This window comes from Ambystoma mexicanum, chromosome 1p (genome assembly GCF_040938575.1).
Source record: "Ambystoma mexicanum isolate Mex_15411 chromosome 1p, UKY_AmexF1_1, whole genome shotgun sequence".
In the NCBI taxonomy this organism is placed as follows: Eukaryota; Metazoa; Chordata; class Amphibia; order Caudata; family Ambystomatidae; genus Ambystoma; species Ambystoma mexicanum.
In genome coordinates this window covers 1,229,923,961-1,230,068,139 of record NC_090921.1, presented here as the reverse complement: position 1 = coordinate 1,230,068,139, position 144,179 = coordinate 1,229,923,961, and positions in this window count along the sequence as shown.

Here is a 144,179-nt window from a genome sequence, read left to right as displayed (position 1 = left end):
TTACATGGACCTGTTCTGTGCAGTGCACTGAAGTGCAAGTTTCAACTTCTTCCAAAACTTTTATTTTAAAACTAAACCATTCCGGAACTTTATCTTTTTTAAAGTAAAAGTATAGCAACAGTCAAACCTAAAAAAAAGAAGTAGAGGTGCACCGCTCGAACCCACTTCGACCACTGCATCTTATACACGAACAGCACTGATGATACTCAAATCTTGATTCAATGTATTGGCAACTATTCCTTGGATTCTGCACGATTTAATGCTATTTCTGAATTAATCCAAGTTGGATGGCCCATAATTATTTAGCCTTATACGGTGTCAAGACTGACCTTTTGATGGTGGGTTCCGCGCAAAGGTTATCTAGGCTCCCTGACCTGTATACACGTTTTACCATTGCCAATTGTTGCATCCCAGTCCTTACCAAGGATAAAACCATAGGTGCTCTATTTGACTCTACTTTTCCATGATGGACCAAGCAAATTATTACCTGAAGTTGCTTTGCATTATTAGGCATTTTACCACCAAGCAGAACTGTGCCATTCTTGCTTGTTCCATTATTGGCATGAAAATTGATTATTGCGGCAGTCTCCTTGTTTATAACTTCTTTATTTTTACATCTATACCAGCGCACAAAACCCAGAGGACTTTAGGCGCTAATTACAGAACAAGAGTAAGTCTGCAGTGTGTAGGACTGAGCATGAAGGGTAGATTGTAGATGCAACATCTGACGGAGGCTCACCTCATGGTACGGGGGCTATATCAGGTGCACAGGTAAAAAGTGACAATTATGTGGATGCACAACCTGACCAAGCCTCACCTCTTGATATGGGGGGGGGGGACTACATCAGGTGTACAGGCACAGGTAAAAAGTGACAATTGTGTTGGTGCACAATCTGGCAAACCCTCACCTCTTGGTATTGGGAGCTACATCAGATGTACAGGTACAAAGTGATAATCGTGTGGGTGCACAATCTGGCAAAGCCTCACCTCATGGTATGGGGAGGCTGCATCTGGTGTGCAGGTCCAGGTTAGGATAACAGAATTATGCAAGTTCACAAGCTGGCAAAGCCTCGCCTCTTGGTACAGGGGGCTGCAGCAGGTGTACAGATGCAAGCAAATTAGGTCATGGACATGTACAGAGAAAGCCACATCCAGTAGAATGGAGGCGACATCAGCAATGACCGGCAGAAGAATACATGGGTAATAGCGCAATAGGTCTAAAATGCACAACAGATTAGCAGAAAGGTAAGTAGTCATAGGGCCTCATTACGACTGAGGCGGAATGGGTTAACGGGCTCCGCTAAAGGAGGCGGTCCCGTTAAACCCGTTCCACCTCATTACAAGCACCCCTCGCGGGACCCGGTAAGTAACGCCTGCTCAAACCAGGCGTCCTTACCGGGTCCAGCAAGGGGAAGAGGGAGCAAACAACGGGGTGCTCATAATCGGCCCGTTGTTTGCACCCTCTCCCATTCCCATTGAGCCCCCTGGGGGCTCAGATGGGAATGGGGAAGATCCGGGCCTGGGTTCCTGGAGGGAGGAATAACCAGGCCCTCCAAACTCGGAATGGCCCGGTAATTCCCCATTCTGGGAACCCAGACCCGGACCCGATTTCGGCGGCAGCCATGCCGCTAATAGCGGCATGGCTGCCGCCGAAGTCGTAATGAGGCCCATACTCTCCGGATTGATAATGAAGTATGGATGACATGACAAATTATAACTTCAACATGTAAGACATAGTCGGGTTCTAGGCATACACTGGGAAGGCCACGCCCACAAATTTGGGGGCCCCATCAGTCAATGGAAGTTGCAGTATATGTGGAACATCAGGATAGTGGAATCCAGGAACAGTAAAGGTTCACAATGTGGCTTGGTGGGTGCGGTTGATAAAATATCATTACTATAGCATGAGTGTTAGGTTTAGTCATTGCGTTGAAGGTCAGTGAGATCTGAGGATCGTGGAGTGGGTAGAAAGGTGAGGAAAGAGTTTGTGAGGGGGACTCCGGCCAGAGGGACATATGGGAGCATGGTGAAATGGTAATGCTCCATTGCTTAGAGGCAGCATGGGACCTGCCCACGTGGATGGCCTGCTGAGCAAGTAGCAACCGGGCCAGGCTGGAATGGGGGTGAGCAGTGTTGGTCCTTCCTGCTAGCCCTTGGGCAGTGGGGTAGAGCACAATCTATGCAACGTAAGGAGGCCTTAGTTTAGGTTCCCCAAGCAGGGCATGTAGCCCACAGAGTAGAACGGGCAAGATTGATGTAATGGCCCATAGCTCGCGAAAGAGGTTTGTGAGACAGATGATGTTGGCTCCGGAGGGCAAAGTGAACTGGAGGCCATGGCTGATAGGGCCAGACAGGTCTAGTAAATGGCCTTAGAGAGAGGTCTTTGGGATAGGCCGGCTCTGCCTGGTGGTGGGAAGACATAGCCTCAATGGAAGCTTGCATCAGCCAATCAGGAGGCCAGGGGGGTGGAGGCCTGGCAGGAGAAAACATTGTGGCTCAATGAAGCCTGATGCAGCAAGATAGCAGTGGCCATCATTGAATGGACAGTGAGGGAATGAAAGTCCTGGGGCTTCCCAGCCCCTCAAGGCCATGGGTCTCACTGCACTGCAGCATTCGTGGTGGGAGCTGACAGGTCTTGTAAATGGACTTAGAGAGAGGCCTTTGGGATAGGCCGGCTGATATGGCTAAGGAAAAACATAGCAAAGCTACAAGTGTTACAGAAAAATGCAGTAAGGATTGTTTCACATCTCAACAGAAGAGCACATAATGCATCTGTGTGTAACACTCCTCATTGGCTGCCTGTGAATGAGCCACTGAACTTCAGAATCCTCTCCTTTATGCATAAATGTATTTTTAGCAAAAGTCCATTATACCTAAAAAGCAGGCTGCAGATGATCTAGGCACCTCCTGTCATGGGTTTGAGACAGTACTGCCCCCAGTCCTACCTATCAGGCATCCATTTGCAGAACAAACTCACTACACAAAATTGATTTGAGGGAATTGAAGCAAGCCTGAGTGGTCTTTTCCCATTTGATATTCTGGGGTTCTGCATTCCTTAATTTTTCAGTTAGACATGAGGTAATGAATTAACATTTTTGAATCCCTCTTAGCCCTCTTAGTTCTTGGGGTGGGAGTGTCCCTTACAGCCTTAATGTTCTCCGATTGGGTTTGGATTTTGCTGTTACCCACATTGAAACCCAGGTATCCTGCAGCGACTGTGCCAGGTGGCATTTCTTTGGGTTGGCTGTTAGTCTGACTTTCCGTGGGGCTCTGGTAATATGTCATAGATGGGACATATGTTCCTCTCAAGTATGACTGTGTGGAACAATATCGTCAAGATCGGCCCACAGAAACTTGTGTAAGGCTGGAGTAACTGATCCATTAGCCTCTGAAAGGTTGCCGGAGCACCATGAAGCCCAAAGGGAAGGACTTTAAAATGGAATAGTCCTCTAGGGATGGAAAAGGCAGTCTTTTCTTTAACATCAGGGTTCAGAGAGACCTGCCAATTGCCATTGGTCAGATCAATCGCGGAGATGTAAACCGCAATGCCCAGCCAATGGATGTGGTTGCCGATTCTTGGCATTGGGTAATTATCGAACTGGGACCACAGCATGCAGTTAACAAAAATTGATACAAAACCACCTCAATTGATCTGGTTTGGCAACCAGGATTATTGGCGAGGAACATGATGGACTCTGTGATGGTTCTATGATAGCATCAGCCAATATCTTCTCCACCTCCTTAATTACTGTTTCCATCTGGGCCTTTGGTATTCGGTATGGTCTTAAATGCGTATCTGGGATTTGAACCTCTATTGCTCTGCATGGTCTTGCTTCCAAGACTAGCACGTTGCCCCTGTGCTATCCTCTGTATCCGACCTTCCCCATGGGTGTACAGGTATGGTGGTACATTCCTCTAACTATCCCACGTAAACAACTGAACACATCTGGGACTTCATGCAGAAGGTCTTGTATGTCCTTCTGTTGTGGTGCGGGCAGGTTGTTAAGTATTATGTTCAGGCAATAGTTCTTGTCAGCTAATAGGCTTGCCTTTACCACTGAAAATGACTCTACTGGATCCTGTCTCCATTCTTTTAAAAAATGTATGTGATAGACCTGGAATGTAAGGTTTCTGTCAGGCTGAGAGACAGGGTAGTTGGAAGGTCCAGTCTGCTCTACAATCTCATAAGCGCCATACCAATGAGATAACATTTTATGCCCTGATGTAGGAAGTAGAACAAGGACTTTTTGTCCACTAGAGAGAGCGCGGGTGATGGTTTATTTGTCATAGAAACCCTTCTGATTTTCTTGAGCCTTAGTTAAGTTGGAATTCACCATATCCCTAACAAGAGCCATATGTTCCTTAATTCCCTGCGCTGTCTGCTTGAGCAGTAGTATGGCCTCTTTCTTATTTTCCCAGGTCTCTCTGATCATGTCTCTGGGATCTTGTCCATATAAAAATTCAAAGGGCGAGAATTCCAGAGAACTTGGTGGACCTTTTCTAATAATTAACAGGGCACATTGTACCATCCTGTGCCAGTATCTCCCATCCACTTCAACGTGTTTTTTAAGGATTCTTTTATGGGTTTGTTTGAATCATTCGACCAGCCATCTGTTTGGGGGTTATATACAGACATTCTTAGGGTTTTGATGTAGAGGATCTCCTTCACCTAACCCATGATCTTGCTTATGAACGTCATACCTTGATTGTTAAGAATTGTCTGTGGGAAACCTATCCATGATAAGAATGGAACTAGATGTTTCAAAATCTACTGCTGGGTTTTTACTTCTGATGGGGAAGGCGTTGAAATAACGGGTGGCGTAGTCTATTCTCCAACATCTGTAAGGATCCTACAATATCCATCCCTATCTGGGAAAAGGGAATGTCCATACCAGGTAGAGGTTGTAGGGAGGCTGGAGGGGGTTTACGCTGATCTGTCTTTTGACACAGTGGGCATGTTAACACAAATCTTTGATACCTGCAAAGATACAGGGCCAGTAAAACCTATTAGCAATTTGTTCTTGGGTCTTGGAGAATGCTAAATTCACCGAGATCAGATGAGCATGGGCTATCTCCAGAACTATCTGGCAATTACTTTTTGGGATTACTATGTGAGACCAAACTACCCCCTCATCGGTGCTATCCCCTGAAGCCTTGCTAAATGGAAAAAGAAGGGCCACTTTTTCGTCCCTCCATTTCTGAGATTACGTTCAGGAATGCCTCTGCTAATATTGGCTGATTCCTTTGCGCAAAGGCCAAATAAGGAATTATCTCTGGCTTGTCATGGTTGCTAACGTTGGTTGGAGAGTCTGACTTAAGGTCTGGAGTTTAGTCATCTTCTCCGAACCCCTCATTCCCTCTCTCGGTGCGGTCTTGGAATGGGACTTCTGTGATATCATGGAATACTGCCTTCTCCAATATCTCTTGGGCTACTTTACCACCAATTTTCACCAGGTATTAATCTTTCCCATTGTTCTGTTAGAGTACCTTTTACATCTTCCTGTAAGAGGATTCAATTCAGCACTACAGCTAAGTTAACGCCTAGTCTAGAATACTGAATGAAAACCCTTATTGATATATCTTTATGTCCAGTTCATGCGTTCTGGATGACTACCCCTATATAACACCCCTCTCTTGGAATCCCCCTGACCCCACTGAGCCAAGAAGTAGTTCTGTTTTGCAAGTTTAAAAGGTTTATTTGATAATTTAAAATATATATATATCACACTTTATAATAAATTAATAATTGAATAGCACACTTAATCTGATATAATAAAGATCAACAACGGAGAATCTGGCACTAGCACACTTCTTATAATCACGAATGAGTTGACATGAAATGGATAAGGTAGCACACTGGTAAATAGGAACAAAAGTATAAGGTGGTAGAGGATGCTTTATGTAAGCTCAGGTGGATGCAATATTCAATGAATGCAGTACAGAAAATACTCAATATGATTTCAACCAAACAATGTAATCACTTTTCTCTGGCAATCCCCTCCCCCCCTTGATGCAAGGCAAGGAAATGGAAGGAAAACACACAGTTCTCAGAAATGCAATCAATGTAAATCAGTTCACCCCAGCAAGCTTACACTACAGAAAACAGATAGGAGTTTTGAAAACACAGGCAAAATGCTTTGATATGTGCTAGCAATGGATGAGAAATATGCTGGAAATGCTTTTAATTCCCTTTCAGAGGTTCAGGGTGAGTGGTATCTAGTTAATATTAGTCCAGGCTCACACTAGCAATGAGGCAGGGATAGTTAGCAGGTTAAACGAATTTCTGGCAAATGGAAGGCAAGCAGCAGCAGTTTTTACATGTGAAGAAATTTGCAAATCGCGGTAAAATTCTCGAATGCGTGTTCCGCGATTGCGGTAAAACTATAAGGGGTAGGAATGCGGTTCTAGGTTCGTAGAAAGCCACGATTCTAACCTTTCAGATGAAAGTTATTGCAAGTCTCTAGCACAAACGGTTGCGGAGATATGAGCGATTTTGTGAAGGTCGTTTTTCAGATTTGAAATTTTAAAGTTCAAAAAGACAAGTGCAGCTTGCAACTAGGAAATGACAAGAAGTGACAGCTTTACAAATGACAGGTGACAGTTAGGAGGCAGTTCTACTTAGATTAAATAGATTGAATTATATTATTTTAACTAGGAGATTGGTTCTGCACAGTTTTCTAGGTACTCACACTATATTCTTGAGTGAAATGGGCCTCGCCATGGATCTGGTCAGGTTTTAAACTCGCCTCTGGTCTCTGCACTTCACAGTGATCTGGGTCAGCTCTCTCTGGTTCTCTGGTCTGGGTCTCTAGTTCTGGATAGATTGAAGTCTCTAGTTTGGCTCTCTGGAGGTTTGATGGAGGTAAGTATGGATTTTTCCGGCAGAGCTTCCAGCGGCAGATGGATTTGAAAGTCCCTATCTGTCCTGTCTGTCTGCTTTTATGTGTTTAGAATGTGGGTGTGTTCTAGCATCACTGACCCTACCTCTCTCTCAGCTTCTAATTGGTTAAACTTCCATTTATCATTTGATTGGGGAATGAACTGTGAGTCAGAGGGATGTCATTTTATGGCTTGCAGATAGGACCCTCCTCTGTCAGATTGCACATATTCTATATTTGATAATAAAAGACATATTTCACAGTTACACAGTTGCTTGAAATTACATATACATGGTGTGGCTGAATTTAGCCATGTCTCTGTCCAAATCTGCTGTTTCTAAGAGCTTGCATTCAGAAATGGCACATAATTGACTTTTTAACTGATTTTTCAATTTCTGACATTGACCCAACTTTACATACATGTGCGCAGGGAGTATGGACATTAACTGATGAAGTTTCAGATTTTTAACATGCATACATTTAGAGTAATATCCACTTTTCCGCTAAAACCCCCCTGAACATACCACCGGTTCTAAAAACCTCTTAAACTGTGGGCAGAAAAATCACAAGAATTATGGTATCATTTATAAAATTTTCACATGTCCGCACCATGAGTTATTCATCTTTTTCTAAACAATATTCTGGCTACAAAGGGGTGTGGTTTCCCAGGACACATGGTGGAAATACTGGTTTATCCAGTTCTGCCAAGCCAGCTTGCTCTCACAGGCAGTGCTCCTCCCAGCTTCTGCCAAGAGGAAGCTACATTTTACGACTGCTGTAATAAAACCTTTGCCTGAGTCAGGAGAGGCTCATTGTTCAAGAGGAAGCCATTTATGATCCTCTCAATAAACCCTCTGCCTGGGTGAAGGGAGTTGCATTGTTCACACTCCTGCAGAGCACAGGTAATTCAATTATCAGATAGATGGCATATCCTTAGTGTGAGCAGCAAAAAGGCAGATGGGCCTGGGAACACAGTTGTGACTCAAGTTTCACTCCTGATGGGGGTAGTTGCCAGGCAGAATTGGAATCTCTTTAAGCCAGTTTCAGATAAAATGTCACTTTTTGTTCCCCAGTTCCTGCATTCAAATAAAACTAAACATTTTTACATATGCAGCTAGAATGCTGATTCTAAGTGCAAAACTATGGCATTTCAACAGTTACAAAGGCATGTGACACCAAACATAGGTCACTCATTTAATCTAAACATTTTCGATTTTAGTGTCTTTAATCCAGTGCAACTTAAACTGCTGCAATCCACAGCTCAGCCAGTCTTGTTATAAACCTTCAAGTCACTTCAGAATATCACTTTACATTGTATCCACCTCTCAGTAAGTCTTTCTTTGGCATGTTTTGGGTTCATTTATTCAGTTTTCTACAAAAAAGTAAAATCTGGTGTTGTTTTAAATTGCCGGCTTTTGGATAGTGGTGAGTACTGGTACTGCACCCATTTTTGAGATTTAAGAAATGAATTCCTCACAATTCTAGGTTGCATTTGGCAATCAGCATTGCCATTCCCAATGGTTTCAGACTACTGTGCAGGTAGTCCAATGGTGGTTTTAAAGCGCTTTGAAGCTAACCGGCGCTACTGTTTTTCCTTTGGCAACCCATTTCCCTCATGGCAACCCGGCCTTTCATTCTCGCACTGGTGGGTGGCAAGTGAGGCAACCATTTTGGTGTGCGCACAAACTGCGCAGCTTTCCTGGATTTCGGCGCACATGTGGGTTTTCTGCCATCTTGAATTTTCTAAGCCCACAGCACCAAATGTTGTGGCATGATTACTTGCACGTGGGTCAAGACACCCAACAAGCCCCCCCACGCGACTGCACTTTGATTTTGAGTCGATGGGGAGTCGCGTGCCCAAGAGTTTTGACCCACGCACCGGTCTGTCCGCATAATCTTCTTCCTACTCTGTCGATGGCACAGTTCATCATCTTCTTCTCCATCCGGTACTGATCGATCGGTTCTCCTCGCCGGTCCTGATGGGAGTATTGGGCGGTCCACTGGGCCCATTGGATCTTCGTTCCTGGTCTCCGGATCGTCCTCCTTGGCCCGTCTTCAGGTTTTCTTTCTCCTAGGATGACAAAGGAAGAGCGGCAATACCTACTCATAGACTTTTTCCACCACTGTTGAGATAGTGGGGCAGCATATGCATTTCATCATCACGACACATTACATTCTTATTTTGAAACAATAAAAACAGTATAACTAAGAGACAGTTTCATGCAAATCACAATATTTTAGAGACTAGATGTGGTATGTTTTATGGTTGGAACTGAATTAGTCTGAGACAGTACCCGCTAGGATTCCAGAGGATTCCTCCAGTTGTTGCAGAGCGTGCCTGGGATGGCAACACTTCAACTGGTTTATGTGGACCCACTTGCCTTCCCCCTCTGCCGAACCGCCTTTGGGGATGCGGATCTTGTAGGCCACAGGGGAGATTTTGTCTATGATTTCAAAGGGTCCCTTCCATGTAGGCAAAAATTTGCGCTGCGTGGCCTGGTTCCTTTGGAAGTTGTATAGATAGACCCGGTCTCCCACCTGATATTCCTTCCTGGAAGTTTTCAGGTCATAATGGGTCTTCATGCTATCAGCCGATCTTTCTAGATTCCGCTGAGCATAAGCAAAAGCATGTTGGAGGTGTTTCCTTAAATTCTCTACATACTCATGAGTAGTGGAGGCATTTATCAGTGTCTGCTCTTGGGTCCTGTAGAGCAAATGCTGAGGAAGCACCATCTTGCGCCCAGTCATCAACTCAAATGGTGACATTTTGGTTGCAGATGAAGGGGTAGATCTGATAGCCATTAGGACCAGAGGTAATCGGATATCCCAACTTGGCCCAGAATCTGCCACAAACTTTTTTAAGATGCTCACAATGGTTCGGTTATATCTCTCCACTGCCCCAGAAGAAGCTGGTCTATAAGCAATATGCAGCTTTCTCTTGACCCCCAGTATCTCCCACATCTTTGTCATTACTTCACTGGTGAAGTGGCTACCTCTGTCTGACTCAATCCTTTGAGGTAGACCAAAACGGGAAAAGATGTGGTTAATCATCAAGGCAGCTGCAGTTTCTGCCTTGCAATTTGGGGCTGGGAGACATTCCACCCACTTGGTAAACAAGCATGTCACAGTCAACATGTACTTATTCCCCCTAGCCGAGCGAATCACAGGGCCTACAAAGTCGATTTGTAAATCTGACCATGGCAGTGTCATCCCCCTTTTTTGTAAAGGCGCCCGGTGTGCGAGGGATGTCGGCTGAAATTGTGCACACACAAGACAACCCTTCAAGTATTGGTCGAGGTCCTGCCCCATGTGTGGCCAGTATGCAACCTCTCTTAAAATTTCCAATGTTGTGTGAAACCCCCTATGACCGGCGGTGGCCGCATCATGGGCGTGACTTAACATCAGGCTTCGGAATGAGGTAGGAACCACCCACTGATCGTGGCCAGCTTTGGATTTCCTTACCAACAAACCGTCTTGGATCCGGAACATTTTTGGACATTTCATCAACACTCTTAGGTCCTCTTTCCCAATGTAATCGGTATCCGTCAGGGGAAAGTTCTCCGGGTCCTCAAGGTGCTGGTAAAATTTACCAATAATTGGATCCCCCTTCTGAGCGGTAATCAAATCAGCATCAGGGGTCTCCTTACTCCATTGTGCAATTGAAAGGTCGTTGTGAGCATTTGTCTGGGACCTAGTGATGGCAGTGACCTGGATTTCCCCCAACAGGGACTCAATCTCAATTAGATCCCCTTGGATGGCTCCGGTTTTGGCCAGCTGATCAGCTAAGTCATTTCCAGTTTTGTCTGGTCCCTCTACTTTGGAATGACCCTTAATCTTCTTCCAATAGATGGTCATCCCATTCGATGTGACCAGATCATCAATGTTTTGGATCAACTTCCCATGTTTCAAGGGTTTTTTGTTAGCACATAACATGCCTCTGATTTTCCAATTAACCAGGTGCTCCACGAACCCGTTCCGTACATAATCTGAATCTGTGATTATGACCAGTTCGTGGAGTTGATGCTGGACAGCAGTGAGGATGGCCTGATGCACAGCCATCAATTCTGCCACCTGACTACTTCGGGGACCAATTTTGTATCCAGCGGAGGGTTCTGGGGACTCATTCACCCATGCATTCCCTACGCCAGCCACCAGTTCTTTCTCCCCGTTGCTGTCAACATGGTAAGAGCATCCATCCACATACACAGTGGGCATTCCCTCACACTTGTCTTCTCCAAAGACTTTGTGTGGGGAATTAAGGTATGCCTCCATGTTGTCCTTGATTTTTAGACTTTCGTCCTCGAGACAGTTTTCTCTGGCACAATCATGCAAGTCAGCCAGACCTTGCGCGAGTGGACTCTTCTTGTTTTGGCCATATCTGACCTCCACAGGAAAGCCTTGCATTGACAGAATCCAGGAAGTAATTCGGGAATTACTCACATTTCCGGCCCGGATTCTGTCACTTTGGAGATATTGCAGAGGCTGGTGTGGAGTCTCCACTATGATGTGTTCCCCCTGGATAAATGGGCGGTAATTCTTCAATGCCCACACCGTTGCCAGGAGTGCCTTCTCACAATCGTTGAATTTTTCCTCCACAGAGGATAAAGTTTTGCTCGCATAGGAGATTACTTTATTGACCTTGTCATGCTTTTGGTATAATACTGCCGTCAAGCACGTATTAGAGAACCCCGTCTCCAGGAAGAACTCCTTGTTTCTGACAGGGTAAGCTAGGCAAGGCGCTTGTGAGAGGCTTCTCTTGAGTTGTCTTACTGCCTCGGATTGTTCTGGACCCCATTCCCACTTGACCCCCCCCTTTAGGAGATGAATTAGGGGTCTGGTGATCTCTGCGTAGCCCTCAATAAACTTTCTGCTGTAATTAGTCAGTACAAGGAGGCTCCTTAGTTCCCGCAGAGTTGTGGGGTCTTTCAGTTTCTGAAGTGCTTCCACTTTCTTTTCCTGGGGACAGAGACCCTGAGGAGTAATCTCATGCCCCAAGACATTAACACGGGTTCTACACCACTGTGCTTTCTGAAAGGAAAGTTTTGCTCCGGCGGCCCTCAACTGCGTCAGAACATAACGGATCTCCGCTATGTGTTCCTCCACAGATGAACTTTTGATGAGGACATCATCTACATAAGCCAGGTTACCCCTCGCGCCCAGGTCGGGCATGGCCTTATGTAGGAAAATATTGAACTCATTACCGGAGTTGAGGTATCCGAAGGGAGTCCGGGTCCATGTGTATTGCTGGCCCCCAAAGGTAAAAGCCAGTTTGTATTGGTCCTCCCTACTGACAGGCACGGTCCAGTATCCATTGGTCAGGTCTATTGCAGTGAATACCTGTGACCCCTGGATCTGGGCCAGCCCTTGGTCAATGTAGGGCAGAGGCCATCGGGAAGTATGGACCCGTTTGTTGAGCTCCCTAAGGTCAGCACAGAGTCTCCACTGGCCGTTCGGCTTCAATATTCCCAGCACCGGGTTATTGAAGGTGCTGTGGACTGGTCGGATTATTCCCCGGGACTCAAGGTTCTTAATTATTTCAGTAAGGGACTCCATTGATGCAAGAGGCAAGCGATATTGCTTCACAAACACATGAGTCATGCCAGGGTCCGTGGGGATTGTTGTTGTGTGGATGTCAGTGCGACCACAGTCATATGAGTCTACCGCAAAGAGATCTTGGAAATCCAAGAAAACTTGTTTCAACTTTTGCTTTTGTTCCAGAGTCACACGGGCATCAGCTAGGTTGACTCTCTCTTCCACCATCTGCCTGAAGCCTGGAAAGACTTCTGGTTTGGCTATCTCCGCGGCCTCCTCCAGCTGGGTGGAGAAGTCCCTGGTCAGAGTGCTGATTTGGACCGGAGGCTTCAGGTGGGAAAGGCAGCCCTCATGGACCTGGAAAATCACCTCATCCCTCCTGAAGTCACAAGTCACATCTTCCTTACCATAGGGGCAGGCAGTGTACACCAGGAAGTTCCCCCCATGCCGGGTAAAAATCCTGTCTGGTGTTGTATTGTCATCACTGTCACTGTCAAAACAGTCCTTGGGGATTGGCCCTAACAGTTCATTTACAAGATCGATGGAGAAATGTCGGTCATCAACCGCCATTCCAATAATGGTGCCTGCGGCTAGAGTAATACTCTTTAAGTCGCTGTTATCCACCTCTATTGGAATGGTGTCATGTTCTATGTTGACTAATGGTGTTGGGTTTACCCCCAACCCTTGCTGTTGGAGAGAAGCATTTAGATGTATGTAAGCATCAGGGTTTTTCAACTCTTGTCCCCTTTTAACTTTCACTTCCAGGGAGAATTGTCGGGTCCTTTCTGGGATGGTGACTTCCTCTTTAACCTGAATTTCAACTGCATAAGGTAGCAATTGAGCTGACCTAAATGCTTTTTCTGGATCATCAAAGCCCATGGGATTATCCGCTAATCGGGACCAAGCTTTGAAGTTTATTAGGTCCAAACTAATGGCAAAGCGATTGAGAATGTCACTGCCTAAGTAAAAGGCGGTAGGGACGTCTCGCACGACCCAACAATTGTGGACTATGCTCTTGTTGCCAATGGAGATTTTGAGCATACACCTGCTTGGCAGGAGATGTTTGGAATTAGGTGCTTCCAGGTCCATTTCCCATTTGTCTATCAGTTTGAATGTGGGAATGGCTGGATCTTTTGGGAGTTGGCGAAACATGGCTTCGCTGATGAAGCTCTTACCGTTGTTCACACACACTCGAGCGAGAACAGAGTCCTTCCCATCATTTAACTGAACAGGGATGAACAACTGCTCTCCAATTTGCTGAATATCAGCCAGGCTCTGAGCTGATTTCACATCTTTCTGGACTATAGGAGTGGGAGTTTCAGATTGTGGATTGGTATAGAATTTCAGAGTGTTTCCTTCCAGCGTGGAATACCACCTTAAACTGGAAGGAAGGTTGATTTTCAGAAATAGAGAGGACCCCCCATCACTAGTCTGTTGTCCTACTGCTATTACTGTCACGTCTGGAATTTGGCTATTCTGGAAGTGAAATTCTACTTGGTCAGATTTTTGTTCAACCATGTGGCAGGTGCCGTTTAAACTAACATGGTTGACACTCTGTTTTAATTTTATGGGTCGGCTAGTCTGGGTCCAGAGGACCTTGTTTACGCAATCAATTAGGGGTGACAACCTTCTCAGGAGGTCATTCCCTAGTAAACAAGGGGTGCCCTCTGGGGTCACAACTATGACCGGGTGTTTCAACTTATGTCGCCCAATTTTAATGTCCAAATCTGCCGTCCCCTCGACGGGAATTTCCTTCCCGTCAAAGTTCTGCAGTTGTCCAGGAAGAGAGGTGAGAGGAATTTGGTAATTCTCTCCCCTTCCTGCATTCAGTTCGTCAAAGGCCCTTCTGGACAGAAGGGTAGCTTGAGATCCAGTGTCCACCAGCGCTGAGATTGTACCCTGCCCCTGTACTTGTACCGGGGCATAATATCTTCCCTCCTTCTCCTCAAGGGGGCACAGATAATGCACATTTTTGGACAACTGGTGGGCTACTTTTCTGGTTTTGGACATTGCAAGAGAAGAAATTTGGGCAGAATTCTGTGGAGAGCCTTGGGAATCTGAAAGAAAAATTTGGCAACTGGAGATCAGAGCCAGTGTGGGTTCCCCTGGCTCCGGTTCTGTGCCGCCCCCCCCCTTTTTGGAGGCAGTCACCAGGATGGGTTTGAACCAGGGGATTTTCTTGCTGTTGGTTCTGGGATGAGATGGTGGGTGGCGGTAGCTCATTCTCCACATCTCCCCAGTCTGGATTTGCATCCCTAGGGACCCATTTTTCTTTGGGAGGAGTTCCCCCTCTCTGAAGGAGAAGATCCCTTTCACAGGGTCCTCTGAGGATCCCTCTCCCTCAAATTGGAAGATCTCTACCTCCTCCTCAAACTGAGTCTGTTTGGGTCTTTTGTTTCTCCTACCCCCCCTCTGCTCCTTAGGAGGCAGACTTTCAGGGGCAAGAGATTTTGTTTCCGGTTCCTGGGTTTCCAGGGGCTGTTTACAAGTGAGGAAGGAAGCTTCCTCCAAGGCTTTACACCCCCCTTCCCTTTGTGCCTCCTCCCTGGGAACCGGTGTGTTATCGGGGTGCTGCCCCCGTCATTGTTCTGGAGCACCAGGTCCAGAGTTGGGTGCGTTCTGCGCCGGCATGCCGATCTGAGGGTTCTGCTGAGCCCTCAGTATGTGACCCAGATCCCGCGCCATGTTTTGAACCTGGCGCTCTAACTGGGAAACCCGCTCAGGCTGATACGGGGCCCTGTTTTCTCCCCTGGGCTGATCCCGGGAAGGGTAGCTATCCCTCCTCTGGTAATACCCCGGGTTGGGAAGATTTGGGTACCCCTCCACCCTTGGCCTCCCCTCTCCCGGATTCAGTGGTCTGGGCTCAGGGAATTGGGGAAAGAAGGATGGATGGTTTTGGGGCTGAAAGTTGGGTGGATATCTGGGGAAAAAGTTCTGCCCAGGGTTTGGTAAATTTCTGCCCTCCTGTGGGAAGTTTGGAGGGAAGTTCCCTGGGTTAGGTGCTTGGCTGGATCCCCCCCCTTGGGCTGGAAGAGTCCACACATAACCCAGGATGGGTCGATTTCCCTTGTAACGGGGACTTACATAATCAGGAGAGCGAGGGACCCCATTTGTGGGGATGCCTCCTTGGCTCCCTGTCTGTGACTGGCCCGAGGACCTTCTGGGCCTAGCATTATTAGGTGCAGGTAGGTTTTTAGGCCCCCCCATCTCCAAATCTAAAACGGGGGTGACCTTTACCTCTGCCACCTTGGCAGCAGCAGGGGTGGTGTTGGCTTTGGGGTTTTTCTGGGCATTACTTTTGCTATCTACCGGTTTCTGCACCTCATAGATCCGGGTAGCCTGTTCAATGACCCAGTCTAAAGATCTTTTCTCGTGAAAATCCCTCACGAGCTGGGTCATGATATATTTGGGCAAGGCATGGAAAAACGTATTAATAAATTCCCTGCTATCCGTGCGCACCCTTCTTGTGGTCTGTGCAAAAGCACGCTTTAACTCCTGCACAAATTCTTGTGGGGCCTGATCCTCCCCACATTGCAAATTGTAGGCTGCCTTGCGAGCCTCTTGAGGATTTCTGTGAACAGAAAAATGTTTCAAGATGGCCGCCTTATAGGTGGACCATCTTAAATGATTTTGGTCCTCCAGCCCCGCAAAGAAACTGGAGTATTCCGGGGAGAAGGTCCACTTTACATATTGAATACAGCTTTGGCTGTCCTTCAAATGGAAAGTCTCCATCATTTGTTCAAACAACTCTAAGTGCTCCCAAACAGAATACTTAGCGTTCTTATGGTAAGGCGTGATGACGCTCCTGATCGCCTTAATCTGCTTTAAGGGGTCCTTAAGCAAGGCCCTTTTTGCCTTATTGGCCTTTTTGGTTCGGGTAACCCTTGTCCATTCTTCCTCGGACTCAGAGGCACTGCTCCCAGAGGTTCCCGTCTGTTCTTCCAGGTTTTCCCGGATTCTGCGAGCCTGGGAATGGCTGGCAGAATGTGGGGACCTGGTCTCCTGTGTCCTGCGCAGTTCAGAGGAGTCTTCAGATTCCTCCTTGCTGCCAGGATTTGATGGGTACCCCCTCCACTGACCTAACTGGGCAGAGGTTTTCAGGATGCCCTTAATGGGCCTACTCTCCTGGGGTTCCCCATTGAACTGTACTGTACTTGGGTGCCCATACCCGGATGCCCACCCCTCCATTCCTGAGTGGTACTGGCCTATGAGCCCCATACTCTTAGCTGGATAGTAATCTGCCATCCCTGTGGCCCTGTGCTCATGTGCGCCAGGGGACATGGGGGTGGTAGAGTCCAGGGACTGGGGGAGATGAAGGCCCCTGGTGGTAGGGCTCCTGCGGTTATGGTCAGGAATCTCTCTTTCCCAGCGGACCTCATCTCTATCCGCCCCTGCTCCCTGTTGCAATGCAAGAGCCTGCATTTGTGCTTTCAGTTCCTCTGTTAAGGCCTTACTCGACTCTATCAGTTTCTCCTGCATCGCTACCTGTTGCTGGAGCCTATCATTGTGTTGGCAGAGAGCCTCATTCTCTCTCTGTGCTTCCTGATTGGTCCTGGAGTACTGGGCCAGTCTTTGCTGCAGGAGGGTTACCTCCTGGGCAATGTCCCTATTGGCCTGCTCCTTTCTTGCCAAAGCCTCTTCCACCCTCCTGGTGTGCTCTAGCAAGTTCTGGTGTTCTTTTTGGAGGTCACCCAGTCCCTGGTGGGTCAGGTGATTTTCTTCCATTTTTCTTTTTAAATGGCAGACTTCCTGGCCTAAGGTATCCCTTTCCTGACTGAGAGCCTGCATCTGTGCTGCCAGGTCGTCCCTTTGCCTTTGGAAGGCACCAGCATTCTGGCGCTCCTGATCAAACTCTGCCTGTGTATCCAGGTCTTTCAGAATTAGTTTGTTGCTCTCTGCCTTCACTCTATCTAGGTGGCCTTGCAGGGTGACTACCTGCTCAGCACATACCCTGTTGAAGTCCAGTTGTTGCTCCAGCTTTTTCTGGTTTTGCAGTAGGGAGTCCAAACCTTCTTGGTATTCCTTCTGCAAGGCCAGAAATCTGGTATCCTGTTCTACCTTTTCCTGTTGCAGCACATCCATATCCTTCTTTATTTTAATGATGTGCTGCCTACTATCATCTTCTGACTCCTGGCTCCTCTGCAGCCTCTGCTCAGAAGAGACCAGGTCAGATTGGACCTTCTCTAACACCATCTGTTGCCTATTTGCCAGATTTTGGCTTTCAGCACATCTATCCTGCATGTCTCCCATATATAGGTACAGGTATGCCGCTATCCTAACAATCTTGTCGTGTTCATCTTTGGCCTTAGGAGCCGTATATAGTTCACTCAGGGCCACATGTAATGGACCCTGATCTCTCCATGAGTCTGACCCTGTTTCAGTGACCTGTTGCGTGATGGCCTGCAACCAGACTGTTTGGTCCTGGTGAGTTCACTCACCTCTCACAAATAACTTATGTAAGAAGTGCTCTCTGGCTATTTTCATGTCTACTAAGGTCGTCATTCTAGAGATTGGTCTCTGTCCTGACTTACAGAAGTTAGTATTTTATTTTTGCAGAACAGAACTTTTCTTGGAGTGTCCCTTTTGAGGAATGCTTCACAGCGTAAGGCAGCGTGGTGATCCGACTGGATGTATGTATCCCGTCAGTTAGCACACTGTATTAAGCTGCACAAGTGGTATTCTAACCCAAACGTCCGGCCCGAGCCCCCAATTTGTAAGAGGATTCAATTCAGCACTACAGCTAAGTTAACGCCTAGTCTAGAATACTGAATGAAAACCCTTATTGATATATCTTTATGTCCAGTTCATGCGTTCTGGATGACTACCCCTATATAACACCCCTCTCTTGGAATCCCCCTGACCCCACTGAGCCAAGAAGTAGTTCTGTTTTGCAAGTTTAAAAGGTTTATTTGATAATTTAAAATATATATATATCACACTTTATAATAAATTAATAATTGAATAGCACACTTAATCTGATATGATAAAGATCAACAACGGAGAATCTGGCACTAGCACACTTCTTATAATCACGAATGAGTTGACATGAAATGGATAAGGTAGCACACTGGTAAATAGGAACAAAAGTATAAGGTGGTAGAGGATGCTTTATGTAAGCTCAGGTGGATGCAATATTCAATGAATGCAGTACAGAAAATACTCAATATGATTTCAACCAAACAATGTAATCACTTTTCTCTGGCAATCCCCTCCCCCCCTTTGATGCAAGGCAAGGAAATGGAAGGAAAACACACAGTTCTCAGAAATGCAATCAATGTAAATCAGTTCACCCCAGCAAGCTTACACTACAGAAAACAGATAGGAGTTTTGAAAACACAGGCAAAATGCTTTGATATGTGCTAGCAATGGATGAGAAATATGCTGGAAATGCTTTTAATTCCCTTTCAGAGGTTCAGGGTGAGTGGTATCTAGTTAATATTAGTCCAGGCTCACACTAGCAATGAGGCAGGGATAGTTAGCAGGTTAAACGAATTTCTGGCAAATGGAAGGCAAGCAGCAGCAGTTTTTACATGTGAAGAAGTTTGCAAATCGCGGTAAAATTCGCGAATGCGTGTTCCGCGATTGCGGTAAAACTATAAGGGGTAGGAATGCGGTTCTAGGTTCGTAGGAAAGCCACGATTCTAACCTTTCAGATGAAAGTTATTGCAAGTCTCTAGCACAAACGGTTGCGTAGATATGAGCGATTTTGTGAAGGTCGTTTTTCAGATTTGAAATTTTAAAGTTCAAAAAGACAAGTGCAGCTTGCAACTAGGAAATGACAAGTGACAGCTTTACAAATGACAGGTGACAGTTAGGAGGCAGTTCTACTTAGATTAAATAGATTGAATTATATTATTTTAACTAGGAGATTGGTTCTGCACAGTTTTCTAGGTACTCACACTATATTCTTGAGTGAAATGGGCCTCGCCATGGATCTGGTCAGGTTTTAAACTCGCCTCTGGTCTCTGCACTTCACAGTGATCTGGGTCAGCTCTCTCTGGTTCTCTGGTCTGGGTCTCTAGTTCTGGATAGATTGAAGTCTCTAGTTTGGCTCTCTGGAGGTTTGATGGAGGTAAGTATGGATTTTTCCGGCAGAGCTTCCAGCGGCAGATGGATTTGAAAGTCCCTATCTGTCCTGTCTGTCTGCTTTTATGTGTTTAGAATGTGGGTGTGTTCTAGCATCACTGACCCTACCTCACTCTCAGCTTCTAATTGGTCAAACTTCCATTTATCATTTGATTGGGGAATGAACTGTGAGTCAGAGGGATGTCATTTTATGGCTTGCAGATAGGACCCTCCTCTGTCAGATTGCACATATTCTATATTTGATAATAAAAGACATATTTCACAGTTACACAGTTGCTTGAAATTACATATACATGGTGTGGCTGAATTTAGCCATGTCTCTGTCCAAATCTGCTGTTTCTAAGAGCTTGCATTCAGAAATGGCACATAATTGACTTTTTAACTGATTTTTCAATTTCTGACATTGACCCAACTTTACATACATGTGCGCAGGGAGTATGGACATTAACTGATGAAGTTTCAGATTTTTAACATGCATACATTTAGAGTAATATCCACTTTTCCGCTAAAACCCCCCTGAACATACCACCGGTTCTAAAAACCTCTTAAACTGTGGGCAGAAAAATCACAAGAATTATGGTATCATTTATAAAATTTTCACATGTCCGCACCATGAGTTATTCATCTTTTTCTAAACAATATTCTGGCTACAAAGGGGTGTGGTTTCCCAGGTCACATGGTGGAAATACTGGTTTATCCAGTTCTGCCAAGCCAGCTTGCTCTCACAGGCAGTGCTCCTCCCAGCTTCTGCCAAGAGGAAGCTACATTTTACGACTGCTGTAATAAAACCTTTGCCTGAGTCAGGAGAGGCTCATTGTTCAAGAGGAAGCCATTTATGATCCTCTCAATAAACCCTCTGCCTGGGTGAAGGGAGTTGCATTGTTCACTCTCCTGCAGAGCACAGGTAATTCAATTATCAGATAGATGGCATATCCTTAGTGTGAGCAGCAAAAAGGCAGATGGGCCTGGGAACACAGTTGTGACTCAAGTTTCACTCCTGATGGGGGTAGTTGCCAGGCAGAATTGGAATCTCTTTAAGCCAGTTTCAGATAAAATGTCACTTTTTGTTCCCCAGTTCCTGCATTCAAATAAAACTAAACATTTTTACATATGCAGCTAGAATGCTGATTCTAAGTGCAAAACTATGGCATTTCAACAGTTACAAAGGCATGTGACACCAAACTTAGGTCACTCATTTAATCTAAACATTTTCGATTTTAGTGTCTTTAATCCAGTGCAACTTAAACTGCTGCAATCCACAGCTCAGCCAGTCTTGTTATAAACCTTCAAGTCACTTCAGAATATCACTTTACATTGTATCCACCTCTCAGTAAGTCTTTCTTTGGCATGTTTTGGGTTAATTTATTCAGTTTTCTACAAAAAAGTAAAATCTGGTGTTGTTTTAAATTGCCGGCTTTTGGATAGTGGTGAGTACTGGTACTGCACCCATTTTTGAGATTTAAGAAATGAATTCCTCACAATTCTAGGTTGCATTTGGCAATCAGCATTGCCATTCCCAATGGTTTCAGACTACTGTGCGGGTAGTCCAATGGTGGTTTTAAAGCGCTTTGAAGCTAACCGGCGCTACTGTTTTTCCTTTGGCAACCCATTTCCCTCATGGCAACCCGGCCTTTCATTCTCGCACTGGTGGGTGGCAAGTGAGGCAACCATTTTGGTGTGCGCACAAACTGCGCAGCTTTCCTGGATTTCGGCGCACATGTGGGTTTTCCGCCATCTTGAATTTTCTAAGCCCACAGCACCAAATGTTGTGGCATGATTACTTGCACGTGGGTCAAGACACCCAACATTCCCTATAACAGGGGTCTACTACTCCTGCTAAGACATCTAACCCATACCTCAGACTAATCCAGACTTGGATGTTATCCGTTTGTAAGTGCCTAGAGGAGGGTTTAGAATTAGGTCAGTTGGTATTATTTGTCTTTCTCCTGGGGCTATGACCATGCCCTGACTACTACATGGGTCAAACCCAATGGACTCTTTTGGGTGGCTACTGTTGGGGTGGTGGCCTTGTCAGTTAACTTGGTAATTTTGAGTGTGCCTTGGTTTGTATCAACCAGGTCAGATCTCACTCCCGACACCATATGTAAAGGTGCAGAAGTAAGATTGACTCATAGGGGTCATGGTATTGGCTATGAACTTTTATTCAAAGGTGTAAAAGATAAAGAAAACCCTAACTCACCTTAACTCTAAGAGGGATTCCCCTGCCTCAATGGAAATGTGTCACAGCTCGCTCCCTTCGCTCCCGTTCCCGCCACTTGGGGGCATGTTTTGGGGTTTATTCCCTACTGGACATTTCCTCCAAACCTTATGCTACAGTGTTGTGATGAATTGGGAGCGCTAAAACCTTATTTTCCAAGTTACTTCCCTTCCGGATCCATTCCAGGTTTTTGGCAGCCAGCATGCTACTTTAATCAAATGACTACACTTCCCAGAATGCCTGGCTCACTGCCTCACCTCCTCCCTTGCAGGACAAGGTTGGATGGAGGATAGGCAACACCTGTGGCTGCAGGTGCAGCAGGCAGCACACCTGAGGGGTGTGCTCGTTAAGGAGCTTTAAAAGCCTCAGTTTACTTCAGTCCAGCGCTGGTCATTGTTGCAGTGTTCCTGTTGTGACTGGTCCCTTGTTCCTTGTTCCTAACTTTTGTGCCTAGTTCCTAGTTCCTGTTTCTTGTTCCTCTGCCCTGGATTTCGGATTTATGTGCTTAATTGATTTCTGCTTTCTGGATTTCCCTTTCTGTCTTCCTCTGTCTGCAGGCAGCCTTTCTCTGTGCTTTACCCTTTGATGCAGCCCAATTTGCCTGTGTTCTCTGTTTCTTTGATGCTGTCCTTTGCTACTGAAAAACTTGATGCATTAGTCTTTCCCTTTTTAGATTTAGCTTCCTGCCTTTTCTCCTTAGATGGGTGGGAAAGGTTTCCTTTTGTGATATCTTTTTCCCTGCTCCTGATCCTTACTTTCTATTGGGATCCATTCCATGTTTTCCATTGCACTTCTGCATTTATTTCCCATTGATTATTAGGTGTGGGGTGCTGTTGTAACTAGTCCCTGTGTGAATGCCTTTTGTTTTCCTCACTATTCTACAATCACAATTCCTACTTGCCCCTTGACTTGGGTCTTATGAATTTAGTTATCCTCCACCCATTGCTGTTATAGCCTTCTGGGTCCCTGTTTGATCTACTGGGTTTGTGAATTTACTGACATTCAAGTGGTCTTTCCGGTCCTCGTGAGTACTGTTTCTAAATTCCTTATTCAGTATCATCCAGAGTGTCAGCTCACAGATCTTGTCCTTGCTTGCCCTCTATGTGGGTTTAGCGCTGTCAGTATCTGTAATAGCATAGTGGGTAAGGAGTTTGCCGACTTTCCTTTCAGTCATAAGGATGTTCTAAGTGCTTACCCCACATCCCTTTTCATATATTGGTATTATTGTTTCACTCTATTTGCACTCCTGGGTTTTAGTATACACGAGTCTTGGGTATTGATTGCACGTTGTTAGATTCAAAGTTGTTCACTGTGCGATTCAGTGCACATTTCCCTTGCCATATTCATTGCCTTCTTCCTTTCTTAACAAAATGTCCAAAGAAAATGTTCTACTGTTCAGTATCAAATTCCTTTCTCTGTCCCTTACGCACTAAGCTAACTAAACAAAAAGGTGATGTCATCTTGATCCAGAGAGGTATCTCCCTTATCTAACTCCAGTCACTGCTTGGCGTCCGGAGACATGTCTGTCTTTCCCCAGCCTTCCTCAGGTTTACAACTCAGTTCTTTGGGTTGCAGACCCTGGTTGGTTGCTTTGGCTTATTGTCGCCAGCTTCTACGCAGAAAAGGAACCACCTGGATACTCTTTCTAAGCTGTCTTTGGTCCTCGACCCTTGGGTGCAGAACTGGTTCCCTTTCACCAAGTGCTGCGCTACAAAAGCTTTGCCAGGATGCTCTCTCCACGCTGTATGGGTCCCTGACCCTTGAGACCACCTTCCCCCTCGAATATTTTTAAAAACTCCTAAATGGATTCACCCCAAACCTGTCCCAAAAATCGAATCAATGCTTCATGCCCAAGTTGTTTCTCATTTGGTCCAATTTGGTCCATCAGTTTTTGAGCATCAGTGCTCAACAATGTGGGCTAAATCCTGTATGGGAAAATAAACAGTAGTTGGCTGAAAACAGTGTTTTTTGCTGTCTTAATAACTTTCTCATTTTTTAACAAATCTTTCCCAATATTTCCAGTTTGGGGGTTCCCGGGACAGACTTTTTGTTTGGAAAATACTCCCATTCATTTCACCATAGAGAAAAAGTCAACATTTCTGCACAGCGCACAGAATAAAACTGCTGGACAGAATTGGACCAGGTTCAAAACTAATTTCCGGAAGGGGCCTGGGGTAATTCTGTGCAGTAGTTGTTAAAATATTCGACAGAGAAGGGGGTGCACCCTTCTCCCAAAATTATAGCTATATATGTGTCCCGCATGCATCAGCAAGGCTTTTTGGAAATAAAAAGCAGCCTTTTTTTTTTATTTTGCTCGATGCGAGAGATAACTGCAGTTTTTACTTGGGTTAGCCGAAAACGTGTGAAAAAATCCATTTGGAATAGGAAAAGGGATTAAATGGCACCATGCTAGAGGTGGGGAGGGAGAAAGAGGACACCATGTGAAATTGTTGAGTTTTGTGGTAGTCAGGGGACAATGTTACAGTTCAAACTTTTTCGCATAACCTTAGTTATACCCGGGGATAACTGCGGTAATAACTGTGAATACTGTGGGAGATGCGAGCAGGAATGAGCGTGTCTCACGAAACAAAGAGTGATATGAGTAACGAAAGAGGGCTAGGAAGGAAAAAGCACCTCAGGGGAGTGGGGGGACCATGGGAAGAGGAGGGGGGCACTTAGTGAGTGCCTGCGAGGGTGGGGAAGAGACTTGGATTTTTCAAGCATTTTCACATATCAGCAGTAATACACAGGGATAACCCAGGTTGTGGGTAGTTTAAAAAGGACATGTTACAGGTAATGTGGGAATAGGAAATGAATAAAAAAAATTGTACTGTATTGTATTGTTTATTTATTTATAGAGCGCACCTGGCCGTTAAGCAACTGGGCGCTTGCAAAAAAAATAAAATCTTAAGTTACAGGTACATAAATATGTTACATTTCTTATGTTACAGGATCATATATCAAGCATTTCTTATGTTACAATGTCAGATGACTTACATGTAGGATATGTTACAGTTCCAAGTATTTTACAATAAATTTACAGAGTATTAGGTACAGTTGAGGCATTTAGCAGTCGTTGGTGTGAAGCCAGAGTTTGACGTTAGCTTTTAACACATGGAAGGAAGGGGAGGCTCTGAGTGCGTCTGGGATGGAGTTCCAGAGATGAGCTGCTAGAACTGGGAAGCTGGACCCACCAGTTCTTTTCAGGGGATTTTGATGCTGTTTGAGAGGGCCTTTCTGATGGTTCGTTCCGAAGTGTACTTTGTGAATTTTTTTGTGAGGTATGCAGGTGCTTTGTTGTTCAGACAATTGTGTGTAATGTTCAGAGTTTTAAATTTGATACGGTCATTGATGGCCAGTCAGTTGACGGCTCTTCTATGGACAGATATGTGTTGCCCTTTGCGAATACCTAGGGCTGTTCTAAGGGCATTGTTCTGCAGGGTTTGGAGTTTGTTGATGTTATGTTTACTGGTGCCTAGGTACAGTGCATTGCAGTAATCTAATTTGGAGAGGATGAGGGCTCGCGCTATGGTGGTACAGCTGTCTGTGGATAGGTATGGTGTACAGGCGTGAATAAGTTTGCAAGTGTAACTGGTTGCTGAGGCTGTCGCATTTACTTGCTTGTCGAGGGTGAGAGCTGAGTTTAAGTAGAATCCTAAGGTTTTAACTTCCTTGGCTACCTTGATTTTGATGCCATCAATCGTGATGGAATTGTACAGATGGGGTAATTTGTTAAGTTTACTGGTAGACCCGATGATAAAGAGCTCGGTCTTGTCGTCATTAAGACATAGGCCATGTGTGGCCATCCAGGTTTGGATGATTTGGTAGATTTTATTTATGAGGCTGGTGTCCTTTTCATAGTCACCCTGGATTGAGATAAGAATCTGGGTATCATCAGCGTAGTTGGTATATGAGACCCCTAGTTTGTCCAATATATCAAAGAGAGGCTTTGTAAAAATATTGTACAAAGTGGGGGAAACACATGACCCCTGAGGGACTCCACAGGTGATGGGGACTGGATCCGCTGCTGCTGTAGGTGAGAAGACTCTTAAGGTTCTCTGTTCCAAGAATGAGTATATCCACGCCATGGCTTTTGTGGAGAAGTTGGCCGCTGATTTGAGGTGATTACAGAGTACCTTGTGATCTACCAGGTCGAAGGCAGCTGATAGGTCTAGGAGTATGAGAATAGAGATGTTTCCTCTATCTTTGCGCTCGTCTAGTTGGTTTTTAAGATCAAGGAGAGCCGTTTCGGTTCCATGTCTCGGTCTAAATCCTGATTGTCTTGTCCCTAGTAGATGTTGATTTCCAGATAAGAATGGATCTGTAGATATGCAGCTTTATCTAAGATTTTGAGGAGGAACGGACAGTTGTTATGGGCCTATAGTTTGTTGGGACATTGGGGTCCAGGTTTGCTTTTTTTAAAAGAGGTAATATCCAGGCATCTTTAAGGTTGGTTGGCACGGAGCATTTGAATGATGAGTTGATAAATGATGTGACAAAGGGTTCTAGTTCATGTGCAGCCTCTTTAATAATTGGGGCTGGACAGGTGTCACCAAGGCATCGAGACGGTTTAAGAGACATGATGATGTTCTTAGTTTCCGCAATAGAAATGGCTCTAAAACTAAATTGTTTAGGGGGTTTAGTTTGGTTGGCGGCAAGTTCCTGAAGGATGGTTTCTTGCGAGGAGAGGGCAATGTGTGGAGGGCGGATTTCTTGGCTAATATTTTGTCTGTAACATTGTGATTTTGTTGCATAAGGCCTTTTGAATGTTTGTGCACCAGGCTTTGTCTTTGGTACAAGAGTCTATGGGTGCAATTGGGGATTCTAATTCTCTCAGGATGGAGAAGATTTCCCTGGTATTCGAATTTGCTTTTTTGATTCTGTCATTAAAGGTCTCTTTTTTGCCGGAATGATTTGTTTTTTGTAGCTGTTAGTAAGGGCAGTGAGGAGGTTTTTGTTATGGGGAGAAGGGTTTTTTTCTCCAGCAGGCTTCTGAGTGTCGTTTCTCTTTGTGTAGGGCTTTTAGCACGGGAGTGAACCAGGTGTTAAGATGGGCAATAGGTTTAGATTTGGTGAGTTTCAGCGGCGCAATGGCGTCAATCGCCGAGTTGATGGTGTTATTGTACAGGTCAGCTAGATCATTAGGGTTACAGATTAGGCTAGAGTGATTAGTGATAGGTTGGATCAGGGGGAGAAGATTCGAGAGTGTTATTTTTTTTTGCAGCAGGTATGGGCAGGAGGAGCATGAGCTTTAGTAGATTTAGGTTGTGGGAGGTCTGAAATGGTCAATGAAATCAGATAGTGATCAGTCCGTATGCAAGGTTCAATTGCCGTTGTGAGGGCACTTTAGAGTGCGTGGGGCCGTTATTCCGTATAGTGAGGCGTGCTTCCACAATAGTGTTGGCTATGGTGGAAGCATTGGAGTCTTTTAGGTCCTTATAGCGTAAGTTAAAATCGCCTAGTAGAATGATTTGTGTTTCCAGTTTGGCATTAGTGTTTAATAGGGTGGTTAAGTCTTCTTCAAAGGTGCCTAGTGGACCAGGGGGTCTGTAGATAAGGTTTACCGTCATAGTACATGAGGCCGAGATTTCTAGTTTTAGGGAGAGTAGTTCAGCTGACGGCATAGTAATGCTGTCTATTTCTTTGATGGTGAGGTTGGCTCTGCAGATAAGAGCTATGCCTCCTCCTTTGGAAGTTTCCCTATCTTTTCTGAAGATGGTAAAGTTTGGCGGTATGGCTATCATAAGGGCAGGGTCAGCAGCTTTGTGTAGCCATGTGTCAGTAACTGCTAGGAAGTCGAGTTGGTTACAGGTGATGATGTCAGCAATTTCAGAGGCGTGGGCTATTAGAGATCTAGCGTTGATGAGACCTCCCTTGAGGTTTTGTGTTATTTTAGTGTTATTGCTAATGCGGACCTTGTTGGGCAAGGTTTCAGAAGATTTGGAACAGGTTATTTGATTGCAGCTAGGTTTGCTTTTGTGTGTGTTTCGCCTGGCGTGTTTTAGCTCCTTCTTAGGGTGGCTGTGAGGTGGGTGTGCACATGGTGGTTTGGGAAGTCTAGTGCCTAGTCTAAGGTTCCTTAGTCTGGTAGGACAAGCCTGATTCAGTTGGGTCCGGGTAGAGGGAGCAGGCTGTTTAGGTAGTCTAGTGCCTATTCTAAGGTTCCTTGGTCCAGTAGCACAAGCCTGATTCGGTTGGGTCTGGGTAAAGGGAGCAGGCTGTTGTGGTGGTAGCTGTGTGTACATCTTTCTGGTTGGTTCCCTTTCTGTAGGCAGATTGTGGTGGGGGGCTACCATAATGGCTAAGGCAGAAAGTGTAGAGAGTATAGCTAAGTACCCTATAGGTGTGTCAGACATGGGAGATATTATAACAGTGTTTGTTGGTAGGTTGGCCTGTAGTAGTCTGGTGCCTAGTAGTAGTAGTAGAATTTAAGTATGCTGAGTGCAGATGGGTTCACCTAGATTCAAGAATCACAATATGAACTAAAATGCATGACTTAATGTTAAAAGGTGACTGTGGCCACTGGCCCTAAAGAAACCTATTGGTGCAACATGGACAGTGGGCATGGCCGAATGCCCATGGACACGGACCAGGCTAGTTAGCCCAACGGGAACCTATAGGTGGAACATGCATAGTGGCCATGGGCAAAGGTCATAGCTGAAAGCCACGGCAAGTGAGTGGGCCCTAAAGAAATCTATTGGTGGAACATGCACAGTGGCTACGGCCAAAGCCCATGGCTAGTGACTTTGAATAAACTATGGTATAACAAAACCTTTGAAATTCACTGGAAAAACTTTGGTTAAGGGACAGTTAAGGTGATCAGATTTAACGCAACAAAACCCTTGAAATTCAGCGGATGTGGGAAGTGAAAAACATTTTAACTCGGCGTCCCCCCTGTTGCACAGCACATGAGCACATACATAACAGATGGGATTCACGCTGACAACCAGTGTTAGAGGCAGGCAAGACAGCTCAGTGGGTTAAGTGTCCACTGCTGCGATTTGTGTGTGAACACATCATTAGATTCTAGGGGTCATCAATGGGGCGTGCAGAGTTAAGATGATCATCACTTCCCACATCTGCTGAATTTTAAGGGTTTTATGTAAAATCTGATCACCCTAACTGTCCATTAACTACGGTTTTTCAGTGACTATATGTATATAAAGGGACGTTATGGTTACACATAAGACCAAAAAACCCCAGAAATTCGACAGTATGGTAAGATAAGCAACCATAACTCGCACCACCACCGTGCACTGGTAAGACTAACACCCAGGACATCAAAGGTGACATCACAATCGTCATTGATGACATCAATGATGACATCACATGTCTGTCTCCCTCTTTTTTCCTTTACTGACATATCTAGGCCACATGGTTTTCTTTAGTAACAGTCAGGAACAAAACATTCAAAAGGTACTATATGTGTAGACGTATCCTTCAGATATGTTCTTATAGTAATTCCCTTTGGGTCCACTCACATCATATGAAACATATATATATGAGAAGACACATGCTTGAAAGACAGCAATTCTTTCTGTGCATGAAGATAATCAGTAAGGTTATCAACACTTCCTGATAGTTCTGCTGTTTTTCTTATTACTGTTCTTTCCCTGGATATGCTCATATTTGTATACATTGTACTCGCACTACTTTCCTTAGAGTCCAGTCACATCATGTGATACTTATACATAGGGGAAGTAGGAAGTATCAGCTTTGAAGCAGAGCAAATCATTTATGTGCATGAAGATAATAATCAGTTAGGTTATGAACATTGTCTGATAGTACTGCTGCTTTTTTGCTTACTTCACTTTCCCTGTATATGCTCATATTTCTATGTGTTGTCTCTTTGTGTTTTGTCTGTAATAATGCAATTATGTAGTAAGCGGATTTTATTAGATACTTATTAAATGTTTCACAGTATGCAAAACTCTAATAAGAAAGCATTTATCATTTTACTATTCAACATGGCAAGATTATTAATATTGCACCTCCATTATGTATGCTGCACACAATGCCTATGTTTCTACATGAGTAGCTTAGTATACTGGAAAGAAATTCATAATAGAATGCTATTTATATCAATGCATTGCTTAATGCACTACGTACCTAATTATATTTATTCCAATGATCCTTGACACTTTTTTCTCAACATTATAATAAGAATCCCTTGTACAGACTTTTCTTGAAAAGTAACTGCACATGTGATGTCATCAGTGATGTCATTAATGACATTTGTGATTTCATCTTTGATGTCCAGGCTATTAGTCTTAGCAGTGCACGGTGGTGGCACGATTTATGGTTGCTTAGCTTACCATAACTGGCAAATTTCTGGGGGTTTTCGGTTTTACATGTAACCATAACGTCCCTTCAACAAAGATTTTTTTTTCACTGAATTTCATAGGTTTTTAGTAGCACAACCTAACCATAACGTCTTTTTAACAATATTTTTTACTGAATTTCCTAGGTTTTGAGTAGCGCAACTTAAGCATAACGTTCCTGTAACAAAGTTTTTTCATTGAATCTAGATATATAGATAATGTAAATTTGATAAACGTTTACTAGGATGCCCTTAGTTTATATGCATATAACTTAGAACATACTGAAACCTCTACCTGCGCTAGCGCGCTGATATCCACGAACCATGCCCCTTTTCACAGACGGACTCGGACAACATGAAAACTATCCAAAAATTCAGGGGGTATCTTACATTGTTACATCATCCAAAAATAAATAAACATGTTCAAAAAGCAGCACATAAATAAATTACATTCAATAATAAATAAGAAGTGAAACTGTGTATGTAAGACACTAACAGTCCAATAACATAGCATATGCAACATAGTGGAATATACCAAAGCACAATAAATAAGCCTCCAACAGAATTATCTCACAGAAACTGCACAGCAAAAATCAACAGGACACCTACTCAGCAGTAACAGCAAAACTTAGCAAGAAACTAGTGAGTACACTACATGTATTGTATACATTTTTAAACTTTCTGTATTAGGTACACTAAAACTCATATTTATTATTTTTACAAAGAAATGTCAAGTACTTTGGAATGGCTGGAAGAAAATTTGCCTTGGGATGAAATGAGTGAAGACAGTGATACTAATGGTAGACACTACACTTCTCTATATAAGCCAATTAATAACCATTACTTTATGTATACTTAACAGATTTATTTTACCAGACCGTACAGACATTAAAAATAATATACCAAGAGAGACGTTAGAAAATCCTCTGCAGCAAATGGAGCTAAAAATTGATCTGTTAATAAAAATTGGAATGCTTTTAAAACACTTTGCAGAGGACAATATAAAAGAAAACATTTAATATCACTGTCCCACATGTACCTGTTCCCCTTTCCATGTCCCAGCCAACTATCCCCAAACCCTCTCCAGCAGGAAAAATGTTACAATGAGACTTCCATCCCTTCCTCCCATCCATCATGACCAAACCCCTAATTCCCCTGTATTTTTTTCAGTTTCTGCTTCCCCCTATCTTTTGTAATGTTTATGCTATTATACAATAATAAAATATTAAGTGTGTTGTTAGTATATTCTGTGTCTTATTTTCTTTAAAAAAGGCAGTTAGGGTGCCCGTGGACAGTGCAGCTGTCCGGGATGTCCTCAATTAACCAAAATGGGCGTGTCCTAAGGACACTATACATGTTCCCATTGTTGGCAATCAAAATGGAGGTGTCCTTAGGACACACAAGATGTCCGCCTGTCCACAATTAACAAAAATGGGGATGTCCTAAGGACACTATACCTGTTCGCACTGTCCTCAATCAAGATGGGAGTGTCCTTAAAACACACAAATGTCCGCCTGTCCGTAATTAACCAAAATGGTGGTGTCCTAAGGACAGTATACCTGTTTGAATTGGCTGTTTGCGACGCAGTACTCTGCAGGGGGGGGAACCTTCAAAGTGCTTTCGAGACTGTGGTCAAGGAGCATGAGAAGAACTGCTACGTACCTGAATAAAGCCCACCATACATCTTCCTCTCTCCACCTGCCCTTTCTTATCCCCGTGATTGGTGTCCCTTCCTTACCCTCCTTTCCCTTCCTTTCCTTGTGTGTCGTGTTTAAAAAACCAAAAAAATATAAAATAACAAAAAACAAAAGAGGCTCTTTCCAGAGCCGCCTTTCACAGTTGAAAAAGAGAAGTGTCAATAAAAATGTGCAGGGCTCTGTGCATTCTTAGAAGTCTGCGGACAAACGCCGCCTCCAGGGACATATCGTAAAATCTGAGTGGAATTCAAATTGAAATAGTGTGCCCCATTTCCCCTTTGATGTTGGCTCTGAAAAGAGCCTTTTTTTGTTTTTTTGCAGATGCTTCAGAAACACCTTTTATTTTGTATTTTTTTTCATATTTTCCTCCAAATATCTTCACATTAGCTTCTCCAAAGCAACCCTTATGTTCCAAAACAGCATGGCAATTCCTATAAAAGATAAAGACATGCCATCTTCTTTAAAGTAATCAACATTACCAGAGTCAATGTTGTCATTGTTGCAAAAGAGCATGCCAGCTCTAATCATAAAAGTTAACATGCCTCGGTTGATTAAACACCTAGCAATGGTTCATAGTGACATTTTTGAACGTCACATTTTCGAAATGCCATTTTTTTGCCACCAAAATGCCGAAAAAAAAAATGTTGAATAGTTTGTTTTATTTTATTTTTTAAATGGGGGGTTGCCCTCCCCAACCCCTTGTTTTTTTATTGACACTTTTTTTACTAATAAAACAAAAATAAAACATATAAAATAAAAAAAACATTTGGAATTTCTTTCCGGCAATTTTGTTTCGACAAAATGGCATTTTGAAAATGTGTTTTTGAAAATTTAACTGGATACCTCTAGCAATATTTTGCTGAGGACAAAAAACAGAACTATTGTCCCATATTGCCCTAGGTACCAAACCGAAAAAATTACCTTAGCATTTGGAAGTAGTTTCATCACTGCCTCAACCAAGTTTTCTAGATCTTTTAACAAAGTAGGGGCACTGACATAGCCCAAATGAAAAGCACCACAGTGCAGGACAACCACATGTGAACTGTTAACCCTAGCCATATCTTGGCAAACTTCTACCATTGCCTGAAAATTGAAACCAGGCACAGTGCTCCACAACACCTCCACTCCTTTTACATCAAAATTCTTTCCCACATTCCTACATTTTGCATACTGCTCCAAACCATTCACAAACATATCTCCAAGCACCACCACCCTGACTTTCTCCACCTCCGCCATCTTCACTACACACAGCCTCTCTCAATACGAAGCAGAACCGCACCTGATTGGCTAATCCTCAAAATACACTCCCATTTCATGCTCCGAAGCCCCAGATGTGGCATGTCCTGTCTGTGAACAGCCGCACTGTCCGCAGAGCACGTAAGTAACACTGGGGAAGCCCTTCTACCCTTTCCACTTCACTCTCTACACCATTCCCTCATTGGATACTGTTAAGCAGTCACACAACCATCCACCAATCACATGCAAGACCTCTACATCTAACTCCATCATCACAATTCAGCACTTTAGCTGTACTGTTGATCACTCTGAGTACAATTTTGCTGTGACTGCAAAGCACCTACAGCAACTACTACTAAACTCTCCAACATTTCTACTTGGAGATTCATGCATGAACACAAAATACAGGTATGAATATTTTTTGCACAGTACATCATACATGCCAACATTACGACCCACCTGGGAGGGGCATTTCCTCTGAAAAATTGGGAGACAACATTTGAGTCATAAGAATGCATTGGGCAAAGATGTATTTTCGACGGGAGAACGTGAAAGAAAACAACAATATTTTTCACAGAAAAATCGGGAGTCTCCCACCGAAATCTGGAGGATTGGCATGTATGATACATGTACATCTCTTGTATAAATGCATATAAACAGAGTAACTGCCATTTATCCTGTGCAACCTGTAAAACAAGCTTACTGTCATTTCTACCATCTGCTATCATCAAGTGTCACTTGCACAGTTGGCTGCTCTCCAAATTTATATTTACCCATATTATTATTGTATTATTTATACAGCGCTTTTGATTAAGGCACTATATAAATAACACATTATTATCATTATCATTAACTGCAATGTGCAAACTGTTATTTTCTTCATTCATTCTATCATTTCTGTAACAACTGGCACGTATTTAACCACATTTCAACCATGATAGCATTTAATGCATTATAGTTCATAAAATGTACGTACAATTTCCTTTCTATGCATTCTGCATATTTCACATACATTCTATCATTTCAACTTCCTTTACAAATGACTATATTAGTAATCAGACACAACACACAGAGCTATCTAACAAAGTGTCATTTCATGTTAAAAGATGGGAGAAATAACAGTATAATTATGGAAAAAGGCTTTCTAGTGTGTTATAAAATTACACGCAGCCAGGATGAGTACATGCATCTTTATTTATGCACACAGATAGCCAATATCATTTGAAAGGCTCCCAGCTGAAACAACACCACTGCCTCCACAACGGTTCTTCCAATCTAGGCAGCTCTCTCATTCCAGCTTGTTGCCCATTCTGTTCTAGATTTCACAACAGCATTCAACTATGAACAGATGCAGCCACATCTATCACATCATCTACAACTATGTACAGTGTTGTAAAGCAAGACATACAACATCTCCCCCCTTCCCTTCAGTCTGCAACACAAGCACCGGATCCTTCCTTGCAACCCTTACTTTATTTCAGACTCTCCCATCTCCAAGCACCACGAAATCACCCAGTACTTTACTAATCACCTACTGAGTAATAACCTGCTGACCCCATCAAATCCTTCTGATTTATTTCCCACACCTTCACAAACACATACATTGCATACTTTTCCATACAGTTCCTGCCATTTACCCTGTAACAATAGCAAACAAAGCATACCTTTATTTATTCTATCTCCTAACATCCAAAAACACAGCCTTAAGAAGCCAAGTGTGCTCTGTGCACTTACTATTGTACTGATTTCTAAAGCACATTCAACTAACAGATTCTAAATAAAATATACAGAATGCACATAGGCAAAGAAAAGTGCATGTACATGCTATGCACAGTTATCAGAAAGCACTACTACTGCAAAAACAAACAAATCAATGTCTACATTTAACAACAGTGCTATTAACACACATATTTACTAACTTCTTTCTTTCACAATTGCAGTGAAGACCACTCTCCTGAAAAGCAGCAGTGTCTGAAGTACGAACAAGAACTCAGAAAACCTACTCTTTCCATCCAAAAAAGTAAGTGCAATACTGCCATAATGTTATAACTGTTACTCAAACACTGTAGAATTCTAGTATTCTAGAACAAACAATTGTATTTACCCTGCAACATTAGATTCAGTATTAGTGCTTCCCCTCACTAGCTCCATACTTTGTATTGCAATCTGAATACCAGTATAGTAACACACAAATACAAGAATAGCTTTCCCAACCTGATGTACCAGCCAATCTCTACATACATCCTTACAATCATACTCAGACACTCATGAACAAAGCACACAAACACTGTACAAGATCCCAACCCACACTTTCTTTTTTCTCCAACAGACCCCAAAGAATGCCTACCAAAAAGCAACTCCATATCAAACTAAAACTCTCCAAAATAAGCATCCACCTCTAGTAGAATTTGTACAAAAAGTTCAAACAAAACAGCTAATACAGTCATTAAGCAAAACAAAACAAGCTTCCAGTATAGAAACGTTGCCTCCTCTTTCAAAATGTAAAACTAAACAGAAAGTAATTAACAAGACTACAGCTACCACTAGTGCTAAAACTGCACCTCTAAATCTTGATGTTGCGGCAAGTAAGCATACCAAAATAATTATTTTACAATAAATGTTCCGCCACAGAGTCCTTCAGAACCTTGTAAAAACAGGAGAGAAATCATGCACAACCCTTAAAACTTACCATAGAAAATTAATCCTAGAAGCTCTCATAGTCAGTGCAATCCTTCTCAAAAAGAAATTATTTATTTTAGTTTTAAACAGAATGGAACCACTAACAAAACTAAGTACTAAACTACAAAAAAGACTTCTCAATAAACGAAATATCAACAAAGATAACTTCACAAACATCTGTGGAGGTGATTGGAGTCACACCCCGAGCACATAACCATATTTCAATGAAGAAGCATACAAGCAAAAGCAAATAAACCCAATTGCCATACATACCAGTGGCGAGGGTATGAAAAACTTAATAATACCATTATGGAACAAGAAACACACCTTACAAAAATATCCCCAGAAAACTCAGTATCACCTGTCCATTCCACTCAACCAATACGTCCAGTCTACAAATGGCCGTGCACATCAATGTGTAACATTGGCAAAAAAATCGTTCAAATCTGTACGCCACTTCCTCAATCAGTATGTGAAAGGCAAAGGCAAATTCAAAATTAAACTACTACAAAATATGGACCCCTGTCCAGGGCGCAAATACACAGGACTACAAGGACATTCATTAGCCAGAATTTCTGGACCTATTTGCAAAAGCACCTTCCATCATACCAAATTATATCAACACATCATTCATCTATAGGAAATCTGGTCCATAAACTGTACTATGCCAAAAGTCCTACTTTAGCACTAGCCAACTTAAATAACAATCTTCTACATGGTACAGCCAAACAACTACTCGAAGAAATAGAGCATATCCAGAGAAAATATTTTGGAATTTAAAGCCACTTCCAAAATACAATAGATTTTCAACAGACTACCAACAACGGAACAGATGGCAACCTTCTATTACCCACATACAAAAAAGAAAAACCAAAGTTTAAAAGTACATCTGCTGAAGTACCAAACCATTTGTGTGTGTGTGTTGCCGCAGGGCTTTTTATAAAAATAGCACAAAAATTGTAGACATAACGTACAAAATAGAAGACAATGAGGATTCCTAATGGTTCCAATTAGCTTTCTATCTTATAGCAGAAAACAAATACGAAATTACTGACACCTTAGTACTTTGCAATTACTGCACTGCAAAACTGGACAACAACCAAACACCTTCACGTGCTGTCACAAATAACTTGGAATTATTCCCATTACCAAAACCACTGCAACAACTCAACTTATATGAGAGCATCAAAATTCAAACAGTGCACCCATTTCAAGCAATAATACGCCTCCAACCAAAAAAAGCAAAACTACCTCCCTATGAATTAGTGAAAGGCATTTGTGGCAAAGTAGTTTATTCACCATTAGATCTGAAAGAAAATGTACACACTCTGGGACTGCAATGTCCAATAGATCAATCTTTAATTATCTTAGTAAATGGTGTACCTACAAAAGACAAAACAAGTTGGCAACAACTCATGGATTTACATAAAGTTAGACAAGCCCTGCAATATCTAAAAGACAACAATTAATACTACAGAGAATTTAATATTGAAGAAAACCTGAGGGAAACCACTGAAATAATTCAAGAGTCATCAGAAACTGGTCAATTTCAACTTCTAGATCCTACTACAGAATCCAATATTTTAGACCATTATACAATTCACCCAAATACACTCTAAAGACACCATAGTTGATGCACTGGAAACGTACCAAATGCGACAAGCTAAAAGATCTCCAATCAGCATATGGGAAAAAAGAATAGAAGCACGTACCTTTCCTCTACTCTTTCCTACTGGAAAAGGAGGAAGGTACGATGATAGACCCACACAAATAACAGCATCAGAATACCGCTCTTTACGAATGTATCCTGAAGACCCCAGATTCTGACAAAACGTGGAATACACATTCCACCTTCTCTTTGAAAGTGAACTAGCAACTCTATGCTACAGAGTTGCACACACATTACAATCAGGTACCCATTTTCAAAACATGTCAGCTACGGAATTACTACAAAAAGTGCAAGAAAAAGATGAGATTTCACAGTCAAGCATTACAAATCTTTAGCAAACATGCATGGTAAAAAAGAATACCGGTTACAATGTCACAGAGATGTACGCTGTATGATAAGAAACCTTGGCCCACCCACTTGGTTTGTGACATTAAGTTGTGCAGAATATGCATGGGAAGATTTACACGATTTCCTACGCATAGCAAACAAAAACAAAACAAACATAGATATAAAAACACCAGGAGAACTCTGCTCTCTAGATCCTGTGAATGTACCAAGATATGTCCATCATCGCTTCATTGCTATGCTATACTTCATTTGTAAGAAAACTGTTCCTCCCCTCGGAAAAGTGGAACACTTCTTTTGGAGAAAAGAATACAAAGCCAGAGGAGCACCACACATCCACATGCTTTTGTGGATTAAAGATGCTACTAAATTTGGTCAGGATAGTGATGCCACTGTTTTGCAGTTCATCCACAAATATGTCACTGGTGAAATCCCTTCACAAACGACACCTTCATGCACACATTTTACAATTTCAAAGACAGAAATGTGGGAAATAGTGTTGTCGCAAATATAAAAACAAAGGGAAATACTACACCAAATGCCACTTTGGTTTCCCTAGACCAGTTTCAACAACAGGTCAAGTAAACAACTTCATGTCTTCAGTTAGACCTAGAGCCTCATTACACGGATGGCGGTAAGGATTTACTGGTACCGGTAAAATACCGGTACCGGTAAAATACCGGTACCGGTAAATCCTTACCGCCTTACTACGAGGTCCCTTTGCGGGTTGGGGGATTTAACGCCTGCTTCTTGCAGGCATTAAAAACCAACCTGCAAAGGGACCCAGGGAGCTAATTACGGTACCGCAGTTTGCGTTACCGTAATTAGCACCTTCCCCATTCCCATTGAGCCCTATGGGGCAAAAATGGGAATGGCGAAGGGCAATGGTGGAAGGGGGAATTACCGCCCCGCCAACCTTGGAATGGGGCGGTAATTCCCCTTTCCGCCAAGGCGGTGCCGGTATTTTACCGGCATGAACCATGGCGCTAATAGCGCCATGGTTCTCCGCCATCTGTGTAATGAGGCCCATAGTGTCAAAGATAAATCACCTAAGAATACATATTACATAAAAAGAACAGAAGAATCAAAATACATCAATGATTAGAATGCAATCATTGCCCTCCTATGGAATGCAAACATGGATACGCAGTATATTGCACAAAATTCCACTGTAGTTGCACGATATGTCACAGCCTGCTTAACCAAAGCAGAGAAAACAGAGATTCAGGACCTCTGGGATGACATATCATCTGACAAACACTATCACAGACATTTTAGAGCTTAGGCATAAAAATGCTCTCTCATAGAGAATGTGGCTTCTATGAAGCTAGAGACTGTTTAACCGGTAATGCCTTGTATGGGAAAAAGTCTTGGTCCTGATAAATCTAGAAAAAGAGTTCTCAAATCATATGAGGATATAGAAACAATAGCCAAAAATGATCCCAACAGCCAAGACATTTTGTAAAACAATTTACTAGACACATACTACCCAAACAGGACTACCACTTTGGAAACCATGTGTCTCTACCACATAGCCCAAAACTACACATACAAAAATAATATTAAACCAGATGAAAAGAAAGGTAGATACAGAGTAGCAAATTGTGAAGGCAGCTTAGTGAAACTTACCAAACACAGCTTAATTAATCATATCAAATTGTCATTAAAAACTCCTCAACTCCTCCTCAACATAAAGAACTCTATTACATGTCCCTGCTACAACTTTTTAAACCATGGAGAAAGGAAGAAGAGTTAATGGATATGTATGACTCCTATGAAGATGATTTCAAAGCAAATGAAAGCACTATAACAGACATAAACTTTACACAGTACCAAACAATTTTGCACAATGAACAGCAACACGAAGAAGAACTCCAGCCGCAACTAGATGTGGACACTCCTGACAGTAGTCAATCTTCTGCAATGGAAGCCAAGAACCACTTGGACAGCCACTAATAGCAAATGAGGCAGAATTAGCCATGGCAGAAGTAGAAAACACAATGTGTCAGTATGAGCAATATACAGAAGACTTTGCTGTACTGAAACCACAACTAAACACTGAGCAGCGTACCATTTTCCAAGAAGTAACAAAACAAATTGAATATGGTGTGCAACATGAAAAGAAAAACTGTACCTGCCAAGATTACAAACCTATACTGCTATACATGAGTGGTCAAGCTGGTTCCGGCAAAACATTCGTAATCAAAATCATCACCAAGTTCCTCCAACAATTGACAAACAACAGACTGCCAGCTGTTGTAACTGCACCCATAGGTTTAGCTGCCTACAACATAGGCAGTGTCACTTTACACCGATTACTACTCCTTCCAGTAGACCGCCAAAACAAATTAGACTATTACAAACTTTCCACAGAAGCTGCAATGGAACTAAGCAGAGTTTTCAAACAAATGAAAATGCTGCTAATAGATCAGGTCAGCATGGTATCCAACCTAATGTTGGCTTTAATTCATCTCCTACTACAAGAGGTCCTCAAAACAGACTACGAAGAGCTCTTTGGAGGAAAACCCATTATTGTTTTCAGAGATCTTCTTCAATTTACACCAGTGAAAGCTGAACCTATTTTTAAAATCTTAGGGCACAAACTGTGCCGTAAAACTCTTGGCAGCATAGGAAATGTCAAACTTTGGCAACATTTCCAATACAGAGAATTAACTGAAAATATGCAGCACTCTGCAGATCTGACATACGCCAACATTTTAAAAAGTATTAGAGTTGGTGTACTATCTCAAGAAGCACAAACTATATTAAAAACCAGGCAAATCCATGAACTATATGGCCATAACTCATGTGCTACTGATGTCATGGAACAATTAGCACACAAAAATATCAATTGTATGTCCTTGATGCCAACTCTTGCAAGCTGTTCAAAATTGAATGAAACAATGGTAAAAGAAGAAACACTACCCATGTGCCAACAAGCCACAACAAGGCTAAACACCTTGGAAAACTCTTTGTCTAACACAGCTGGTTTGGAGAAAATATTAAAATTATCTTTAAACTGTAGAGTAATGCTTAAACGTAACCTTGACGTGGACCAAGGACTATTCAATGGAGCACTTGGTGCAGTTGTTCGCTTTCAAACATACCCATGTGACAACAATATTCAATTTGTCAATATTCTCTTTGGCAAACTATCCGAAGTTAAAAGGATAGGATGCTCAACTTCCCTCTTCCTTCTTTTCAAATACATGTATGTACGCAGAGAACCATTTTATCTAACTCTAGCATACGCAGTCACCATTCACAAATCATTAGCTCTTACCCTAGATAAAGCATTGATAGATATTGGTAGCGCAGTCTTTAAAGAAGGCATGAGCTATGTAGCACTATCACGCTTTTGTACACTTGACAGACTATTTCTAATCAACTTGCAAGTAAAGTAAATGCTGATATTTCTTGCATTCTAGAATACAATAGACTGCGTTCACTCTACACCCCCATCTAAAAACCTATCCTGTTCTGCAAAAAGCAAAACGTTGTAAAAGAAAACTACTTCAGACCAATCTATGCAGGATCTCACAGCAATTCCTCCAAAGAAAGTAAAAGAAGGTAATACTTCATCAAGGACCACAACCAAACAAGAATCTACTGCTCAAAATAACTCAAGTACCTCTTCAAAGAAGCGACTCACACTCCCAACAAATGACTTGGACACAGAACTGTCAGGTCCATTCAAATTTTCAAATACAACTGGTGTAAATTGCTACACAAATGTAGTAATAAATATTCTATTCCAATTTCCACCAATTATTGACAACATTTACTTGCATGGTACAGACCAATTGTGTTTGCAAATGTTAGTCCTTCATAGAAATGCAACCAACAATCCTGACAACACTTACAGTGTTCATGGAATAATGCAGGAATTGGACTACTGTGCTGGAATGGTCAAATTCACTATAATCTCACAAGAAGATCCACAAGAATTTCTAATGTACTTGCTACAAGTACTGGAAAACAAAAACATACCTATAAATCAAATCTTCCAGATTTCATACCTGTGGAAACATACATGCACTCTTTGCAGGCATGAAGTACAATAGCAAGTTCCTAATGAACGCTTTGTGTATATATCCATACCAAACTGTGAATCCATTCCATTTCAGCAACTTGTACAAAATGCAAATCATGGCAGGTTATGTACTACCTGCAATTCCAATAATCGTTCCACCTTACACATACAAACACATAGTAAATACGTAATAGTAATGCTTCTACGTTACAATGCAGATGGTACCAAAAACAACTGCAAGCTGACTGGATTCACACATGGTCAAGTATCACTTGGTAATAAAACCTTCACAACAATAGGTATAATCTAACACGCAGGAGCCACAACCGATGCAGGTCACTACACTACATATATAAACAAAATTGTGGATGGTTCGAAAGTAATGATAGTACCATTACTCTAAAGCAGAGATTACCAGCACATTTTGTAAACGCTTACTTAATATTCTTAAAACCAAAATTTAATAACTAATCTGTGTATGAACATAAACAAAACTTGAACTTCAAAACTATGACCAATTAGAATACACCAACAGGTATTTAACTGCTCCAGGAATCTGCAACAAAGAAACAGATAAATGAATACCACTCAAATTAAACTAGAAATAAACAGTTAGAATACGTCAACAGGTATCTAACTGACCCAAAAATCTGCAACAAGCCAACAGATAGATGAATACTCCTAAAACGGAAAAAGAAATAAACAAATAGAATACACCAACTGCTATCTAATTGCAACAATACTACCACCACTTCCAAATGAAAAACCATACACCTATTTAATTCCTCCTATGTAAATCAATGAAAGAAATATATTGTACCCCAACGTAGAAAGGTTTTTATTTTTAATCTAGCATGGATTTTTTTCCCACAGACCCAATGATTTAATCAACAAACACAGGAACTGATTAAATTGCACAGTACACTGGTTTGAACTATAGTACTTCTAAAGTACTAACTATGAGGGTCCACAAAATACAGAAATGTCTATTATGCAATGCAATACTCATTATAAACTACCTACACTAACCTGTGATTTTTTCTTTCATCACAGGGCTTGAAAAAGAATGTGTGCTCCAACTACCCATTTCATGAAAAAATGAAAAAACTGCATACAACCACTAAAGTCAAACAGTAAGTATATAATAATTGGACTCACAAACACGACAGCATAACACACCCATTCAAGCAAACTCCTGACCATAAACCACAATCCAAAATGTTTGCTTCCATGGGTATCTTATGCTGCAGCGCTTGTTGCCAAACACTACAATCTTGACGGCATGGCCTGGCAAAAACTCTTCATACAGCCTCAACAAAGGAAACAGTAAGTATATAATAATTAAACTCAAAAACACTGCAACATAACACAGCCATGCAAACGAACACCTCACCAATAAATACAACCCAAAATGCCTAGAGTCTTCCATACCAACAATCTGAACACAATACAACAAACAAACAAACACACATCATTTCACTCTCCTGTAAACACTATACTCCTACGTCCCGTCCCCTTTCCTCCATACTTATGGGACATCTCTCCGTCCTGTGGGACGGGACCAGAGCACTTTGTAAAAAGCATCCAAAATATTATTTACAAAATGTGTCCTTCCTCTCGCCCATCAGTCCTTTTCTCCGCTCATTCGGGACTGGACGCACTTCCATCCTCAGAAGATTTTCTTCCCTTTTCCTCTCTGGCTCTCGCTGGCGATCGTGTACTAGTCTGTCTATGTCGTTCAAACTAGGTTTTCAAGATTGTTCATCGTGTCATTGTCGTTTCGCGAGGGCGGATCCCCATCCTCTTTGTTTAGAGTGCTTGGGTCCGGATCACCATTGGGACTCCTGTTTTTACTGCGACTCCCTTTCGGTCCGGGCACTTCAGCGTCGGTTGGAGCGGTGGGAGGAGGTGTTCCGATGAACTCCTCCTTCACATTTTCAGGCGTTCATCGACGAGAAGAAAAAACGCCCGGTAAGTTCTTTACTTTTCAGAGCACCCTGGCCGGGGGATACCTTTCCGGGTTCCTCTCAGGCCGGGAGGAGCGTTGATCGTTCTGTCACCGGGGTTCGCCCTGAGGTGTCTGTTGGGCCTAATAATTTACCAGAGTTTTCTCCGAGGGTCTCCATAACGGGCCTGTGGATACCAGAGCACACTCTGATGCCCCTCCTCTGGGGGCTGTTTGTAGACCTAGTTCTACTGAATCGTGGGATACCAGAGCTCGTTTTGAGGCCTCTCTGTCGGCTTCCCTCAAAAATAAGACCGAGGTGCGCCCCGAGTCCTTGGCGGGGCTTGCTGTCTCCGAACGGATGTTCGAGGCCCGCGCGGAGAAGGCTGTTACCGGACGTGGGTCCAAGGTCCCTCTTTCATAGGCTAAAGTTACCAACATTTCTGAGAGGCCTGACAAGGCCTTATCGGTGAAGGCGGTTGCCCACCGTTCCCGCTCATGTGGTGACACCAGATCTGTTGAAGGGGCAAAGAAGGAAAGTTCTTCTTTTACCGGTAGTGTCAAGGTCCTTCCTGGGAAGGCTAAATTGGCGGCTGGTATGTCAGAAACATTCCAGGCCTCATAGTACCGGCTCTGCCGAGGTTCCTTATGTCAAGGCTAAAGTTAAGACCCCTGATCCATCGACGGGGACCCCTGCCTCACTTCCTCACGTGCCGCAGCTCCCCTCAGGTGATGACAAAATGGCGCCCATTCCCACCACGACCACGGTGGCCATTTTGGGTGCTACCCCTACAACTATGCCATCGGCCTCAGGTGTAGGGCTTGGTTCTTTGGGTGATCATAGGGTTCCTTGTGCTCATCCTTATCGGCCAGTTTACGATTGGAACGCCAGGATGCTGTCACGCTCACCTGATTCCCACGGAGGCGCAGGTCTGGCTTCGAGTGCTGATGCTTCTTCAATGGTGAAGCGCAGGACTCTGAAGATGGACAGGTAGGGCCCCTCTACTCTGGCTTGTCTGGCTCGTAGGAATATTCCCCTGTGCGTGAAAAGGGAGTATTACCTACTGACAGAATAATGCTCAAGCCTCCCACTTCCTTCCAACCCTCCACGATACCCTTCCACGATTCCCCGTGAAGTCTCACCTTAGGGTCTGGAAGGATGAGTTCTCCATCTTGCTTCTGATGCAGGGGCGCGTTGAAACCCAGTTACTTCACTGGATTTAGGTTTGATGGAAGTTCAAATAAGCTTGACTATTCAGGTAAGGCGCTGTAAGAGTTCTGTTGCAAGTTCAAAAGTTCAAGCTTAATAATAATGTTCATTGTCTTATTGCAGCAAGCGCTAACGCTTATGTCTTTTTCCCCTTAGGGGCCGGGGTTCGGAATGCCGGAGATATGGCGCCGATCCAAAGTGAAACGTGCAGTTCCAATAAATGACAGGTAAGTTCTGGATGAGCGTTCGGGTAATGTCTTTGCATTCGCTCATTCAATGTCTTTGTCTTTTTTCCCCATAGGGGCCGGGGTCCGGAATGCCAGGAAGCGGCAGGACCCGAAATGAAATGGGAATGACCCAACTGGTAACTCTTAGAAGGAAACTGAGCTTTTCCTATTCCCTTCCTTCTCTCACCTTGTGTTCTTGTCTTTTTCTCTCTAGGCACTGGGAAGTGGCTGCGGATCCGGATGATCGCTGCTGAAGATAGAGGTGCCCAGAAAAGGTGAGTGAAATGCAGCGCTGCAGCGATCGAAACGAAATGCTTTTAAAAATGATGTCGTCCCTTTCAGGATCGTTGGTGTGATGTCTCCGTGATACAGCTTTAGCAGGTAAGGTCTCCTTTCTTTCCAATTCTCTCTTATCTCCCTTTGCAGGTGACCCTGGATGCTGACAGGGGTGGCTGAAGTCCAGATGCAGGAGCTGACACGGTGAGCGTCCAGCTGCGAGGAGCAGAACAACGCGAAGCAAGAGTTGCTGATCGGGCGTGGTTTAAATGGCTTTGGAAGAAGTTCCAGGTATGTATCCTTCCACCGATCAGGTATGTATCCTTCCCCGACCACACCCAGGTGGAAAGTAGTCCCACAGGTAAAGTAGTTCCATTCAGGCCTCAAGAGGGCCTGGATGTAGCAGCATGGTCTGCATCAGGTAAGTGCACATTGAAACACTTGAACACATGTCCAGCTTTATGAGCCTGGCGCCTAAGGCGCCAGGACAGGGGTCCAACATGAGCCTGGCGCCTAAGGCGCCAGGACTGTGTCCAAAGGGCCCCAGCTTGGGCCCGCTGGCACTTCCCTGGGGGGAATGATGCCTGCCTCTGGGGTTGCTGGGTCAGACTCGGCTCCTTGGAGGTAGGCATCATGACAGTACCCCCCCTCAAGGCCCCTCCCAAGGTTGTTCCCTCCGGGGGTCTTGGCTTGTTCGGAAATCTCCGGTGGAACCTTTGTATTAATCGAGGTGCGTGAACATGGTTACTAGGCTCCCACGATCTCTCCTGAGGTCCATATCCCTTCCAGTCAAAAAGATAGAAGAGTTTTGACTTTAACACCTTGGAGTCTAAAATATCTTTAACTTCGAATTCTAATTCCCCTCCAATTTGAACTGGGTCTGGAGGCTTGGACAGTCGGGTCCCTGGTTGTACTGGCTTCAAAAGTGATGCATGAAAAATTGGATGAATACGCATGTTGGACGGTAAATCCAGTTTAAAGGCCACGGGATTGATTATAGCCTTGATGGGATAAGGTCCTATGAATCTGGGATTGAAGGTTCGCGGGCCCTTGAGGGGTAAATGTTTCGTTGCTAGCCATACCTGGTCTCCTACTTGGTAAGGAGGAGTTTTACTTTGGTGCAAATCAGCGTTTTCTTTATACTTTTTCTTGGCTTGCTGTAAATGAGTTGCAGCTTCTTTGAAGGCTCGGGTTATTGTGGAATGCAAATGATTTACTGCGGGCATTTCCAGGATCAGAGGTGGATCTAGGTCAGAGGTCCGAGGATGGTGACCATACAAAGTATAAAAAGGAGTTTGTCCAGTTCCAGAATGCACTGAATTGTTGTATGCATATTCTGCGATCCAAAGGATGTCTTTCCAATTTAACTCGGATTGGTGTAACATGCACCGAAGATATTGCTCGAGAGTCTGATTGGTTCTCTCGGTTTGTCCGTCGGTCTGGGGGTGGTGGCTGGTGGATAACTGCACATCTATTTGTGCTAGTTGGCAACACTTCTTCCAAAAATGGGAGATAAATTGACTTCCACGATCCGAGACTAATATGGAAGGGAAACCATGTATGCGAACTATATTCTCCAGAAATTCCTTGGCCAAGGTGGAAGCTGAAGGCAAACCTTTTAAAGGGATAAAGTGGGCCATTTTGGAGAATAGATCCACAATTACAAGAATAGTGTTGTAACCAGCACAAGGAGACAGGTCAGTTATAAAGTCCATTGACCAGGTGTGCCATGGTGCCGGTGGAATATCCAAGGGTTGAAGTAGGCCGGCTGGCCTTTTCTTTTGACCCTTGTTTTGGGCGCAAATTCTGCAAGACAATACAAAATACTTACAGGGTAATTCATAGAATTTCGCAGAAAAGTGTCGCAAGCGGCTGGCGCAGAGTGTCCGCGTGCGATTGTCTGCGCCAGGCACGTGCGCTAAAACCAATTTCCGCGCACAGCGTATTCATGGATTTTAGGCTCCCAAACCAGCCGTGGCGCAGAGTATCGCAGCGACCCTGCAGCAGCGCCACTAACGCCCCCAAGAACGCCCTCGCGCAAGGAAAAGCCATCAAAATCGCTAAATCATCGCAAAGGGCTGCGCTAACCCTGGACCAGTTTACAGGGCTGCCAAACAAGGAATGCAAAGCGGGTAACGTTCATATCAGGGGTACGGGGTAAGTTTAACACGCGATTAGCCAGAGTACGTGTATTACAGGGGTACGCGGGCAGTTTTACACGCGATTGCCCAGGGTACGTGTATTACAGGGGTACGCGGGAAGTTCAACACGCGATTGTCCAGGGCACGTGTAATACAGGGGTACGTGGGAATTATCACACGCGATTTGGCAGGGTACGTGAATTACAGGGTTGCGTGGGAATTATCACACGCCATTTTGCTGGGTACGTGTATTACAGGGGTGCGTGGGAATTATCACACGCGATTAGGCTGGGTGGGTCCTCACAGGTGTTCCCTGTACACCCTCCACGGCCCCTGCAGGCAGCCCACAAAACAGGGGACTACCCTGCACACCTGCTCATGTCCCCCTGCACCCCCACCCCCCAGCCACCAGGGGCACCCACCACCAGGCCCCCACCCATGTCTCCTACCACCCCCACCCCCCAGCAGTGCAGGGGCAGCCTCCACCAGGCCCCCACTCATGTCTCCCACCACCCCCCAGCCACCAGGGGCAGCCTCCACCAGGCCCCCACTCATGCCCGACTCATGTCTCCCACCACCCCCATCCCCCAGCACTGTGGGGCACCTGCCAGCAGGCCCCAACCCATGTCACCCACCACCCCCACCCCCCAGCAGTGCAGGGGCATCCTCCACCAGGCCCACACTCATGTCCCCTATCACCCCCACCCCCCAGCAGTGCAGGGGCAGCCTCCACCAGGCCCCCACTCATGTCTCCCAGCGTGCTACGTGTATTCCAGGGGTGCGCGGGAAGTTCCACTCGCGAATAGCCTGGCCGCGTGTATTTCAGGGGTGCGCGGGAAGTTCCACACGCGAATAGCCTGGCCGCATGTATTTCAGGGGTGCGCGGGAAGTTCCACACGCGAATAGCCTGGGCGCGTGTATTTCAGGGGTGCGCGGGAAGTTCCACACGCGAATAGCCTGGGCGCGTGTATTTCAGGGGTGCGCGGGAAGTTCCACACGCGAATAGCCTGGGCGCGTGTATTTCAGGGGTGCGCAGGAAGTTCCACACGCGAATAGCCTGGGCGCATGCATTTCAGGGGTGCGCGGGAATTTTTACACGCGATTAGGCTGGATGGGTCCTCACAGGTGTTCCCTGTACACCCTCCACGGCCCCTGCAGGCAGCCCACAAAACAGGGGACTACCCTGCACACCTGCTCATGTCTCCCACCACCCACACCCCCCAGCAGTGCAGGGGCAGCCCCCACCAGGCCCCCACTCATGTTCCCTATCACCCCCACCCCCCCAGTCACCAGGGGCACCCTCCACCAGGCCCCCACTCATGTCTCCCACCACCCCCACCCCCCAGCAGTGCAGGGGCACCCTCCACCAGGCCCCCACTCATGTCCCCTATCACCCCCACACCCCCAGTCACCAGGGGCACCCTCCACCAGGCCCCCACTCATGTCTCCCACCACCCCCACCCCCCCAGTCACCAGGGGCACCCTCCACCAGGCCCCCACCCATGTCTCCTAACACCCCCACCCCCCCAGTCACCAGGGGCACCCTCCACCAGGCCCCCACTCATGTCTCCCACCACCCCCACCCCCCCGCCACCAGGGGCACACTCCACCAGGCCCCCACTCATGTCTCCCACCACCCCCACCCCCCAGCAGTGCAGGGGCACCCTCCACCAGGCCCCCACTCATGTCCCCTATCACCCCCACCCCCCCAGTCACCAGGGGCACCCTCCACCAGGCCCCCACTCATGTCTCCCACCACCCCCACCCCCCCAGTCACCAGGGGCACCCTCCACCAGGCACCCACCCATGTCACCCACCACCCCCACCCCCCAGCAGTGCAGGGGCAGCAGGCAGTCAGGCAGCAGCAGGTGGGAGCGTGCTCGGGCTCTGGGGGGCAGTAGTTTGGCCTTCCGGGCAGGAGCGTGGTATTCCGTGTGCGTACGCGTGGCCAGCTTGGTACGGAGTGATTTGGCACGTGAAAATCCTGCACGTCAGCGTGAAAACTGAGGAAAGGCCCTCAGCGCGTAAGCGCGTCTGTGACGTGACCCGCACAGGTGTTTCCCACACAGCACGTGATGACAGAGCACACTTGGAAAGACTGCACGTCAGAGTGTAATCGCGTGTGATTGGTGGAAATGGCCCTACACGCAGAAGTGACAAAGCATGTAATTGGTGGAAATGGCCCTAGTGCGTACACGCCGCGTAAGTGACGCTGGACGTGTGGGCCTGTATAAAAGGTACGTGTAGAACACGTTTTCCTTGTACGTGCTTTTCGTGGAGAGCGAGTGGGTGAATTCTGTACTTCTTGTCGTTTCACACGCGATTTACTTCACGGCGTTTCAAGTTCGTATTCCCTGTTACCTCTGACAGCTTTTTCTCTTTTTTCTCTTTTACTGGTTTACCTGGGCCTGTTCCCTCAAACAGTGTTCCCTTCTACTGTTGTCCTGTCTCCTCAGACAGCGTACAAATCTTCTTTTGGCGGGGGTGTTGCCAACCAAACGTGCTCCTTTTACACGCTCGTTTACCAGGCAGACGGTGAGTCACGCACGTATCTAACATCTGTGCTTGCCCCGTGTGTAGCCTACCCCTTCAGAGGTCATTCTAGGCTGCGTGTGACACGCATACGTTCATTCTTGTGTTACTGGGTGCCACAGCGTAGTGCAGGTTTTTCTTTCTGCACACGTGGTCTAGGAGGGGTTGCGTGCACGTCATCTCCCTTTTTTGGGCCTCCTGTGCGTTGCGTGACCCGTCATCTTTCCCCAGGGGTTACAATCAGCCTTGCTAGAGCACTAGGGTACAATTACCATCTGGTACCCAACCCCTTTGACCCCCAATTGCCCAGGACAATAGTCTACATCCACTCCCATACGCACATTAACATCAGTGCCATGGCTGGGAGGCGAGGATTCCGTAAGGGTGGCAAAGGTGGAAGAGCCACAAGTGGTGGCCGTGGTGGATCCGGTAGGGGACGTGGTCGTAACTTGCAGGGTGAGCCTGTCCCCCCATGTGTGGAGGACCAGTCACGGGCACCCATAATCCCCCCCCCTCCCGTTGAGGCTGATGTGGCTGACACCATCCATGCTCAGCCCTTGTTGGACCAGCCCATTGTGGCACCAGACCTGGCTGACTCCATGGCTGACTTCCAGGTCAGCAGGGCTACGACACGTGCACTGGTGCACGTTGATGCCATCATGCCACGTGGATCTGGGGCAGCAAGGTCATCTGCTGCACCAAGGAGGCAGGGCATAGAGGCTGCAGGGGCAGCTGCAGCTCCATCCACCCCAGCCCTCACACACCCAGCCAGGACAGTGTCGGTCCTAGTCCATGCTGCTGACATTCCCCCTGACACCATCACACTAGAGCCAATGCCTGCACCAACTCCCATGCTGAGTGTGCAATCCCACACTCCTGATACAGAGTCCACCAGGGCTCCTGCCCCTAGTGTCCAGAGCGGCGCAGGACACTCAGGATCACCACCACCTTCCAAGCGGAAGAGGAAGAGTGCTCGTCCGGCACAGGCTGATGCCCCAGACACGGCTACACAGTCCGGCCCGTCCAGGAAGCCCAGCTTCACGGATGACGAACTGAATGCACTTGTCGAGTATGTGTCCGGACATGACAACGAGATGGTCATTGTTGCAGGATCCAAGACCACACCTGCACAACGCCAGGCACACTGGCAGACTGTTGCGGACATCGTAAGTGCCCTTGGAATCGTGAGGCGCACAGCCAATAATTGCTATAAGCGCTGGAATGACCTAAAGCGCAGGGCAAAGAGTAAGCTGGCCTCAAGTCATGCCGCAACTCTAGTGACTGGAGGTGGGTCTCCAGTAGTAGACATGGAACTCACTCCACATGAGTCAGTCGCTGGGACCTACGTCACGGAGGAACAGATCCAAGGCGTGGGAGATCTGGCTGATTACGAGGCATTGTCCGGTGAGTGCACATGCATGTGTGTGTCATCCCTGTGCATGGTGTGTGTGTGAGGGCTTCTGTTTGTGTGCCAGGTGAGAGTGTGTGCGCCTGAGTCGTATGGGTCAGCCATGTGCTTCATGCAATACTTCCTGCGCAGCTGCATTTGGCCATAGCAGTATCCCTTCTGCCAACAGTAGACATCTAGCCCAACTGCACGCCAGTTGCCCTTGAAGTGTCACCTTGCCACAACATTGTTGCTTATTTTTCACTGTTCATTCAGTCAGATTGTTTGCATTCCCCCACTTTTACTAGCCATGTCGCTGTCCACTAGTCACATGTCTGACATGGCAATGGTGAAGTGGAGTGACTTTGTTACCTGGATATCATTTGTACACACATGTCCCTGTGCAATTGGACCATTTCAGACTGGCAGCTCCAGGTGAAAAATCTGACCTGTTAGAATTAGAAAAGCAATTACATGCGGGAACTGGACTGAATGAATAGGTGCTGCCCTCCTCTCCATCTTCACTCAATAGCAATGGTACATGCCATCTGTGTGATGGCATGTGTGTTTCACCTGGCAATCACAGGCCAATGTGTGATGCCACTGCCAGGCAGCATGCAGAAAATGTGTTAATTTTCCATCTTGGTGTCATCAGTGTGTGCCATTTGCCTGCACTTCATACGCAGTGAGGGTGCATGCATGGGAGGGTTTTAGTCATGTGGGACATGTGTCAATCAAGTACTGGTTCTCTTGCTTCTCAGCCCTCATTGTGTGCCATGGTGCTAATGCCTGTTTCCATTTCTTTGTTTTCATGTCTTTGCAGGGGAAGACGCACCTGATACTGCTGGGGTTGTGGAGATGGTGCAGACCCAGGAGGGTTCCGAGGGCCGACCAACCACCAGTGAGGGACGTGGTGTGGTGGTGGGGGAGAACCCACAAGTGCTGCAGGTCGTGCTCTCAAGGGGTGTCTCTGGCTGCACCTCCCCCGAGCTGTACTCAGGTGTTGATTCGGATGAGACCTACATGCCGTCGCAGGTGAGTGTTCCAGGGAGGGATTCTGTTCTGTCTCACCCACCTGCACCAGGGTCAGAACCCTCCATGGGGATGTCAGTGTTGGCAGCTACGCCTTCGGTGGTTACGGATGCAGGGTCACACTCCGCGACATCTGATCCTGTTCCTGGGCCAGCAGATCAGAGGGGGAATGCAGTCCTGCAGCCTCAGGCAGTGCCGGCACAGCAAGGCGCAGTTCGCCTTGCCCCAGACAGGTGTGGTGCCCGCCGACGTGGTGGCCGTACGCCACCCGGCAATACCACATGGGAGCAATCCATTTACGGTATGGCAACCCAACAGGCTGCATCATCCGAGATGATGGCTCAGGCCATGGATAGGGTGGCCACTTCCATTGTCCCCCCAGAAAGGCTGATGGAGCGACTAGAGCAGGCAACCGACTCCATCTGCCAGTCACACAGGGAGGACATGTTGGGGTCCAACAGGGACAGGCGGGCGGCACTGGCGACTCTGCAGGAGGCCATCTCCATTGAGTCCCAGGGCCACAGGGAAGCCCTGAGGCAGGAGCTCCTTCACCTCAGGACGACTCTTGTTGAGCTTGAGGCTTCAACACACCAAAGGACAGAACAGCAGCTGGAGCGTCTCACTCGTACGCTCTCAGCTGAGATGCAGGCAACGAGGGCGGAGGTCCGGGCATCCCGTGAGTTGTTGCATGGGGACCTCCGCACACTCATCCTCCAGAACCAGACCTACCACACCCGCATGCTTGCAGCCATGGAGGAGCAGACTAGGGCCTTGCGTGGGCTGCCTCCCATAGTGCAACCACCTCCGGATGCAGCTGCACAGGGTGATAATAGCGACAGCAGTGATACTCCCACAACAGGGTAGCCGTGTGGGCCATGAGCCCATGGAGGTGTTTTATTTTCCCAGGATCCACGCAGGTGGGTTCTGGTGTGCATCCTGTCCTCGGACCTCCTGGGTGGCCTCCCCAACCCCCCCGGGCCCATCAATGGCCATTTTTGATTGTTTCTTATTTTTATTTTTATTGTTATTTCTTTTATTCCCTATTTTTTTGGGACGATTTGTTGGCTTCCGTGGTTCCTGTGGGCATACGCTGCATTGTGGCTGGGCACATGCAGGCTTGTAATGTATTTGGTTCAGATGCTTGGGTTTGAGTCACACACACCCCTCCTGCTTCCGGTTTCCATGGGCTTGCAAAGGGTGTGCCCAAGTGACAGTGAATTACACAGTGACGTTGGACTCCCATGAGCTGTGTGGGCAGTCTGTAGTCAATACTGTGTATACATTCCTAGTGCATATTGCTGTTGTGTTGTACACTGCATGTTGCATTGATGTGTAACTCATCTTCTGTGTCTACCTCCCAATTTGCAGGTCCCTTCCTCATGTCTACACAAGGACCTCTAGTCTGGAGATGGGGTCCATGTTGGCAGCAGTGCACCTACAACTCTACATGGCGCCAACACTGCACAGTTGGTAGTGGTGGGAGTGCAGGCATTTCCAGGTGGTGAGACTACTAATATGTAACATTTGTGATGTCATGTTAATGGTACTACGTGCTCAAGTATGTTGTTGGTCCGGCATTGCTGTGAGCATTTCAGGTGTTGCAGGTTTCTAATAGGGACACTGTACATAGTGAGACTAGTGTCATGTTGTGGGGATTACTTTGTTTACCTGCAATTAGCATGACATGGCACGGTGTGTCGTGTGGCGGTGCTGGGGTTGGGTTGGCTGACATGGCACTGTCCTCTTGTTGCATTTTGCAAGTTGGTAATCATTTTAGCTGCTTGAATGTGTAACTTCACAAAACTGCATTGGTGGTGTCTGTGTGGGTAGGGATGCACACATTGTGACACTTCCAGGTGAACAATCTCAGGCTGATATGGTATTCACGGTTCATTCTCCAGACATTCAGGATCAGTGTCAGGTTGAGTCATCATTGATTGTCAGATGGAATGTGCCAGGGCAGTGTGCACTCCACAGGGGTGTGATTTCTATGTGAAGTAATTAGCCACTAGCTGTGTACGGGCTGCCTCCCCCCGTGCCCTTTCCCCTCCCATGCGCAGCGGCTGTGCATGTGGTTGGGGATGTGGGGCCACCACCATGTCCACGGCCAGGCCCCGGCGTGTTGCAACGTTGTGCAGGACACATGCTGCCACTATGATCCTGCACACTACTGGGGGAGCGTATAACAGCTGGCCGCCAGAACGGTCAAGGGAGCGAAAGCGTGACTTAGCACTCCGAATGTGCGCTCCACTATGCCCCGGGTCGTAATGTGGGCTGTGTTATATCTTACCTCGGGTGGCGTGGTGGGGTTCCGAATTGGCGTCATCATGTGGGGGCTGAGAGTGTAGGCACTGTCCCCTGTGGAGGTGGTGATTGGTATCATTGGTGGGGTTGTGACCTTGCTCAGTATCCAACATGCATGCATGTGCAGTGGCATACATACTCACCAAGCAGCCATGTATCGCCATGCCGCCCAGCTTCTAGGTCCCGGCTTAGGGTGGACATTCGGTAAATGAAGCTGTCGTGGGTGGAGCCGGGATAGTTGGCATATACTGAGGTGATGATTCCCTTGGCATTACATGCTACCTGCACGTTGATGGAATGCCAGTGCTTGCGGTTCCTATAGATGTGCTCAGATGCCCTGGGGGGACGTAGAGCCACATGGGTGCAGTCGATGGCACCTAGCACTTTGGGGAATCGTGCCACACCGTAAAAATCCAGGGCGGCAGCATGCCTTTCTGCAGGTGTTCTGGGCAGGTATATGTGCCTGCGGACTGATGGGCGTGCAGTCATGATGTTCAAGACCTGGTGTAGGCAGCGTGACTGGGTGGCCTGTGACACCCCACCCACTATGGCACTTGTCCGCTGAAATGATCCAGTGGCTAAGAAGTGCAGTACATTGAGGACCTTCTCCAGGGGGCTGAGTGCTTGGGAGCACAGGGTGGGTGATGTGAGGTCATCCTCCCACTCACTCACCAGGTCCAGTATAATGTGTGGTGGAAACCTGTACCTCCCATACACCTGGTCATCAGGCATCCCGAAAAGGCTGGTTCTGGGTGTGAATATTCTGGCCCTGACTATCCTCCTCCTCCTCCTTTGGTAGCCCACTGCCACTGCTGCTAGGAACGGTATGTTCATCCTGGCGTCTGAGCTTGTTATTGTTAAAGTGCGCAAATTTATGCTTTGCGCGTGTTCTAGGCGAGCGTGTGACCCGCGCACCCCTGGAATCCAGTTCCCAGTCCAATAGCGTGTGGAAATTCACACGCACCACGGGATACAGCGTGTGACCCGCGCACCCCTGGAATCCAGTTCCCAGTCCAATAGCGTGTGGAAATTCACACGCACCACGGGATACAGGTTCGCTGACGTACTTGCGTGTGTAAGTGCCCGCGCACCCATTAAATACACGTACATAGGCCAATCGCGTGTCCGCGCACTTTTGTCCAATTACACGCGATGACACTCTGACGTGCAGTATTTCCACGTGTGCCCCGTCATCACGTGCTGAGTGGGGAACACCCGTGCGGGTCACGTCACAGACGCGCTTAGGGACTCTGGTCCAATAGAATCGCGTATGCGTGCTGACGCGCTTACGCGCTAAGGGCCTTTCCTCGGATTTCACGCTGACGTGCAGGATTTTCACGTGCCAAATCACTCCGTATCAAGCTGGCCACGCGAAAACACACGGAAGACCACGCTCCTGCCCAGAAGGCCGAGTTACTGCCCCCCAGTGCCCCGAGCAGCCTCCCACGTGCCATCTGCTGCTGCCTGCCTGCCTGCCTGCTGCCACCGTGCCCTGCCATTTGGTGCCTGCACATCAGCCATCTGCAGGGGTCCAGTTGCTGTGTCCACCCCTGCTGGAACTGAAGACTCCCGACTGGGATTACATCGCTCCACAGCCCAGCCCCAGGACCCAGTTGCCCACCCACACCTGCCTCTGGGGTTGCCATGTCGGGCACTTCCACATCTGGCACCAGTGGCAACCCCAGGCCAGAGGGGCAGAGGGGCACCAGCTTCACTGTCACCGAAGTTGGTGTCCTGGTGGAGCATGTCCTGGGGCAGTATGATGGCCTCTTTGGATCGTCCCGCGCCAGAAAGGAAGGACGGCAGAGGATCTGGGCCGACTGTGTGGTTGCCATCAACGCGGAGGGGGTGGCAACCCGCGACGTCCTGAAGATCAAGAAGCGCTGGGAGGACTTGAGGTCCAGGACCCTTGTGAAGGCCCGGCGCCTCGTGGAGGGGGGCCGGGGCCGCATGAGTTCCATCCAGATGAGGGTCCTGGAACGCGTACGCCCAGCGCTCCACGCCCAAATCCTTGAGAGGGAGGCCCGTCTGGAGTTGAGCGGTAAGTGTCCAAGCATTACTGTGTGAGACAGGGCATGTTGCGGTGTGCTGGTTCTATGATACTTGCCTGTATGTGTGCCATAGGCCATGTATGCATGTATGTGTGCAGGGACATCATGGTAATGCATGTGCGACCAGTGATGTGTGATCCACATGGTTGTTGCATGTGTTGAAATGCCGCATGGGGAGCCCTATGCAGATTTTGAACATGAGAGCATGCCAGTCTCTGTACCTGGACATGGGTGGGGGTGAGGGATGGGTGCTGATGCCAGGTACATATATGGTAGCCATGTCTGTGTGCCTGACCTGCGTGTCTATGACTTGTGCATGCCATGGATGCATGACACATGTGTGTGACAATGCACAGATTCAGTGAAGCAGCCAAATTACCCTTGTATCCGCTGTGTTTGGTGTGTTTGGGGCCAGATGGATGTGACTGAGGTGAAGTGTGTGCATGTGATAGGCATGAGCCATGATGCATGTGAGTTACATATCATTGAATGTTTCAAGAGTCCATTGGACATGCATGGAAATGTCCATGGCATGCACCATGCCTGTTACTGTGTGTGTTTTGCCTGGACTGACCCATGTGTTGTGGAGGGACATGATGGAAGTGTACTTTGACAGTGGTGCTCATCTGCTATTGCTTCCTGTCTAGGGGACCATTGTACAGTGCCCTGATGCTTGTGTTCTTTGTCTCCCTCTACGCAGCGGCTAGTGAAGAAGAGGGCGGAGACGGCGCTGTGGAGCAAGGCGGCGGGGATGCCCCCACGGCTGCAGCGGAAGGGGTGGGTGAGCCCCCACAGGGGCCTGCTACGGTGGGAGACGGTGAGGAGCCATCCAGGTTGGTGGTTTGCACAGAGGAGGAGGAGGCCGCCACTGGGGCACACATGGGGCCTGGTGGGGGCATCCCTGCTGGTGCAAGTGGTGCAGTCCAGGGCCAGGGGCAGGAGGCAGCACAGGTCACCGTGGAGGGGCCTGTGCATGTCGCTGTCCCTGACCCTGTGAGTGCACCACCATGCACCAGCAGGGATGCCCCGTCCCAGGCCCGTCCGCAGGTAGAGGGGATGTCCATGTCACCTGACTCCCCTCCACCTGCGGACGTGGGAACCCCTGACCGTGCGGAGAAGGTCCTGATTGGGGTCGCGATGCGCACGGCTGTGATTCGTGATGCCGTGCGTGCTTCCCGGGAGGAGCACGCACGTCATCACGAAGTGCACCGTGCCGACGTGGCCCAATTGGGATCGGCCATGTTCGGGGGTTTCCTGCATGTGTTGGCCAATGTGGCGGCCCTCTCCTCCTCTGTGCAGGCTATCCACCAGTCGTTCTCCTTGCCGTCTTCCAGCCCAGATGCCACCAGGGCCCCCTGTGGACCTGCCCCGACCAATGCAGCCAGCTCGGTGGGGATCCCATCCCTGCCACAGTTGGGAGTCGGAGATCCAGCAGGGGTGGACAACACAGCAACTGGACCCCAGCAGATGGAAGATGTGACAGCATCATCAGGCAGGGCACGTGCACGACGGCGTCGGTGGTTTCCATCAGCCTGGATGCCGTCGTGCTGGCAGAGGCAGTGGCGTCGGAGGCAGCAGCGGGCTCGACGTGGGAGGCATCATGGCTCGGGGCCATCAAGATCAGAGGGGCAGGCATCGGCCGGAGGGCAGGGCAACCCTGGGATGGTGGTGTCTTCCGTGTGGGAGCAGTTGGTCCAGCGGATAGGTGCGGAGCGGCAGCGGGCGGAAGAGGAGCGGCTCGCCATGGTCAGGGCGGAGTTCTCCATGCGTCGGGCGTTGAGGCGGGCTGAGTGCCTCGAGGAAGCTCGCAGGGAGTTTGAGCTGAACAGGCTATTCGCGTGTGGAACTTCCCGCGCACCCCTGAAATACACGCGCCCAGGCTATTCGCGTGTGGAACTTCCCGCGCACCCCTGAAATACACGCGGCCAGGCTATTCGTGTGTGGAACTTCCCGCGCACCCCTGAAATACACGTGCCCAGGCTATTCGCGTGTGGAACTTCCCGCACACCCCTGAAATACATGTACCCTGCTGTAATCGCGTGTGGGACTTCCCGCGCACCCCTGAAATACACGTACCCTGATGGAATCGCGTGTAGAACTTCCCGCGCACCCCTGAAATACACGCGCCCGGTATATTCACGTGTGGAACTTCCCACGCACCCCTGAAATACACGTACCCTGGATAATCGCGTGAAAAACTTCACGCGAACCCCTGAAATACACATAGCCCGCTCCCCCAGGCCCGATCGCGTGAAAAACTTCACGCGAACCCCTGAAATACACGTAGCCCGCTCCCCCAGGCCCGATCACGTGAAAAACTTCACGCGAAGCCCTGAAATACACGTAGCCCGCTCCCCCAGGCCCGATCGCGTGAAAAACTTCACGCGAACCCCTGAAATACACGTAGCCCGCTCCCCCAGGCCCGATCGCGTGAAAAACTTCACGCGAACCCCTGAAATACACGTAGCCCGCTCCCCCAGGCCCGATCGCGTGAGTTGTACCCTGCTGAAATCGCGTGTGAGACTTCCCGCGCACCCCGGTATACACGCACACGTATTTTTTGTCAGCGGGTGTCTGTGTTTGTGGGTACCCCTTTGCACGTCATTTGTCCTGGAGGGCCACAGTATAGGACATTCATCATGGCAGTATATAGGTGCTATTTGTTGGCGCACCTTTTGGCGCACATTTCTTACAGCCGCAGAGACGCTACCGCCTGCTTTCTTGTGGCGGTCGTGTTTGTGCCTGTGCGCTGGTTTGAGCGTGCGCTTTTTTGCCCTATTCTATTCCATGAATACGTGTTGTAGGCGAGCGTGTGGGCGTTCCGCGCACTTGTGCCCTGTATTTCCCCCGTGACGCCCACGTTTTTGCAAGTTGTTCCCCATTCCGAGTGTTACGCCCGTGTTCCGCCTACTTTTGTTGCGTGCGCCGCGCTATGTGCGAATTTCGCTGTGGCCTGTGCGATTTTCGCTGTGACCTGGCGCACGCTGTTAGATGGCCTGTGCGCCAACGTGCGCGGCGCACTTTTTTATCGCACATCCGCTGGTTTTCTCGCGCACGGCCTTCCATGAATCGACGTGCGCTGCTTTTCGTGCGATTTTCGCACTTGCACTGCGATTTTCGCTATTCCACTGCGATTCGCACGTTTTTGCCCACTTGCGCCGCACTAATTATTCCATGAATCGGCCTCTTTATGTCTTTTCTCCAAGAAGGCCACCAGAAGTGGCGTTTGATTTTTTCCTCCGTTTTAGCGATACCAGGGTGTCCTTCCATTAATGATTCATGATGATAGGCAATAACAAGTTCTTGCAATTCTTTACTTGGCAGAAACAACCGCTCCTGGAAGTAGGGTAAATCATCCTTAACGGTGTAATGAGGACCCTTTTGACTCCATTCCAGTAAGGCTGAAGAGTCTAGAAGTTGTTTTACTTGCGTTTGGATGTCCTCAATAGTTTGCAATGAAGTTAGGCCTAAGATTCTTTGTTCAGGTATGATTGGCACAGGTTCTAAACTCGAATTGGGTTCTTCCATGCCAATCCGGGATAAGGCGTCCGCTTTACCATTCTTGCAGCCAGGGCGATAGGTAATTACAAAATCAAATTCCGCAAAGAATAGAGCCCATCAGAGTTGTCGTGAAGATTGAGCTTTGGCCGTCTTTAAATACTGTAAATTTCTGTGGTCCGTAATTACTGTGATGGTGTGTCTTGCCCCGAGAAGGTAGTGACGCCAAGCCTTGAAAGCAGATTTAATAGCCAGTAACTCTTTGTCGGTAATTGCGTAGTTGATTTCAGGAGGAGAACATTTCCTGGACCATAATGCCACTGGGTGTAGTTGGTTAGTTTCTGGGTCTCTTTGCGACAGAACAGCTCCCATGGCCGAACTGGATGCGTCGGTTTCCACAATATAAGGGAGATCTGGGTGCGGGTGCTTTAATACAGGTGCAGAGGTGAATTTGGTTTTCAGGTCCTGAAAGGCTTGTTCGGCCTCAAGAGTCCATTCAAAGCGTTTGTTTTTCTTTAGGAGAGCTGTGATGGGTTGGTGTTCGGGAAAATTCCGGGATGAATCTTCGATAGAAATTGGCGAAGCCGAGCATGCTCTGAACTCCCTTCACCGAGCTAGGAGATGGCCATTTGAGGATGGCGTCCACCTTTTGCGAGTCCATTCGGACTCCTTGTGGTGTCAGGATGAATCTGAGAAACTCAACTTCTGTGGTGTGAAAGACGCATTTTTCGAGCTTTGCAAATAGTCTGTGCTGGCGCAATTTCTCAAGAACTGCCCTAACATGTTTTCTGTGATCGGATTCTGAAGAAGAGTACACCAGGATGTCGTCAATATAAACAATGACACAGACATCGATAAGTTCCCGAAGAACATCATTCATAAAGTACTGAAAGGCGGCAGGTGCATTGCACAAACCGAAGGGCATCACCTGATATTCGAAGAGCCCAAATTTGGTGCGGAATGCAGTCTTCCATTCGTCGCCTTCTTTTATACGTACCAGGTGATAAGCTCCTCGAAGATCTAACTTGGTGTACACACAAGCGTCTTTCACCTGGTCGATAAGCTCAGGGATCATGGGCAGAGGATAACGATTCTTAATCGTTATTTGATTTAGGGCGCGATAGTCTATACATGTTCTAAGGTCGCCCTCTTTTTTCGGCACGAAGAACAAAGCTGAGGAGACAGGAGACTTGGACGGGCGAATAAAACCATTGGCTAGGTACTGATCTAAATACTGACGCAAATGCAGGTTCTCAGGTTCCGTAAGAGCATAAATCCTACTACAAGGTAGTTGAGCATTGGGTACCAGATCGATTTGGCAATCATAAGACTGATGGGGAGGTAACGTGTTAGCCTGTTCCTTCTGAAAAACGTGTTGGAATTCTTGGTATTCTGACGGTAGCTGTACAGGGGTGGAAGTTGCTGAGGCTAGACCCATAACTGGATTTCTTGGATAACAAGTTGGTTCACAATCAGGAAAACTTATCTTCTTTGCTCGCCAGTCAATTCTGGGATTATGTGTTTCTAACCAAGGAATTCCAAGAATTACTTGAAATTGTGGGGCCTTGATCACATCAAACACGATTGTTTCCCTATGTCCATCCTGACCCACCAGTGTCATTTCAACAGTGGAATGCGTTACAGGCCCTGAGGCTATTTCGGTTCCATCTACTGTAGTAATGACATCTTGGGTTACTTTCGGGCGGAGAGGGAGCTTAATCCTGGAAGCCAATTCACGGTCTATGTAATTTCCAATAGCTCCACTGTCGATGTATGCTTTTATAGCATGCAACTGCTGAGGCTGTTTTGGGTCCACGAGCACCATTAGCATGACAAAATGCGAGGTCAAAGAATCTGTTTTCAAGCTCGGCAAGCGGACCCCTACGCTTGTCGGGCTAGGTCGTTTCCCAAATCAGGTGTCAATAAATCGTTATCAGTGGCTCCAACCACCTTCTTAGGTGGTTTAACCGAAGATAGTGACTGGAAGTCCCGCAATACAGACAAAGTTGCATTTGCTGTCTTCTCTCTCGTTCCTTCTGCGTTAATGGTCCTTTAACACCGCCGATTTGCATAGGTTCGGATACGTCGGTACTCTTGAAGTTGGCGTGGGTTTTGATCGGTACTCGGGTTTCGTACTTGAACTGATCTGCTTTTCTATTTTGAAGTCTGTGATCAAGTTGGACCACCAAGTCTATGTAGTCTGCGCAGACCTGGGGTGGATCTACTATCTGAGCTAGAACATCCTTAAGCTCTCCGCGCAGGCCTCGATGAAACAATGTGATCCTTTTGTTTTCTGGCCATCCAGTTTCCACAACCAGTCTATTAAAGGTGGCAACGTAGGACAGGAGATCCTGATTACCTTGTCGTAAGGATAGCAGTTCGTTATCAAGGGCCTGTCCTTGAGAGTGTCGAGCAAACAATCTTTCCATGCTGGCCTGGAAACCCTGAAAATTCTGGAGAATGGGATCATCCTGATTTACCAATAGAATAGACCAATCGGCAGCACTGCCACTGAGGTAAGATAGTATAAAGGCTACCTTGGTCTGGTCGTTAGGGAAGGCCCCAGGTCTGCATAGAAAGTGTAAACGACATTGGTTCATAAAGACGGCATATTTCTTGGGATCCCCCGCAAAACGTTCAGGCGGGGCCAAAGGCATGTGTCCAGGTTGATTGATTTGTACTGGGTTATTCAAACCCATTGATGTGGAAGTACCTCCGGAATTAGGTAAAGGAGTGTGCCCTGCCTGGGCCTGCAATAACCTTTTGGCCAGGTCATCTGTTCTTTCCTTGGATAGGATCAGTTCTCTTTTGAGAGCGTTAGTCTCCTGGCGGGCTGAGTGCACTTCTGCCCGTAATTCTCCCAAAAGCTGGGCCAGCTGATCTGTCTCGGAAGTCTCCATAGCGCCCGGGTGGGAAATTGTGGGTAGTCTTCGCGTTCTGTCATGCTCACCTGATTCCCATGGAGGCGCAGGTCTGGCTTCGAGTGCTGATGCTTCTTCAATGGTGAAGCGCAGGACTCTGAAGATGGACAGGTAGGGAGCCTCTACTCTGGCTTCTCTGGTTCGTAGGAATATTCCCCTGTGCGTGAAAAGGGAGTATTACCTACTGACGGAATAATGCTCAAGCCTCCCACTTCCTTCCAACCCTCCACGATACCCTTCCACGATTCCCCGTGAAGTCTCCCCTTAGGGTCTGGAAGGATGAGTTCTCCATCCTGCTTCTGATGCAGGGGCGCGTTGAAACCCAGTTACTTCACTGGATTGAGGTTTGATGGAAGTTCAAATAAGCTTGACTATTCAGGTAAGGCGCTGTAAGAGTTCTGTTGCAAGTTGAAAAGTTCAAGCTTAATAATAATGTTCATTGTCTTATTGCAGCAAGCGCTAACGCTTATGTCTTTTTCCCCTTAGGGGCCGGGGTTCGGAATGCTGGAAATATGGCGCCGACCCGAAGTGAAACGTGCAGTTCCAATAAATGACAGGTAAGTTCTGGATGAGCGTTCGGGTAATGTCTTTGCATTCACTCATTCAATGTCTTTGTCTTTTTTCCCCATAGGTGCCGGGGTCCGGAATGCCAGGAAGCGGCAGTACCCAAAATGAAATGGGAATGACCCAACTGGTAACTCTTAGAAGGAAACTGAGCTTTTCCTATTCCCTTCCTTCTCTCACCTTGTGTTCTTGTCTTTTTCTCTCTAGGCACTGGGAAGTGGCTGCGGATCCGGATGATAGCTGCTGAAGATGGAGGTGCCCAGGAAAGGTGAGTGAAATGCAGTGCTGCAGCGATCGAAACGAAAGCTTTTAAAAATGATGTCTTCCCTTTCAGGATCGTCGGTGTGATGTCTCCGTGATACAGCTTTAGCAGGTAAGGTCTTCTTTCTCTCCAATTCTCTCTTATCTCCCTTTGCAGGTGACCCTGGATGCTGACAGGCGTGGCTGAAGTCCAGATGCAGGAGCTGACATGGTGAGCGTCCAGCTGCGAGGAGCAGAACAACGCGAAGCAAGAGTTGCTGATCGGGCGTGGTTTAAATAGCTTTGGAAGAAGTATCCTTCCACCGATCAGGTATGTATCCTTCCCCGACCACACCCAGGTGGAAAGTAGTCCCACAGGTAAAGTAGTTCCATTCAGGCCTCAAGAGGGCCTGGATGTAGCAGCATGGTCTGCATCAGGTAAGTGCACATTGAAACACTTGAACACATGTCTAGCTTTATGAGCCTGGCGCCTAAGGCGCCAGGACTGTGTCCAAAGGGCCCCAGCTTGGGCCCGCTGGCACTTCCCTGGGGGGGAATGATGCCTGCCTCTGGGGTTGCTGGGTCGGACTCGGCTCCTTGGAGGTAGGCATCATGACAGATGCCTCTTCCGCACAATATTTTGTTGCCTGCGGGGTCGGCACCTTTGATTTATGTGGATACGTCGCGCCTCCGGCTCCACCCGTTCCTCCGGTGGTTCTGTGGCGCCTCCCTTGCCTGTGGTGCCTCCGCCGATTCTCCCGCCTTTGCCTCCATTGTCCCCTGTGGACAAGGCAGCGCCCGACATGGCTCAGCAGGATCCTGAACTGTCGGATGACGCGCAGGGCGATCAGGACAATGAAGACCTGCCCCGCTCTATTAGAGCTTTTCATGACCGGGTACTGGACATGTTGTACTTCTTAGATGTTCCGGTGCCCGAGGCACCCGCTCCGCAGGAGGGCGTGCTTTCTGGGGCGTTCACCCTGTCTTCTTTGGAGCGTACCAGCCTGTTCTTGCAGAAGGACGTTCTGGCCGAGGTCCGCAGGGTCTGGGAAAAGCCACACTCTGGACTTTTTGTCAATAAGAAAATTGACGCGAGATACAGGCTGCATTCTTTGGAAGAGATGGCCCTGTCATCTTGTCTGCCCCCTCCTCCACAGTGGGGGCCGGGGCCACTTTGCAGTCCAGGCCTGCAGCATCCTCTTCCACGACGGCTACTCAGGTTCTGGGAAAGGAGGACAAGCTCCTTGACTCCCTTGGGAGAAAAATCTTTGCCAACTCGGCCTTGCAGCTCAGGCAGGCCAACGCCGAACTGGTGTTAGCGGGAACTAATATGCGGATGTGGAAAGGTCTGTCGGAGTTTGAGGAGTTTATCCCGGTCGAGAAGCTGGAAGGCTTTAAAGGGGGTTTATCCGACGCCAGGGTCTTGGGCCAGGATCTCCTGGAGGCTGCGGCTCGGGGCCTTATGCTGGGGGTTGATACCTCACGGCAGGCGTGGTTGGATGCAACTAAATTCTCAAAAGAAGTGCAGGACAAGGTGTTGGACCTTCCGTTCGATGGGAAGGAGCTCTTTCATTCTTCAACAGATGTAGAGCTCACCAAGACGAAGAATAGCACTCAGACAGCTAAGTACTTGTCGGTCCTTGTTAAGACTCCTTTCAAAACCCAGAGACCCTTGTCGCAAAGTCGACCTTCCTCTGGCTTTAGGGGCTTCCTCGACTGAAAATCTCGCAGAGTGGATACCCCTGCAGGGAACAACCGCCGTAAGCAACAACGGACCCGGTTTTTCTCCCACTCCTCAGCCTCCTCCTCAGGTTCAGGTGGCAACACCACCGAAAAATCTACTAAATGGGGGTTCTCCGTGCTCGCACTAGACCCCGGTGGGAGGACGCATTGTGTCTCATTGGGAGGCGTGGCAGACCATCACAGAAGACAGATGGGTCTTCTCAGTCGCTCGGGCAGGCTTCCGCTTACCCATACCCCCACCCCACCTGTCAACCCTCCTTTTTCAGCTATCGGGCTTAGCCTCCCTCGAAGCCGAGGTTCAGAAACTTCTGGACCTCAGAGCTGTGGAACCCGTTCCTCTCTGGGAACGAGGGGAGGGATTCTACTCCCGGCTGTTTACGGTGCCCAACCCCAACCAGACTGGCCTGCGCACCATCCTAGACCTTTCCCAGTTCAATCTTTTCCTACCCCAAGAGAAATTCAAGATGATCATGCCCAGCCAGATTCAGTCCTCCTTGCAGATGGGCGATTGGCTCAGTGTGGTGGATCTTCAGGATGCGTACATGCATATTCTGATTTGGAACCCACACAGGAGATATCGCCGTTTCTCTTTGGGAGAGGAGCACTTCCAGTTTCGAGTGCTTCCTTTTGGCCTCAGCCCGGCGCCGCGTGTCTTCACGAAGATGATGTCGGTGATTGCGGCCTATCTTCGTCTGCAGGGTATCCATGTGTATCTGTATTTGGATGGCTGGCTCTTACGCAGCCCTTGTCCGTTGGAAGCAAAGGGCAATCTTCAGTCTCTCCTTCAGCTCCTGTTCCATCTTGGGCTGTCGGTGAACTGGCGGAAATCTTCCATGACCGTCTTGCAGGGCTTGATTTTCCTGGGTTTTCGCTGGAACACGATTGACTGCAGAGTGTACCTAACCGGGGACAGGATGGCGGATCTGTTAGCCACGTGTCAGATGTTTGCGCAGTTGGAGAGCATGTCGGCCTGGTTGTTCCAGATGCTTCTGGGCCTCATGGCCTCATGGTGTTGGCTCTTCCTCTTGCTCGTCTCAAGATGAGAAGGACCCAGATGGCTCTTTGGAGTTCTTGGCGTCAGGCTGTGGACCCGGATTCCAAGCTGATAATGATTCCTGCTTCCATGAGAGTGGACCTGGAATGGTGCTCCTCTCTCAGCAACCTGTCGGTGGGTGCAGGGTTTCAGGACCCAGCCCCTATGGTGACGATCACAACGGACTCCTTCCTCCTGGGGGGGAGCGACGTTAGATCTTCGGCAGGTCTCGGATCTCTGGTCGCCTCAGGACAAGCTCCTCCACATAAATAATTTAGAGCTTCTGGCGATCTTCCTAGTGCTCAGGGCGTTCAGACCGATCATAGCCAACAAGGTGGTCCACATACGTATGGACAATATGGTGTCCATGTATTACATCAACAAGCAAGGGGGAACCATCTCTCCCCCCCTCGTTGACCTGTCCATCCATATTTGGGAGTGGGCCGTGCTTCATGGTGTTTGGCTGCTTGCAGTGCACATCCTGGGCCAGCTGAATGTCACAGCGGATGCCCTCAGCCGGCGGACAGTGGTCAGCTACGAGTGGGAGTTGAAGGCATATGTCCTCTCATGGATTTTCTTGCGTTGGGGCACACCGGAGGTGGACCTCTTTGCTACAGCAGTAAACAAGAAGCTTCCTCAGTATGCCTTCAGAGGGGGGCTGGGAGCCTCCTCTCTGGGGGATGCTCTCGAGATTCCATGGTACAACATGAAAGTTTACGCCTTCCCGCCTGTGCCTCTAGTCCATCGAGCAATTTGGAAGCTGGAGAACTCTGTGAACTGTTCCCTTCTTCTCATAGCCCCGTGGTGGCCGGCCAGGTTTTGGTTCTCAGAACTTCAACACCTGTCTATGTATCCGCCGATCAGGTTACCAGTGACCCCCGATCTTCTTCATCAGAGGGAACAGCAGATGTGGCACCCCTCCCCACAATCGCTCAGCTTGGCGGCATGGTGCCTGAGTTCAAGTCTTTAGAACATCTTAACTTGTCTGCGGATAACATGCGTATTATCCAGGCAGCCAAGAAACCCTCGGCTAGATCCCAATACAGAAGTAAATGGCTCAGGCTCTGTCATTGGTGTTTGGGGAAGCAGTTGGACCAAAGGGAGGCTACGATTGACACGGTGCTGTCCTTCGTATCCTTCCTAGCAGAGTCGAGTGTTCACGTTCTGTCATGCAGAACTTACATATCAGCGGTCTCTGCTTATCTTTCTACGGATCAATGTTCTTACTCACTGTGTAATCCAGTGGTTAAGAGGCATTTTGCAGGCTTGACACGCCTCTACCCTCCAATTCATAGTCCGCACCCGCCGTGGAATCTAAATGTAGTCCTGACGGCGTTGTGCCATAAGCCTTTTGAACCAATGGCCACGGTGGACCTCAAGTACCTATCCTTTAAATTGTCCTTTTCGGTGACTGTTACGTCAGCGAGGCGGGTTTGTGAGCTCCAGGCCTTGTTGGTGGAGCATCCCTTTTTGTCCTTTCACAAGGATAAGGTAGTCCTACGGACGAATCCTGCTTTCCTGCTGAAGGTGGTAACTGAATTCCATCTGAAGCAGTAGATCTCCCTGCCGGTCTTTTTTCCGAACCCTACCTCAGAGGCAGAAAGGGTTCTGCATTGTCTCGATGTCAGAAGGGCTCTTAAGTTCTATCTGAACAGACCTTCCGAGCTTAGGAGTTCGTCTCAACTGTTTGTGACTTTTGGTAACCCTCAGGGTAAGCAGGCGTCTAAGGCGACTATTTCTCAGTGGATCGCCGCCTGCATTACGGAGTCTTTCACAGTCCAAGGGCTGAAACCTCCTAAGGGTATTCATGCACACCTGGTGTGGGGCAAGGCAGCCGTGGTTGCTTTTCAGAAATATGTCCCCTGGGAGTCCATTGTTAGGGCAGCTACTTAGACCTCCCCTTCTGCTTTTTGTAAGCATTATTCTCTTGACTTGAGCTCAAGAGCTGATGCTCCGTTTGGTCAGGCTGTGCTGAAGAACCTTTTTCAGTAAGGGGTATTTCCAACCACCCGTAGTTCCTGTTAGGAGTGCTTGGGAATCTCCCATAAGTATGGAGGAACGGAGACGGGACGTAGGAGTATAACCAGGTTACTCACCGTAGTGACCACCTTACTCCTAGTCCATAGACCCCTTTCCTCCATACGCCCGCCCGCCGTCCCCTCTAATAAGGTTCCTCAGTTATTGCTAATAGGTCTCTGACCTGGCGATAGAAACGGACTGATGGGCGATGCATGGGGCGGAGCCAACGTGGGCGGGGTTACTGCCGCGTGCCAGACCCTATCCTGGAAAGTGTCCTTTTTGGTCGCCATTACGTCAGCGAGGCGGGTGAGTGAGCTCCAGGCCTTGTCGGTGGAGCATCCCTTTTTGGCCTTTCACAAGGATAAGGTAGTCCTACGGACGAATCCTGCTTTCCTGCCGAAGGTGGTAACTGAATTCCATCTGAATCAGTCGATCTCCCTGCCAGTCTTTTTTCCGAACCCTACCTCATAGGCAGAAAGGGTTCTGCATTGTCTCGATGTCAGAAGGGCTCTTAGGTTCTATCTAGACAGAACTTCCGAGCTTAGGAGTTCTTCTCAACTTTTTGTGACTTTTGGTAACCCTCAGGGTAAGCCGGCGTCTAAGGCGACTATTTCTCAGTGGATCGCCGCCTGCATTACGGAGTCTTTCACCGTCCAAGGGCTGAAACCTCCTAAGGGTATTCATGCACACCTGGTGCGGGGCAAGGCAGCCGTGGTTGCTTTTCAGAAATATGTCCCCTGGGAGTCCATTGTTAGGGCAGCTACTTGGGCCTTCCCATCTGCTTTTTGTAAGCATTATTGTCTTGACATGAGCTCAAGAGCTCATGCTCAGTTTGGTCAGGCTGTGCTGAAGAACCTTTTTCAGTAAGGGGTATTTCCATCCACCCGTAGTTCCTGTTAGGAGTGCTTGGGAATCTCCCATAAGTATGGAGGAAAGGGGATGGGATGTAGGAGTATAACCAGGTTAATCACTGTAGTGACCACCTTACTCCTAGTCCATAGTCCCCTTTCCTCCATACGCCCGCCCACCGCCCCCTCTAATAAGGTTCCTCTGTTATTGCTAATAGGTCTCTGACCTGGCGATAGAAAAGGACTGATAGGCGATGCGCAGCTAAGGTGGGCGGGGTTACAGCTGCGTGCCGGGCCCCATGCAAGAAAGAGAGGAAGGACACATTTTTGAATAAAAAATGTGGATGCTTTTTACAAAGTGCTCCGGTCCCGTCCCACAGGATGGAGAGATGTCCCATAAGTATGGATTACACTACTACCAATCAGTACTCATATTTTTGAAAACAAATCCCCTAAGCAGCCCACATATCACAATCAAAATTTTTGGTAGCATTGTAGAGTTTGCTGCAGTGGTTGTGGCCTATGGCCTTCACCCATGCACCCAAGACTCTAGGCCCTGGCCACAACCACCACAGCATAATACACCCATAGAAGCAAACACCCACCAAATGACCACAACCCCAAAACATAATACATCCACCTCAAAACTATCCACTTCAATTAACATTCTAAAAAATAATTACAACCAACGTACAAATTCTTCAATGCATACCCTCTTCACCCAGTGCTCTTCTAACGACCCAAAACCAACATACTAAAGTAAAATAGCCAGTAGTGCACCCAGTGTTAGTATGTCCGCGGACAACCGCAGTGACCGTGGACATCGCAAACACATCACAGCCTTCTCCCACCTAAACAAATACAGCATTTGACCCATCTCTTACTCCCCCACCCTCTCCAAGCACTCATACACACCAACACACTCCCCAAAATTGGATTTCTGCTCACTTCCAGCGCATGTCGGCACATCCAATAGGGTGGGCGCATCGAACAATTTCACGCACCTCATGCCTCATCCCAGCCAATCAGACAACATGTAGCGTGTCCGCGGACATGACGCAAGTTGATCATCCAATCGGTTTCCTGTCCGGGGAGTGAATAGGGAAGTGGGTCCGCGGAGCGGACATAGGTATCACACATTTTTTTACCTTACGGTTTGATCCTTTAAAAAAAAACAACTGCATGGATTTACACCAAATTAACAAAAGCACGCTTTCAGGATCAAGCCACCTCTCCTGTCGCAAATTTGGTGAAAATCCATCCAGCGGTTTCAGCTGTAGGCGTGACAGAAATGTTTTCCCATTATGTATATGGGAAAAAAAAAATATTTTGGGACCCCCCTATAACTTTGCTCCCCCTTGACCAAACCTCACCAAACTTTGCAAAAAAATTCAGAGTGGGCCATATACTTTTTTGCTAAGTTTGGTGAGGATTCGTCCAGGGAGACCGAAGTTATAAGCCGCCGAAAAGTGCTCTTCCTATGGGTTTAGCAACTTAACCATAACTACATGGCCGCTACCTCAGGCCATGTAATATATATTCATATTAGATTATTTATATAAATAATATTTATGACATATACATTATATATATGCTCACTTTCGACAAGCCGTGGAGGACTGACTTTGAGGGGTCTGCTTAGATTGAGAGGAATACAACACGGAAGCACTAAACTTGAATTTATCTGAATGTTTTGATGCTAAAAGGAATTTAAACTTTTGCTAGTATAATTAAAGCCATAACAGACGTCATTTTGGGCAAAGGATATCCTCTGAATGGATGTGGTTCTGAAATATAACTGGGCACAACAGGCATTTTGCTGGATGACGACCAGGATGTTCCCCATCAAGATTCCAAGTGGCGAGGGGGCATGGCCAGCATCGGAGCGATGAGGACGTGAGCCCCTGGAGCTCCGGCGGCCGCTGCAAACATCCTGACTGAAGAGCCTGCTACGAGTGGCTAATCGACCCAAAACGCTCTCCTCCTGTGGGTAAGCGCCTCGGGCTCACACGACAAAGTCACAGGCCAAAATGCAGCATTCTGAGCGAGTTCGGTGTGGCGGAGTAAAGACGACACGAGCGCGGCACTACCCGAACAAAATGGGCGCGCCCTTGGGAATGGAACCGGGAAGAGGAGAACCGCACTGAAAGGGACCCGCGACTGTGCCCACCCTGGACTGTGAGTGGATGGGCCGTCGACCGCATCCCACTACATCACCCAAACTGCTGCGAGGGAGCACCGGGCGGGTGTCAGACAGTCTCTGGCTGGAGAGACGAAGCAGGCGAGAGACTCTGCAGACAATGCGGCAAACGGAAACAGCCTCAGTGCTGGGTGAAGACCGGGCTGTGTGCCGCATCGGAATGACCCTCATAGGCTCCCGAATCCGGGAATAGATGGCGCGGTTTCGGGGAGAACCGCTAGCGAAGCGACAGAGGTGAGTCGGAGGGGGGCTGCCTGCCCGACAAACACGTGAAGTAACAAGGCGACCCACGTATACCCCCAACGCCTGATGAGGACGGCGCAGCGCCGTGGTGCAGTTCTCCCAGACAGCCGAGGTGTCAGCAGAGGTGAGGGCCCAGCGGACACGCAACCTGATGCGCACTGGCTGGACTCAGCCACAATCTAGCCTGGGGAGGCTGCTGCAGACCCCCTGTCAAGTCCACGGCCAACAGCCAAACGCTGCCATGAACCTTTCTTCCCTTCCCCCCCAAAAGGGGGGAAAAAAACAGATGGTCCAAAGCACGGCACAGTACCGCCTGCCCACACCAGCGATACAGCCCGGAAGGCTGCCATAAGAGGCCTCGAAGTGGAGGACAAACACGCGCAATTCACCGCATGCACAAACACCCCATATGTTAAATACACTTGAATGGTGGGCTGCAAACTGGGGGTGGATTGCCAGTACTTGGAAATTGCCCGTGACTGCAGGTGCAAGAAACAGGATTCCTCTATTTCCCCCCCATCACATTCGCGCAGCATCCGCGCTAAGCGGGAACAATTCGCCTCTCAGCCTCGGCAGGAAAGGTGTGACACAAGACTGCTGCACCCTAAAGAAATTAGAACACAGTGCAGAACCACAGACAGCTGCATCTGCAAACCTGCAACCCGGCCACAGCGGAACAGGATAATCAGGACGGATAGTCACTGAGGACAGCGGGTGCCCGCCTCAGCCAGACCATACGCCCACCACCGACACGTTGAGGGTGTACTAAAAGAGTCACCTTCAATCCTTACAACAACACAGCAACACAGGCAAAGATATCGAGCATGGACAAGGACAAATCTAAAAGGCTGATCTCCGAGAGCAGGATAGATCAATTCACCACGCCATCAATGAACAGCCAGCCAGAGCAAGATCAACCAGACACCATGGCAGGCATGGAGGGCACGATATCACTAAAGGACATCATGGCAGTCATAGCGGACTCGCGCGCCTCTATGGAGCAGAAAATGGACGGGATCAGCACAGACGTCTCTCTCCTGCGCCACGACCTCCAGAAGTTGACATCACATACCGGAGAGGCAGAACAGCGCATATCTGGCACAGAGGATGGAATAAGAAACATAGAACAACAACTGGCTAGAGTCACAACGCGCCTCAAAACCATGGAGGAGCGAGTGGATGAGAGCGAGGGAAGATCTAGGCGCAACAACGTTAGGATCCTGGGATTGCCGGAGAAAGCAGAAGGCCCACAGATGGAGCTATTTCTGGAGCAGCTGCTCACAGATATGTTCGAAGCAAACACATTCTCTAACTTTTTCTCCATTGAACGAGCCCATCGTGTACCAACGGGTCGTGCACTGCCAGGCGCCCACCTCGTACAGTGATCGCCAAACTATTGAACTATCGTGATCGTGATGCACTGATTCAATCCGCAAGGGCGAACGGCACTCTTACCTACAATGGATCCAAAATAGCATTCTTCCCGGACTACACCAGAGAAGTGCAGAAGGCTAGACAATCGTTTGACCAACTGAAAAAACAGCTGCAGTCCCTCAAGGTGAAATACGGCCTCATGTTCCCTGCCCAATTCAAAATTTACCATGGAGGCACAACGGTCCACTTCACCGACCCCAAAGAAGCGTGGAAATGGGCAGAACAACACATCGAGGGAGATTGGACGGCGACAAGGGGCAACAGAAACAGAGACAGACCATTCCGTGCTAGACCAGGTCCTGAACCGCCAGACCAACGGCCACCTGCACCGGGACTCGCACCACAGATCTACTCGCCACCAGCATTGATTACCACATTGCTACAGGATATTACACCTCTGATATCGGGAGATAACTCAGACCTAATGATAATTGGGGGCGACTTCAACGAAGTCATGGAGGTGGGGATGGACCGCTCACACTTAAGAGGAAGAAACCCCACTGCCCGAACCAAATTAGCAGCGTTCACCACGGCAATGGGGCTGCGAGACGTGTGGCGTGACCTGCACCCGGGCACGAGAGAATACTCCTTCCATTCAGGGGTACACGCCTCTTTATCGTGACTAGATTACTTCTTTCTGCCGGGGCCAGAGACCCACAGGGCCGCAATGGTAACTCTACTGCGGCGCAGCATATCAGATCACTCCCCCTTGCTAATCGAGCTTAACATGGCTAGACCACATCCGCCTCCCTCCTGGCGCTTAAATAACTACTACTTAGGCCTCTCAGACTTTCTGGAACAAATACAAGAAGGGACTAAAACATACTTTGAGTTAAACACGAGATCGGTGGACGATCCCGGGATCCTGTGGGAGGCGCTCAAACCGGTGCTGATAGGCGAGATTCTGTCATGGTCTGCTGCACACAAAAAGAAACACCAACAGAAATTAACAGAAGCCGTAGAACAAGTGACACAGGCTGAACTAAACCACTTGGCAGCAGACCAACCGGCAACAAATCGAGCATTAATACTTGCCCAAAAATGTTTACAGAACGTGGCACTAGATAATGCTAGACAAGCGCATAAGACGATGAGAGCCAGAATATATGAGACCGGTGATAAAGCCGGCAAATTGTTGGCTTGGTTAGAAAAACGCGAAATAGGCAGCAGCCATGTCAGAGAGATAAGATCAGAAAGAGCTGAACCCTTACTGACCGACTGAGATATAGCCGAGGGCTTCGCAGCTTACTGTACAGAGCTTTACAGGCCACCCACACTGCCTATCAACAGTTTGGTACTAAATGACATAACCCTCCCCAAGCTCGACACAGAACAGCAGGCTCTACTTGAGATGGAGATATTACAGAGGAGGAATTGATTGCGGCCATGTCGGAACTCCAGACAGGGAAAACACCAGGGCCAAATGGCTTCCCGATTGAGATGTGGCGTAAATTGGTTACGAACGAAATTGCCCCCCACCTGTAACAAATGTTCCTACAATCCAAAGAGCGAGGATGCCTACCGGCAGACCTCCGGAAAGCCACGATAATTGTGATCCCTAAAGCAGACAAACCGCCGGACCTCTGTAGTCCATATCGACCAATTTCACTCATAAATAGTGAAACCAAAATATTAGCAAAAGTGCTGGCCAACCGCTTGCAACAGGTCATCACGACATTAATCCACCCTGGCCAGTGCGGTTTTATGCCAAAACGGTCCACCCGCATGAACATTCACAGGCTACATACAGTATTAGCGGAAGCGCCCACCACCCGAGGTCTCCTGGCTGTACTGGCGATTGACTTTGAAAAGGCCTTCAACTCTGTGTACTGGGAGGCAATCTGGGAAATAATGCGCCGGATATGGTTTGGTCCCCAGTTCCTGAGCTGGGTACAACTCCTATATGAATCCCCTTAGGCACAAATGAGGGTGAATGGGTGGCCATCACACACTTTTAAGCTTGGGAAAGGAACCAGACAGGGGTGCCCACTGTCCGCCAAGATATTTGCCCTGGCCATAGAACCGCTAGCAGAGGCATTGAGAACGTCACCGGCCTGGCGCGGTATTCAATGGGAAGACGGACGAGAGGATAGAGTCTCCCTGTACGCGGATGACCTGCTTCTTTACTTAAAAGACCCACACCACGCCTGCCCTGTGATTGTAGACATACTAGAGCGCTACGGTGCTTTCAGCGGGCTAAGAGTAAACTGGCCCAAATCAACTCTGTTCCCAATAGGCACCACAACCTTTATACTACCAGCCAATTGTCCCTTTCGCTTAGAAAATGAGCAGTTTAAATACCTCGGCATTCAGATTACTAACGACTTAAGCAAATATGTGACCAACAATCTCCACCCGATAACAACCAGATTCACAGAAGATACTAGACACTGGGTCTCCCTCCCATTGACCCTACTAGGAAGGGCAGCGTTATTCAAAATGATGGCTCTGCCACGTTTTTTATACATACTACAAAACGCCCCACTACACATCCAAGCGAAAGAATTCAAAAAGATAGACAGCGCACTAAGGAAACTCCTCTGAAACAATGGACATCCACGCATTGCATTGAGCACTCTGCAGCGCTCCATATGGGAGGGAGGAATAGGGCTCCCCGCCTATAGTCCTACTACTAGGCCAGCCAAATGGCAGCGGTCAATGACTTACTGCACGGGGACACCACGTTGCCACACAATAGACTGGGAAGCATCGGAGGACGCGACAGACCTCAAACTGAACTCCTTTACAAAGTAATAGGTAATTCAACCCCACAGTCTATGCATTCACACATTGCCCGAGTTTGGAAAGACACACACAGGTTCCTGGGATGGGAAGGGAAAATCACCCCACTACAACCACTGTGGAACAACAGGAATCTACCTGAGGTGAATAAGCTTCCGAGGTGGCGCACATGGTTACAACATGATATCAATACAGTGGGCGATATTGTGGAGGGGGTAGACTGGTATCCTTTGAAACCCTTGAATCCAGATTTCACCTCCCAGGCACTGAACGGTTCCAATATGCGCAGATGCGGCATGCCCTGCAAGCACACCTCCCAGCACTAGAAGACATGGCCAAAAGCACTCCCCTGGAAAGAAACATAGTTGAGGAAAACATCGAGACTAAAGTAACGTCCACCATATACAATGTAATTACTTCCTTTGCCACCACCGAACTAACCAGAATAAAAAACAAATGGGAAAGGGATATAGGGCCTATACAACCGGAAGACTGGGTGGGGGCTCTCATGTTCCCTCGGGAGGTGGCTATTTCGACCAGAATCAGACTAATCCAGCTCAAAATATTACATAGGATCTACTACCCAAGGGTGCCGCTATATCGCTGGGGGGAAACAACCGACCCACACTGTCTACGGTGCAAGCGGGAGGAGGGACCTTCTTCCACATACTGTGGGACTGTAACCATATACAACAGTACTGGCAAAAATGTTGCGATGAACTTTCGCGGGTACTGGGGAGAACAATACACAGAGATCCGAAGCTATTCCTGCTTGGGGTGGAGGAGGAGGGAGAAATGTCTAAATACGAGAAGTTGCTCCTATCGACGACATCAGCAATAATTAAAAGGAACATTGCACAATTGTGGGGCTCGGAAATAACACTGCAGTATGAACAATGGGTGACGGACGTCAACATTTGCATTGCAATGGAACGAAGGGTATATACAGCCAGGGAGTGGCCGAGGAAGGCAGACAAGGTATGGAATAAATGGGAGGAGGCCCAGTGAATGACTGTACCAACATGAATAATGGACAATAAGGCACAGTGTACAAAAGTAATCCAATCTGGCACATAGCGTGAGATACAATGGACATTACAAGACCCTTTTCTTCCCTTTCTTTATTTTCTCCTTTATTCTTCTTTCACCTAACCAAGAATTGTTTTATTCGTCATATAGGTGGAATGTTTATATGAAGAATGTATGTTTAATGATGTTAAAATGAAAAACAATAAAATGTGTTATCAAAAAAAAAAGATTCCAAGTGGCGCCATGTACAGTTTGAGCAAGAAAGGAGGGAGAAACATGGCAGACACTGCAGGGAAGTTTCATTGTTTAAAGGATGCACTTCCAGTCTCGAGGAGTTGGTTCCCATTGTTCAAGAGAGCAGTCATTCTATTGAATACCATTTCAGGTTTTGATAAATCTCTTATAGTTATTTGTATCGAATGCCAAAACGAGGTCCAGAAAGATGGGAAACTGTTGTGCCAATCAACCTGTATGCATGGCTGTTTTGGGGATCAGGCGATTATTTACTTTTGAGGGAAAGGTTATTGACCAGCTGGAAGGTGGACCCATTTTTATTTTTTTAAGCGCCAGCAATGCTTCCTGTTTTGAATGTAGGCGTGCAAGAGAGATCATTGTAGCCTGATGCTTTTCAGTACGAGCTCCCATTACGGGAGCTCGAAGATAGCTAGCAGAGTTCTAGTTCTCAGATCGCCAAAGATGTTGATAAATGTTCCCTTCATGAAGGAGGAGCGGTTTGACCGGGTATTCTTGAAAATGGTTGGGACAGCTTGTCTGTCTGCCGGACACACTTGGATTTGTATTGTGAATAATATTAATTTTCTCACACGTTTGTCAAAATCAGCAGATAGGCTGTTACAATGAGGTACGGACTATATACAGCCACGAGAAAGCAGTAGAACTGTTTGAAAAACGTGTAAGGGGAAAAAAGGAAATGTATTTATTTATTTAATTGTGCATTTATAGAGCGCACCTAACTAGTAATAGGCTGGGAAAAAGATGTAAAGCAAAATGTACAAATACTCAGCTATTTTATTTGAATCCTCGCTGGAATATTTGTATTGTGCGATCCACCCCCCCTCTTTAGTTGGGCTATTAGGTGGCGATGTAATGCCACCTATAAGCAGCATTTATTAGAGTGTAGATTGTGGGAAATGGCATGCGTGGAGGGACACACAACTCGTAGGGGCTGTGTGATTATTTGCCCGCTCATTGACTGCCCATGGCCATCCTAATCCCTATGGCCATTCCCACCAAGCAAAGATTTCCGATACGTGGACCTAGGAATTTCATACAAATGAACACAAAAAAAACATACTTTGTGAGGTATTTCCTCCTCTAAAGGAATACATTGGCAGGCCATCCGCCCATCCAGAGATCATATCCCCGTATCTACAGTCACAGGGAATTGGTTAAAGCGAAACAATGTGGTATATCGTCTTAAAAGTGAATTGCACACAAAAGTTAAATCATTTGTAAAATCGTTGTTCTGATAGGAATAGGGAAGGAAATACCTAACAGACGATTTCAACTGGGAAGATGGTATTAAAGAGGTACAATTAATTTCAGTATAAGTGCTATTTGGGGTCCCCTTTGACCTTGGGAGTTGTTAATGGAACATGAACACAATCATGTAAAAGACCAGCAGATGTAAATAGTGTTTTGACAGTATTAAGCCACTTGATTGCCTTACACTTCTCCAGTAACAACACATCATGAAAAATGTCCTAGTTTAAAATGGTCCTATTGTTTAGCCATGTCAAACACCATAAAAGAACTGGCATCAGAGACACATGTTTTGATACAGGAGTTGTGTATGTCTGTAAATGTAGTGATTTGTTAGCCATAGTTGATCAGCCCGTCCGCAAAGATCTAAAAAAAGTACGTTAAATTATATATTGTGCAGCTTGCCTGCCTCTCGCTCTTGTCTGCCTACTCTTGTTCCCTCCTCCAGTACCACCACCTCTCTCCTCTCCCACCTACTCTATGGTGCTCTCTATCTCTCCTATCTTCTCGAACTGCTTCTCTATTGACTATCCTGCTCTACTCACTAAATCTGGTAGGAAAAAGTTTAAAAGGACATCCTGGTCTCCAACCCAGGCCTCCCTATCGCTGACACCTACACCAGTGCCTCCTCCAAGGAAACTCTCACCGACATCCTCTTTGTCGTGCCTTCTCCTGACTTATGGACCCTTCATATGGTCTCTGTGCTCTCTCCTTTCTCCTCTTCTCCCATTAATGGTGGCACCCGCTGGGATGCCCTCCTGGCCCCCTTCCTTTCCTCTAAAGTCATCATTAATGTTTACTCAAATGGGACCGTCTTGGTCCAAGGCCCTCAGGCCAACCTTCACCTCTTTGATAGACGCTTCCCGCCCTCATCAACTTCCTTTCTTCTCCGGCTGTCCCCTCTCCACTTTCCTTGGCTACCCTTACACCTCTGCAGGGCGTACCTCTGATATTTACCCCTCCCCGGAAGTCCTTCAAGGATGGCAACCTTCTCCACACGGCCACTCTAAACTCTCGCTCTGCTGTCGAGCATTCCTCTGATATCTGCCGCTTCCTTGAAGAACTTCACCTCAATGTCCTCGGTCTCACTGAGACATGGTTCACGGCTAGCTCTGTCACCAGCTTTGACACACTCCGACCTGACAGCTACAAGATCCTCTCCACTCCCAGGCCTTCCTGCTCTGGTAGGGGTGTTGCCCTCATCTTCCCTGAGTGGTTTCCTGCCTCTGTCATTCCTACGCAGACCTACTCCTCTTTTGAATGCCTTGTCTGCAGGCTCTCTCTCTCCCCTAGCCATTCCCTTACTGTGGCTACTATCCATTGGCCACCTGGTCAGATTTCTTCCTCTCTGAGTGGGCGGACCTCGTCTCCTCACTCCTGGCCTCAACCACTCAACTCCTCCTTCTTGGAGATTTCAACATTCACCTGGATGCCTCCTGTCCCCCCTCTGCACTCTTTCACGACCTCTGCGACTCTCTCTCACTCACCATTCTCCCCTCAGGCCCGACTCATTCGGCAGGGCACACTCTCGATGCTCTGATCTCCTCAGACCTTCCCCTCTCTGTCCCCCTCTACACTCCACTCTCCTGAAATGATCACTTTCTCCTATCCGCCCACCTCACCCTCCCCACCCCTCATGCCAAGCCACCTCCATCACTGCCACCCACCTTCTCATTCATCCGACCCATGAAGCGCGTGTCAGTTGAGGCTTTCGCATCCACTTCTCACCCCCTCCTCCCCCTTTGGCTGACTCTCACCCTGACACAGCCCTCTCCATGCTCCACTCTTCTATATCTGATACTCTTGATATCCTTGCCCCTGTCATGAGAATCCGCCTGAAGCCCAAAGCCAAGTGTAACTCCTGGTATGACTCAGACCTCGTCACCCTAAAACACAAGTGCAGGGTGGCCGAGAGGAAATGGCGTGCTTCATGTTCATCCTCCGACAAACTGCCCTGCCGCCTGCTACAAATGCAATACCGACTCTCCGTCCTCACCAAGAAGAGAGCTCATATCCAAGCCCGCATCTCTGCGGCATCTAACAATTCGGCTGAACTCTTTAAAATCTGCAAGGATCTGGCCAATCCCACCGCAGTCTCTACCTCCCCTGTCCCCTCCCAGGCCCTCTGCACGGCTCTGGCTTCTCACTTCATTTCAAAAACTCAGGACATCCTGTCCTCACTCTCCTTCTATCGCCTCCCTCCCCCTATCACCTGCTCCTCCTCTGGCCCTTCTGCAGCCCCCCTCCCTCCTTCTCTTCCTTTCCCCTTTTCTCCGCAGACGATGTTTCTAGAGAAGTCCGATCTATGAAAGTCTCGTCGAAACAGGTTCAACCCTGTTCATCCAAAACCATCAAGGACCACATTGACTCCCTGGCTCCTGCCCTGGCTGATTTCTGCAATCACTCCTTCACCACGGGAGTCTTCCCATCCCCTCTGAAGCATACCCTTGTGCACCCTCTTCTTAAGAAGCCCTCTGCCGACCCCTCTTGCCCGGCCAACTATCGCCCAATCTCCATCACTCCCTTCCTGGGCAAGCTCCTGGAGAAACTGGCCATCTCCCAGCTTAATCTCCACACTGAATCTGTTTGTTGTCTCCATGACCATCAGCCTGGCTTCAGAGCCGCCAGAAGCACGGAAACTGCTCTCCTGAACATCTGTGAAGACCTGCTCTCCAACCTTGACTCCAACACCCCCTGCGTCCTCATCTTGCTTGATCGCTCTTCTGCCTTTGACACTGTCAACCATGCCATCCTGCTCAACCACCTCAGTGATAACCTGGGTATCACTGGTCAGGCTCTGGCTTGGATGACTTCCTTCCTCTCCGATCGACCCTCCCAGGTCCAACTTGGGTCTTTCCTCTCTGAAATCTTTTTCTCTACCTGTGGTGTCCCCCAGGGATCTAACCTCTCTCCCTGGCTATTCAACCAATACCTGGCACTCCTTGCCCACCGCATTGCCACTCTCTGCCCCAATTTTCAGTGCTATGCGGATGATACCCAGCTCATCTTCAGGCTACCCTCGGCCTCCTCCTCTCCTTCCCTCATCTGTGACTGTCTGTCTGCTATCCAGGCGTGGTGTGCAGCCAATGACCTCTGCCTTAATGCCAGTAAGACTGAGATTCTACTCATCGGCACACCCACTCCCTCCTTCCCTGCAGCTCTCTGGCCTGCCTCTCTTGGCCCTCTTCCTACTCCCACCTGTAAGGCAAAAAACCTTGGGGTCATCTTCGACTCCACACTCTCCTTCTGTCCTCACATCTCTGACGTCTCTAAGAAGTCCCAATACCACCTGCACCTCCTCAGAGGTATTCTGCCTTTCCTCACCTTCCCCCAGAAGCTCACTGTCTCCAGAGCCCTGGTTCTCTCTATGTTGGACTACTATAACAGCCTCTATCTAAATCTGCCTGCCTCTACTCTCCACCCTCTGCAACTTATCCAGAACAGGACTGCAAGACTTGTCCTTGGCCTCAAGCCCAGGGATTGTATCTCTCCAGGACTGAAATCTCTGCACTGGCTCCCAGTGGCTGCAAGGATTAAATTCAAAACCCTTTGCATTGTCCACAAGGCCGTCTGGGGGCTGGGGCCAAAATACCTTCAACTCTCTCTTCCTAAATATCTTCCTTCCCGAGCTCTTCGCTCATCCGCCTCCAACTCCCTCAGGGTTAGTCGCTTCTCCAAGCAACGAGTTGGTGGTAGATCTCTCTATTCGGCAGGGGCCTCCCTCTGGAACAGCCTTCCTGCCTCCCTGAAACTTGAGGAGAACCATCTCCGGTTCCGGAAGCACCTCAAAACCTTCCTCTTTGCTTCTGCTTTCTCTCTTCCTCTCCCCTGCTGATTCCTCGCTGAAAGTGCAATGGTTTCATGGCCTCCCTCTCTGATCACAGGCCCGGCCCTGCCAGTTGCTCACCTGCACTGCCTCCCTAGAAACCTTGCACTTGGAGACTGTTTCTGTATCCCTACAGTCCCCCTACCTGCACTTATGCCTGCACTCACCTTGCACTTGCCACTAGCTGGCCTTTTTTTTAATTCTTATCCTTCTATCCCATGTATTGCACTTTCCCCTCTCCCTGCACGCTCGCACTTTTCCCTTTCCCCCTTCCCATGCACTTGCCAGATCTGAATGACACCTGGCCTAGTAGGATCGTTATCTTTCTTCCCCTGTTCCCTCTCCCATGCCTCGTCGTGCCTTGAAACACTTGTGTATAGGCGCGTTATAAATGCCATATCATATCATATCGGATACATTGTACCACCTCCTGCCTTTTTTTTTAAAAGACAGGAATCCTCATGTGGCTTGTTTCAGCTGAATAGCTTAAGATGTTTTACTGGTTGAAAATCTTACTCCTAAATATTCCAAAGAATTGACTATTTCTAAAGATTGGTTACCAATTTAGAACGAACAAGACTTCTGTTACTTTATAAATCATGATTTCAGATTTAGCAACATTCACAGTCATGGATTTAAAAAGACAGGCTGGGTTTGGAAACTGCGTCTGTGTATGTGTATGAGTGAGTTTGTGTGTGTGTGCGTGTGTATGCATGGAAACTTATTGCACTTGCACAACTCTTAAGATATAATGTAGCCTAAAGTATCTAAATTTTGGAAGAACAGCTTTTCTTGCCAAACTACACACCCAGAACAGCTTATCCTGGCAGAATACTGTTTGGCATAGGTTGGCAGTAGCTCTCCTAATGAAAACATATCCACAACCTAGATTATTTGCAGAAAGCTATTAGGACAACACCTTGTGATGCACTTTGCCATTTCTGCCTGGGGGCGGATTAAACAATATTAATTATAGTTTGATATTGCCTCCTGAAGGGAATGGCTAACTCGTATTCGATTTAATCTGTTGCCCTTTAATAGCATAACTGCTAGATGGGAGGCTATTTTTGATGATCCCAAAGTGTGTCATTTCTGTTCACTGTTGGAGGACAATATTTTGCACTCCTTTTTTCTGCCTCAAGTATCATCATTATCGTTGTTCATTTATATTGGCATTATTGAGAGAGAAAGATTTTTAGCATTGCAAATTAGCCCTTTTCATCTTCAGGTGTCAAGTGATTTCATTACTATACAGCAAGCAAGCAATTTGTAGATGCAATTTTTAGAATTAGATTCAAGGCATGTACATATTTGTATGCAATCGATATTGATGATATTTTAGAAATTATTGTTTAATTGTTGGCAGTTAAGTTGTATTATTTTCCTGAATGTATTGATGTATTTATAAATCTTCACAATTTCTATGGGCATATTTAATAGAGATAAAGTATTGAGTGACTGACATATACACACACACACACACACACACACACACACACATATATGATTGTGAAATCACGAAGCAGGTGAGCTGACTTTGCCCTGAAGACCTTCCTGGGCCTTTACTTACTAAATTTGGTAACTTAATTGACCTCCCTGCCCCCTTGTGCACCCTCTCGGCCTCCGCTCCCTCCCGCGACATCCACTTCCTGCTTGCGGCCACCTCCCGCCTGTTTGGGTAGTGTAACTGTTGCCACTTGGTATAACGACCTGCAGGGGCGTTGCTAGGGGGGGGCTAAGGGGGCTATAGCCCCTGATCTTTTGGTTGTAGCCCCGGATAGAATCTCAGGAGCTACAGCCAAAAGACTAGCTAGCCCCCAGTCCCAACAGTTCCGACATCAGCTTAGCCCTGGGTCTTTTCCAGACCTAGCAACTCCCCTGACGACCTGCGGTGCTCTGTTGGTGTTTCATTGTGAAATCATGAAGCAGGTGAGCTGACTTTGCCCTGAAGACCCTCCTGGGCCTTTACTTCATAAATTTGGTAACTTAATTGATCCCCCTGCCCCCTTGTGCACCCTCTCGCCCTCTGCTCTCTCCCGTGACATCCACTTCCTGCTTGCGGCCACCTCCCGCCTCCCAGCCCGCCCACCTTCCCTGATTGGTAGTGTAACTGTTGCTGCTCGGTCTAACGACCTGCGGTGCTCCGTTCATGTTTCTTTGTGAAATCATGAAGCATGTGAGCTGACTTTGCCCTGAAGACCCTCCTGGTCCTTTACTTATTAAATTTGCTAACTTAATTGAACCCCCTGCCCCCTTGTGCACCCTCTCACCCTCCACTCCCTCCCGCAACATCCACTTCCCGCTTGCAGCCACCTCACGCCTCCCAACCTGCCCACCTTCACTGATTGGGTAGTGTAACTGTTGCTGCTCGGTCTAACGACCTGTGGTGTTCCATTCATGTTTCATTGTGAAATCACAAAGTAGGTGAGCTGACTTTATCCTGAAGACCCTCCTGGTCATTTACTTACTAAATTTGGTAACTTAATTGATCCCCTGCCCCCTTCTGCACCCTCTCACCCTCCACTCCCTCCCACGACATCCACTTCCCATTTGCGGCCACCTCCCGCCTCCCAACCCGACCACCATCCCTGATTGGGTAGTGTAACGGTTGCCGCTCGGTCTAACGTCCTGAGGTGCTCCATTTGTTTGTTTCATTGTGAAATCAGGAAGCAGGTGAGCTGTCTTTGCCCTGAAGACCCTCCTGGGCCTTTACTTACTAAATTGTGTAACTTAATTGACCCCCCTGTCCCCTTGTGCACCCTCTTGCTCTCCGCTCCCTCCAGCGACATCCACTTCCCGCTTGAGGCCACCTCCCGCCTCCCAGTCTGCCCACCTTCCCTGTTTGGTAACTTAATTGATCCCACTGCCCAATTGTGCACCCTCTCGCCCTCCGCTGCCTCCTGCGACATCCACTTCCCGCATGCGGCCACCTCCCGCTTCCCAGTCCGACCACCTTCACTGATTCGGTAGTGTAAATGTTGCTGCTCGGTCTAACGACCTGCAGTGCTCCCTTAGTGTTTCACTGTGAAATCACGAAGCAGGTGAGCTGACTTTGCCCTGAAGACCCTCCTGGGCCTTTACTTACTATATTTTGTAACTTAATTGACCCCCCTGCCCCCTTGTGCACCCTCTTGCTCTCTGCTCCCTCCAGCGACATCCACTTCCCACTTGAGGCCACCTCCCGCCTCCCAGTCTGCCCACCTTCCCTGTTTGGGTAGTGTCACTGTTGCCACTCAGTATAACGACCTGCGGTGCTCCGCTTGTGCTTCATTTTGAAGTCATAAAGCAGGTGAGCTGACTATGCCCTGAAGACCCTCCTGGGCCTTTACTTACTAAATTTGGTAACTTAATTGACCCCTCCTGCCCACTTGTGCACCCTCTCGCCCTCCGCTCCCTCCAGCGACATCCACTTCCGCTTGTGGCCACCTCCCGCCTCCCAGCTCGTCCCGCTTCCCTGATTGGGTAGTGTAACTGTTGCTGCTCGGTCTAACGACCTGCAGTGCTCCGTTTGTGTTTCATTGTGAAATCATGAAGCAGGTGAGCTGACTTTGCCCTGAAGACCCTCCTGGGCCTTTACTTATTAAATTTGGTAACTTAATTGATCCCACTGCCCAATTGTGCACCCTCTCGCCCTCCGCTGCCTCCTGCGACATCCACTTCCCGCATGCGGCCACCTCCCGCTTCCCAGTCCGACCACCTTCACTGATTCGGTAGTGTAAATGTTGCTGCTCGGTCTAACGACCTGCAGTGCTCCGTTAGTGTTTCACTGTGAAATCACGAAGCAGGTGAGCTGACTTTGCCCTGAAGACCCTCCTGGGCCTTAACTTAATAAATTTGGTAACTTAATTGACTCCCCTCCCCCCTTCAGCACCCTCTCGCCCTCCGCTATCTCCCGCAACATCCACTTCCCACTTGCGGCCACCTCCCACCTCCCAGCGAGCCCACCTTGCTTGTTTGGGTAGTGTAACTGTTCCCACTCTGTATAACGACCTGTGCTGCTCCGTTTGTGTTCCATTGTGAAATTACGAAGCAGGTGAGCTGACTTTGCCCTGAAGACTCTCCTGGGCCTTTACTTCCTACATTTGGTAACTTAATTGATCCCCCTACCCCCTTGTGTACCCTCTCGCCCTCTGCTCCCTCCCGCGACATCCACTTCCTGCTTGTGGCCACTTCCCGCCTCCCAGCCCACCCACCTTCCCTGATTGGGTAGTGTAACTGTTGCCACTCAGTCTAACGACCTACGGTGTTCTGTTTGTGTTTCTTTGTGAAATCACGAAGCAGGTGAGCTGGCTTTGCCCTGAAGACCCTCCTGGGCCTTAACTTAATACATTTGGTAACTTAATTGATCCCCCTGGCGCCTTGTGCACCCTCTTGCCCTCCGCTCCCTCCCACGACATCCACTTGCCCCTTGCGGCCACCTCCCACCTCCAAGCCCGCCCACCATCCCTGATTGGGTAGTGTAACTGTTGCCGCTCGGTCTAACGTCCTGAGGTGCTTCATTTGTGTGTTTTATTGTGAAATCAGGAAGCAGGTGAGCTGACTTTGCCCGGAAGACCCTCCTGGGCCTTTACTTACTAAATTTGGTAGCTTAATTGATCCCCCTGCCCCTTTGTGCACCCTCTCACCTTGCGCTCCTTCCCACGACATCCACTTCTTGCTTGTGGCTACCTCCCACCTGCAAGCCTGCCCACCTTCCCTCTTTGGGTAGTGTAACTGTTGGTGCTCGGTCAAATGACCTGTAGTGCTCCGTCCGTGTTTCATTGTGAAAACAGGAAGCAGGTGAACTGACTTTGCCCTGAAGACCCGCCTGGCACTCTACTTTCTAGATTTGGTAGCTTAATTGATCCCCTTGCACCCTTGTGCACCCTCTCGCCATCTGCTCCCTCTCGCGACCTCCACTTCCCGCTTGCGGCCGCCTCCCAGCCCGCCCACTTTCCCTGATTGGGTCTCCCCCAGTCAAAACTGTCCCCCCCACGGCAGCCCTCTGACCATGCAGCCCCCGCAGTTAAGGGCCCTAGGCAAAGGGCGGCACCTACAAAGGCAGCTCCAGCTAGTGTCTGCAGGTGTCAGCAGGGGAAGCCAGTGGCCAGCCATCAACCAGCAGTGACTAGTAAGGTAGTAGTGGCCTGGGTAAGGAATAGAGCCTTCACTCTACCCTGAATACCCTGCCACTTAGCAACCTTACCTACACTAGATTAATAGTGTGATTTTTAGCCTGTGCCACGCTTGAATAGCACTGTGACATTTCAGAAAGTATTTAAATTGCATTGAAACCTGGGTCTTTTTTTCCCACTATACAGGACTCTCAGACCTAAATGTGTTTTCTCCAGTATTAAAATGCATTGTGAAAGTATTTAAATTGCATTGAAACCTAGGCCTTTTTCCCACTATACAGGACTCTCAGACTTAGGTGTGTTTTCTCCGGTGTTTAAACCACATTGTGAAAGTAGTGCTGTTCTTTGGTTTTGCCTTCTTAGCAAAACATTCTTCTAGAAAACTGTTCTACTATTGTCTGAGCTCCTGTCATCTTGTTCAATTGTCTACTATTGTCTCATCTCTCTTTGTCTTGTCAGCTTGCACCCCTACCTGTGTCCTTCCCTAGTGTTCTCATCTCCCAACCCCCTGACCCTCTTCCTCTTCTCTCCTCTCCCTACCTACTCTATAGTGCTCTCTGTCTCTCCTATCTTTTCTAACTGCTTCTCTATCGACTATCCTGCTCTCCTCACTAAATCTGGTAGCAAGAAGTTCACAAGGACATCCTGATCTCCAATCCAGGCCTCCCTATCGCTGATACCAGGCAAACCCTCACGACATCCTCTTTGTCCTTCCATGGCCAGATCTATGGACTCTCCATATGGTCTCTGTGCTTACTCTTTTCTCTTCTCCCATTAAAGGTAGTGCCTGGTGGGGAGCCCTTGTGGCCTCCTTCCACTTCTCTAGGGTCATCATTAATGTTTACCTGAATGGCACCGTCTTGGTCCAAGGCCTTCAGGCCAACCTCCTCCTCTTTGATAGACGCTTGACGTGCCTCATCAATTTTCTTTCTCCTCCTGCTGTTGCCTCTCTTCCCTCCATGGCTTCCTTGCCTCCCCCTGCTGTCTCCTCCTTGGCTGCCTTGCCCTCTCCTCCTTCCTCTTCTGCCACCCCTCAGGTTTCTTCTACACTTCCGCAGGGCGTACCTCTGATTTGTATGCCTCACCAGAAGTCTTTCAAGGGCGGCAACCTTCTCCATATTGCCACTCTAAACTCTCCCTCTGCTGTCAAACACTCCTCTGACATCTGCTGCCTCCTTGAAGAACTTGATCTCGATGTCCTCGGTCTCACCGAGACATGGTTCACAGCCAGATTTGTCACAAGCTTTGACACTCTCCTCCCTGAGGGCTACAAGATCCTCTCTGTGCCCAGGTCCAATAGTTTCAGAGGGGGTGTAGCCCTGATCTTGCCTGAGTGCATTCCTGCCTCTGTCATTCCTACGCAGGCTTACACCTCTTTTGAATGCCTCGTCTACAGGCTCTCTCTCGCTCCTAGCCATTCCCTTACTGTGGCTACCATCTATCGGCCACCTGATCAGATCTCCTCCTTCCTCTCTAAGTGGGCGGACCTCTCCTCTTCCCTCCTAGTCCCGACCACTCAACTCCTCCTTCTTGGAGACTTTAACATCCACCAGGATGCCTCCTTTCCTTCCTCTGCACTCTTTCATGACCTCTGCAACTCTCTCTCATGCTCTATCCTCCCCTTTGGCCCGACTCACTCTGCAGGACACACTCTAGATGTTCTGATCCCTACAGGCCTTTATCTTTCTATCCCTCCCACTACTCCTCTCTCCTGGAGTGATCACTTTCTCCTTTCCTCCCAGCTCACTCTCTCCACCCCTCAGGTCAAGCCAACTCCAGCACTGCCATATACCTTCTCGGTTATCTGACCCATAAAATGTGTGTCAGTTGAGGCTTTCGCTGCCACTTTCTCGTCCCCCATCCCCTTTCGGCTGACTCTCACCCTGACACAGCCCTTTCTATGCTCCACTCTGCTATATCTGATACTCTTGATGTTCTTGCCCCTGTCATGAGGATCCTCTTGAAGCCCAAAGCCAAGTGCAACTCCTGGTATGACTCAGACCTCGCTACCCTTAAACGCAAGTGCAGGGTGGCTGAGAGGAAATGGCGTACTTCCTGTACATCCTCTGACAAACTGGCCTGCAGCCTGCTCCAAAGGCAATACCGGCTCTCTGTCCACACCAAGAAGAGAGCTCTCATCCAAGCCTGCATCTCTGCGGCATCCAACATCTCGGCCGAACTCTTTAAAATCTGCAAGGAGATGGCCATTCCTGTTGCAGTCTCTACCTCTCCTGTCCCCTGCCAGGCCCTCTGCATGGTCCTGGCTTCTCATTTCATCTCTAAAACTCAGGACATCCTGTCCTCTCTCTCTTCCTCTCCTCCTCCTCTCTCTACTCCCCTCTCTTCCTCTGAACCTTTTGTGGCCACCTCTCCTCCCTTCTTCTCTGCCTTTCCCCTGTTATCCACAGAAGAGGTTTCTAGACAAGTCTGATCTATGAAAGTCTCATCAGAACAGGTTCTCCCCTGTTCTTCTAAAACCATCACAGAACACATTGACACCCTGGCTCCTGCTTTGGCAGGCTTCTGCAACCACTCCTTCGCCACTGGAGTCTTCCCTTCTCCCCTGAAGCACTCCCTTGTGCACCCTCTTCTTAAGAAACCCTCTGCTGACCTTTCTTGCCCTGCTACCTACCATCCAATCTCCATCACTCCATTCCTGAGCAAACTCTTGGAAAAGCTGGTCATCTCCCAGCTTAATCTTCACATTGAATTGGCGGAGTCGGTGCAGAGTCTCGTGAGTCTGCTTTGCCTGCTGGACTGTTGGACTGCTGTTGGAACTTTACAGTCCTCTTTCTATCTCTATCAACTGAGAGGGGTGTGCTTATAACCCCCTGTACTCCGCGGAGCGGCGCGGAGTCGGTGCAGAGTCTCGTGAGTCTGCTTTGCCTGCTGGACTGTTGGACTGCTGTTGGAACTTTACAGTCCTCTTTCTATCTCTATCAACTGAGAGGGGTGTGCTTATAACCGCCTGTACTCCGCGGAGCGGCGCGGAGTCGGTGCAGAGTCTCGTGAGTCTCTGGAGGCTCCCGAGGCTCAAGGGGCTTAAGGGGCACAACCCTCATGGATCGAGGAAAAATATCTAAAGTGCCGACAAGAATCGTACATCACCCCCTTACTCGTATGCAGCTGAAGCGTGCTGAAGAAGGATCTGAAGGAACTTTACCTGTGTCTTGGAACCGCTTTGCCGTGTCTACTACAACAGCGGGGAGCAATCAAGTAAGGAAATCCAAATCTCATTCTTCTCCAGCCGCACGCATAATATCATTGCCGCGCGTGTCAATGGAAGACACAAGCGTTTGTGCTAGCGACATGCGAACCACACATGCTGTTGTCTCTTGTGTAAATCGATCATACAGTGAGCCAGACTGTTGCCTTTCTACCGATAGCCTATTGAGCTTAAAAAAAACAGGAAATGTTTCAACTAATTCTGCTTGCCGAATGAATGAAGGGGGGCCCTGTGACAATGAAGTATGGAGAGAGGGTAATGGTGTCCCACTAAGCAACATGAATACGAGTGCAAGTTATCTTCCTGAGAGTGGTGCACAAGCGCTGGGAGAGTCCTCATGTGTAGACGATGTTGCCAGCTCTGATGGAGTCCAACTCCCATGCGTACAATCCGTTGACTTGGCAGGGCCTGTATGCTTACCGGGAGATGTAGAACTGGCTGTTGATATGCGGGGTTCAATAAACCGCAAATCGCAACGGCTAACCTCGGAAGCTACTGGATCATGGCTTGAATGTACTTCTGATACCACTTCCCTGATAACCATGACCTCCCATAACGGGAGTCCTTCACTGTCCCCCAAGTCTTGTGTCACTCATCCACTGCCAGACGCTACCAGCCCCTCGTCTTCCAATAAAACTTCCTCCAATGTGGAGAAAAGAGTCCACGTCAATGAAGCACCGTTAAGTAACTTGGCTGAAATTATGACAGAAGTAGAGGAACGAGGCGTTAGAGAAGCTAAATGCAATTATCCCTCTTCTAACTGTATCAACCCTAATGTCTCGAAAACTCATTACGATGAAAAAACCAATTCCTTGGCCATAGCGAACAAACTCCTCTTAGATCTGACAAAAATGAACAGCTCATTGAATGCCAAATCAACATCAAATGACAGTGATCCGAATAGTGGACTGACCACCATTGAAACCTGTTCCATGGCAAATGAGCTGGAGGTTAACGTACGATCAAGTAGCGAATGGCCAAGGGGTCCTAGAAAAAGAAGACGAATGGCTTCCAGTGCATCTCCCCCCATACCATGCTCCCAAAATAGAAACCAACGGAACGGAATTTCTCTGTCTCAAACCTCTCCAGCGACACCTAGAGGTTACACAAAAACCATTACAAGGCTACCTATATCTTCATGTAATGAGGAGCTGTCCGACTTTTCATCTTTGGACGAATCGCTGAATGCCTCTCCTATTAGACATCAGCTTCCCAAAGGGAAATCATCCAACTACAGAAAATCCGCCTCCCAAACATTGAAAGATCTCAAGCTGCAAAATATGGTGAAAGAAGCCTTAAATGATTTTAGACCGTTTGTTTTGTCCTCACTGACCATAGCTATGGCTCCAATGCTCAAACTGTATGAACAATTGAATGACAATGTCAAAGATCTAACTACACTTGCAGCATTGACAAACTCTAAACTGGCAACAGCAGAATTATCGCATAATGGAGGAAATTCCAAAATACAGGATTATATCCAAAGATTTGAAACCTTAACCAAGGATCTTGCGGATCAGAAACGCTCAAACGTTGATGAGAAACGCCTAATGTCTGAAATAACATTGGAAGCGTTAAGCCTGCTGAAACAGGCCCAACCACCAAGGAGAATGTACGACGAGTCCCAACCAGCTTCTTGGGAGTCTGAGACGGCTCCACTAATGGCAGATACCTTATCAACTGTGCGGGAAGGCTGTGTCCTTCGCAAAAATGATCCAGGACAGTCATTGAGGACAATTGTTCCATTCTCAACAATGAATGGACGAGAGGAGCCAAATACCTCTAGGCCTCAAATAATGCAGCTGAATGGGAGTATTCCCCAGAGGGTTCCCCTGGGTGATGAAAGATCTACGAGCGAGGGAGACAATCCCTCGGATGTGTCTCACTCAGATTCGTCACAGAAGCTACCACCGACTATTCGGGTTGCAGATGTCGCTATTCGTCTGCCAGACGTAAACATCATATCATCTCATATCGAGCAATCAGAAACCCCAATGAAATCCCCCTCAGGTATTCCATCTACTCAACCTGAAAACAACCTGTTGGATGTAAGTATCCCTGTGCCATCTACGTCTGCTAATACTGAAGGAATTACTGGACTTTCAGAACATGAAGCAAACCGCTGTTCTGAAACAAAAGCTAAAACCTATGAAATATTCCAGAAAGCACATATTGCCGATGTAAGCAAACTGCAGGAAAAAAAAACAAAGAATCAAAAATGCAAACGAAAAGGCAATAACATGGGATCATGGAAATTTCTAAGAAATCTAAAATCAGTCAATGTATTTGTTAATACAGAAAAAGCAAATGAATCATCTAAAAAGACCAATATAGAGGTCCAGCAAAAGTGCCCGGACGATTCTGAACCGACAATTGTGATAGATGAAAGTGTCGAAACTGTTGAGCAAGAGCTCTTAAACTTATCAGTCTATGATGATGTGACAAATGCCGAAATAGACGATGAGGAGTCGGCACACAAAATCACAAGTCCTGAGGCCTTGGCAAAAATTGACCGGTCAAACTCTTCGAATGGGGCTCCCCGAGCCAGCAACGGGCGAGTTTGCGAACTAATACTCCCGCCAACAGAAGTGATCGTGTTGTCCCCCACTGAAAACTCTAACAAATTCGAAACTATGGCAGAAAAAAGAAGACGCCTGGGAGCTCGGAAAGAAGCCCTAAAATCTGGAACTGAAAATAGCTTAGCTTGCTGGAATGATCATAGCAAAACGCAGACTGAAGAACTTGACAAACCAAAAATAACATGACAGATATGGTTAGTACAATTCAGCCCATCCTGCAGGATTCCAAAATAACCACAACATCAAATGTGGCTAATAAAAACCAACAAAGTTCGCAACAAAACCTTTTCGAAAACAAAGACAAACTGGCAAAAACCGCGAAGTATATGCTAATACTGGAAAGAATATTGGACACTAAAGATGGCCTAACTTTGAACCGAAACAATGTCCTTAGACTTTTACATCATGTTCCTGGACTCCGGTCAATTGAGTCCAATGACATTCAAACAGTGGCCATTATCAACGATCATCAGAATGACAAAGTTGTTCTGCATATAAATTCCAGACCTGTCTGTGATTCACTCCTAAATGCAGTCTCGTTCCTGCTATCTTTAGGCTTTGACATCCATGAGGTCTTCCAAAATAATACTGCAGACTCTAGCTCCACAAAGGCAACGGTAGCATTAGATAACAATTTGTCCTCAACCCACAAGGTTACCTTTGGAAACAATGCTAATCTAAATCCTCCCACTAAAGCTGCCATTAAGACATCGAACAATAAGCCACAAATAAACAAAGAATTAAACAGCCTCCCACAAGAAGAAAAATTTTGTAACTTGGGAGAAAACATCAAAATTACAATTTTTGGAACAAATTCTGCAGTTGTAAGCGAGCAAAACATCGAATCACACATTTTGGATGATAATAACACGACAACAAATTGGAATTGGTTAGCTGGCGTTCTGGGAGGGCAATCTAGCTAACGCCACCAGGGATACTGTAGTCCCCACATGAATGTCCTCTCATGGAACACCCGAGGATTCATGCATTTATATAATGAATCAAAACTAAATCCATTGAATCAAACAGTGATTTGTCTGCAGGAAACGTGGCTGACTCTGTGCCCATTATCAGATGAGTATGAAATAGTTATGAACCCAGCCATAGCGAGAAAAAAAGGTCGCCCATCTGCTGGTTTAATAACAATGGTAAAAAAAACTCGGGTTGGACAGTGAAAAGTGTCTGTAATTACACTCCTTACATCCAACATACAATTGCAGAGGCTACTTCAATGAATCCCGGGAAAAAAATCCAGCTCAACATAATCAATTTCTACTGGCATCATAAAGAAGCCAGTACATACAAATTTATGAATACAGTATTGGATCTAATTGATGCGATTAATAGCGAGCAACAAGTACCCAACGTAATTTGCTGTGGGGATTTCAACCTATCATGCTTGAGGAACGTGCAAGATTCTGCAGCATCAACCACAACGCAAAAGTTGGCAGAAAAGTGGTGCTCGGCCCTACAAGAAAGAAACATAACAATGGCAAATGGGAACACTAGTGGAGACATTCCAGCACAAACAACATGGAAAAGTGGAAAGGCATCCTCCACTATAGACTATTTCTTTGTTTCTGACAATCTGAGCCAACGAGCTGTGGAACTAACGATACTAGAAGATCCAAACAGTGACCACAGTAAGTTAACACTCACTCTGCTTTCTCCGATTGTAGTGAAACCAAACATTGGGAGGAATCAGGTTGAAGTAGAATCTAACAGAATTCGCCTGAAAATAAAGCCATCTGAGGTGAAGCGGATTACAGATTTATACTACAACCTCATAACAAACTCAACAGACGTTAACCCTGAATACACTGTTGTATTAGAACAGTTTATGACCATTCATAATGGTTCAAAAAGACCGGACTTTGCTCCTAAACACTGTTATAATCACGAAATTGCAGTAAGAAAGAGGCAACTAAGAAAAGAGCTAAGACATCACGCACAACTTGATACTGATCAGCGACAGCTTGCAAAAAAAGCCTCAATGCAGAAATACAAAAACTGGCTAATTTCGCACAAAACCATCCAATACCAACAGGATAGCGAAGCCATGTTAGCGGTGCTTAGCAACAAGAAGTCAGCCGACTTTTGGAACCTGATCAACAACATGAACTGTCAACAAAGCGCAATTCAGACAAACATGGTCCCACAAGCGGAATGGGTTACTCATTTCGATTCGGTCTATAGAAAAAACAGCTCAACAACTGAACCTAAATTTCCGAAGCTCACCAAGTGGGATTTAAGGTTCGACAAGGAGAGCATAGCACAGAGCATCCTACAAGCTTCCTCCTCAAGAGCACCGGGTCCCGATGGACTTACCAACCATCTAATAAAACAAAACCCAGAGGATTGGTCTGAGTTCCTCATGCTATTGTTCACACAGATCACGGAAGAAGCCACTATACCATCTAGCTGGAAATCAGCAATTATAATTCCCATCTTCAAGAATGGAAACAGAGCAGATCCGAAAAACTATAGGCCCATAGCATTACTAGATGTCCGAGGAAAAATCTTTGCTACCCAACTACAAAATCAACTAAGAAATGGATTGAATCTACAAAACATCTAGACCTCCGTCAAACTGGTTTTGTCCGAGGTGTTGGCTGCGGCCTAAATCTACTACTGTTGAACATTTTAAAAATGGAAACTATAAGAGGAAACAAAAAAATCTATCTTGCATTCGTGGACTTATCCCAGGCATTTGACAGTATTGACCGGGAATTATTATGGAAGAAAATGGCGACCTGGAACTGTCCTCTCAGTCTACTCTTGGCTATTAAAGCACTTCACACCGACACAGTGATAAGGGTGAGACTGAATCAACAAGGACTCCTCTCCGAGCCAATAAATACTTATAGAGGAGTTAAACAGGGCTTCCCACTTGCTGCCATAATATTCAATCTGTTCATCTCAGACCTGGGGGCTGCCTTTGCAAATATCAATGCCTTTGCTCCAAAAATAAACGGAAACGAAGTAAATTGGCTCCTGTATGCGGACGACCTAGTCCTATTGGATTTAACACCAATAGGACTGCAACGGAAATTGCAGATTCTTGATCAATATGTCACGCAAAACGGATTAGTTGTGAACTCTAAAAAATCTGTAATCCTAACTCTGCAAGATCTTCAAAAAAACAAAAAGAGAGAGGGCCTGAAAAAATTTAAATGGAGAATTGGGAAGGAGGCCTTACAATGTGTTGACCAGACTATGTATCTTGGCATGTGCATTAGCTCAAGTATCAACGAGTCTCCTTGGGTTGCGAAAAAAAAGGATAAATGTAAACAACTAACAGCACAGGCCCGTATACTTAATAAGAAGTTTGGTAAACATTCATTAAAACCTGTCATGGACTTCTATAAAATGAAATTCATTCCGGCAATTACACATGGAGCCAATAGTGCTCTGGGATGTCCAGACACACTATGGTCATCGCTTGAACATCACTTCTGGTCCAAAGTTTTGCGCCTTCCAATGGTTGTACCAACAGCTTGCATAAGATACGAGCTAAGTCTCTTGTCAATCAATGCAATAGTAACGTGGACCACTCTAAATGAATTTAGAAAAATAACCTCTGAGTCAACTGCTCCTCAATACCAGATTCTAACAAGTGCAGACACAGGACCGACAAACTGTATTCTGTCCCAATGGATAACACGCTGTGACACCATCCTCAGTGATCTATGCACTAACAGAGAGTTACTCCATATGAATCCTGTCAAAGTAAAATCACTATTATGGCAGCAAGATTGGATTGACGCAGGGGACATAAGAGGAACTCATAGAATCATGAAAATATGTCCAGCCGAAGCAAGAAAATTAAATGACCCTCAATCCTACTTGACCAGACACTGCCCGTAGACTCCTTTACATGAAATTTCGCTTGAACCAATTCCCAACAAGAGAAATGTTGGCAATTCGACAAAAAGATGGAGCTCCAATATTGACCTGTTGCTTATGCGGGGAGGAAAATGAAACACTGAAACATCTTATTTTGTATTGCACACAATTGCGACAGGAACGATCTATTCATTTGAGAAAATATATTGTGGCAAGACCAACCCTGTCTGCCGAGGATTGGTGGGATATGATGCATCAAGACGTGGAACGCAGTCTAACAATCGAACTGACTTTCCTTCTTGAAAAGATGATCGAAAAGCTAGAAAAATATGAAAACGACATCAAAGTCGCCGTAATCTCTGCTTGAACATTGGCAATCTCAGAGTGCTTTGGACTGCAAACGCTCCTTATTTAGTCTTATGCCTCTCCCTCTTGCCTTCCTCCAGTCTATCTGTCTATCTTTGCCCTTATATTCCGTTTGGAGCTCCTTCTGTAAATCTCTTTTCTTCAAGAATGAATATTTCTAATGTTTTTTGAGATTTTCCTTTTTCTTTTTCTCTTTCTTTATTTTTTAAAGGTTTGTAACAAACCAATAAAATAAAAAAAAAAAAAACATTGAATTGGTTGGTTGCCTCCATGACTATCAGTCTGACTTCAGAGCTGCCAGAAGCACGGAAACTGCTCTCCTGAACATCTGTGAAGACATGCTCTCCAACCTTTACTCCAATACCGCCTGTGTCCTCATCTTACTTGATCTCTCTTCTGCCTTTGTCACAGTCCACCATGCCATCCTGCTCAACCGTCTCCATGATAATCTATTTATCACCGATCAGGCCCTGGCTTGGCTGACCTCTTTCCTTTCTGATCGACCCTCTCAGGTACAACTTGGGTCCTTCCTCTATCGCTGTCTCGACCTGTGGTGTTCCCCAGGGGTCTAACCTCTCTCCCTGGCTGTTCAACCAATGCCTGGCACTTCTTGCCTACCGCATTGCCGCTCTCTGCCCCAACTTTCAGTGCTATGCGGACAATACTCAGCTCATTTTCAGGCTCCCTTCCGCCACCTCTTCTCCTTCACTCATCTCTGACTGTCTGTCCGCTATCCAGGAATGGTGTGCCGCCAACAATCTCTGCCTTAATGCCAGTAAGACTGTGATTCTCCTCATCGGCACACCTTCCTCTTTGCTTCTGCTTTCTCTCTTCCTCTCCCCTGCTGAACTACTGACTGAAACGGCACTGTCACCTGGCTACCCTCTGATCTCAAGCCCAGGTCACCTCCCCCGGCAGCTGCACACCTGCACTGCCTCCCGGGCAAGCCCTGCGCTTGGGGTTTGTTTCTGTATCCCTACAGGCCCCACCAGCTCTCGGCACTTGATATCTTCACTTACCCGTGCTCTTGTCACTAGGTGGCTGCACTTTTACCCATTGTTTTATTTATTTTATTGATTCTTACTGTTGATCTTATGTATTGCACTGCCCCCTCACCTTTCCCCCAGTAGTTACCCTTTCCCCCCTCCTCTGCACTTTGCAATGTCAATGTCACCTGGCCTAGTAAGATCGGTGTCTTTGTCTTCCCTCTGTTCCCCTTTCCTTGCCTAGCCGCGCCTTGAAACACTTGTGTATAGGCGCAATATAAATGCCATATCATATCATATCATATCATATCATATCATATCATATCATACACAAACACACTCACTTGTGAGTATGTGAGGTGAGTGATATCACACTCTCACACATGTGCAAGTCTTTTGGTGAATGAGTGTTTGAGATAAACAATATGTTTTTAGATAGTGGTTCATAACAGATTCCTTCTTCTAAACGCTTTCAGAATATATGTTTTTATGACCCAACTAGTCCCTCTTTTAGGGTCCTGTGTTATAGGAAAGAAAGCACAAAACAGAGAGTCTATTTGTGCAACTGCTTGGACACGTACATCAATGCAATTACAGGTTGGCTGTGATAAAAGCAGCATGACCTTTGAAAAACCTTCATTAGAAGCATGTTAGTGTCACATGCAGAAAGATCAAAATCCAACACAATCCACCATAATACCATCTCTCTCGGAGCCAACTAGCCTCTGAAGAGCAAATGTGCAGATCAGTAGCTACGGGTCCTCGTGGGGGTGATGATAAATGAGGAATCCAGACGAGCCAGGCACGTCATTCTCAGGTGAGAGGCACCCGCTTCGGAAAAAGTGGCAGGGGTAGGGTCAGCATAGTCCTTACTGTGCTGCAGCTGTCTAAGACTGGAAATAATGCTGGAATGCCTGTATGTAGTAATAATACGAGTAATACGAGGCATACTGTAGCTCACTAGGAAACACATGCATAGAGATGCCACACAGGAAGACACTGCGGCACCGCGACCTGCCTTCAGTTGGCACCCAGCATTTTACATACCCGCAGTATGATGCAACTCACATCATCAAGTTAACGAGTCATGTCCAACATCCGGGATGTTCTTTAAACATCACAAGGCATCCCAACACATACATTGCAATAACAAGATTTATTTTATTCATACAAAATAATACTTAAAATTGCTTTGTCGATCTGCTCAGGTATCTACATTTCCTCGTGCAACCACTTATGCTTCGCTTTCAGGGTCATCTCTGGTATCTGATATTGATCATGAGTTTTCATTCCATTGATTCCCTTCTTCTGAATTCTGGACATCTCTTGCATTGTTAACTGTTGTATCCCTGCCTGATGCTAGCCACCACTACCTGTTATGATAGACCCTTTTGTAGGTGTCACTTTCCACATTCTCTGCTCAAGTGGCATGCTTAGCATATGACTTGATTGACTATTTGGTACTAGGACCACCTCACCACGTCAGTGGTGACCACGGCCGCCAAGTTCCCTTATTCCCTTGCACCTGGTGGCAACGCATCTCTGCATCATATGTCCTTGGGACTGTGCCACATGCCACTCAGAAAGTCCCTACCAATGACACACCAGTAGATACATGTTTGGTCATTTTATAAGTCATGAGAAACTTGAACCCTGCTACTTTCAGAGACTCCCACCGAGAGCAGGCAATCTGAAGGAGCTTGTTGATTGTCCTCAAAAGCCTCTCCACATCCCTGTTGGCTCTTGGCCAGCACGTGATGCGCCTGTGGAGGATGCCAAACTCGCCCAGAAAGAGTCTGACTGTTTCTTGTCCTGCTTGTGCACAATCTCCTTTTTGTTTTTTTGCCCTATTGTCTCCCAAAGTTTGGAAAGGTCTTCCGTTTTCTGTTCATTCTTCTCCTGCGTTTTCTCATTTGTGTTCTATGAAATCCTGTGTTCTCATTACTGCCTGAATGAAATCTGTTCTTCATGTTTGATCAATTTGTAAATATTTCTTACACGATATGATGAAAGTGCTCCCCAAATCTAAATAAAATAAATACGTCTTCTCTTTGAAACAGCAATCCATTCTCTGATCAAAGAGAATCAGATAGCAAATGATATGATAGGTTATTTATAACATGCTTAATACCCACAGGTTTCTAAGCACGGACCCAGGGATCGGGCCTGTGGTGCTCCCTGTCGTCTTGTTTCCAGCTGAGAGCAAGTTTCCCCTGAGCTATCCTCCCGAGACTGAATATCAGACCTTTTCTGTTAAACACGTATACCATTGAGTGGCTTTTAAGGAGGTAAACTCCATTTCCGGAGAGTGGAAATATTCATCAATAGGCACCATCAAGTGCTAGTTATTCAGTATTGTGCCAAAATCCATCTCCACGGCCCACCAGAGACTGTCAAGCCTTACCAGTGATTCCGCAGGAGCAACCTATTTTCATTTGTAGTGGCTTCAGTCTTTGTGCAAGTCACTTTCTCCTCATCTACCCTCCACACCTTTTCTCATACCCAGTCTTTGGCTTTGGTTTTGACAGCACCCTAGTCCCCTAAATGTGCCAAAGTAATCACATTATCCCCTAGGGCTGACCGAACCATGGATCGTGAGCCCCTTGACAGAAGACAATGCCCCCAAGTAAACAGTTTATTGTGCACATGCCATAATTGTAACTGTTATCTTACTCCTTAAGTACAATTAGCCTGTTGCACCAAAACGTCCTTCCATTTACCCAAATGAAGATATTGGCTGATCAACTGAAGGCCCTCATCCTTTGTGGTGGCCATCGGAAGAGTGTAAAGGGACATGGAAACCCACCCTGATGCTTCAGTGATTAGGCAGACATGTTATTCAGCCAATACCTCCTCTACTCCTTTTGTGCCTGTGGATCCCACTGGATATATAATCCACTGTGTTATCAGCACCTGGCCTGTAGCGTAAAGTAGCTCAACATCTTGTAGCTGCAGGAGCATGCCCAATCATATAGGACGGTGAGTAGTGACTGACAAAATGGAGGTTAAGAGCTTGCGCTCCATCACCACTTGTACAGTATTGCCACATATATGAAGGTGGAAATGCTTGCAAACCCACAGCACTGTCAGCTCCTCCTGCTGGTGAAGGCAATCAGTAAACAAACATCATCCCCTCACACTTCCACTAGTATGTCTCTAGACCAGAACTTCAAACATCCCGGCTGGATTTAAAAATACTAGGTGCCTACTAAATGTTCCCAAAATGTGCGTGTTCGTCTTCTGTCTTTTCCCATGAACAGTGTTTCTGCGCCACGATTGGAAGGGTTGTAAGAGCTGCCAGGTCCAGAGGGATCCATGCCTAGAAACCTCTTGACACCATCAGAGAGGTGGGAGCTGAAGCCAAGTGTATGCCTTCAACCTTTTGGGATATGAGTCTTGGACGGTATATCCAGAAAAATCATTTATTTTCTGCAATGCCAGCACTCCTTTAATAGCGCGCCAGAATAGCTTGGCTATTGCAAATAGACCAACACTCGGCCCTTTATATTGAAAAAGACAAACGTGTTATGAGAACATTGTGCTGTAGCTGGAATCTTCATGGAGTGGGACCTGATGATATCCCACATGCAAATCAACCTTAGCCCCCTAAACTCTGACACAACATCATAAATTGTGGGTGATGGATGACGTTCAACTTACATAGCCCCCTAAAACTCTGACACAACATCATAAATTGTGGGTGATGGATGACGTTCAACTTACATTGCTTTAATCGGAATGCGCATGTCCACACAATGTCTCACAGCATCCAATTGCTTTGGCTTGGAAGACACCACTATCAGGTTTACCCGTTCAATGATACTTTCTGATGCCAGATTCAGTAGGTCAAGCATTATTTTCTTCCTTAGGTGAAATGAAATGTGACTGTGATGTAGTGTACAGGGCTGCACTGGCGGATCTATGTGTAGCCTCACCTGTTGGCCCTGTAGGCACCCAATGCCTTCAAATGGTTCACTTTATTCAGCCATCAGTGCCCCTACGTCTTTCATGTAGACCCTGAATATGAAATGGAATGGTCTCAGGTATCTTTGGCATCTGAGATTGTGATGATTTCCATCAGACCCTGCATGCCAGAGCTTAACCTTCACCCCAAAGACACTCTAAATGGCCACCTCGGGCTGTGGCAGGTTTTGCAGCAGAAAATAGTTTGGTACCCGAAGCAAGGCTCTGAAGAAAGTTGGGTCTCTAACTTTAGTGCAAGAGAAACTACTACCACAGAGCACCTGACAGGCTTAGTAATGGTCAGCAGTATTGTTGTGTATCATTTGGTGGCTAGAGTCTTGTCAGTGAGGTGTGTTCTTCATCGCTCCCGTTCAAGCGGTGCCACCAGACCTGTTGAGGGGGCATGGAGTGAGGTCTTGGACCGTAATTCCTCAGTTACCGGCAGTGCCGAGGTCCTTCAGTTGAAGGCTTCTCTGGCTGATAGCATGTCTCAAAAACATTCTAGGCCTCGCAGTACCGGTTCGGCCGAGGTTCCTTGTATCAAGGCTAAGATGAAGACCCCTGACCCACCTGTGCAGACCCCTGTCTCACTTCAACACGTATTGCAGTTCTCCTCAGGTGCTGACAAAATGGTGGCCGCTCCCTCCAACACTACGGTGGCCATTTTGGATACCTCCCTTACAACTACGCCATCGGCCCTAGGTGTGGGGAGTGGATTTTCAGGTGAACATTGATTTCCTTGTGCACATACTTTTCATCCAGTTTATGAGAGGAACGCTCGGATGCCCCTTGTGCACAATGTCTCGCTTCCTGCGGCATGGGCGCCCTTGATTTACGTGGACTCCAGTGGAGAAGGACCCTCTTGGCAACCCTCTCCCTTGCGTTCCTGGAATTACTCAGCTCATGAGAGGCCTCCTCCAGTTGCGCCTAAATCATCGGCGGAGGATGTCTTTTTCGGCAAGTTTCAAAGACTTATGCATTCCGACCCTATGAAGGGGTATTTTCGAGGCTTGTTTAGGGAGATATGCCCGACTGCGCCGACGGTCCCAGCTACGGCACCTGTGGTTCCGCTGGCGCCACCTTTACCGGCTGAACCTCCCCCGACTCTTCCTCGCTTGCCTCCGTTGTCCCCAATGGACAAGTCTATAGTGGTCCCTAATGCAACTCAGACTGAGCCGGATCTGTTGGACGACACACAAGAGGATCAGGACAGCGATGACCAGCCCCGCTGTGTCAGAGCCTTTCACGACCGGGTGCTGGACATGATGTGCTTATTGGATGTTCCAGTACCCGAGGCACCCACTCCACAGGAGGGCGTGCTTTCGGGGGCATTCACCTTGTCTCCTTCGGAGCGTACCGGCTTGTTCTTGCAGAAGGCCTTTTTGGCTGAGGTCCGTAAAGTTTGGGAAAAACCACACTCTGGACTGTTTGTCAACAAGAAGATTGACGCGCGTTATAGGCTCCATTCTTCGGAAGAGGTGGCTTTAGCATTGTGTCCATCCCCCTCCTCCACGGTAGTGACTGCTGCCACTTTACAATCCAGACCTGCTGCATCATCTTCCGCAATGGCTACACAGGCTCTGGCTAAAGAGGACAAGCTTCTTGCCTCTTTGGGAAGGAGGATTTTCGCTAATTCAGCTATGCAGTTACGTCAAGCGAATGCAGAACTGGTGTTAGCAGTTAGCAGAGTGAATACGAAAATGTGGAAAGGTCTGTCAGAATTTGAGGAATTTATTCCTGTCGAGAAGCTATAGGATTTCAGAGCGGGTGTGTCAGATGCTAGGGTCCTGGCGCAGGACATGCTGGAGGCCGCAGCGCATCATGTCGACACCTCCTCCCGCGGCCTCATGCTTGGCGTGGATATCTCTCGTCAGGCTTGGCTGTACGCCATCAAGTTCTCTAAAGAGGTGCAGGATGAGATTTTGGACCTGCCCTTTGATCGCAAGGAGCTTTTTCATTCCACAACGGACGTTGAACTGACCAAAACGAAGGATAGTACTCAGACCGCCAAGTGTTTGTCGGTCCTGGTGAAACCACCTTTCAGGGCACAGAGAACGTCCTTGCAGCCTCGGCCTTGCTCTGGTTTAAGGGGTTTTCTGGACCGAAAGTCGCGCAGGGTTGATTCCCCATCGGGAAATTCCCACCAAAGGCAGCAACGGAGCCAGTTTTTCTCCCATTCCTCAGCCTCCTCTTCAGGTTCAGGTTGCGCTGCCACCGAAAAACCAACTAAATGAAGTTTCTCTGCGCTCACACGAGACCCCGGTGGGAGGACGCATTGCATCTCATTGGGAGGCGTGGCAGACCATGACAGAGGACCGGTGAGTCTTGTCAGTCGCATTCGCTTACTCCTTTCCCCTATCCCACCCATCAATGCTCCCTTCCAGCAGTCGGGGTCGCCCTCCCTCAGTGCAGAGATTCAGAAGTTGCTGGATCTCAGGGCGTGGAACCCGTTCCCCTAGGGGAGCGAGGGGAGGGCTTCTGTTCCCGGCTGTTTACGGTGCCCAAATCCAACCAGGCTGGCCTGTGCACCATCCTAGACCTTTCCCAGTTCAATCTCTCTTTACCCCAAGAGAAATTCAAGATGATCACGCCCTGTCAGATAAAGTCCTCTTTGCAGAAGGGTGATTGGCTCAGTGTGGTGGACCTCCAGGATGCGTACATGCATATCCTGATCTGTAATCCAAATCAGAGATACCTATGGTTTTCTGCGGGAGAGGAGCACTTACAGTTCTGAGTGCTCCCTTTTGGCCTCAGCTCGGCACTGTGTGTCTTTACGAAGATGATTTTGGTTATCGCAGCTTATTTTCGGCTTCAGGGTATCCACATGTATCCGTATTTGGAAAATTGGCTGCTGCGAAGTGCTAGTCCTTTGAAAGCCTCGAGCAACCTTCAGTCTCTCCTCCAGCTCCTGTTCCACCTTGGGCTGTCAGTGAACTGGAGAAAATCCTCCATTACGGTCTCTCAGGATCTGATTTTCCTGGGTTTTCGTTGGAACACGATCAACTGCAGAGTATACCTGACTGGGGACAGAATGGCGGATCTGGTAGCCACATGTCAGGTCTTTGCGCAGTCGAGGAGCATATCGGCCTGGTGGTTCCAGAGGCTTCTGGGCCTCACGGCCTCGTGTGTTTTGGCTCTTCCTCTTGCTCAGCTCAAGATGAGGCGGACGCAGATGGCTCTTCAGAGTTCGTGGCGTCAAGCTGTGGATCAAGACTCTAAAATTATATCGATTCCAGCTTTCATGAGAGCGGACCTTTTGTGGTGGTCGTCTCTCGGCAATCTTTTGGTGGGCGCTGCTTTTCAGGACCCCGCTCCGCTGGTGACAGTCATGACAGACTCTTCACTCCTGGTGTGGGGTGCAACGTTGGGCCTTCTTCAAGTTTCCGATCTTTGGTCGCCCCAAGACAAGTTCCTTCATATAAATCACCTGGAGCTTCTGGCGATCTTCCTGGCCCTCAAGGCGTTCAGGCCGGTCATTGTCAACCAAGTGGTCCGTGTCCGCACGGACAATGTGGTGTCCATGTTTTACATCAACAAGCAGGGGGGTACAAGTCCCCTCCTCTTGTGGATCTTACCATTCAGATTTGGGAATGGGCGGTGCAGCATGGCATCTGGCTGGTGGCTGTACACATCCTGGGCCAGCTGAATGTTACTGCGGATGCCCTCATCCGACGAACGATGGTCAGCTATGAGTGGGAGTTGAAAGTGGAGGTCCTCTTACAAATCTTCCAGTGTTGGGGCACTCCAGAAGTGGACCTCTCCGCAACGTCGGCCAACAGGAAACTTCCTCTGTATGCCTCCAGAAACGGACTGGGAGCCTCCTCTCTGGGGGATGCTCTCGAGATTGGATTCCCTGGCACAATATGAGGGTATATGCTTTTCCGCCTCTGTCTCTGATTCATCGGACAATTTGCAAACTGAGGAACACAGTGAGCTGTTCTCTGCAGTTCATAGCTCTCTGGTGGCCGGCCAGGTTCTGGTTTTCAGAGCTTCAACATCTATCGGTGTGTGCACCGATCAGGCTTCCATTGGTTCCCGACCTGCTTCACCAGAGAGATCGGCTGTCAGGGGCAAACCCAAGAAAAGACAACAGTTGCAAGTGAAACACACAAAAAAGGCCATGACAAGTAAATGTGTGGGTGCTGTGCACCATGCTCCAGTTAAAAACACTGTAAAATCAATGAGAACCGTCAGGAGCGCTATATTGCCTTACAGGAGGCTGCTTTGTCCTCTCTGTAGGCAAACAGCACGACAAAACTACATTGCCCAGCATGCCTTGGGCATGAGGGGCCAATCAGGAAACAGATTGGGTGTGGCGCGAGTCACGGCGCATGTGTGAGCTACGGAGAACGGGGCTTGTGCTCCAGAAACCCACAGAGGAGGACGTGCGCAGAGGACCGCAGGCGAAAACTTCACGCGAGGGGCCCAGCCCCACCAGATCAAGCATCCGGCCCCTGGCCTACCTTAAGATAAGTCGGGGAGGCGCTGCAGAGGGAGCGGGGAGGCGAATTCAGAGGATTTGGGAAATGCTGCAGAGGGAGCTGGGGAAGCACAGGGGGCATTTTATACTCTGCCCATACCAATCACCCCTGCGCCTGGAGAAAGAGATAAGTAGCCGCTTCAGGAGCGACTTCCTTTGTTTTTAACAGTTAAACTCCCGCTTGGAGGACGAGCTGGGCTCTGGGTTGCAATACTTTTCAGAACACGTGTAAAACGCGTTCCGTGTGTGTTCAGGAGATGAAAGGGGAATTACAGGAGCTGCAAGCCACGCGCAGCGAAGCTTGTGTGGGCATTATTGGGCAGCAGTTTTGTTTTGAGGAAAGTGTAGTGATACCAATCTGCAGACCATCACGTGCGGTATAACACGTTATTGAAAGTGTGTGTTTGTGAATGCACGAGTGCAGTGTGAAGAGACAATGACTGTATGAGGCCATAATACAGGCAATAACACTGTGTTCTTCCTTTGTAGCATGGACCTTGCCTGAACTACCTCCAAGGTGCCTCATGAGACTGACAACATCGGACTGGTGACGCTAAGGACCATGTTACCGGACTTGGACAACAACTAAAAGCTAAGTCTGCATGTGTAGATGTTTCGTGTCAGCGACTTGTTAGCTGACACCTTGTAATTGTGCCTAGCTCTATGTGAGTCTTAACATAGTCGGCAGAACTGTTCAGGGGCATAAAGTTGTAACACTGTGTGCTAATATTGAGACACCATGGAAGTTGCCTTGTGGGACAGAAGTCAAAAGGTGTGCAGCAATCTAACCATCCCCAACCTCCCTAGTCCTGTCCATAACCTCTACCTAATCCTTTTTCCGGTTACCCTATCTCCCCCTTCCTATTCAATCAACAAGACCCTAACCCTCTTTCCCCACTCTGGTCGCAAATGTCTGTGTAAGCACTGACTTGCAGGCATCAAGACCATAGTGGGGGTGGTTGGTTATTTCCACTCCTGCGCCAGGAACCTGCATGACACTTGACATCGGCAGCTGTGGCACCCCTGCCCTACAATGGTTCAGCTTGGCGGCATGGTGCCTGAGTTCAGATCTTTAGAACTTCTCAACCTGTCTGCTGATAACATGCACATTATTCAGGCAGCCAGCAAGCCCTCGACGAGATCTCAATACAGGAGCAAATGGCTTTGGTTCTGCCACTGGTACTTAGCCAAACAATTGGACCCCAGGGTGGCTACGATCGACACGGTGCTCTCCTTCATCTCTCACCTAGCAGAGTTGGGCATTCATGTCCTCTCATGCAGGACTTATCTTTCGGCTGTTGCTGCCTACTTTTCCACGGACCAGTGCTCTTTTTCGCGATCAGATCCAGTGGTTAAAAGGCACTTTGCGGGTCTAATGCGTCTTTACCCTCCTATTCGCAAACCGCATCCGACGTGGGATCTGAACGTGGTCCTTACGGCATTGTGCCATAAGCCCTTCGAACCAATGGCTACGGTAGATCTTAAGCACCTTTTGTGGAAAGTGTCCTTCTTGGTCGCCGTGACTTCGGCAAGATGTGTGAGTGAACTCCAGGCTTTGTCGGTGGAGCATCACTTCTTGGTTTTCCACAAGGATAAGGTTGTCCTGAGGACGAATCCTTCTTTCCTGCCAAAAGTGGTCTCTAAATCAGTCAATCTCCTTGCTCGTCTTCTTCCCAAACCCGGCTTCGGAAGCCGAAAGGGTTTTGCATTGCCTGGATGTTAGAAGAGCTCTTAAATTCTATCTGGACAGAACATCTGAATTTAGGAGTTCTTCTCAACTATTGGTGACCTTTGGTAATCCGGAGGGTAAACAGGTCTCCAAAGCGACTAGCTCCAGATGGGTTGCTGCCTGTATTATGGAGTCTTACACTGTTCAGGGCCTCCAACCTTCTAAAGGGATTCAGGCGCACCTGGTACAGGGCAAGGCAGCTGCTGTTGCCTTTCAAGAGTATGTCCCCTGGGAGACCATCGCAAAAGCGGCTTCATGGGCCTCTCCATCAGCATTTTGTAAACACTTCTGTTTGGATCTGAGCTCTAGAGCTGATGCTCATTTTGGCCAGGCTGTGCTTAAAAACCTTTTTCAGTAAGGAGATTCCATCCACCCGTAATTCCTGTGAGGAGTGCTTGGGAATCTCCCATAAGTATGGAGGAAAGGGGACGGGACGTAGGAGTATAATAAGGTTACTCACCGTAGTGACCACCTTACTCCTAGTCCATAGTCCCCTTTCCTCCATATTCCCGCCTGCCGTCCCCTCTAATATGGTTCCTCTGTTATTGCTTAAAGGCGATAGAAAAGAACTGATGGGCGATGCACTGGGCGGAGCTAAGGAGGGCTGGGTTACGGCCACGTGCGGTACCCCACGTAAAAAGAGAGGAAGGACACACTTTTAAAAAATGTTATGCTTTTTACAAAGTGCTCCGGTTCCGTCCCACAGGACGGAGGAATGTCCCATAAGTATGGTGGAAAGGGGACTATGGACTAAGAGCAAGGTGGTCACTACGGTGAGTAACATTATTACTTCACATGCAGCAGTGGCACTGGCATTTGCCTGGCACAAAAGAGACAAATGCAGATCTACATGCTTGCACATTACCTCATGCGCTGTTTAGAACTGGTTAGTTACAAACATTCCCATGAATGACCATATTTAATTTCTGACATGTCACGTTTTATATCTCCGCCTTGCAAGGACTATCTCTGCTGGTGTTTTAATGGTGTGACTGTGCATATGTGGCAGGGCTGTCTCCTGTGAGGTCAAGCTGGAGACTTGTGAAATAGAGGACGGTGGTGGCTGCGGCTGCTGTGGGCCTGTTGGACCAAATGGCACCGGCGCCTCAGCACAATTCAAAGACAGTCCTGCACCTTAGATGTGGTCTCCATACAACAGACCAAAATAGCTGAACATGCATCCCTTGATGCAAGATGCCAGCTGCACACAACATGGGTAAAAGCGCCCATTTTGGAGGCAGCAAAAAGAGTATTCTGCTGCCGCAGCCTCTGCCTGCTATTCTTTGACTGCTTGATTAACCATGCAGGCTCAGGTGTACTGTCCAGGACACCCTTCATTGAGGTTGGATGGCATTGCATATCTCAGGAGCTCAATTTGCTGCACAAGTTGGTGGAGGATCCATTCTTGCAGAACCAATTATTGTTCTCCACACACGTAACACAAGTGATCACCTCCTATTCAGAAAACTCCTCAAATCTTAGCTCTTCAACTCATAACTAAAAAGAGTGCCTATGGGGGCACATACACAGCAGAAACAATGCTGAGAGAGGAAACCGATCGTCCCTATCTCCCTAAGCTACCTCCCATCAACTGAAGTAAGGGAAGAACAATCTAGGGCATATCAACTTACTAATTGAAAGATAGATAAGCTAGAATCATACCAAAGAACGATCACGCAGAGATCGGGATGGAAGGGTAAGGGTGATATGTCAGTAACACCTTGGCCTACAAAGTAAACACAGGCAGCAATGGAGCACAGACAGGAAATAGATAGGAAGGGAGCGGGTGACTGTAAAAATACAGCACCAATACCAGAGTGGGGGACCATACACGCCTCAACCTGATACACAAAGGTCGGAAATAACACAGCTAGGAACTTGCCACACCATCACTCCTAACAATTAGATGGACAGGAAAGAAAAAGAGAAAGAAAATGCCTACTCCATAGGTCAACCAGATACATAGAATAGGAATTATAAGGACTAAGAGACATATAACCCACTAACGCAAAAGCTCAAATTTCTGCATACTTAATTCACACAAAATTCCACACAACCACCCTCTCGCACAGCAAACCGCACGCAGTTCACCACACTGCAACAACAACCAAACAACACATAACTCGCACCAACAGCACACGAGGACTCACATTGATCCGATATTCACACCCAAGCTCAGCACACAGTGAGAAGCTGCCAACAGGACATCACTTTTCTCACTTTCCTACTCCCACTTAACCCGATTCTCCACCCCCCCACCTTCTTTTTTGCAGATCTGCCTCAGCGCCTGGGGAACAATTCTGTTGATGACGGTGCTCAGTAAAAAGAACTTTAACATTTTCCGGCATCAGCTTGCCGTGAGATTTCTCTAATGAGTTCACGTTGGCGCTCTAACAACATGGCAGTGTCATTGGGAAATCCCTCATCATAATCAGAGGTGGTGTATGCTGGGATAGTGGCATGAGGTGCACAGTGTCTGGTGAAAGTTAGGACTAAAAAAACATGCTGATTATACTCTTCCTCCTGCTCCACTCCGGTCAACATTGTAATCAGCGCGGGCTACTCTAGGGGTTTAGTCCATGCCAGCCAGGATGTGCCACTCATAAATGTCAAGGCTCCCTGAGGTGTGGGTTATCGGTCAACGTCACTTGTGCCAGCTGCTGTAGCACTGGTAGTGTCTGCTAATGTTACAACAGGGTTGGCGTCTAATGCCATGGGCTGTTTTGACTGGTTCATAGCTGGTTGCTGAGATGTGCAGCCTGCAGAGAGAGAAAAAGACATGGAGGGGAAGACATCAACATTTGTACTCGTACAAATGTTCTGGCACATGTGTGCCTGCACGCTACATCATATCAACATATTGTTTTGTGTTTCATTTAGCTGTGAAGTGGTAGTTGTGAAATCGTGTCATGTTGCCAATGTGTGATTCCTTGGCTGCCAGTCATGTGTTGCATTGTGCTCATCCTTTCTGTGGTGAACTGTGTGGCACTGTCATGCCTGCCACAGCATTTCTTTAATGGCATGCTGTTGTGTAGGTTTAGATTATCTGGAAGACGTTGGTGTGGTTGATTGACTGCATTGTATGCTGTTGTGTAGGTTTAGATTATCTGGTAGACGTGGGTGTGGTTGATTGACTGCATTGCATGCTGTTGTGTAGGTTTAGATTATCTGGTAGACGTTGGTGTGGTTGATTGACTGCATTGTATGCTGTTGTGTAGGTTTAGATTATCTGGTAGACGTGGGTGTGGTTGATTGACTGCATTGCATGCTGTTGTGTAGGTTTAGATTATCTGGTAGACGTGGGTGTGGTTGATTGACTGCATTGCATGCTGTTGTGCAGGTTTAGATTATCTGGAAGACGTTGGTGTGGTTGATTGACTGCATTGTATGCTGTTGTGTAGGTTTAGATTATCTGGTAGACGTGGGTGTGGTTGATTGACTGCATTGCATGCTGTTGTGTAGGTTTAGATTATCTGGTAGACGTGGGTGTGGTTGATTGACTGCATTGCATGCTGTTGTGCAGGTTTAGATTATCTGGAAGACGTTGGTGTGGTTGATTGACTGCATTGTATGCTGTTGTGCAGGTTTAGATTATCTGGTAGACGTGGGTGTGGTTGATTGACTGCATTGCATGCTGTTGTGCAGGTTTAGATTATCTGGTAGACGTGGGTGTGGTTGATTGACTGCATTGCATGCTGTTGTGCAGGTTTAGATTATCTGGAAGACGTTGGTGTGGTTGATTGACTGCTGTAAGGGAACGCGTAGGCATGATTTGTGCCTGTTGTGGGTACCCACGGTTGCCACGTGAATGTGTGCAAACTTTGGTTGTTGATGCATGGCCACTGTAGCTTTGTGTGTCCAGTGGCACGTTTCTGTGTGCAGTGTGCATGATAGCAAGTGGCATAGGTTCCGAAGTATAGGTGTTTCACTCGTGTGTGTCGTGCCCCTTCTCCAGGCATGTGCCACTTTTGAGATTCTGTTAAGAGCATTCATTTTCATGGCCATTAATTACATTCCTCACAGCACCCAAGGCGGTGGCCCATTGAATCAAACATGTGGAGAATGGACCAAGAGATTTCAATCCTGGAAAAGTAAACAACGTCCTTGAAAAAGGGCAATGCCCTGAGGGATCAACCACTATCCCGGGAATTCTTGATATGGGCCCCAGAAGAGGGGCGTGCAAGATCATGTGTTATTTGGCAATCCATGCAGGACCTTGGAATCATGCCGGAAGTCAGACTACACTGTGAGGCCCTCATCCCTGGCCTATGTACCAGCTGTTCTCTGTATAGCTCACCTGACTTGCACGTGCTTGAGCATTGCTTCGCTCTGTTTCATCACTCTGGATCCAGATAGATTTATTTTCATTTAGCGACCAACTCGGACCTTCCTAGAGAACAACGACCACCTATATGAACAAAAGATGTGAGCTAAAAAAATGTGCTTAACAAATGTAGTCTTGGACGCTAGTGTAGGGAACGGCTGAACACGGGAATCGAGATTGGCGCAGGTCGCAAGCTTAGAATTACCCTATCTATAGGAGAGAACACTGCACGTGAACCAACGACAAAAGACATTTCCTTTCCTTTTTGGGGTGTAGAATAAAGCCGCAGAGTTGGCGCCCCCTAATCACTGGACTGCTCAAAACCATGGAACATTGGGACTTCCGTCCACTCAATCTTTCACCCTCTATGGAGTTCCCTCCCTTCCTTATTTCCTCTTCACCCTACATGTAAACCCTAATGCATGCCCCTTGTTCATGCTTCCCAACTAGGTTCCTACTTTGTAAATCCCATGCATAAATAGTTAGATTATTCGACAACTTGGAAGGCCATCATTCCTACAGAAATGATCATCTGTAGAAAACCAGAACTGCTAACACTCTGGGGCTTTGCCCAATGGAGGAGAGGGGGAGGAATCAGTGGTGTTCGCACCAAAAAGGGAGGATAGCATAGTGGCAACGCGCTCGCCCTGGAAGCAAGAGGACAAGTAGCAACACAGGTTCGATCCCGGGTCCGCACTTAGAAACCTCTGGGTATTAAGCGTGTTATAGATAACCTATCATATCAATTACAGAGAAGAGGAATGCCAGTCCCAGTAGAGTCCAGCTCATCAGAGCACCCCTTCAACACTTTCAAATAGCGTTCAGTTCCTGGACCTTTGAGTGCCTCTTGCGTAATGGCATGCTCGAGCTTATTTCTCTTTCACCGAAAGTGGCAGCTGGACTGCCCTCATACACGCCTCCGGCAGTGTGTGCTGTATGCTGTCACACCACTGCAGCGCATCACTAATGATTAGGTGTCTAAGTGGCAGACAGCATACTTTGCAGACGTCTGTAAGCGTCACCTCATGCATAGCTCTCAATCTCCTGTGTCCGCAGGGCACATCAAAGATTGTAGGGTGAAAGACCATTGACGTGTATGGGCATGGAGAGCGACTGTCAGGTGAGTGAACGGATTACATGGCGGGGACATCCGCCAAAAGCGTGTGAATTGTGAGGTATGTCTCATGTGCTGTGGGTGGGCCAGGCGTGCACAGAAGGGTGCACCTGCACTGAATCATGAGAAGCAACTGCAGGTTTCGAGGGTTCTTAGGCCATATTTTCACATCCCATTTCCTTTTCATGGACACAAATCTGTGTCCAGAGTTTGCGACTCCTTCCCCCTGCACTGTTCGTTGGCAGTACAATGTCAAAGGAACTCCTGCTGGCAGCGAACAGCCCCACTTTACTCTGCTCTAATACTTGAAAGCCTCGAAGCTATCACACTCCAAATCAGTTCCTACAAGTTGCAGACATTAGCAACAACCTTTTTCCACTATCTATTTATTTCTTTTTGCATTTATATAAACGCACAAAGGCATCTAGGCGCTAGTTACAGAAGGTGCATAGTACAGTTCGTGAAGTGCAAGAACACGCATATTGGTTATAGTTAAAATAGGCTTCTTTCTTTACCATTGTTTAATCTATTCTCATGTAAAAGTTTCACTGCATTATGTTTATGAAGTTATGACTTTATGATTGTATATTACATACCTTAATAAAAAAAAAATTATTAAAATCAAAATAGGCTTCTTCAGGCATGCAGACAAGCAGAAGAGACAAAATAGGTATGTGAGCACAAACTGGCACAGCCCACCACATGTTAGTGGTGGGGGGGGGGGCTACTTCAGGCGTGCAGACAAGCAGTAGAGATGAAATAGGTATGCAAGCACAAACTGGCTCACCGCATGTTATGGGGGCTACTTCAGGCGTGCAGACAAGCAGAAGAGACCAAATAGGTATGCAAGCACAAACTGGCTCAACGCATATTACGGGGGCTAATTCAGGCGTGCAGACAAGCAGAAGAGACAAATTAGGTATGTGAGCACAAACTGTCTCACCGCATGTTACGGGGGCTACTTCAGGCATGCAGACAAGCATAAGAGACAAAATAGGTATGTGAGCACTAACTGGCAAAGCCTCACTGCATGTTAAAGGATGCGACTTCAGGCATGCAGACAAGCATAAGAGACAAAATAGATATATGACCGCAAACTGGCAAAGCCTTGCATGTTACAGGGGCTACTTCCGGCATGCAGACAAGCAGAAGAGACGAAATAGGTATGTGAGCACTAACTGGCAAAGCCTAACTGCATGTTACAGGAGGCAACTTCAGGCATGCAGACAAGCATAAGAGACAAAATAGATATATGACCACAAACTGGCAAAGCCTTGCATGTTACAGGGGCTACTTCCGGCATGTAGACAAGCATAAGAGGCCAAATAGGTATGTGGGCACTAACTGGCAAAGCCTCACTGCATGTTACGGGGGCTACTTCAGGCATGCAGACAAGCATAAGAGACAAAATAGATATATGACCACAAACTGGCAAAGCCTTTCATGTTACAGGGGCTACTTCAGGCATGCAGACAAGCATAAGAGACAAAATAGATATATGACCACAAACTGGCAAATCCTTGCATGTTACGGGGGGCTACTTCAGGGATGCAGACAAGCATAAGAGACAAAATAGATATATGACCACAAACTGGCAAATCCATTCATGTTACAGGGGCTACTTCAGGGATGCAGACAAGCATAAGAGACAAAATAGGTATGTGGGCACTAACTGGCAAAGCCTCACTGCATGTTACGGGGGGCTACTTCAGGCATGCAGACAAGCAAAAGATACAAAATAGATATATGACCACAAACTGGCAAAGCCTTTCATGTTACAGGGGCTACTTCGGGCATGCAGATAAGCATAAGAGACAAAATAGATATATGACCACAAACTGGCAAAGCCTTGCATGTTACGGGGGGCTACTTCAGGCATGCAGACAAGCATAAGAGACAAAATAGGTATGTGAGCACAGACTGGCAAAGCCTCGCCGAATGTTACTGGGGGCTACTTCCGGCACGCAGGCAAGCATAAGAGACAAAATCGGTATGTGAGCACAAACGGGCACAACCTCACCGCATGTTACAGGGCGTTACTTCAGGCATGCAGACAAGAATAAGAGACAAAATAGGTATGTGAGCACAGACTGGCAAAGCCTCGCAGCATGTTACTGGGGGCTACTTCCGGCACGCAGGCAAGCATAAGAGACTAAATCGGTATGTGAGCACAAACGGTCACAACCTCACCGCATGTTACAGGGCGTTACTTCAGGCATGCAGACAAACATAAGAGACAAAATAAGTATGTGAGCACAGACTGGCAAAGCCTCACTGCATGTTACAGGAGGCGACTTCAGGCATGCAGACAAGCATAAGAGACAAAATAGATATATGACCGCAAACTGGCAAAGCCTTGTATGTTACAGGGGCTACTTCAGGTGTGCAGACAAGCAGAAGAGACCAAATAGGTATGCAAGCACAAACTGGCTCACTGCATGTTACATGGACTACTTCAGGCATGCAGACAAGCATAAGAGACAAAATAAATATAGGACCACAAACTGGCAAAGCCTCGCATGTTACGGGGGGCTACTTCAGGCATGCAGACAAGCATAAGAGACAAAATAGGTATGTGAGCACAGACTGGCAAAGCCTCGCCGAATGTTACTGGGGGCTACTTCCGGCACGCAGGCAAGCATAAGAGACAAAATCGGTATGTGAGCACAAACGGGCACAACCTCACCGCATGTTACAGGGCGTTACTTCAGGCATGCAGACAAGCATAAGAGACAAAATAGGTATGTGAGCACAGACTGGCAAAGCCTCGCAGCATGTTACTGGGGGCTACTTCCGGCACGCAGGCAAGCATAAGAGACTAAATCGGTATGTGAGCACAAACGGTCACAACCTCACCGCATGTTACAGGGCGTTACTTCAGGCATGCAGACAAACATAAGAGACAAAATAAGTATGTGAGCACAGACTGGCAAAGCCTCACTGCATGTTACAGGAGGCGACTTCAGGCATGCAGACAAGCATAAGAGACAAAATAGATATATGACCGCAAACTGGCAAAGCCTTGTATGTTACAGGGGCTACTTCAGGTGTGCAGACAAGCAGAAGAGACCAAATAGGTATGCAAGCACAAACTGGCTCACTGCATGTTACAGGGACTACTTCATGCATGCAGACAAGCATGAGAGACAAAATAGATATATGACCGCAAACTGGCAAAGCCTTGTATGTTACAGGGGCTACTTCAGGCGTGCAGACAAGCAGAAGAGACCAACTAGGTATGCAAGCACAAACTTGCTCACTGCATGTTACGGGGGCTACTTCAGGCGTGCAGACAAGCAGAAGAGACACATTAGGTATGTGAGCACAAACTGTCTCACCGCATGTTATGGGGGCTACTTCAGGCATGTAGACAAGCATAAGAGACAAAATAGGTATGTCAGCACTAACTGGCAAAGCCTCACTGCATGTTTCAGGGGGCAACTTCAGGCATGCAGACAAGCATAAGAGACAAAAAAGATATATGACCACAAACTGGCAAAGCCTTGCATGTTACAGGGGCTACTTCCGGCATGCAGACAAGCTTAAGACACGAAATAGGTATGTGGGCACTAACTGGCAAAGCCTCACTGCATGTTACGGGGGGCTACTTCAGGCATGTAGACAAGCATAAGAGACAACATAGATATATGACCACAAACTGGCATAGCCTTTCATGTTACAGGGGCTACTTCAGGCATGCAGACAAGCATAAGAGACAAAATAGATATATGACCACAAACTGGCAAAGCCTTGCATGTTACGGGGGGCTACTTCAGGGATGCAGACAAGCATAAGAGACAAAATAGATATATGACCACAAACTGGCAAAGCCTCGCATGTTACGGGGGGCTACTTCAGGCATGCAGACAAGCATAAGAGACAAAATAGGTATGTGAGCAGAGACTGCCAAAGCCTCGCCGCATGTTACTGGGGGCTACTTCCAGCATGCAGGCAAGCATAAGAGACAAAATCGGTATGTGAGCACAAACGGGCACAACCTCACTCCATGTTACAGGGCGTTACTTCAGGCATGCAGACAAGCATAAGAGACAAAATAAGTATGTGACACAGACTGGCAAAGCCTCACTGCATGTTACTGGAGGCTACTTCCGGCACGCAGGCAAGCATAAGAGACAAAATAAGTATGTGAGCACAGACTGGCAAGCTTCACTTCATGCTACATAAGATAAGCAAGCAGACAAGATAGGTTTCATATGCAACATGATGCTGCCAGGTCAATCCAGGTTAAAAAAATGTCAAGATAGGTAGCATATACAGCTGCAGGCTGCCAAGTCAGGTATGTTGATCCCAGGTCTGTTTTTGATCACACTTGCAGTGAGGTCCGAAAAGTGAAACTCAGTCCCTGGGTGGCCACTTGTGTCAAGTGAAAGAGTAGTTATGATGGTAGGATTGTTTTGGTGATAATTAGTGACGGTGAGTTAGAAGTAAAAGTAGAAGTAGATCTGAACAACATGGGTTACAGGAATAGGCACCAACCGCTCGTCGCAAAGGATGGGAGCAAGCAGGGATATTTGTGCATTCTGTGCCAGTGGCTAGCATAGACGGACTCATAACCCTCCTTGGGGGGCAGAAATCAAGGAGCATTAATCAGTATGCAGCAGCATGGAACGGGCTGCATCACACGTGGCGGGCGCTAAATGTCAAAGTTGAAGTGGGTTGGGATTCATGTCGCATGGTTTTGATGACCCAAAGTAATTAGCGTTGTAGGAGAAGCGAACATTATATTTGGCAGAGAACATGCAGGGCGATCCTGATGGAGGTATAGAGCGCCATACCTTATAATACAATGGTTGATGCAGCGGTGAGGCTGCAAAGGCTAGGCGATTTAGAAAGCGAGCAGGCAGATAGGGATTTTACACCGGGACGCTGTATGCGCCAGCACAGGCCCAGACAGGGATGTTATGTTATGTTAAAGGTACTTATATAGTGCACCGTCACCAACGGAATTGGTCCCCAGGCGCTCTGGCGGATCTGTAAACAAGAAGTAAACAAGATGGAGGCCGGGTAGGGTTAGTTCGGTAGAGGGGGAGTAGGAGAGTGGGAGAAGTGGTGTGCTGTTGACGGCTTCAGTTTGGTATACACTGTGTACTGAGCATTGATGCGAGTATCAGACCGGACGAGACCTTGTGTGCTGTAGGTGGCTTTTATCTGTTGTTTGTATGTTGTTGATGCAGTGTGGTAAAGTGGGTGCAGATGCTGGGTGAGAGATGGTTGTGTGAGTTTTGGGTTGGTTGGGTATGCAGAGATTTGAAAGTTGGGGTAGTGGGGTCTGTATTCTGGTTCTAATACTTCTTGTTCCATTTGAGCTATATTCCTGTGGGTGGGGTTGTTGCTGATTTCTTATTGCCCGTCTGACTGTAGTGTTGGATGGTGCGGCGCGGTCCGAGCTGTATCCTAATGAGTATTGTATACTGTGATTGGGTGTGTATAATTTCTCTCCCTCTGTTGTGGTTGAAGAATCTTTAGAAGAGGCCCTTTCATGGGACCGGCTAACATTATAGTTTTTGGTCAAAAGAGAAAAGAAGCATTTCTTAATATTAACCTTTACACATAAATAATTCACAAATGGTACATTACATAAAATTAAATTATAAAAAAATTGCTATCTTCTTTTGTGTCTTGAAAATCACTGGCTCCAATGTCTACACATATGCTGGCTGCAGCAGCCATGACTGAAGGAGCACGCACTCTGAAAATGCAAGTTGGGGCCCAGCAAGGGTTTTCCCCATGAGGGGTGTTGTGGGCAAGGTGGTCCTTCTTGCAGTTGGCAAAATGCACAGGTCCAGAAAGGGATGCTGAAGAGCCCTTAGATGAGGCCCTTTGATGGGACCAGCTATGCCTGCCGGCTCCCTCTTCAAGAATACTTGTGGAGAAGTCCCAGCCAATCTGCCGTCTGCTTAGGCGGGCTTTCTTGTTGTTAAGGAGGTAATTCATGGAATAATTGTGCGCCGAAATTCGTGGCGCAAGCTGACGCAAGCGTGAAAAAGCTAGTGCATGCACACGCAAGCGATTCATGGAAGTCTGTGTGTGTGCGTGTTTTTCCAGGGAGCTGTGCCGAAAACCGCACGTGGCACACACAGGAGCACACATCACTGCGACATCCCGAAATCTGTGCGCGATGCGCACAGCGAAAGCGCACAATGTGTAGCGCACACACCAAAAAGGGGGCGGAACACGCGGAATAGGGCATAACGGGTGAAAATGAGGGCGTAACTGCTGGGAAATAAATGGAACGCACACACGCCTGTGAACAAAACGTAATCATGGAATCGAATAGGGGAAATCCGCGCACGCCAAAAGACACGCACAGGCGTAAACACGTCTGCCACACGAAGGCTGGCGGAAGCGTCCCCGCGGAGTATAAAAGTGGGCGCAAACAACAAACACGCATATACAGCTACGATGAATGTCCCATTTCTCGCAGCACTGATCGTGGGACACTGCAGGAGGAGGAGAATAGCCAGGCCCCATATTTTCTTGCCCAGGACCAGCCTTTTTGGGATGCCTGATGGCGAGGTCTATGGCAGTTATAGGTTTCCACCTCGTATCATCCTAGACCTGGTCACTGAGTGGGAGGATGACCTCACATCACCCACCTTGTGCTCCCAAGCACTGAGCCCATTGGAAAAGGTGCTCAATGTCCTGCATTTATTGGCCACTGGGTCATTTCAGCGGACAAATGCCATAGTTGGGAGTGTCTCACAGCCCACGCAGTCACACTGCCTACACCAGGTGTTGGCAATCATGACTGTGCACCCCTCACTCTGCAGGCACATATACATGCCCAGAACACCCGCAGAAAGGCAGGCCGTGGTCCAGGACTTTTACAGGGTGGCACACTTCTCCAAAGTGCTCGTTGCCATAGACGGCACCCATGTGGCCCCACGTCCACCTAGGGCCACTGAGAACATCTACCGCAACCGCAAGCACTGGCATTCCATCAATGTACAGGTTGTTTGTGATGCCCATGGAATCATCACTTCTGTCTATGCAAACTTTCCTGGGTCTACCCATGACAGTTTCATATACAGAATGTCCGCCCTGAGCGGGGACCTGGAAGCTGGGAAGCATGGCGACACATGCCTCATCGGTGAGTTAAATGTCTGTGCACATGCATGCATGTCACACACAGACAAATACACAAACCCAACTAATGACAGCCATCCTCACCTCCCCAGGGGACAGTGCCTACCCTCTGAGCAACCACATGATGACGCCAATACGAAACCCCACCACACCACCCCAGGTAAGATACAACACTGCCCATATTGCAACCAGGGGCATATTGGAGCACACATTCGGAGTGCTCAAGTCACGCTTCCGCTCCCTTGACCATTCTGGCAGGCAGCTACTATATGCACCCCCAGTAGTGTGCAGGATCATTGTGGCAGCATGTGTCCTGCACAATGTTGCACATGGTGGTGCCCCCACATCCCCAACCACAGGCACAGGCGCTGCTCATGGGAGGGGAAAGGGCACGTGGCAAGGCAGCCCGGACCCAGCTTGTGGCCACATTTTTCACCTAAACTCCCACCCCTGCGGAGTGCACACAGGCCTGGCACATACCAGGTGACATTCAATGATGACAAGGAGACAGTCATCTGTTACAACCTTACCACCCTGAGAATGTTGCCACGGAAGTGCTACATTGTGTGCATCCCTAGCTACTTAAACATACCAATCCTGTGTGACCAAAAGGAACACATGCAAGGTGCATATCACACCACGCCCCTGGAAAACAGGCCATGAATATCACTGTTATGTCACCCAAACCCACCCAACCCACATCGCCCTTGTCGGCCACACCATGACGTGGCATACAACAGAAAAAGAGCAAACCAAAAGCACAACACATGACCAATTGGATACAAAGTGACATCTGATAAATGGAAAGAGGCCTGAGACAATCACACCTGACATGGAATCAGATGAAATGACTGACCAACAACCTCCCACACATACAAAGTCATACACAAATGCATGGTACCAGCGGTACCATCAACAAAAGACAGAATGCCTGTTGGCATGCACATTGGCCAATCCAAATCCGCAAATCCCAAACCCGTTTGCTGTGTGTCTCCAGCAACACACTGCTCAGCACACAGCACAGTGAGCAGCCATTGTGTTGGGGATGCACCTTGAGCATCATATAAAAAGGACAAGCAACAAAAATAACCCAGTGACGCATGTACATGATCCCCAAATGGTAGGTGATCATGCGCTGCAGGGACACAGCATGCCAGAGAAGGCAATATGTGTGCACGTGTGGGCATGGAAGGGTGGTTGTATGTGTGGTGGAGCATTGTGTAGGTGTGTGTGTCAGTAGAGACATGCACTCAATACATGCATGTGAAATCAAGTGACCCTCAGTGTCCTGTACACATCACATGCCAACATTGCCCATGTGTACACCCCAGTATGCCAAACCACAACAATCCTCTGATACCTGAAAAGTAAACCCAACACAGGAACAGCCATTGACCAGCAGAACACATCATGTACATAGTAACCCACAATGACAATGTCAGAGAGTGCCCAAACACTGTAGCCCAAGCGTACTGCCCGACAACAAAAGCCCCTCCCTCATTTACTCATCACCATGACCTTCCGAAGAACTGTGTCTAGGGTCCGTCGGCTTCTTCCTTCTAGTCTACCTGGCTTGAGGGTCCACCTTCCCCTTGGTTTCCTTGTTCTTCCTTTCGTGTAAATAGGGACCAGCCCCCTCAGAGGCCACTTTTACTGGTAAAAATACCAAATTGCAGAGAACTCCAAGGGGCCAAACCCCCAAACCAGGGAAAAAGCCCCTAGCCACCAAAACACCCTGGAAGATTCTCCAGTAGATGACTTGAAGTCGCTGAATATGGCCAAGCACATGTCCAAGCAGAATGATAGAATAACTACCAAGGTAGCACAGTTGAACAATGGTTCAACACGATGGGTAGCAATTTGAGTACACAATAATCAATGAGGATGCCACAACTGATGGGTAGTGTCACAGCTCCGGTCTCCAGGCGCAGGAGTGGCACGAACCAACCACCCCCTCCGCTGTCTGGGCACCTGCAAGGTAAAATGTACACAGGCCTCCGAGCCCCCGGTGGGGAAAGAGGGTTAGGGATCCGTTGGTTGGATGAGTATCGGTATTTAGGATAACCCGAAAGAGGGTCAGGAGAGGGAGGTGGATAGGCAAGGGAAAGTAGGGAAAATACAAAAATACAACAATTGACAATTACACATACTCAATTAGAGAAACCATGTTCTTCATGCACATTGTACAAACTGGCTCAAAGGCGAGCCAAAGAGAGACTTATCTCTGGGGTGAGTGCTGGCCTCCTGCCTGCGCACTCTCAGGTCCGGTAACAGGAGCAGTTAAATGCTGCAGAGAGAGCGTGAGTTACTATTCTGTGGGTGTTGCCTCACACACACAAAACACCATTAATGCCTTGAACTTAGTTACTCCTCCCCAAACAAGCACTCTTGTCTGCTGCTTCGTTCGTACAAGTCGCGTTCTGCCAGCCACGGCTTTCTATAGGCAGCGCACGTGGCTAATTGCATATTCTAATGATATGCACTGCACTCGAGTTTGAGCCTCGCTGGGTGCCCCCCTTGCGCTGTATTAGTTTGTGTCTAGGAACGCTACTGCGCTAATAACTTAGCTTCTCTGGAGCAGGGGGGCTCGAGGATATGGGCAACGCCCCCTGCGTGTGCCCCTGACAACTTGGAAAGCTTCTTGGCATTTGCTTCTCAGCACGGCTTTGCTGTACTGTGCGCGTCTTCCCCAATGCCTGGCTAAGCTCCCCAGCACTGGCGCTACTTAGCTTATATGTGCGAGGGGCCCGGCGGAGAGTCGGCTGGGGCGTGGCCCCTCATGCTGCTCCCCTTGCTCGGAGCTCCTGGAAACACGTCTGCTTCTGTCGGACGTCTGAGCACAAGCCCTGTACTTCTGCTTGTGCGCACATGCGTGAGCGTGACCCACCCAACGTAGGCAGGGTTTTGTAGTTCTTGGCCCAGTGTCTGCTGGGAAAGGTAGTCTGGAGGCTCCTTTTCCTACAGAAAGGGCATAAAAGCCTTTTAGAAGGCTGGAATCTTTTCCATGTGTGTCTTTATGCCACTTGTTACTCGGCCATGTCTGAGACCTACATCTAACCTCTTCCCACACAACCCTAGGGTCTGTACCCTGACAGGTAGAGCTGGAACCTGAGTAGAAAATAACCAAGGAGGCTGGCACAACTGGATGGTTGAGCTGAAACCCAAACAATCCTTGATAGCATGAACAAAGAAAGGCAGAGACAGCACAAGTCTGGAAAGGCACAGTGAATGCGAGATAGCCGGAAACAGCTGACAGCAAGTTAAGAGCCACAACAGTTGAATAGCATTGGTAAAAGCCAAAAATCAACATAAAGGCATGGATGTAATAGATGAAAGACAGGAGGAGCGACAGAGAGATGCTGTTGAACAAACCGAGGCAGTGTAAGAGTACGTGGAAATAACTGCCCGAGAGACAGGCGGCCAGATCTGCAACAAGGACAGTAGCAGGAAGATAAACAGGGACTAAAGGGAAAAACAAGTAAAAGAGCTGTAGTACAGTAGGAAAACTGCACCGTTAGGCAGCAGCAAAGTCCAAGAGGGAAGACAGATACAACGTGCCGTCCAAACAGAATGGAGTGTAGTAGTAGTATAGGTGGACATCTCAGGTGAGGACTGGACCGTGAGTTGTGCCTCTTAGGTCACATTCCTAATGCATCCTCCTTTGCCACAATACCCAGGGGCTGAACTCAACACATACTAACTTGAGATTGTCACCACCCGGCCCCCTCCCACCATCAGTCTGACTTTGACAGCTAAAGGGTGCAGGCTACCATTTACAGCATGAGGTGCATCAAGCACGTATACAGGCAAGAAATGAACATACATCACAATCAACATCAATAAATGGACAGTTCAAAAATGTACTCACCAAAATTGATTGCAGACATGCCGTGAAGAAAACATCCATAATCCCCACCAGGGGTATAAACACAAGTAGTTCAGCAGCTGACAGGCCACAGATATGATGAAAGTCCAATGCCCTTGTGTAAATGATTGTCACACCGAACCATCCTTGCAAGCCCATGGAAAGGGGAAGCAGGAATGGCATATGTGTCAGGACCCCAAGCCACAAACACATACACGAGACAAGCTTGAATGGGCCCAGCTGGCACAGACAGTGGATGCTTTCAAAAGCAACAAAGCACTATATCGTCTCACCGGTCAAGTGGCACAGCGAGTAGAGTGCTCGGTTTGACATCCGTGCAGAGCTTGCTAACGCAGGTTTGAATCCCGGCAGGGCCAAACTCAGCCTTTCATCCTTCCGAGGTCGATAAATGAGCACCACACACCGTGGGTAATAATAAGCAGCTCTCAGATATTTGAGGGTTCATAGCGCTATATAAATGCTAAATTATTATTATTATGAATGCACAATAGACAAACAATTTTAAACTAATAAAATAAAAAAAATTGCCACATACGACCTGGGGGTGGGGGGGCACCCAGGAGGGGAGAGGTACAGGGTGCACCTCAACACCCACATGCGATGATGTTGAGATAAAAAAAAACTCCCTGGGCTCAACGCCTGCACGGCCCGACCTGTGTGGGAGATAAGTCATCGTCCTGCTCACCCTCTGGATGGAAAGCAGAAGGTGGACGTGGCACAGTACCCTGACTGTGCCTATGCGCAGCTTGCCCCTCGTCTGCAGCAAGTCTGCGGGACTGGTAAGCCTGGTCCTGTGCGGCTATGAGACGTAGGTCAGCATGCAGCACCTCACATGATACGTGTGCTTCCTCTTGCAAGATAGCACGTGTAACACGGAGTTCTGCCTGCATGGCCTCGCATCTGGAGCACCTCCCAGCATGCACGTAGCTCAGCCGAGATGGTATTCTCGAGTTGCTCCAACCTCTCCTCTGACTGCTTCCTCTGGGACATGTTGAGCACACCCAGAGTAGATCTGAGGGATTGATGGTCACCCCTCAGGGCTTTCCTGTGTGCCTCTGTTTGAGCAGAAAGTGCTTGATGCAGAGACACCATTTCAGCCCGGCGTGCCCTGTCTGAGGCCGCCATGCCCAGCCTGAGTGAGTGGGCCGTGGACTGTGCTGCCCACTGCTGGAGATCCACCTGCCTAGCCGGGGGGAGCATGGATTGGGCCACACGTTCCATGCTCTGAATGATCTTATCAATAGCTGCCCCTGTTGTTCTGAATTGGTATACATGGATTGCTCCCACTCAGTATACCACGGTGGCGCACGGCCACGGTGTTGCCGGGCTTGACACTCACGGGGCCCAAGGAGCCATGGTCCTCGCTGGATTGGCACCACACATGGCTGCAGGACTACATCCCTCCGTTGACATGATGGCCCAGGCACATCAGCAACTGGTGTGGAGTCTGACCGTGTGTCCCGATCCACCACAGGCAGAGGTTCCAACACCGTCTGGCCCCTCAGTGCAGCTGTCGCAGACAGAAGATCGTCCACATCAGGATCACTCAGCGTCGACGAATGGACATGACGTGCATCCAACTCAACATTGTTGTCAGAGTCATCCTCAGAGCTAGACTGATTGCCAGCCCTGGACACGATGGTCTGGAGTACAAGTGGGATCTCGTGGCCTACCACCCCATGACCCCCACTTGTGCTGGGTTGCTGATGTAATAGCAACCCTGTGTCAGGAATGACATCACCATCCTCTAGCTCCATTGCGTCATCATCTGGAATGTGTAAAAAACAAACATGAGTACACATTTCAGAAGTACATAAGCCATCACACACAAAGACATCACATCGACAGCCAACACATGAAGCAGACATGTCACACACAAATGAAATTCCGGCATGCATCCAGTGGTATTGATATGCAAACACATCCAAAAAGCAGAAATGAATGTGCGTAAATAGCAAAGCCTACACATGTACAGAATGTAGTATATCACCTCCATCACACACCACCTCTGTCAGGCACATGTCACAGGCAGAAATGACAGATGGCAACAAGGAGATGGCATATACCATAAGCATGTCTGAACTGCCAAATGGCCACAGCTGCAAGTTAATCCAAACACACCATGACACATGCATCACTAAATCATCATCACCAATATAGCTTCATCCATCTGCAGCTCAGCTCGTACCGAGCGTCATGGGCCATGTAGGCATAGTGAATGTCCCGAGCAAAGCGAGGGCCTGCAACCAGGCATGAATGACCATAACACCCAGTACGGTCCGAGCTGCTGGTCATGAAGCCTCCAGAACACCCTTCAGGGCCTGATTGAGCACATTGTGCATTGATTGTGTCCTAAACCATTATTCAGTGTGTCAAATCATCACGGCCAGGCCCCACCAGATTAGCTAAGTGGGCCTGGGCGTACACATACTGCACAACAGTGCACCTTCAGGATTGTGCAAGTTGAACATAACGGGCGCAATGCTGAAATCTCAGCAGCATTAACGTTAATCAACTACATATTAGTCATGCAACAAAAAAGCTGCAGAGGACACATGTCCTAATTATTATGTGTAAATGAACACTTTCACACACACATAAGTGAGTAGCCGCAATGTTGCACTACAGAACGTTGAAGTTGCTTGCATATGTATATATGAAAGTGTTCAAAAACACCTGTGTCCATATAAACCCGTATGGTGATTATGAACAGCATCCTATACAGCAAAGCAAGCAGCTGTCACGGCCTCGCCCAAAACCCCCTCTGGCAAACCCATTGGCCAGGTGGAGTCAGGCCTCTAGAGCCTGGCATCCTCTTCAAAAGCCCTCATGGGGCTCATACACCATGAAAAACAATGTGCTTGGGAACTACTTTATTGTATTGTCAGCCAACATGGAGGCATCCACATAGCTTGGTTCCTAAGAACCAAGCTATACGGTCTAGTGTCTTGGGTGTGGAAGACAACATGCTTTGTGTTACTTTGCAGCTTGCAACGTGACGCTCACTGTGTCCAGCTAGTCCCTCGAACCTCGGAGAAGCAGAACCTGCAAGGAGACAAAAGGAGCATCATTAGCAGCAGCATCTTACCAGCAGTCTTCATCTTTAAACACTTGCAGCTACTGAGAACAGCTTCCTCGAATCTGCACGCCTCCCGGACAGAACGACCTGAAAGAGGAAGATAGAGGCAACATTAAAGAAATCAGTAGAGACATTTACAAATTACGAACTGCTCAAAAGGCTTACCTGGCTGGTCGCTTCTCGGCTGGCACCACTTTGGACATTCCACTCACGCTGAAGAACACCGCAACCTACAAGGAAGGAAAACACAGGTTAGCAAAGGCAAGACCTCGCAGTGCTGCGCATAGCGCTCACTTACCGCGTCATAGCGCTCTTAATGCGCCATAATTAACCAGCGGGGCTCAACCAAGCCAGTTCGCCGCGCTGAAGCTCAGCATACCCAAGGGAGAAAAAAGAGACATTTTAAACAAAGAAAGGCATGCAGGATAGCAACAAAACTAAAGAACAGCAATAAGACCTACCTGAACAATATCAAACGGGCCGGCGTCAGTGAAGTAACTGGACCGCACTCGCCCATGAAAGACAACACGCCCCTGCAAAGAAGGCAGGACGGAGAGCACGCCTAATTCTACCACAAGGTGAGACGAGGTCGCCAGAGGGACTGAAATCATACGGGGGTGGTGGAGGGAGGATACTTACCCCAGTCGGTCAGTCTTGAACACAGTCCTCCTGTATTTCCAGGCAGAACCTTCCCCGCAGACCTCATCAGGGCAAAGCTGAGAAGCATACTAGAAGCATACTAGCGAGTAACCCAGCTGGGTGGCGTCCCTGTGGATACCAGGTGAGCATAACATTGCTTTGATGTATGTGAAAGTGTACACATACACACGTGCAGTCAGCTCCACAGTCATTACAACCTGATTGGCAGGCTGTAGTCAATCTGCGGCCTATACAAGCTAGTATAGGCCGCAGATTGACCAATCAACTTTGCTAAACACCAGCTAGGTGTCCCAATACTGAGTACATGTGTCACAGGATGCACCTGTGCCCGTGCCTTTCATGACAGTGAAGGAATGACAATCTGACCATACATGCCAGGTCACTTTGACATTGCAGCAGTGAGTAGGCATGTAGAACGGTGTAACATGGCTCAGAAGTGGGCTGGTGCAGTGCAGAACATGTGTACGTTACCGACTATCTACATCAACAAGTACATTATGATGTCAATCAATAAACATGAAGGCAGTGTAAGGGCAAGGTCAGGCATCACATGCAATGTGCATGCAATGGGTTGTATGGCTACAGGCAGCCCCCCCCCTTAGTGAAAATGTAGGGAGGCATTGCATGGCAGTGAAAGGTTGACTAGAGAACTGTGTATTGGCAGACAGTGTCAATTGCATCATCTGAGTCAACTGACAACACAGCAGATGAGAATGGGACAGTAAACAGAACCCTCTGTAGTACAACCATTTGTGCAGAAGGCACTACACCAGTTGAACAGAGTCAGGGGGCCTGAAACAGGGGGCGGCCTGTGCCCCACACAGACAGTGACACCCTAAACATGTGCATGATGCAGGACTGAGCCAGAGTGAGCATGGAATGGATGATCAAATGCCATTAAATGTATGTCATCCTGGACACGTACTACAATGATCATCCTGCAAGGACACATAGGGGCATGCATGGAATGTACATGGAGCATGAATGGGCACTCATGTCCCTGCAGAGCATCTGTCATCTGCACAGTCCGAGTGAGACACCCTGCATCAAGGACAAAGGATGTACCCCACAGTATGTGTCTGTCAGGTTGGCAGGGGGAAGTGTGCATGTACACAGGAGCGTTGAACAGGCCATTGCAGAAGTCCAACATGTTACCCACCCTTGCCATGGTGTAATTGTGGTGCTGGGAGGTGGAGGGGCAAGGGAGCATGCCTACGTGGAGTACCTGCATGCAGGCAGAACACACATGCACGTCAGTCATGCAATAACATAGTCCGAGTGCTGAGTGGAATGACCCCCCAGGCTACATGCAGCAGGGCCAGTGAGCTGGGACATGGATCGGAGGGGCAGCCGGGTGACTAGCATGTGAGTAGGGTGCAAGTGTGGTGATGAGGACAGTCCCTGACTGCTCTACATGTCCAGCATGCTGCACAGCAGGCACGCATTAGTCAAGCATTGCATGCCTGGCACATGAGAACCATGTACACAAAGCATGTAGTGGCAGTCAAGCACAACACATCACACAGGCAAACCACACATGGGATGGACAAACACGCAACAACACTCACTGGACGGGGCATCAAAATCCAGCATCTCTCCCACTCCTTCGTACAGTTCTTCCGGGATGAACTCTGCAGCGATCAACTCGTGCAGAGTGAGTACTCAGGTGGTGGCCCACTGCCAGTCACCCGAGTCATGGCATAATTGTGGGCACGCTTTAGCTTAGCACAGCGTCAGAGGTCATCTCAACGCTTTTTGCACTCCTGAGCTGTGCGCACCTCATGTCCAAATGCACTGACACCCTCCGCAACATGCTTCCAGTGCTTGCCACGCTGGGCAGGCATAGTGTGAGAATTAGGGACCACTAGCATCTCACGTTCGTGTGCCGACACATATTACACAAGGAAGTCCAGTTCCTGGTTGCCGAAAGGCTTCTTCCTTGACGCGCCGGAGGCCGGAGCTGTGTCTGGGGTCCCAGCCTTTTGCGCAGGAGCAACCTTCCTCCTCTTGGACAGTGGTCCCAACCCTGACTGGCAAATGCCACCCTGATCAGTAGGGGCAGTGGCGCTGGCGGACTGGATCAAGGCAGTGGCAGGTGGAACTAGGACGGAAGCCTTGACTTGCATCAGTGGCTGCTGGGTGCTCTTGACTGGACCTAGCCCAGCAACAGCCTGTGTGCCAAGGCCTGTGACCGAGACTGTCGTGGCTCGCAGACTCACAGCCGAGGTGGTGTTGGCTGCACCTGCCCATGCAGTTGCCAACACCCAGCTTGTCGGGGCAGCAGATGACAACACAGGGTGTACACAACAATTGTCCTGGGCAATTGGGGGCAAGGGGGTGGGGTACTAGATGTAAACAGCACCCCTGTGAGCCTGCAAGGCTGTATGTGACCCCGGTGTGAAAATGACAGTTCACGCAACGCTCAGGCACCCCAAAACTGCAGTAAAACCATGTACGCAACCCCTGGTAGCCCACGTGTGTGGAATTAAACCTCCCGCAGTACACAGTGGCACCCAGGGACACGAAAAACACGTAAGCGAGGCACACACAGGCTACTATGACCTTGAAAACGGGTAAGCGATACACAAGGGGACCCGCAGTGGGAAAAATAGCATGCGCGACTCGCCGTATGACTAGCTTGGTAATAAAAAACACACTTAGCCAATACCACTGTCATGATGCCTACCCCCGGAGTACCAGGCCAGGCCCAGCACCCCCGGGAGCAGGCATAACGCCCCCGGGTAAAAGCCCAGCGTCCCTTTATAGGGGCTCTTTGGACTCTGTCCTGGCGCCGTTGGCGCCAGGCTCATGTTGGACATCAGTCCTGGCGCCATAAGCGCCAGGCTCATAAGGGGAAGTGTTTGGTGCACTTAGCTGAAGCAGACCATGCTGCACACTCAACTGATGCAGACCATGCTGCATGAAGAACCAAGCCAAATGAGGCTTAGGAGGAACTATTTTTCTGATGGAACTATTTTGTTACTTGGGTGGGGCTGTGGAAGAATACTCACCTGGAACTTCTTCCAAAGCTATTTAAGCCACGCCCGGACAGCCACACGTGCTTCGCGTTGTTCTGCATCCCAGCAGCTGAACGCTCACCGTGTCTGCTCCTGCACCTGGACTCCAGCCACGCCCGCCTCGAACCTGGAACACCTGTAAGGGAATAAGAGAAGAGAAAAATCCAAGAACTTATTCAACCTTCTTACCTGCATCCGGAATCTTCACGCCAGCATTCCTGAAGGAAGACTTCCATTTAAAAGCATCTCGTTGCTCGCTGCAGCGCTGCGCTTCACTCACCTGTTCCCGAGACGCCGCCCGGCTCCATCGCGGCTCTCAGCACCGGTCGCCACATCTCTGCACCTAGGGGAGAGAAGAAGAGACAAAAGGTGAGCAAGGGAACACAAGAGGAAAGCAGAATTTTCAGCCATATTACTTACCGGCTTTTCTTGGTGAACCATTCCACATCTCGGGTCGGCGCCGCATCTTTGGCAGGTACAGCACCCCGGCCCATATGGGGAAAGGACATTTTCAGCCATATTACTTACCGGCTTTTCTTGGTGAATCATTCCACATCTCGGGTCGGCGCCGCATCTTTGGCAGGTACCGCACCCTGGCCCCTATGGAGAAAGGACATTTTCAGCCATATTACTTACCGGCTTTTCTTGGTGAATCATTCCACATCTCGGGTCGGCGCCGCATCTTTGGCAGGTACCGCACCCCGGCCCCTATGGGGAAAGGACAAAAGACATTACTGGGGAATTATAAAGACATTTAGAGGGGTCGCCCTCATCACTAACTCACCTGATTTTACCACCGGCAATTTGACCCCTCAACGCATCGCCTTTGTTCTGCACCTGAAATAAAGGACAGAAAAGACAACATAAAAGGAGGCTCACACTTGAACTTTTGCATCTTCATACATACGGCGTATTGCTCAGAAAAGTCAAGTGGATGTGCCAGCGCCATTCTGAAAACCAGTGAAGTAACTGGACGAACGCGCGCCGCTGCACCAGAAGCAGGATAGAGAGTTCATCCTTCCAAACCATAAGGTGAGCTTAAACCGGGGGTTTTGGAGGAATCAGAGAAGAATGAAGGGGGGAGGAGGGAGCAAGCACACTATTCGGCAGACAGTTAATCCCCTTTCTCATCTGCAGAAGGATAATCCTACGGGCCCGACAAGCAAGATTTGGGGGTCCTGTTCAATCGGTGGTCCGAATTCTGCGCATCACGCTTGAAGAGGCCACAGCAACCCAGACCAGACCAGCGCCTCCGTGGGAGCCAAGTGAGCGTTACAACCACCGCCAAAAGGAGATACGTCCTTCATCTGCTGTGAAGTAGTGATGGCGCGTGAAACAACAAGAAGTAGCAACACACGCGTCAGTCTCCACGGAAAGCACGTACAGCAAACTGCTGGCCCCGCTCACCTTTAACCTGTGCCGAGGGAAACGCCGGCGCGCGTCATGTCATTTACACGCTTAGGCCCTTTCCTCGAATTGCACGCATTAACACGCGGACATGCTGTTTTTGCACATGCTGATTCACTATGCACCTGTGCCAAGGGAAACGCCCGCGCGCGTCACGTCACTTACGTGCTTACGCGCTAAGGGCCTTTCCTCGAATTACACGCTGACGTGTTGTTTTTTCACGTGCCAAATGACTCTGTATCAAGCTGGCCACGCGACAACACACGGAAGACCACGCTCCTGCCCAGAAGGCCATTTCCCTGCCTCGAGCCGCCTCCCACAAGCCATCTGCTGCTTGCTGCCTGCATGCCTGCTGGCCACGTGCCCTGCCATTTGGTGCCTGCACGTCAGCCATCTGCAGGGGTCCAGTTGCTGTGACCACCCCTGCTGGAACAGAAGACTCCCGACTGCAGTTTCATTGCTCCACAGCCCAGCACCGGGACCCAGTTGCCCACCCACACCTACCTCAGGGGTTGCCATGTCGGGGTAAACACCATCTGAGACCACTGGCAACCCCCAGCCAGATAGGTAGAGGGCTGTCAGCTTCACTGCAGGAGAAGTTGGCATCCTGGTGAAGAAAGTCCTGGTGCATTATGATGCCCTCTTCGGAAGAACACGCGCCGACAAGGATGGATGGAAGAGGATCTGGATGGACATTGTGGTTGCCATCAACGCAGAGGGGGTAGCAACCCGTGACCTACCACACGTCCATAAGTGCTGGGAGGACTTCAGGTCCAGGACCCTCAGCAAGGCCCGGTGCCTCTTGGACGCAGCGGATGCAGTGGGGTGCCGGGTCCACCTTACCAACGACCAGATGAGGGTCCTGGAACACATTTGCACAGCGCTTCACCTCCAGGTCCTCGAGAGGCAGACCTGTCCGGAGTCGAGCAGTAAGTGTCCATGCGTACTGATTGGACGCAGTGCATGTTGAGGTGTGCTAGGAGTGTGCAGCTTGGACATATGTCTGGAAAGGCCCATGAATGGATGTATATGTGCAAGGACATGGCCCTGCTGCATGTGAGTCCAGTCATGTGTGATGCACATCAATGGTGTATGTGTTCCAAAACATGATGCACATTTGCATGTGGAGACACACACGTTAGCATTTCTGTGTATTCTCTATGCCATGGTTGCGGTGTGACACATGGATGCTGGTTCCACCTTCCTGTACGTGCACGGTGTACATGTGCATGTGTGTGTGTTTGACATGTGTGCGACTGTGATACGCCATGGATGAATGTGACACAGACATGAGGGAACCCGATTGGCATATGTGACATGGTTGCCGATCATTGCACTGTGACAGGTGTTGGAGATGTACAGATGCATGTCTGTCTGGTGCCATGTGTGCCTGTGTTTGGCACTCCCCATGTTGCTTGTGACGTCATGTCAACCTTTGGATGTTCATGCTGTTGTGTGTGTATGGATACTGCTGCCTGCTGCACAATTCCTGTTAATTTGTGCATGTGTGTGGGTTCAAATGATATGAGAGTTGGGGAGTATGATGCCATCTGTGAAGTTTGACACGGCCACTCATGTGCAACCGTCATGTGTGTATCAGACCATTGTACAGTGCTCTGATGCCTGTGTTTTCTCTCTCCCTGTCTGCAACGTCAACTGATGAAGAGGGCGGAGACGGTGCTGTGGAGCACAGAGGCAGGGATCCCACCGCCAGCCGGAGATGCAAGGCCCAGCTCCCCTCCCACGTAGTGATCTCTTCCGGAAGTGAGGAGTCTGGTGCCGCGTCCATGGCCGCAGCTGCCAAGGGAAGGTCCAAGAGGCAGAGTTTGGAGGTGGACTCCGGCAGCAGTAGGGGCAGCTGAGCCCACACAGGGGCCTACGGAGGAAGATGGCACGGAGTCATCCAGGTTGGTGGGGGGTTTGGTTGAGGAGGAGGCTGTGGAAGCCCCACGCACGGGGCCTGGAAGGGGGGATTCCACTGGTGCTAGTGGTGCAGTCCAGGGGCAGGGACAGGGGGCAGCACAGGCTGCTGCAGAGGTGCCTGTGTGTAATCCTGTCCCCGATCCTGTGACTGCATCATCCGGCACCAGCAGGGATGCCTCCGTCCAGACCCGTTTTCAGGGAGGGGATGCGCATACAACAACTGGCCTTTTTCTCCCTGCGGACGTTGCAATCCGTGATCGGATTGAGCCTGTCCTAGCTGGGGTGACATTGCGCCAACGTGGTATTCGGAACGACATGCAGGGTTCTCGTCTGGACAATGCACATCATTTTGAATACCTCTTTGGCCGCGTCGACCTACTACGACAGGTCGTCGGCACTGGGTTCATCCGTGTGCTGGATATTCTTGCGACCCCCCTCCTCAACTGAACCCCCTATGCACCAGTCATCCTCCGTGCCATCTTCCCACCCAAGTATCACCTGGGCCCCCTGTGGAGCTATCCCTGAGCCAGCGGCCAGGCTGGTAGAGGACACATCCATGCCACAGTCGGGAGTCGGAGGTTCAGCAGGGGTGGCCACCCCACCAACTGGACCCCAGCAGATGGAGGGGCATCATCAAGCAGGGCATGTGCACGGCGGCACCAGAGGATTCCATCAGCCTGGAGGCCATCGTGGTGCAAGAGGCAGTTGCACTGGAGGCAGCAGAAGGCTCAGCGTGGGAGCGATCATGGCTCAGGGCCATCAACATCCCAGGGGCAGGCATCAGGCAGCGGGCAGGAGGATCCAGGATTGGGAGTGCCTTCTGTGTGGCAGCGGTTGGGCCGGCAAATAGATGCGGAGCGGCGGCGGGCGGAGAGGGCACAGCTCACAATGGTCAGGGCGGAGAACTCCATGCACCGGGCGTTGAGGCGGGCTCAGTGCCTCAAGGCAACTTGCAGGGAGTTGGAGGAGGCCATGGCTGCATCCCTGCGAGACCTCGGGCCAGGGAAGAGGCCTGCCTCCGAGACATTGAAGTAGAGTTCAATGATGCCCTGGCCCGGGACATCAATGAGTGAGCCGTCGCACTAGCCTGACGCCTTTGTATATAGTTATTTAGGTTTAGGTTTCATTTGGTTTTTATTAATATTTGGAGTCCACGGACTTTGCTCCACTTTTTGTATATAGTTGTATTTTAGATAGGTTTCCTTTTGTTTTGGGATCAGGGAACCCTCAGACTTTCATTATAAATAATTCTAGTTCCGGACATGTAAATACACTTTTTGTTTTCATCCCATGGAGTAATGGTTTTTTATGCTTTTCATTTTTGGATTAATTTCTATGGACTTTGGCAATGGACCACTTTTCATTTTTCATGTCTTGTTTTCTTTTTCAGATTGCATTCATTATTTCTTCATTTGTATGTGTGGTTTTCTTTTTGTCATTTTGTTTAATTTTTAATACATTTCATTATTCTACATTATTGGTGTGCTGTACTATGATTTATTTTGCGCATGTCTCCATGAGCATTGGCTCAGTCATGTGTTGCCACTGTGTGGCTCTGTAGGACATTTGTTGATGGACATGCTGGTTCTTTTCAGACTATCATGGAATGGGTATTTTACTAGGGAGTGGGTGCAGTGGATTGTTGGGTGTTTGCACTGGGGGTTGGGGGGGTGTGTGATTTGGGTGTGCATTAGGGCCATGGGTCTGTATAGTTATGACTTGGTGTTTGGGGGGACATGAGTCAGGGCCTGCTGGCAGGTGCCCGTCAATGGTGGTGGGGTGGGGGACATGAGTCGGGGCCTGCTGGAAGGTGCCCGTCACTGGGAGTGGGGTGCGGGTCATGAGTCGGGACCTGCTGGCAGGTTGCCGTCAATGGGGGTGGGGTGGGGACATGAGTCGGGGCCTGCTGGCAGGTGCCCGTCAATCGGGTTGGGGTGGGGGTCATGAGTCGGGGCCTGCTGGCAGGTGCCCGTCAATGGTGGTGGGGTGGGGGACATGAGTCGGGGCCTGCTGGTAGGTGCCCGTCACTGGGGCCGGGGTGGGGGACATGAGTCAGGGCCTGCTGGCAGGTGCCCGTCATTGGGGGTGGGGGACATGAGTCGGGGCCTGCTGGCAGGTTGCCGTCAATAGGGGTGGGGTGGGGGACATGAGTCAGGGCCTGCTTGCAGGTGCCCGCTAATGGTGGTGGGGTGGGGGACATGAGTCGGGGCCTGCTGGCATTTGCCCATCACTGGGGGTGGGGGTCATGAGTGCTGGCAGGTGCCCATCAATGGGTGTCGGGTGGGGGTCATGAGTCAGGGCCTGCTGGCAGGTTGCCGTCAATGGGGGTGGGGTGGGGGACATGAGTCATGGCCTGCTGGCTTGTGTCTGTCAATGGTGGTGGGGTGGGGGACATGAGTCGGGGCCTGCTGGCAGGTGCCCATCAATGGGGGTGGGGTGGGGATCATGAGTCGGGGCCTGCTGGCAGGTTGCCGTCAATGGGGGTGGGGTGGGGGACATGAGTCGGGGCCTGCTGTCAGGTTGCCATTGATGGGGGTGGGGTGGGGGGCATGAGTCGGGGCCTTCTGGGGTGATGGGTTGCCTGCGGGGCATGGTCAGGGTGGATGGGCTGCCTGCGGGGCATGGGGAGGGTCAATGGGCTGCCTGCACGTATTCCAGGGGGTGCGCAGGAATTTTTCCACGCAATTGGCCTGGTGCGAGCGGGTTACACGTATTCCGAGGGGTGCGCATGGAGTTTTACACGCGATTGGTCTGGCGCGAGTGGGGTACGTGTATTCTGAGGGGTGCGCGGGGAGTTTTCTACGCGATTGGCCTGGCACGAGCGGGGTACGTGTATTCCGAGCGGTGCACGGGGAGTTTTCCACACGATTGGCCTGGCGCGAGCGGGGTACGCATATTCCGAGGGTTCCGCTGGGAGTTTTGCATGCGATTGGGTTCTTGCCTGTGGACTGGGTGGTGTATTTACCAAGTTTTCGTTGGTGGGGGGCTGTTTGCCTGGCCACTGGCCTTTGCGCCATGTAGGGGATTTGTGCGGATGTTTTTGGCGCACGGGGCGAGGTTGGGGGCGTACCTGGCGCTGCTGCAGGGTCGCTGCTCCATGCTGCGCCACGGCTGGTTATGGATGTAAGTATCCATAAATATGCTGTGCGTCAAAATGGGTTTTGCCGTACGCGGCTGGTGCAAGCTGGCGCACGCTCCCTCTCTGCGCCAGCCGCGTGCGCTGCTTCTGCGCCAAATTCTATGAATTACCCCCTAAATCTATCTGGTCTGGACGGGGCTGCGGGCCTGCGGCAACCATGATTGAAGAAGCAAGTGCTATGGAAATGCAAATTGAGGCCCAGTAAGAGCTTTCCTCGTGAAGGGTGTCCTGGGCAGGGTGGTTCTTCCAGCAGCTGGTAAAATGCACAGGCCAAGACAGGGTTTTGAAGAACCCTTAGACGAAGTCCTTTGAAGGGGCCGGCTTCCTCTGCAACAATACTTGTGGTGAAGCCCCAGCCAATCCGCCGCTTTCTCGTTGTTAAGTCTCTCTGGTCTGGAGGGGGCTGCGGCGGCCATGACTGAAGGAGCATGCGCTGTGAAAATGCAAGTTGAGACCCAGCAAGGGCTTTTCTCATTACGGGTGTCGTGGGCAATGTGGTCCTTCCTGCAGCTGGAAAAATGCACAGGCCCAGACAGGGATGCAGAAGAACCGTTAGATGAGGCCCTTTCATGGGACCGCCTAAAATTATAGTTTGGGTCAAAAGAGAAAAGAAACATGCCCTAATATTAATCTTTACACATATGAATTCACAACTGGTACATTACATAAAACATTTATCATAAAAAAGGTATCTTCTTTTGTGTCTTAACAATCACTGGCTCCAATGTCTACCTACATGCTGGCAAGCACATCTACTGTGATGTTGACCATGGCACTACCTGGAATCTAGCTCATCAGTATGGCTGCTGAAGGTTTATATTTTTGAAGACAAGGTAGAGCTCAACTCATTTCAGGCGAGGGTTGTGACATAAGCAGCTGCATGTCGTGATATGTTAGGTAGACCTTTTCTAGCAATTAAACTCACTAATGCGCCCAATATAGAGCTGCCCTCACACTCACCTATTCAAGAATCATACCGCGACTTAGCATTCTGTTATTTGTTTGTAGACTAAGGGCACGGTGTGGGGGGCACACCCACAAATCACGCACAGGGGCTGGTTGGTAGACCTGGGCCCGGCACTGGCACCCACACATACGAAACACACACTTGGAGCCATGCTCAACCACGCACGTTGATATATGGTGTCAGCAAAAGCCCGAAGACACTCCACCCACGGTCAACCGATAGAGGACTGGTGAAGCGGCATGCAGACACACTGCTGTTGCCCATATGCAAGTGGTGTGCGTTTGCATGGATACACGTGTTTCGGCATTTGCCTGATACCACAAGCAGGCCTACAGCCACAAAGTATAAGAGGGTATGCAAAGAGCAGGCAAAAGGTCACACACCTTCTCACATACACTCATGGGCATAATCATGGCACACCATTGTTCCCCATTGATTTGGCTGAGGCACCTTTTCTTCAGCTTTCATGGCACACCATTGTTCCCCATTGATTTGGCTGAGGCACCTTTTCTTCAGATGGCATGTCCCCCCCCCAACATTTTCAGCAAAGTTTCTCCACTGCATACACTCACTCCTACCCAAAGGTGCGCAGCCAACATGTCTCCCATAACGATCACGATTTCTCATCTAGAAAAATAAACAGAATAATAAAAGCAGTTGACCTTGCCAAAGGACTCACATTCTCACTATCAGAAGTGAATAACTCGTTATAAAAGAACATATTATATACATATTCAATAGGTAGGATCCGTTTTACTGTTGGATAATGCAATGCAGTCAATTAAAATGTGTTCATTTGAAAACTGTAGAACGGACCATGCCAGTGCAAAAAGCGTCATATCAGAATACAGTGTGCGGGAAATGGTGCTAATTTACATAGGCTTGTTATGTAGTGTTTGTGCTGCTGCATTGACGTAGACCATGATTCAGAAAGCTAGTGTGACTACAGGCAATACATACGATTTGAGGAATACACCGTAACAGGTTGTCTTTAGCCAATTCAACCAGCACTCCTCAAATAAAAAGCCCTAAACGCTTACAAAAGCAAAATATGGATTAGCTTATTAAAGATATCCTATTAAGATGTCTTACGACTTGGTTACGTTTTTGGTGGAAACAAACAGCAGTATATGCACTGCTACCTACATATGAAAACACAATAGTGTCGTTATTTACTTGATAATAGTAAGCAATATGTAAAATGGCTGAAGCGCACTCTATTCCCCTGGGGCACAGGATGATATCCTGGTTGGGCTAATGTAACCCTTCATCATCCGAAGGTCAACAAATTGACTACCACAACTGTGACATGTTGGGCACACAAATTAGTTCCGTGCTTAGAATCTGGGTTCAAGCACTACATAAATCCCCAAATAAATGATCATGATTACTAGTTGTATCTGGCGCACAATATGTTGATCCAGAGCTTGATTTCTGTCTCTCTCCCTCTCTGTTGGTGAGAGGAACATTATGAGATGAGCACTTGCTATAACCACGTTAGCCTTTGTTAACAGCAGTGAGGTCAGAGAAGAAAAACACAGATATCGTGAAAGGAGAAGGGGTGCTGTGTTTGTTATTGGTTAGAAGTGGAATGGGAGAAACAGCCTCAGAGGCATCTACCGGGGTAGGGACTAGCCTCTACTTTGAGGCATATATGGTCATTGAGTATGTCCTACAGGAATGTCACCAACACAGTGAGGATGCATTGGGCCTCATTACGACCCAGGCGGTAAGGGATTACCGGTACTGGTAAGGGCACTGGTGCCGGTAATCCCTTACTGCCCAATTACGAGGTCCCTTTGCGGGGCCCTACCATAACGGCTGGTTTCACCAGCCGTTAAAGAAGGGACCCGCAAAGGGACCTTGGAGGTAATTACGGTACCGTAATTACCACCTTCCCCATTCCCATTGAGCCCTATGGGGCAAAAATGGGAATGGGGAAGGGCCAATGGTGAATGGGGAATTACCGCCCCTCCAACTTTGGAATGGGGCGGTAATTCCGCCATTCACCATGGCGGATTCCGGCATCAACCATGGCCATTGGTGAACGCCTGAGTCGTAATGGCCCCGATTGTCCGTAAGGGGGAAGTTGGAGAGGGGCATGGATGCACTCTACACTGGGGGTGCTGACATAACTTGTAAGGGGCCAGAAAACCAACTGCACGGTCTACATCTGTGTTTATTTCTATTTTGTTAACCGTTAGTGTTTGTGCATTATTAAACATTGGGCCTCATTACACGGAAGGCGGTAACCATGGTGCTACTAGCGCCATGGTTGCCGCCGGTATTTTACAGAGTCCGCCATGGTGAATGGCGGAATTACCGCCCCATTCCAGGGTGTGCGGGGGCGGCAATTCCCCATTCACCATGGCACTTCCCCATTCCCATGTTTGCCCCCATAGGGCTCAATGGGAATGGGGAAGGCGGTAATTACAGAACCGCAAATTGCGGTACCATAATTACCTTCAGAGTCCCTTTGCGGGTCCCGTACTTAACGGCTGGTAAAACCAGCCGTTAAGGTAGGGACCCACAAAGGGACCTCGTAGTAAGGCGGTAAGGGATTACCGGTAACGGTACCCTTACTGGTACCGGTAATCCCTTAAGGCCATCCGTGTAATGAGGCCCATTGTCTTTGTGCTCACAGACGTAACAGATCCCTGGTTTTTATCTGAGTGTGACCCTTTCCAAGAAGGAAAGTTGTTTTGACTGACAAAATAGTGTGTACCCTTGGAAAGAAGCTATTAAAATAAAAGGTCATTATTTATCTGTACTAAGAATGTAAACGGGCTATTTGTTTAAAATGGAACAACGTTGATTTCCAATGATCACCTCCAGTGTATATTCTAATAATAATAATAGCGATACACCTCTCTTACTGAGCAAGCACATTATCAAAACCCAGACCAGAATAGCCATTTAAATTACTTTCTGCTAGAAGGTTATCAATTCAAAGATGGACAGTCTGGTATAGTCCTATTGTACTCTTTCAAAATATCCCTGTAAGAAAGTGGGAGGTAACAAATAGCACCAACAATGGTTCCTGGCTGCTTTGCATGAAATCAAATGGAATTTGGGATAAAAGAATGATCACAGTTCCTAGAACAAATGTTAGCAATAAAACAACCCCCCAAGTTTGGATATGAGGATCAAAAGGTTGCAACATCTGTGGCTCTGTTGGACTATCAGGACTCAATTGAGTGTTGATTGAGAGGAGAAGGGTCTGCCCCGCATCCTTAGAGAATAATACATGTAGGGTTATGTCATTCTTACTTTTGGAAATTATTGCTTCGCCTTTACTTGCATATAAAATGCAGCAAAAGGAGTATTCCCCATGGGTTCAATTAAACTTTGATTTATTTCTATTGCTTAGACTAGTATCACATTAAATGTGGATACATTAGGGTAAACTGAAAACACAATTCAGGCATATTTTATTAATCACTTTAGGTAACTTATTTCTACTATTACAGAATAAAGACAAGGTGTAGAAATAAAAAACTGAAAAAAATAAAGTTGGAAAATTGTGCAACATGTGCCACAACCATAGGGTGGAGAGGAGAACTAGTAGAACCCAATTAAATACATATATATTTATTTAAGTAATGCCAGGACAAAATTGTATTACAAAAGATAAACAAAACTGTTTAGTTCAAGACGGAAAATGGTTTTAAATGAGGACCTCAAAAGTTCATTGATGAAGAAAGAAAACACTTGCATTTGTTCACTTTTTAATAACTTGATTTCAGGGCCTTCATTACAGTTCACCCTAGTTAACAGAAAACATAATTCTGAATAACCAGAGTTAATTTGCGTTCAACTAGAAGCTATCTGTGAATACATCCTACATATTGTTTGATAGCTTAGATGGGTTTTGAAAGAAACCCAAGCTACGGTTGGGCTTTCCCAACAAGGAGGAATTGATCTGAACATCCAAACTTAGTTCATGTTCAGATGAAAGTGAGCCTTAAGTGTATCCAGGCTCGACGTCAGTGCGTTTAGTTGCCTAACAGTCCAGCGCTGTCCTCGGGACAAACTATTGGTTCAGAAAGGACCCTGTGTATATAAAATAAAGTTAAGTCAATAATTGAATACTAGTTATCGGATAAAGTGGTTATCACAGGTGGCCCCCGGAAGGAGAGGGGCTCAACGGTCTAATGTCCCATGTTGCAAGTGGCTCCTGCATTGGATTCGAAGATAAGGGCAGGCAAACGCCTAGAGTATCTGAAAATATAGTATGGGCATAGTATCACAAATCGGGATTGTGTAGAGTACACAAACTGCAGAATGACTGATCAACTGTCTGTGATTATATTAAGAATACAGTACAGACCAGTACTTGATTCATGAGGCTGAAGAGTTCTAAGGGGAAAGGAACATGATAGTTACAAAGAACAGACATAGTGAGCTACAAATGCTTATCTAGTAGTGAAATGTATGTAGCAAAGCAGATCCATGGTGAGAATTATCTTACCTACATTTGTTGAATTGGACCTAGTTCAAAGAGCCTGGGATATGCAACTGCTCACTGCGCCTTACACGTCGGAAAATTAATTTAAAACTGTGGGGGCTGAGAAAAACTTATTAAAGGTATGCAGAAGAACGTGAAGGAATGTCATGTTTGTTTGT